At 35.5% G+C, this 144179-nt stretch overlaps 1 protein-coding gene and 1 pseudogene across 1 annotated transcript; both read left to right on the forward strand.

Moving 5' to 3' along the window:
• The first annotated feature begins 11059 nt into the window (after positions 1 to 11059).
• Positions 11060 to 117623, forward strand: LOC120419919 (potassium voltage-gated channel protein Shaw-like). Its single transcript, XM_039582786.2, has 11 exons — positions 11060 to 11362; positions 54266 to 54415; positions 57546 to 57678; positions 69064 to 69243; positions 69742 to 70143; positions 87638 to 87934; positions 95126 to 95335; positions 106593 to 106770; positions 116407 to 116502; positions 116634 to 116741; positions 116799 to 117623. The coding sequence occupies exons 1-11, from the start codon at positions 11319 to 11321 to the stop codon at positions 117041 to 117043; spliced, it is 2043 nt and encodes a 680-aa protein (XP_039438720.1). The 5' UTR covers positions 11060 to 11318; the 3' UTR covers positions 117044 to 117623.
• Positions 16682 to 21962, forward strand: LOC120419920 (uncharacterized; annotated as a pseudogene).
• Positions 117624 to 144179: the final 26556 nt, after the last annotated feature.

The following is a 144179-nucleotide window of genomic DNA, read 5'->3' on the forward strand; positions in this document are numbered from 1 at the left end:
AACTCATACGAAATCGGAAAAAGTTGCCCCGACCCCTCTTCGATTTGCGTGAAACTTTGTCCTAAGATGTAACTTTTGTCTCTGATCACGAATCCAAGGACCATCTTGTGACGTAGGAGCGGTACGACCCCTTTCATTTTTGAACATGCAAAAAGAGGTGTTTTTCAATAATTTGCAGCCTGAAACGGTGATGAGATAGACATTTGGTGTCGAAGGGAATTTTATGTAAAATTAGATGCCCGATTTGATGGCAAAAAGAATTCCAAAAAACGTATTTTTGCAATTCCGTCGTGAAACTACTTACTTTTCTTGTCATTCTTGAACGACGAAATAGCCTACTTTTCTGTACCAAAAATAACAGAATCGAATAGCAACACTTTTCAAAATAAATGCTGAAAAGTTCTACTTTTCAGCACTCAAATGGGTGCTGAAAAGTTGAACTTTTCAGCACTTGTTTCGAAAAGTAACACTTTTCAACATTGTTTTGATTTAAACGATTTATTGACAAAATACATGAAAATTTGACATAAAATTTCACTCAGTGTGTGTTTTTTGGAATTGCAAAAAATGTTGTATGGAACTCGTTGCAAAATTTGATTTTTTCAGCACTCTTCGTATTTATCCAACTCGTTGAACCTCGTTGTATAAATGTACGATTCGTGCTGAAAAAATCCTATTTTTGCAACTTGTTGCATAAACTACTATTTTCATCGCAAAAAAAAAAACACTGAAAAAGTTTTAAAAACTCTGCTATTTTCCATAACTCGACTGCACATTTTTTTTTTCAAATTTGATGCTCTTTTCGAATCTATACTGACCCAGAAGGGTATTTTTTTCATTTTGAACAATGAATTTTATTTTGAAATTTCGCGTTTTTTCTTACTTTACAGGGTTATTTTTTTTGAGTGTAATAATGTTCTACAAAATTTTAATATATATTTACATAAGGAGTTTGCTTACAAATATCACGAGTTGTTGCGATTTTACAAAAAAAAGTTTTGAAAAAAATATTTTTTGTGTTTTTTTTTTGGTTCGTCGTCCGTGTCTGTCGCGGGTGACGATGAACGGCCATGATCGACGACGACCAACTTTTTCAAAACTTTTTTCCGTAAAATCGCGATAACTCGTGATGGTTACAAGCAAACCCCTAATGTGGAAATATATTTTTTTTTGTAATTGTTCGATCTACAACTTTGTAGAACATTATTACACTCTGAAAACTAACCCTGCAAAGTTAGGAAAAACACGAAAAATTTTGTTCTAGGTGAAAAAATGACCCTTCTGGGTCATTGTAGATTCGAAAAGTGCATAAAAAATCCCTTAAAATGACATGTTCCAAAAAAATTTTGCAGTCTAGTTACGGAAAATGGAAGAATTTTTAAAACTTTTTTTTGTTTTTTTTCGATGAAAAATACGTTTTTCAGAATTCTGAGTGGCGAGCGTCTAATTTTACATACAAATCCCTCCCCGTCACGAGATATCAAAAAACGGACCTTGAATTCGTGATCAGGGACAAAAGTTACCTCATAGGACATAGTTGACTCAAATCAAAGAGGGATCGGGGCAACTGCTATGTGAGTTGGCGGAGCATTGCCTAGTGAAAAAAAGTGAAATTGAAAAATCCCTTCAAAAGATACAGATTTTTGAATTTTTTTATATTATTTTTGTCAGCTTTTGGACAGTTGCCATTTTTTGATCCGTTTTGGACAGCTGCCAAATTTGTATGGAAAAAAACCTTATAAGAAACATAGGAAACAAGAAAAGAAAAAAATGATAGAAGATGTAAAAAGTGAAGATTCCCCATTTTGAATTGATTAAACTTTAATACTAACTTCAGGTCAAAACTGGACCCACCAGATGAGCTCAAATTTTCAGGCTAGCCTCTGAGGCCTTAGTGCAAAGCACCGCTCCAAATCCAAAACTTTTGTCTTCTTCATATATCCGTGAACCACGCTACTGAATATCTATTGACAGGATTCTGATATATGAATTCCTGGAGTTGGAGTCCAAAAAAACAAATTTTGGGTGCTTGCTTTTTGGGTGATTTTAATCCCCCTTGACTAAAAGCGGTTTCAAAAACACCAAAAAAGCAAAACCTGGAAATTTGGTTTATTGGACCTTTTCAAAAAATCTCCAGATTTCTGAAATAATATTAGATTTTGGTATGAAAATCTAACTCAAAGTACCATGCTTATCCATCAAAAGTTGTGCCCATTACATTTTCCAAAAGACGCATGGTGCTTTATATTCGAAAAATCTACCGAAATCAATTTTTTAAATAACAATGTCTCAAAATCCTGTTTATTGATACCTGTTTCCAATTTTTGGATATGTTACGCAAGGACCACTCTAATCCCTAAACAAAAAATAAAGGTCATATTTGTTTTGCCAAGCAAATCTCAGGACAAATTTGACCGAAATTGGAGCCCTTTTGTTCTGGATCCTGTTGGTTTGACGTGGAATCGCTATGTTGATATTTTACACAGTGTCACTTTTTTAAGTTTTCTTATAAAACACTTGAGGTAAGCTTGTGCTACAGATATAACAGATATAAAACTAAATTCATCCCAAATTAATGACAAGTATTGTTTTGACATTTAGTTTTCCTCACATGAAATTTTGTGATTAAAATAAACATGATTCTTTGAATTTCTGCAAAAGATTTTTTTGTCAGCTAATAGATTAAGAACTAAGTTGTTTTTTTTTTCAACTTTTTAAACACATTTTTTGTTCCAAACATTTAAAGATTCCTTATAACTTTTCAACAACTCGACACAAATTTCAATATTCCAAATTTCACTGCATCCAAGGAACTCGCACACTGCATACAATAACCGTCTCGTTTCATCGCTTCAGAAGAATGTTTTCCATTGGCTGCTGTTCTGCTACTGTGAAAATGACACAAAAGTTCGCGCGCTTTTCCATCTTCCTTCGTGTGTCTGTGATGGATGTGTGCTGCCTTTTTCCGCATGATTGAACTACTACTGCTGCTTCCTTCCTCTTTGGAGTTTGTTGTACGCTCAAAACTTGGACGCGAGGAAGCCATTTTCATATTCATATGGAAAAGCATGAAAGGTGACGTGATTTTGGCGGAAAAGTGGAAATTTAAGGTTGAGTTTGATGTTATCGATAACATTTCTGAGTACTTCAGTTAATTTTAAATTTAATTTCCCTAAAATTAAATTGGTTCAAAATGGACGACTCCCACCTTAAATGTAGATTCTTCAGGGATGGTGTTAAAAGTTTCGCTTGAATTCACGACGGGAGGGAAGACGAAAATGGGTCCCATAGCTTAATAAAATGAGATGAAAGCTCGCAGTGCTTTTGGTCCCCACCTTTGGGAATATTGATGGTATATGGTTGACACACATCTATCCTTGTGCGTTAAAAATGGTGGAAATATGATCAAGGTGAGCTGCTTTTGAGGGAAACGGGATCTTCGCATGAGTTTGAAGTTGTCCTTTTTAAAAATTGAGATTGATTGTCTCATTTTCATTGAAATAAAAAAAAATGAAGCTTCAAGGCAACCCCCAACAAGATAATCCTTCTTTTGAAGCTTCTCCTCCCTTCTTTAAAGTTTAATTCCACCTCTAACCCGTAATCATTACGCCGTGTCGTGTTTTCCTTTGTCGGCGCAAGGACATTTCCACAGGACGTCAACGACATCGGTACAAACGACCAATTCCACGGATTTTGTCTTCCGCCCCGAGATTCCTTGTTCTTTCGTTGGTCATTACATTTATTAGAATTGCTTTTGTAGCCGTTTTCTACCCCCCCACCCCCTTTCCCCCTACCAGAAGTAATTCCAGACTCAGACTGAATTTTCTCGGGGTTGGATTTTTTGTTTTCAATGGGAATCGCGTTTCTATGGCAGCCCCTCGTTGGACATGTCACCATCAACTGGGGGAGGATGCGGCCAAATCAGTGGACGCAAACAGATTCCGATGTTGAAATTAATCCGATCAGAACGTTCCGTTCCCCGTCCATCAGTCAAGAGCTCTGAGGCTTTGATTGCGGAAATTGGATGCCAACCGACCATTCTTTGAGGATGTGATGAACGAGCTCTGTGGTGGTTTCCATGGAATTGGTACTTGAGGAGTGGGGGAAGAATCAGGTGAACAGAAAAGGACTATTTTTTGTAATGATCAGTTGAGGCAATTGGATTTCAATTTAACATTTTCAGTGGGAATTTTATAACCTAGATTTTTATTCAATAAATTAACATTCTCACATACATGATAGTGGAAGGTACTCTAATACACTCGACTTTAAATTTTCAGAAAATGAATACAAATTATTCATAACCGATTGACATACTTCTCACAATTTCAATTTTTCTTCTCTCTTCATATTCCAGAACTCATCACCATCTCGCCGAGATGCCACCCGGAAAAACGTACCACTCGTGATTGAATTGAATGTAAATTTTCGCTACAACACCACTTGTGCCACCAAGCGTTGGCAAATCAACATCCATTCTCACCGTCGAGAAAAGTCAGAGTCGCACACACACACACAAGAGCACCACCTCCCTGCACACGACGATAAAAATGCATTGCAGAGAAAATGCACTCAACAAAATGAATGCATAAATAAATAAAGCATAAATCATAAACCTTGTTGCAACCTGCGCGAACATCGTCTGTTCGTCGTACCTGAGTTCTATACCACGTGTGTGTGAAAGGAAGAGACCCTTCATCCAGGTGGATTTGCGCGCAAAGCCGGTGGAAAAACCGACATCGTTAAAGAATTTTCATTCACACGTGGTGCGCAGTGTTCACCGCTTTTCCACGCCGTGTCACACACCACTGTAAAGTGTGCGCGCGAGTTTAGAAGAGTGGGGCCGTGTTGTGGGTCGCGAGGGAAAATTGCATGAAGAGTGACGTAAATTTGATTGCAATTTTTTGTCCTCGCCGACACCGGTAAAGTGAAGAAGAGCGGCGGCGCAACTACTAGAACGATAGTGGAGAGAAGTTGCTGTTGGTTCTAGTGTTCTGAGTGGAAAAACATTGCAAGTGACTATGAGTGATGGATAAGGGTGGCGTGGTTTGAAATTTTATGGAAAAGAAAATACTAAGAAAATAACTAGATTTTACAGTTCTTATCTAAGATATCAAAAATCATATTTTGAGTGTACATAATAATTGCTATTTCAAAATCATTTCAAAAATCAGGAGGCAACACATATTTTTCCAAAAACTACAATTTTTTAAAGAGGATATTTTTCAGCAATAAACCATTTTTAATGCATTTTCCCGAGTTTCATTTTTATAATGATTAGAATCGTTTATACACATTTTAATTTTTTGTGGTATTTCAAAGTGCAGTTGCCAAAAAGTTAACGTCATGATTCTAATTCCCGGACGCTTCGAAACCTGGACACTACATCTTGTTTTATCAATTATTTGGATATAAGTTCGCATTATGAATGTCAAAACTGTGTTATTTTATGAATTCCAACATCAACTTTCATTTAAAGTTTGTTTGAACTAGAGGTGGGCAAAACCGCTCTTTTTTAGGAGCCGCTCATTTTCGTTCGCTCTTTTAAAAAAGCCGCTCTTTTGAACGGTTCTTTCGCTCTTTTTCAAAATTTTGATGAAATGGGGTTTTTCAAGAATCGTGTGATTTTATAAGTTATTTCACATTGGACTTTTATAAATTAGGCCGTACCAAACATTTTTTGAAGTTTATTATGTCCCTCAATTCTGGCCAAAGTAGCAAAAAAAAATAACAAGCCATGGTATAAACATTTTAATGAAAAAAGAAAAATGTTTGTAACGGCCATATTTGATGAATAAAATAAATAAATCTGAAAACGAGAAGATGCCCTTCAAAACCATAGGTCTTGGTGGTCTCTATGTCAAAATTTCTACTCAAAACTAAAAATTCGAGCAAATGAATGGCATCCAAACTGAAATGTAGGATGCTGGAAAAATTGCTATTGATTTTAAAATTGCTTTTATTTCTGAAAGACTAATGCTTATATTTTATTTGGAGAAAATATCATGTGAACTCTTCTCTACATTCTGATTTAATAGATAACTTCTTTAAACGCTAATGTTTAATCGGATAAAATGATTATTTTTTCCGAAACTTCTCAAATATTCAGTAGATTTTTGGTAATATTTGAAAAATTATGCTATTTGAAATGCTCAAATTTGTATTCCGGTATTACTTTAATGTACAATCAGTTGTACAATGAAAAGTTTACTTCATTTTCTTTAGAAAATCATTTACTTTTGGGATTAATTTTTATAAGCATTAAAATTTTTGAAATTGCATTTTCAATTCTCAAAAACAAATTTAATACTCTTTTTTTTTTGGAAATTTAAAAAATTATATTTATAACAAAAATCATTCCATCTTGAGCCGGTTCTTTCAAAAGACCGGATTTTGAAAAAGAACCGCGGTTCTTTTTTTGTGAGCCATGGTTCGTTCGCTCTTTTCAGTGAACCGGCTCTTTGAACGGTTCGCTCTTTTTTTGCCCACCTCTAGTTTGAACGCTGTGGTTAATGCCAAAACAATTAAATACAATAAAATTAAAAGTTTACCAAATATGCGAAACATTTCACTTGAAATATTTCATAGGCGTTCGAAGCACCGGGAAGGCAAAGCAAAAATTTTTTGGTTTCGATTTCCTTAAATTCTAGCAAATTTTTGTGTAAACTATCGATTGTCATGGATGTAAACAGCTTATTTGAGACCTAAAGAATGCCATTCACTAACATTTCAGTCCAAATTTGTGCGATTCATAAGTAAAATTGGGTGTCCGGATTTCGAATCAGCTTTTATCAGTGTCCGGAATTCGAAGCACATTTTAATTTTAAAATTCTGATGAAAAATTGTTAGAAAAAACATGTTTGGCATGCATTTTCTTGAAACTGACTGTTCATACTACATCCTCATGATATTTCTACATTTCTAACTTATTACATGATTTTTCGCCAGATATAACAATGATATCATGACGTTACTTATCGAAAAAAAAATTGTCAAGACATTGAAATTATTCAATAGCAAAATGATTGCAAAATGAATGTACTGCTGAATAAAACATTTTTAAACTCCTTTTTCCATGTAAATTTTGAAAATATAGCCTAATTTTTTTTTGATTTTTTTTTTGCATGTTGCCAACTATTTTTAATTTTTCCAATTTTGGAAATTGTCAAATTAATTTGATATTTTTAGTCTCGCATAATTATATAATTTAATTAGTTATTACTCAATATGTTTTGAATTTTTGAGCAAACAATATCTTTCGTAATAAATCATTTTTGAAGTCTAAAAATCATCTGTTTTGTTCAGTTTTTAAAAATAAAATGAAAATTATTAAACATATTTACTTGTTTCTTATTTAAATGTTGCTTCTTTACACAATCTTCCAACTAAAGAAATGTTTTCTTTTCTTGGAAATGTAAAAAAAATGATTTTGCAGCGGTACTAAATTTTAATGATTGTAATATTTATGTTAAAATCTTATTTCAGAGCTTAATATTTAAATTAAAAAAAGCATCATACACAAAAAAGAAAAAAATATTGTTTAAAAAAACAGTTTAATTATTTTTTTCTGTTCTGAGATCATAGCTGCCTTTTTTCTAACGAAATTTCAGCTACAGATAGACTTTCATTATTTTTTTGAAGGTTCTGATGGAAAGTTTCTTTTTTTTTGTTTATGCAGAAAAAATATTAACATTTTTTATTTATTATAGAAAAATAAAAAATAAAATTACACTGAACGATTTTTTAAAATTTTTGTGAAATAAGTGATATAATATGCGTTTCTTACCAGTTCAGTTGATTGCAATCAATGATTTTCGAAAAAATGTATGCATCGACTATTTTTTTGCAAAAGAAAAATGTATTGGACTTTCACAAAATTTCGAAACGAAACACAACGCAGAAAAATGCACTTAAAATTGATTATAATGATAAAACTTCTGTTACCACCACCTTTTTTTTTTGTTGAAAAAATAATATTATTTGCTCCTGATTTTCAGGCCCGAGTTGAAAGGGAGGGAGGTCAAATACGAAATATTAAAAAAATGAAGCAAATGTCTATGAAAATAACAAATTATATTCAAAGTGGCTTGAAAAATAATAAACAACAAACAAACTTAAATTTGTATAACAAAAAGTTAATAATAAAAGGAACTCCTAAACAATTAATAACTGATTAGGCTTCATCCATAAAGTACGTCACGAGAAAATCAGCCAAAGTTTACCCCCCCCCCCCTCCCCCCTTTGTCATATTTCTGAAATATGGTTTACAATAGAGGTTAAAAATCGAACAAGCAAGGAGAGGAAAAAATTCATTCCTTCAATATTAAATAAAAAAAAATATTGGTTATACATCTGAAAATAGAATTCAAACAGTTTCAACTTAATTCCACGTTTTTTAAAAATCATGTTTTTTTGTAACTATTGGCAACACTGCCAAATGATTTAATATCAACCAAAACGAGATTTTCAATAATGGTTATTTTGAACAGTTCAATATGTTATGCGAAAAGTACCTACATATCTCAGGCATCGTCCAAGAATTCCCTTAAACAAAAAATGTCCACTTTTTTGCCATATAATCCCTGCAAAACTTTAATTCCAAACCCTCAAATATTAGAACTTAAGGCAGTTTCAACCGGCCTTTGGAAGCTTTTACATATTATATCAAATCTACTTACCCAATGCCATCTTTTTTGGGTTTTCCATACTCCTAAGCCATTAATGGTACTCAGTGTTGCAAATGAGTGATAAAAAAGCTATCAATAGATTATCTCTGCTCCAAAAATATCTGAGAGTATAGTGGCCGTCACTATAGCTTGTGAGATCTCTTCTTATGCCTCGTGATTCCCAGCGATGTCATTCTCTCTCTATCACTCTTTCCCTTTTCCTCGACTATGCCCTCTCACCGCATAGTCTCTCAATCTCTCCGAAAACTGCAATGACAGAACGCGAGAAGGCGATTAGGAGCCGACCACGCATGACGTCCCGTTAAACTGCGTTTGCGAAATTGGTTTTGTGGCGGCTTTTGTGGTTAAACGCTGTTGTGGTAGGATGAACGTGGAAGCGGGAATGAGAGAGAAAAGGAAAATGTCAATCGCGAGTGGGTAAACACGAAAACGTGTTCGGCTATGTTCGGCGCTGAGAGTTTCAATGAAGAGAGAAGAGCAGTTATATTTGAGGCATGAATATTCAGGCGGGATAATTGTAGTTACTGAGAGCTGATATTTTGATATTTTAACAACCCTGATGGTACTAGCCTTATCACTTAGATTGCCGTTTTAACTATATATCCGAAGAAAAAGTGATTTTAAAAGGGGTGTCCAAATTACCCTTACTGTCCATATAACCCCAAACTCCCCTAGGTATGAATATGGACTACACTGAAAAAAATGGTACACTGTAAAAAATGGTTGATTTTTAATTCCAGTTTTTGTCACTTAAAAATCGATTTGCAAAAAAAAACTTCATTTATCTTTATAATTTTTTTTTTAGTTTTAGAGAACATCAACTGCCAACTTTTCAGAAATTTACAAAATGTGCAAAAAACGTTTGACCAAGTTATGAATTTTTGAAGCAATACTGATTAAAAAAAATTAAAATACTGGTCGCAAAATTTTTCAACTTTTTTTTTATGTGAAATCGAATTTGCAATCAAAAAGTACTTTAGTGAAATTTTGATAAAGTGCACTATTTTCAGCCATTTTCAGGTAACTTTTTTGGAAATAGTCACATTTATTCATTTTCTAAAATTAGTGCACATGTTTGCCCACTTTTGAAAAAAATATTTTTAAAAAGCTGAGAAAATTCTCTATATTTTGCTTTATTGCACTTTTTTGATACGGCACCTAGTTGCTGAAATGTTGCCATGCAAATGTTTAAAAACAGGAAAATTGATGTTTTCTAGGTCTCACCCAAACAACCCACAATTTTTTAATGTCGATATCTCAATGGTAGAATTGTCAGATTTTCAATGTTAATATATGAAACATTAGTGAAATTTTCCGATCTTTTCAAAAATAATATTTTCAAAATTTTTAAACCAGGACTTAAACTTTAAAAGGACGTTATATTGAATATAATTTTGTTGTTGTTATGTTTTTTTTTATATTGCCGAATGGCTATACTGCCGCTCGAAGCTAGTCCGTCCCATATGTAATTTCATCAATTTTGAGGTAATAATGCAGTTTGGTTCAAAATCATGTAAACTATCAGAAAAACCAATAAAATGTAGTACTTTGTTCTAGAAATCCCGAGAAAATCAACTTTTTCGTGAAATTCTAACACGTAGCCTTATGGGCGGGACAACTTTGACACGCGTTTTTCTCGGCTTACTGTTTTTACATGTCGGACGGACACGATTAGAGCGGCAGTATAGTGAGATTTGAGTTTAATTTTGTAGTCACCAAAGTGTACAACCGTTATCTGAAAATTTTAGATCTTTTCTATAAAAAAATAATTCAAGGAAATCTTCGAATTTGGCATCTTAAGTTTGGAGCGAATTGGTCAACTGATATCGATATGAAAACAACAGCTATTTAAACGAAATATTTTTAAGAGATTGAAACAAATAACGAAGACTTACAACAATGTTATTCTTGTATGACAAATCGGCAACGCCTGCAAGAACACCAAACTTTTGTAATTCTTCACGAAATTCATCACCCGTTGACAAATCTCCCGAGCACGTGTGTTCCCCTCTTCTCCTCTTCTCAGCAATAAATTCCGAGAGGCATCGTTTTGAATTTTTCCACTTCCCGGAAATTTGTTCCGATATTTTCATCCCAAGCCGGTGACGGTGAGGTGACTTCCCCGAGCCACCACACCATATCTTGATCCCCACGCCCAATCCACTTCCTGCACACAGACACACTCGCACACACAAAAGGTAGTAAAAAATGAGCTTCATAATAAAACTCGTGTAACTTTTCCAGAAAAGTCATCATCACAAGGGGTGGTTGGCTGGCGGTGTCGAAAGTCAAGCGCAGGAAAAACCAGCAAAAGTGAGTGAACCAAACGCGGAATGAAAAGCTTCTAACCCCTTGGAGGTGGCTTTCAGTGCAACCTGTGGGGGTGGTGAGAAGAAAAAAAGTGAGACTACCTTTATCTACCTGGTTGAGCTGGGGAGGATTCTTTTTTGTGCATGTCGAAAATTGGAAATCATCCTTCCCCCCGAGTGAAAGTGAGAGGCAGGTCGGCGCTGCTGCCCGCCAAGACAGGAAAAATAACCTCCTCCGCCGGCTGAACAAATGGACTGTCATGAATTATGAAAATGATTTAACGCTGGAGCCAAGCATCAGCAGCCCGAGTAGCAGCACGCGATGGATGGGGAAAACCGTATCATTCTCAACGTCGGAGGCATCAGGTGAGTCTTTTTTTTTCTTCATTCCTCTACAGGACATGATGATCCTCTTACACTGATTTCAGCGAACTGACCACAAGGAGGAAGAGAGCTCATCAAATGGCTTGTTTTAACTTATTTTTAATTGCAAACATTTTTAATTTAAGAATTTCTTAAAAAACTTGGAAAAACTGGAAAAAATTGCTTGTCTAAATTCAGATTCCAAAATTTCCAAAATGTTTTTAAAGTCAAACTTTTATCGGTGTCCTCCTGAGTAGACTTCAACTGTATATTGCTGTTTGTTTTTGTAAATGACACCCGGAAGTATGAAATACACTTCTGGTTTTTGTTTTTCGCTCCATGAAAAGCAATGACCAAACATCCCCTCCCCAACCCCCCATCTAAGTCCAGTTTCCCTGCAGTCAGAGAAAACTGTACTTTATCATTTGGGTGACCATCTCAGGATGAAGCGCACGTTTTTCCGTATATTTTTCATTAGTCACCTGTTGCGGAATTGGACACTCCGTCAGGCTCACTCCTGCCGGAAGAAGGAAGCCTGATAACGGTGAGACATTTTGTAACGAATTTGTCTTGTTGGATGTGCTGTGGGTGGGAGAGAAAAACAAATCACGGAGTCATCCCGACTAAAGTCGGGACTATCTCGGTGAGTAATGGGAAAAAGTTTGCGGTTTAACTTGGGCAATTTTGACTTATCTTTTTATCATCGTATTTTTATGATATTTGCAGCTGTCATGATTTGAACAGAGGCATTTTAGTACCCGGGCAGACGGTAATAACAAAATTCATGCCATTTCAATAACAAATACTGTTAAAATAACAAGAAGTGTTATGGAATATTCTTGAAAAATCCATTTTGGCATAAGATTGTGGTTTGGTTGAGCGTTTTAGCAGAATACATTACTGTGAATACAAAGATACGAGTTGTTCCTTTTAATTCCGCTATATATTTTTAATATCTTGACAGATACGTATTTCGTCTACTACTTGCAGACTTCATCACTGCGTCGAGAACAGAACACTGATGAAGTCTGCAAGTAGTAGACGAAATACGTATCTGTCAAGATATTAAAAATATATAGCGGAATTAAAAGGAACAACTCGTCTCTTTGTATTGGCATAAGAGTTTAATAACAGTTTATGTTAGCATAACAAAATTTGTTATTGATCTGATATTGGTTGAAAGCCAAAACAACTTTGGAATAACATGTTTTGTTATGGAAAAATACCTCCAACTGTTATTGGGATGATCGGATTAGTTGTTAAAATAACAAAAAATAATAACAAAGATTTGTTTGAAGAATAAATAAAAGTGTTATTAGTCTGTTATTACAATAACAATCCAATAACAAAAATTTCATAACGGCGAATAACAAATCTTGTTATAAATAACATAAAATGTTATTGGCCTAGTATTTTCAAATATCAAAAAATGTTATTCCAAAGTTATTTCCGTCTGCTCGGGTAAGAATTTGTTTTTGAACAAATTTGTCTCTTTTATCAAAAATCTACATCAGAATGTTGCGTGCGGTGGCAAAATACAATTTATTCAATATTTGTTGTATTTATTCATTTCAACATAGAATTTTAGGCGGTGATGAAATGTTAAGAAAATGCATTTGATTATTTAAAAGGCAATTTACCTTTAAATTTGGACTAATATGGGGTCGCGGAGCTCAAATTTTATGTGAGAAAATAAAAAAAAACACAATTTTTTTTTCAAATAATCGAGTCTAGACTGTAGTTTTAGATACAAGGGCTGAAAAGTTAAAAATGAATATGACATGGGTGCAGAAAAGTTGAAATTTTCAACACTCGTATCGAAAATTAATACCTTTCAAACTTATTATGATTTGAATGGAGAACAGACAAAACAAGGGTGTTTGAAAAAATCGTTGCTAAAATTGATTTTTTTAAGCACTCGTCGTTTGTATCCAACTCGGTATACCTCATTGGGTGAACGTACAATTCATGCATGCATGATTTTCTCTTTTCAACGTGTTGCAAAATATGCAATTATAGTATTATTTATACTTTTTTTTTCTTTGACAAACGCAGAAGTCAAATAAGAACAATATTTCAAATTTCAGAAATTAAATTCGTAATTTTAAAAAAAAAATCGCACTGTGTTCTTGAAACTCAGAATTTATAAAGAGCATGGAAAAGCCAGATTCGAAAAAAAAATAAAAAAATTGCATTGTATTCTTAACAATTTACTGTTTTAGATTTTCATGAACTAGTTTTGACCCCACATTTTTTTTGGGCGTTCTAGACTAATTTTCATGTTTGGTTAGTTAAATGTGGACACTTTTCAACAAGGGTTTCCAATTTGGCCTCAGAATGGCAAATAATTATTATAGTATCTTATTTCAATCTGTCATACGATAATTCATGAATTATTTGGTAATTAATGGTAATTAGAGTAATTAAATGTAATTGATGAAAATAGAAGTAATGATTAAGTAATTAAAGTAATTAAAAATGATAAAATTTCAACTTGTTAAAAGAACTTTGAATTTAATTTAAAAAAAGAATAACATAAAATGATTTTAAAAAAACTGATGCTAAATGGGACTTATGTGTGTGTGTGTGTGTGCAACCAACCAAACGGGACCACGCGGTCGCTTCTTACAAATTGAGTTGTTTCCATGTATTTTTTTAGTTCTGCATTCTATACATGCAAATAACTCGCATAGGCATTTGGATGGTGTTAGCTCTGCCGAGCTTCGGTGACCCATTTCTACGCTGGCTAGCCGAGCGCGAGGTCCCTCAGCTTGAGTCGACAAGCCCCGCCCTGAAGAACGTTTGCATCAATCGGATTCAAACGTTATTTAGAACTTCCGAACCCTTGTCAAATGGACAAGGACCCAGCGCGTATATAGTAACAGTAACAGTATTCCTAATTCCAGTCATAGCCTACCAACCAAGTCGCGATGGCCTAGTGGTTAGCATTTTTGCTTACCAATCCAAAGGCCGGGGATCGAACCCCGACTCGAGCGACTTTGATTTTTCGTTCATGTTCAGAGTTTCAAGATTTATATTTCCTATAATTTCTCGTTGGGAGCAGATGGGAGTCGAACCCAGGACCATTCGCTTACAAAGCGAACACCGTAACCAGTCAGCCACGGCCGCTCCTTGGTGCTAAATGGGACTTATCCATCAAAATTCTCTATAAAAAAATTAATACAATGTTGACAAGAAATTGAAGTTGGTGATCTACTCTTCTTGATGTTGAGAGAAGAAAGATAAAGATTGCATTAATTCCAATGGCATTGTTTAACAATGAAGTGGTTCAATCTCCAAAAAGCCGCTGGAAATATTGTTTCAAAATGAGGGGAAAATCAAAGCATTTCAAAAATTTTCAAGAAAAGAAGTGAAATCAGTTGAAATTAATTCGAAAATCATCTTTTACGTTGTATTTCATTTACAATATATTTGGCCTCATTTAAAAAAAAAATATTTGCTGTTTCTGAGACAAATTTTCAATCTTAAAAATTAAACTTTTCGAAATTTTGCTACGATTCGAATGAAATTTTATCAATTTTAAATCTATGCATACATAATGAAGTCTCTTTAAACGCACTTTTTATAATAACTCCTCAATTTATAATTATTTTTTTTATAATCGGCTAATATGCTGAAGCTGAAGTTAAAACTTTATTTTGTTTTATTTACTTAATAAATTTCGTTATTTTTTGATTTTTTTCATGAATTGGTTGAAATAAGTTTTGATTGGATTTGATAAAAACAAAATATTGTCAAACATAATTCATAAAATAACCTTTAGACGCAGACTCAAATTCGGAATCTAACAATTTTACGAGCAACAAATTATTCTTTTTTAATGTTTATGCGTTGCTCGATAAAAACAGAGAGTAATTTTTTGTCAAACATCTTCAAAACTGCAATAAAATTTAACACATCGAGCATGAAAGTACCAGTTATAAAAAAAAAAACAATTTGTGAAAAATCGTTGTACAGTATCGTTTTAAGTTTTTTTTTTTTTTTTTTTTTGCAAAATGGATAGCAAATTTTTCTTGCGGACTGGTAAGTAATAAATTCATACGGAAACCCAGTCATTTAAAATGTATAAGGAAAAAGAAAAAAAAAAAACAATGCAGCTTACTTTTAAAATTACCGACATTTTGGTTAGCAAGTCAGATATTTTAAAATTTGTCATTTTTACGTTACTTGTTTCTTATTAAATGAACTATCGAATTTTGGTTTAATTTTTGTTTCATCATGTTTTACAAAAATACATGTAATAAATTTCTTTGTGTTTCTATGACTATTTAAAAAAATAAATCTTGAAGGTTCGATGCCACTCAATTCCAAAAAAAAAGAAGAAAATTAATGCTTGGTTAGATTTTATTTTAATAACTATCCTTTTTAACAATTAACAAGAAAAAATTTGAAGTTTAAATAAATTAATCGGATTTCTGTAAAGTTTAAAAAAACACATTAAAATTAAATTTAATTATTTAAGTTCTGTATTTTTTTAATGATTTCTATCTTTCTATAAGTTTTTGACTATCCAGATTTTTTTGTCAAAAACTTGTACATTTGGCTGACATTAGTACCTTAATGTTATGTGTTGGCAGAAAAAGTTTGGGAACAACTGGATCAGACGGTTGTCTTTTTATTTAAGATTGCAAAAATATTATTAGCACAGGTGTTTTTCATGAGGCATTCAGTCTTAGTGGCCTCGTTGAAAGAAATTTTCTGATTAGTGTAGACTCGTTCATTTTGATCCCTTAAAGTATGATGATTAATACTCAATTTTGGAAAAATATTTGTTTAGCAATGATACATAAAAGATTCAAACTCGACAATTTCTAAACTGTACTTAATAAAATAGTGCTTAAGTTTACCATGCATGTTTTAAAAAAATGTTTTGCACTCTCAGCGTCAGTTTTTTTTGGCAATATTTAATCACCTGTTTGATTGACGAGGTAAAAAAAATGTCTTTATTTTAAATATTATGCAAGCTTGGCAAGAAAAAAAAACGAAATTTTTTATCAAGATATTAAAACTGCTTTTTGATTTCTTGCTCAAAAAGAAATTTAATTTTAAGGGACAAAATTTTTATTGGTAAAATTTTATAATTCTGTTCATGATTTAATTAATCATTCATTTTCTGTGTGCGCCGCTTGACTTGGAAAAAGTATGGTTTATTTGATTGTTTAAAAATTGTTTACGCAGCTGACATTGTTATTGATCACCTATTTCAAATGTGTACTATGTAAAATTTTAGAACAGCCAATCGTCTATTCTGGAAAGTTCGGAGAATGTTTTCAATCAGTATAAAATGAATGATTTTTTGACGAGCTATCCAGTCAACTAGGATCTTCCGAACCAACCACCACCATGGCCAAACTCTTCGTCGCGTTCTTCGCCCTCCTCGGGATTTCCTCCCTGACACAAGCAGCCATCACCAGCCAGGAGGTGAACCGAGTTCTCGTGGCTACCGGTTACCCCCAGATCGACGCCACTGTGTCCACAATTGTCACCAACGGCATCAACGGGATGACCACAGACCGTAACGAGGCCGCCATGTTCCTGGCGCAGGTCATCCACGAAAGTGGTGGTTTCAAGTATCGGGAGGAGATTGGTGGCGCGAGTCGGAACTACGCCCCGTACTATGGACGTGGGTATATCCAGTTGACGTGGGACTACAACTATCGGGCTGCTTCGCGGGATATCTTCGGTGATGAGCGGTTGGTGCGCGATCCGGGAATGGTGTCACGTGATTTGAACCTGTCGATGCGGGTGTCCACGTGGTTCTGGGTGAAGAATGTACGCCCTGCTGGTGGAGTCAGTCAGAACAACTTTGGACTTACGACTAAGGCTATAAATGGAGCGCTTGAGAGTGGATCGAACAATCCGGTGGCCATTAGGAGGTATAACCTGTACAGGACGGCTGCTCAGGTTCTGGGGATTAGGAACGTCGCCATCAATCGATTCTAGGCGACGTATTTAAGTGATTTTTGTTGAGCTTCTGTACCATATAATTCAGAATAATATCAACTTATAACTTTCTTATCTCTATTTAAACATTTTATTTTTTTGCGTTTTGTGCGTATGTCAAAAAAAACGAATAAAAAATAAGGATAGTTTTATACCTCGGTTATTTGATAAATACATCTCAATTCAAATAGATCTTGGCCCATTAACAGTAAAAAAGGGATAGACAATTCATACCGATCATCACTTTTCTAAAAGTATCTAGTCTTGTCTGGGTAGGACGATCACAAGCCAAGATTTGAATCGTGTTATAGCAGAGGACGCCGGTTAGAGTCCCGCCCAAATCTATCATACCTTGACAAACTGCAGCGTTTACTGACAAAATCCAATAGTTTCCAAGACTACCTCGGAGTTTATGAGGGGGTTATTTGATGACACCACGCAAACTTACTTTTTCGAAAAAGTAAACTATAAGAGTACCTCAGCAATCAGCAGTCCGACCAACAATGTCATGGAAGGTAAATTGCAGTATATTTCCTCAGCTCGTAAAAAAGTATTCACATATTTTTCACTGCAAATTCGATTTGATTTGATTCGATTGCAAATATATTGCTTGACAATAATTTAAATTAATTAAAAAACTGTTTTTTCACTAGGGGAGCTGGGGGTAAGACGGCCAGGCGGGGTAAGACGGCCACCCCACTGTTTTAATAAGTATACTAATGAATATTACTAAAATGTTCAGCAATACTGTTCCTCATGCTAAATAATGCATATGGAGTCACCTTTGCCAGAAATATTGTTTGAAATAGTATAAAAATAGCTCAAAATAAACAAATAATTTTTGAACTTGAAACTGGATGTAATTTTCATGAATTACAACTTAGGCATTTTTGTTAAATAACAATATGTTTTTCTGTCTTCAAATATTTTTTCATGTTAAATTGAAGTTTTCCCTAGATTATGTCCCTCGAAAAAGTTCAAAAAATGCGATGAACTGTTTACAAAAAATGTTTTTAAAAATAATTTATTTGGGGGCAAGACGGCCACCTCCTCCGGGGGTAAGACGGCCACCCGTAATTTGTTGATTTTATTTGATATAGGTTATATTTTTGACGGTTTTTGACTATTAGGACATATTGTTAGATAAAGGAAAAGCATTTTCAATAAAACTGTCCATTTTTAATCAAAATGCTGTTAACTACCGTTTTGACAACATTCTTTACTGTGATATAGCAAAACTCATTGAATAGTATGAAATCCTATCAAACTTTTCATAAAAATCGCTAATTTAATATTGTTTACATTATTTTGATTTACTTATTCTAATCAAAATACACAAACTATTTTTTTTGTATCAAATTGTGTTTGTTTTGTAGTAAAAATTCATAGTTTTTTATAAAATGTGGTCGCAAAATATGAAATTTTTTAAACAGCATTTTTCTTCACATTTGAAACCTGATTTTTTTCAACCAAAATAGTTATGATGTTCAGAGAAGTCTGTTGAACTAACCATGTAGGTGTTTGGGTGGATTTAGCAAAGCTATTAAGTTAATTTATAGCATTGGCCGTCTTACCCCACATGGGTGGCCGTCTTACCCCGCGTATTTCATATATATACGATTTCAATTATTTTTTTAAAATTGCTGAAAAGTATTGAAGATTGGTTTTTAGACCAACTAATTTCTGTCATTTCTATAATGGACTAGTAGTAGAACAATATGTACGTAAATTGAGATCAAAATAATCTGTTGTGTAAATTTTATTAGACTTCTCCCTTAGGGTGGCCGTCTTACCCCCATCTCCCCTAAGCATTTTTCTGGTACAAGATTTCCCAAACTCTAGGAGAAAAAATGTCTGTTGTATTCACCTAAAGGATATATAAAAAAGAAACTAAAATAAAAAAAAAACTTATTTAGATTTAAGTGTTATCAAATTATTGATTTAAATGCATCAATTTGAAATTTCATTAAGGACTCTTAAAAACACGCTTAGAAAACTGTCTGAAAAACTTTTTTTTTTCCTTTAAAAAATGGGGTGACTAAAAAAAGTTTAAAATTTTTAAGAAAAAAATATGAGTACAAATTAAGTATTTTCGGAAATGGAATGGAATCAAAGTGACCGTGATAGAAATGTGTTCAATTTACTAATAGAATGCTTTTATCTTAATTTGAAAAGTTTTTAAAGTAAATTACCTTTAATTACGAATTCAAAAAAATAATAGTCATGATATTCTCAAGAAAATGATTTAACATAAGTTTCTATTTTCATGTGTTTTTGCAATTTTACTTGTTTTTGAAACGCAAAAAGAAAAAAAAAGCATTATAAGCATTATAAGCATTGTAAGCATTTGAAGCAGAACTAATTTCAATATAATGCTGGGCATTTTTTTTTTCGAGAATTTCTATATTTGTCGTGTTCAAGAGGTCATTTTGAGCAACTTTTGTTCTACGAAAAACTTCATTTCTCTTATTTTATGCTTTTCTTGTTTCATTTTTAGTATTTTAATTTGCATTTATCTTGTTTAATTTATGTTTGTTTTTAGTAGTATTTTACCTTTTCTATCACAGAATATAATTACATTTTGACTATCTAATTTTTTTCTTGTTTTTGCAGTCACTTCTTAAAATTTTTGCTTGTTTTTAACATCACCATTATCATTGAAATTGTAAAAAAAATGCGTAGAGGCATAGTCTGGGACACTAAAAAATTACTGCATACTTCTTTTTACTTAAAATATAGGAAATGTTAGTAAAAAAACACCGCTAAAGTTGACTCCTAAAAAAAATTTAAGAATTCTACTTTCCAATGATTTTTAATGATCAAATATTGGTTGGAAAATTTGATTTTTGGCGATTTTCAGATCGAAGCCCGTCTAAAGGCAGGGTTAGGTTGTAGAGGGTTAAATTCTTTAGCAGCAACCTTAAAAGTGGTACAGTGCCCATGATCGCATAAATGTCCCATATGCATTTTCATCACTTTTGAGTTATTGATGCAGTTTGGTTCAAAATCGTGTGATCTTTCAAAAGAGCCTATAACATTCAGTACTTTGTTCTAGAAATCAAGAGGAAATCCTGTTTTTTCGTGAAAACTTAACACGTAGCCTTATGTGTGGGACAAACTTCCCTTGCGTTTTTCTCAGATTGCTGTTTTTGCATATGGGACATTTATGTGAACATGGGCAGTACATTAAACTTCAAAGATAATATTTGCATATTATAAATCCGATTGAAACCTGAATATGTCCCCCAGAAAATGAAAACAATAATTTTCAACACTATTTTTAAAAACACCATCGAAAAACATTTTTCCAAAAATAACGCATAGACCTTGTGCAGCCTAAATTGAAATCGGTTGTGAAATCTGTGTATTTATTGGTAAGATTTAGATTTTAAACATGTTTTCATAAATGTTATAACAATAGGAAACTCAGCGAATAAAGAAGGATACATTCAATTATACTACGGATACGATGCAAAATATTGAAAAGGATAAATTAAAAAAAACAAATTTGAATTGCCTCTGTCGATGAAAAACAACATTTCGGAACAGATAGCTGCTTTGAACAGATCTAGATTGCCAACAAGGAAGATGAATTTCTGTTTATAAAATGATTTGCGTTTCATTTCCAGTTTCAATTGTGTCAAGTTTACATAACCCTTTCAGGCCCAACTATTATAATTTCATCGTGAAAAAAAATCTAGCAATCATTCAAGCATACATTATATGGCACCTTCAAAAGGATCGAGTCAAAGCATAAGATTTTGTAAATGAATGAAATTAAAAAACATGGCATTTGATTGAAATTATATAAATCCATTCTTAAAAGGTTTATCTATTTTTTTTTGCAAACAGCTGAACAGATTCTGAAAAAAAACATCGAAACAACAGCACAATGAACTTCGTTTTTCTCGCATCATCAAGCTGAGTGTTCCGTCGCTATAAATTGACAGATTTTTCGAACGATTCTGCAGTCAATTCGGATCTTCCGAACCAACACCACCACCATGGTCAAACTCTTCTTCGCGATCTCAGCCTTGCTGGCAGTGTCCTGCTTGAGCAAGGTGGCATCGGCCGTCACCAGCCAAGAGGTAAACCAAGTCCTCGCGGCAACCGGTTATCGACAAGTCGACGCCACCCTGGCCGGAGTCATTGCCAATGGTATCAACGGGATGACTTCGGACCGTAACGAGGTGGCCATGTTCCTGGCGCAGGTCATCTACGAAAGTGCTGGATTTCACTATCGGGAGGAAATTGGAGGGGCCAGCAAGAGTTACGCTCCGTACTATGGACGTGGATACATTCAGTTGACTTGGAAGTACAACTATCAGGCTGCTTCGCGGGATATCTTCAATGATGATCGACTGGTTCGGGATCCGGGAATGGTGTCACGGGATACTACCATGTCGATGAGGGCTTCCACGTGGTTCTGGGTTAAGAACGTTCGTCCGAAGGGTGGTGTTAGCAAAAACAACTTTGGACTAACGACCAGAGCTATCTGGGGCAATCCTGTCGGTGGTTCGAACAATCCGGTGTCCATCAAGCGGTATGACTTGTACAAGAAGGCTGCCAAGGTTCTGGGAGTTACAAATGTTGGAATTAACAGTTTCTAACAATGTTTACTACTGAAAGTCATATAATAAAGCTTTTGCCACGGTAATCTTTGAAGAAGTCTTTAATGCCATCCAACCAAGTGCCACAACGCAAACCAACTCAATTTAACAAAGTTCCAAAGCAGCTTACTCCGTAAGCTCGTGAAACGTTCTGTTTTATTGCTCCAGTAAACACACACACACACACACACACACTCTCCTCGTTACAAGACAAGACAAGAAGTCTCCGATTGCCGTCCATTGAGGCGTTTGTATCGTCATTTCGCCGCACACTCAGCAACGCCATCTGTCTTCTAAGTCCGGTAATTGTCACTGCTGCTGCTGCAACGACTGCTGGTAACACTGCAACACTTTCCTGCAAAGAAGCTCCATTTCCGGCTGCAGCACAACCGTACTGCACACTTATCGGAGCGTACTAATTGCCCCTAATTACCTCCTCAATGTCTTCATCGTCGTCGTCGTCGACGTTGCTGTTGTCATCGACCTACCAAGAAGAGCCTTCCCTTTGAGAGAGGCAGATTATTTTACTTGACTCTGTATGTAAGAGGGGACCGTCAACCTTATCACGGGGTTCTTTGGAAGAGACACACCGGTGTGACGACGAAGCTTCTGAAAGAGAGTCCTCAAGCTAATGAAATGTAGTGCTGATGGCCTGTGGGAAGAAGAAGAGCAGAAGTAAGACTTACCTGTTGGAGCACGTCGATAGATGAATTGCTGGCTGCCACACTCATCAGAGTTCTTTCAGGGTCTGACTGAAAGACGATGGTGACACGACCTGTCTGTCACAGGAGGGCGCAGAACCGAGTAGGTTGTAAAAGCTTTAAGAAAGAAGCAGAAGAAGCACGAAGTACAGAAGTTCGTGTCTGTCGTTTTTGTGTTCATATTTATGGGAGACGGGCAGTGTTGCCAATATATTTTTTAGAGTATATTTTGTGTATTTCCGAAATTAGTTGAATTTTAAAGTTTCATTAATGACTAAGCTTCACTGCCGTACTGAGCATAATTGTCATTTGGCCATTTTGCCAAATTTTAATCGACATTCACTGATTCAACTCAAAATTAGTTCGACTGTTGATAAGTATAATAAAATATGCTGACTAGCAAGTAAGACATTGCACTTCCGCGAACTTTTAGTAAAAAGTGAAGCCTGTGCAATGTTTTCTCAGGAACACGAAGATGAAGTCAAAACTTATGGTAAAATATGCGCAATAAGAAAAAAATAAGCAACCACTTTTAATTTGCGCAAAACACACTGAAAACAAATTTCAATCAGAAAGTGGACTGAATAGATCAATTCTTTTTTCTTTAAAATGAGTTCCACATCAACTTTCTATGATTTGTGGTTCTTGAGATATCGCAGCATGAAAAAATTTTTTTTTAAGTTTAACGAAAAATGAAAAAAATACAGTGAAAATCGGATTTTTTTTTTCATTTTGGTGGTATGATGAGCCCCATAAAATTTGTGCATGATCACGGCGAGAATTCGTCCCAGTAAAAAATCCTTTTACTAAATTGAAGGTCAGTTTACTGTCGGCTTCCACTCGCTTCAGACGTGTGCAGTTATACGCTACCAGAAGTATCGAGTATTGAGCTATTGTGAAAATAATCTCTTGACCTTGAACTGAGTTTGATCCGGAAAGTGTAAGAAAATGGAGGCGAGTGTTGTGCGCGAGAACACTTTGAAGCTAAAATTTGGTGCCCAAAACCGTGGACCAACTAACTCGGAAATGTTCGCGTTTTTCCGGAAACAGAACTGGAATGAGGAAATGCTTTCGGCTATGTACAAGGAGGACTACAGCCTTCTTGTGAAATTCCGGACGAAGCAGCTTATGCTAGACGTTCTTGCTAAGTTTGGGAACCACGTGGAATTCGGGTATGAGGATGGATCGAATGTTCAGTTGGCCGTCTCGGCCGCTTGTGGAGTGTTCAAGTACGTGAGAGTATTTGGTCTACCGCCAGAAGTAGATGACAAAGCTATCGCAGATGTGTTCGGGAAATTCGGGAACATCCACCAGATGGTTCGAGAACGGTTTCCGGCTGAGACCGGGTTCCCCATATGGAACGGTGTCCGTGGTATCCATATGGAGGTGACCGCGGAGCTCCCCGCTCAGGTGTACGTCCAACACATCAGAGCGCGGGTGTATTATGACGGCTTCCAGAACAAGTGCTTCTCTTGCGGGTCGACAGAGCACTTGAAAGCGGTTTGTCCGAAGAAGCAAACAGTGCAAAGTCGGTTGGAATCTTATGCTCACCCACCGCTGGACCGCGGTGCGAAAGGATCGGGTCAAAAAGCGGGCCTAGGAGCGGGCCAACGAGCGGGTCAAGGAGCGGGCCAAGGAGCGGGTCAAGGAAGCGGATCAAAAAATCCTAGCTGGAACGACATGATCAAAAACTTCCCGGATCTCCCGACGAACGTTCAAACATGTTTGACACCGGAACAGGCTACACTAAACAAGCCGGGGCAGGAGCAGCGCAAGGAAGGGGAACAAGGGGAAGGGTGGGTAACCATCCCGATCAAGGAAAAGCTTCGCGGCCGGGGGTTGCGGCAAAGGAAAGCGACCGACGCGGATTCGGATCCAGAGAACCTGTTCAAGGTTCCAGACGCGCCGAAACTTGCGAGGCTGCAAGGAACGAGGTCTCGATCGCTGAACAGCCGGAAGCAAAAGGAGAACTCGAACGCTCAGGTGCCGGTCGTTCTGATCGAAGGCTCACCTTCTCCGAGCAACCAGAAGACGGACACGGAAACGAGCGATGGAAAGGCGTCCGAAGAAGACGCAGCAATGGTGGATCTAAAGTGAGGTTAGGTGAGTTCACCTGACCAATTGTTATTGAGAGAGTGTGTGAGTGTGTGAGTGTGTTTGTGTGAATGTGTGTGTGTAGTATAAAACGAAAAGATGCAATATTCCTATAAAATTGCCACAGTTAATCTTAACAGTACCAGTACAGATGTCAACAAGGGTTTGCTTAGGGACTTTGTATACAATCATGATATCGATATTGTGATGCTACAGGAGGTTGCGTATGATAATTTCTTGTTTATACCAACACACTTTCCGTTGGTCAATATTAGTGAGGATAACAAGGGTACCGCTGTATTAATAAGAAAGAGTTTCAATTTTAAAGATGTTTTGCTCGATCCAAATGGGAGAATAGTATCGTTTGTTTTGAATAATATAAACTATGTTAATATTTACGCGCATTCGGGCTCTGACAAAAGACGGGAACGCAATGATTTGTTCACAAATCGTTTAGCAGTACACTTAAACAAACCTGGGACACGATTTTCTGTTTTATGCGGTGATTTTAATTGTATTTTAGATGGCGATGACACTCGCAGCAACGTTAAAAACTTTTGTGCCGGACTTAAAAACATAATTGACCTATTTTCATTCAAAGACATAGCTAAACAATTGAAAAAAGCAGCTTTTACATTTATTCGTGGCGATTCGGCCTCTCGGTTGGATAGATTTTATGGACCGATTGAGTTTGTAAATGAAGTGATCGATTTGCAGAACATCCCAGTGGCATTTTCGGACCATCATGCAGTCATTATTAAAGTTAATTCATTAAAAGATCATATTTGTGCTAAGGGCAGAGGGTACTGGAAAATTAATCCCAGCTTACTTGATTCGGAAGAGATTTCTAAAAGATTTCAAGATGAATACATTAAGCTTAAATCGCGATCAACTTATAATACAGATTTGAACAGCTGGTGGCATTTTATTTTAAAACCTAAGATTAAACAATTTTACAAAACAGAAAGCTGGAAAATTAATAGCGCAACCCAATTGCAGAAATCAAATTATTTATCAGAATTATTAAAAATGGCTGAAAGGCAACACAAGGGGGAAAATCTTACTGCTGAAATTGCTGCATGTAAAACGAAGCTTATGGAAATTGAGTACAACAGACTGAATAACTACTCAAAAAAATTATCAAACCTTAATATTTCAGAGGGAGAAAAAATTAGTGTTTTTCAAGTTTCCAAACAAATTAATCAAGGTCATGACAGTCAATATTTACGACTTCAAGGATCTGATGGAATTATTACAGAAAAAAATGAATTAGATGAACTTATTTTCCAACATTTTTCAAAACAATTTGATATTGATAACACTAGTACAAATTTAAGAAATGAAGAGAATCCTTTAGACTCTATATCAAAATCATTGGATGATGATGATCGGGAGATGATGATTGATCCAATAACTGAAGAAGAAATTTTAAATATACTTAATGCTTGTAATAAGAAAAAATCACCAGGAATTGACGGCCTTACATACGAATTTTATATAACTCATTATGATTTAATTAAAAAAGATTTGACAAAATTGTTGAATGGATATTTAACCGCAACATATTCACCCCCAAAAGAGTTTACGGACGGTATTGTGATTTTGATTCCCAAGAAAGGTGACAATAAACAATTGGAAAATTATAGACCTATTACTCTTTTAAATACTGATCATAAATTACTAACAAAAATCATAGCAGCGCGAATACAAGAAAAAATGGATAAGTTAATTGGCCCTGGTCAAAGTGCGTGTGTTAAAAATTTATCATGTTCCGATAATCTTAAAGATATAAGAAAAATGATGACTAAAGCAGCAGAGACAAAACGATTTAAAGGATTTTTGTTGAGCCTGGACCTAGAAAAGGCGTTCGATCGTGTAAATCATAGTTTTTTATGGGATGTCTTGATGAAATTTGGATTTCCTGAGCAAATTATTAATTGTGTGAAGAAATTGTACGTTCATGCCAGTTCTCGAGTTTTATATAATGGTTTTTTAAGCAAAGAATTTAAAATTAAAGCTTCGGTGCGCCAAGGATGCCCATTAAGTATGTTATTATTTGTATTATACATAGAACCGTTAATCAGAAGAATATATGCAAATACTTGCGGTATTCTTGCTTATGACAAGATCCTTAAAGTTACAGCATATGCTGATGACTTAAATGTTTACGTACGCAACTGTGAAGAATTTGATTTAATAATACAAATCATTTCATCATTCTCAAAGTTTGCTAAAATTCGATTGAATCAAAGGAAATCGGCATTTTTGAGAATAAATAATTGCATTTCAGGACCGTTTCTTATTCCTGAAGCAGATGATTTAAAAATATTAGGTGTAGTTTTTAAAAATAGTTGGAACAGTAGCATTGATCAAAATTATAATAAACTTGTGAATGATATAAAATATAGATTAAAGTTAAACTCTTTCAGAAAGCTGAGTTTAGTAGAAAAATGTTGGTTCGTCAATTCGTTTGTACTTTCAAAACTATGGTATATAGCAAAAATTTTTCCTCCAAAAAATATTCATTTAGCAAAAATTAAGGCAAGTGTTGGAAATTTTATATGGAACAATCAAATTTTTAAAGTAGATAGACGGCAATTATATCTTTCAGCAGAAAATGGCGGCTTAGGACTTCAAGACCCTGAAAGTAAGTGCAAGGCAATATTTATAAGAAATGTGTTACAATCTGATTGTCCAAGTAATGATGAATATTTACTTCGATACAAATATACATCTAAATTATCGCGTAACTCGAGAGAATGGCTGGAAACTGCAAATATGATAAAAAGCAACTACAATCTTCACTCGTGCAAACTTATCTATTTATATTTTATTGATGAATTTAAATTTAAACCTAAAGTTGAAATAGAATATCCGCAAATGAGCTGGGAAACTGCATGGCTGAACCTAAGTTCAAATTTTTTGCAGCCAGAAGATCGATCTAGTGTTTATAATTTCTTAAATGACTTAATTCCTAATAGATTTAAATTATTTCAATACGGGATAGGAAAAGTAATCGATAATAAATGTGAAATCTGCTTTGAAATTGATAACAATCTACATCGCCTTAAATCGTGTCCCAACGTTATGGAAATTAGAAATTGGACTGAACAGATTTTGAGAACCCGAATGAATGTAAGGTGTAATGATTTAGAAGACATATTATTCTCCCATATTGATAAAAATAGTATTCAACAAAAAGCAGCATTATGGATTACGGTACATTTTGTAGGATTTGTCTTTAGAAAATTTCCAAAGTGTAGTTTGTATGTATTTAAAAAAAGTATTAGGGAGCTCAGGTGGAATAAAAGAAAACAATTTGTATTACATTTCGGAACCTTGTTGAACATCTGTTGAAATTCTCATGTATTGTAAAAGCTTAACGTAAACTGGTAAATAAATGATTATTTGAAAAAAAAAAATAAAAAAATAAAAAAAAAAAAAAAAAAAAGGTTTAGATGCGCTCTTTCAATTGAATTTTGGCCCGAAACGCGGAACTCAAAGTCTGATTTTTGAGAGCTTCTTTTCTGAAATACATGAGCGATGTCTGTATCCGCTCTTAAAAATTTGTGTCTTCCATCACTGGAAAACCGCTCGTAAAACCCACAATTTTTATAAGTCAGATCTGTAGCCGTCGGAGACGAGCATTTTATTTTTCGATTCACAATTTTCGACCAGTAAATGTGGTCAAAGCCATGTGGAGCGGCCATGGCTGACTGGTTACGGTGTTCGCTTTCCAAGCGAATGGTCCTGGGTTCGATTCCCATCTGCTCTCAACGAGAAAGTATAGGAAATATTAATCTTGAAACTCTGAACATGAACGAAAAATCAAAGTCGCCTGAGTCGGGGTTCGATCCCCCGTCCTTTGGATTGGTAAGCAAAAATGCTAACCACTAGGCCATCACGGCTTGGTGAACTATGGTTGGAATTAGGAATACTGTTGCTATCAACTATATACGCGCTGTGTCCTTGTCCATTTGACAAGGGTTCGGAAGTTCTAAATAACGTTTGAATCCGATTGGTCCAAACGTTCTTCAGGGCGGGGCTTGTCGATAAAAGCTGAGGTACCTCGCGCTCGGCTAGCCAGCTTAGAAATGGGTCTCCGAAGCTCGGCAGAGCTAACACCTTCCAAATGCCTATGCGAGTTATTTGCATGCATAGAATGAAGATCTAAAAATACATGGAAACAACTCAATTTGTAAGAAGCGACCGCGTGGTCCCGTTTGGTTGGTGCACACACACACACACACACACACACACACACACACACACACACACACACACACACACACACACACACACACACACACACACACACACACACACACACACACACACACACACACACACACACACACACACACACACACACACACACACACACACACACACACACACACACACACACACACACACACACACACACACACACACACACACACAAAGTCAAAGTAGGGTGGTCGGTGTGCCCACTGAGGCCTGTTCCTCGAGTGACCCAGCAGATGACGAGGTGTTTCCGCTGTATGGGTTTCGGCCACCAGGCGAGAAATTGCGACGGTCCCGATCGAACCAACAGTTGCAGAAGATGTGGTAGAGAAGGCCACATGGCAAGAGACTGCAAAAATAAGCCGAAGTGCGTGCTCTGTAAAGAAGGCGATGGCAATAGCCATGCGACGGGTGGCTTTAATTGCCCGGTGTACAAGAAGCTGGCCTCGGGCAAAAAGTAGTGGAGGTGTCCCAGGTGAACCTCAATCACTGCGACACTGCACAGCAACTGCTGTGGCAGTCGACCGCGGAGACGGGGTGTGACGTGGCAATTATTGCAGAACCGTACCGAGTTCCTCACGACAACGGAAACTGGGCCGCGGATACAGCAAGAATGGCGGCGATACACGTGATGGGGCGGTACCCCATACAGGAAGTGGTCTCGAGGGCGTTTGAAGGATTCGTGATCGCCAAAGTAAACGGAACCTTCTTCTGTAGCTGCTATGCTCCCCCAAGATGGACCTTGGAGCAGTTTCAGCAGATGCTGGATAGTCTGACCGATGAACTGATCGGACGAAGCCCGATCGTTATCGGAGGTGACTTCAACGCGTGGTCGGTCGAGTGGGGTAGCAGATGCACCAATGCTAGGGGGTATAGCCTAATGGAAGCTCTGGCAAAGCTAGACGTTAGGCTGGCGAATCGCGGAACCAGCAGTACCTTCCGCAAAGACGGTCGTGAGTCCATTATCGACGTTACGTTCTGTAGCCCGCGACTGGCGGCCGACATGAACTGGAGGGTGAGTGAGGACTATACCCATAGCGATCACCAAGCGATCCGGTACAGCATCGGGAGACGAGCCCCTGTACCAGATAGGAGCAGCCGGTCCTACGGAAGGAAATGGAAGCTGCAGTACTTCGACGAGGGTCTCTTCGTGGAAGCGCTCCATTGGTGTGATGGTCCCCAAGACTTGAGTGCCGACGTGCTAACAGCACAACTGGTGACAGCATGCGACACAACCATGCCGCGGAGACTGGAGCCAAGGAACTGTCGTCGTCCAGCTTACTGGTGGAATGAAGAACTCGGTACCCTTCGGGCAAGTTGCCTCAGCGCCAGAAGACGAGTCCAGAGAGCAAGATCCGAAGCAACTAGAGAGGAGCGCAGAGAGGAGTACCGGTCTGCAAAGGCCGCGCTCAAGAAAGCGATCAAATGCAGCAAGACAAACTGCTTCAAGGAGTTATGCCAAGACGCTGATGCGAACCCTTGGGGGAGCGCATATCGTGTCGCGATGGCGAAGATCAGAGGCCCATCGATGGTGGCTGAAACGTGTCCCGACAAGCTGAAGGTCATTGTGGAAGGGCTCTTCCCAAGACATGACCCAACGACATGGCCTCCTACACCGTACAACGACGAAGGGGGTAGCAACGCCGAAGGTCATCTGATCACCAACGAAGAACTTGTGGCAGTAGCGAAGAGATTGAAGGTGAAGAAAGCTCCCGGCCCGGATGGAATCCCGAATTTCGCCCTGAAATCGGCGGTTCAAGCATTCCCGGATAGGTTTCGAACAGTCCTGCAGAAATGCCTGGACGAAGGACACTTCCCCGACCCGTGGAAGGTTCAAAAGCTCGTGTTGCTGCCGAAGCCAGGCAAACCACCGGGGGACCCATCATCGTATAGGCCTATATGTTTGCTGGACACCCTCGGAAAGCTTCTGGAACGGATCATCCTTAACCGGCTGACCAAGTACACGGAGAGCGAGCATGGCTTAGCAGCGAGGCAGTTCGGCTTCCGTAAAGGGAGATCCACGGTGGACGCCATCCGGAAAGTGGTCGAGAAAGCCGACGAAGCGCGGAGGAAAAAACGCAGGGGGAACCGTTGCTGCGCAATAGTCACGATTGACGTCAAGAACGCGTTCAACAGTGCGAGCTGGGCGGCCATAGCAGCAGCGCTGCACAAAATGAAGGTGCCTGACTATTTGTGCATGATCTTAAAGAGCTACTTCGAGAACCGCGTGCTGGTCTACGACACTGCCGATGGACAAAAAACCGTTGTTGTTACCGCGGGAGTTCCGCAGGGATCCATTCTGGGTTCAGCACTGTGGAACGGAATGTATGACGGAGTGTTGACACTGGGGCTACCCAACGGCGTAGAGATTGTTGGCTTTGCAGACGACATAGTGCTGACGGTAACCGGCGAAAATGTCGAGGAGGTCGAAGTGCTGGCTATGGAGGCAATCGCAATGATCGAGAACTGGATGCTCGAGGTGAAGCTGCGGATCGCTCACCAAAAGACGGAGATGGTTCTGGTTAGTAACCACAAGAAGGTGCAGCAGGCCCAGATACAAGTTGGGGAACACGTAGTGCACTCGAAGAGAGCGCTCAAGTACCTCGGGGTGATGGTGGATGACCGGCTGAACTTCAACAGCCACGTCGATTACGCCTGCGAGAGGGCGGCTAAGGCGATCATGGCACTGTCGAGGATTATGCCGAACAACGCTGGACCCAGGAGCAGTAGGCGCCGCCTCTTGGCAAGTGTCGCGACGTCCATACTTAGGTACGGCGGACCGGTATGGTGGACGGCGCTGGGGACGAAGCGAAATCGAGCGCTGCTCGACAGAACGCAGAGACTGATGGCCATGCGGGTTGCAAGCGCGTACAGGACCATTTCGTCGGAAGCGGTTGGCGTTATAGCCGGAATGATCCCCATCGGCATCACACTGGAGGAGGACACCGTGCGCTACACCCGGAGAGGCACGAGAGGTATCCGGGAAGCTGCGAAAGCCGAATCGCTGGCAAGGTGGCAACGTGAGTGGGACACCACGGAGAAAGGCAGATGGACGCATCGGCTTATCCCGTCCGTATCCACGTGGGTGAGCAGAAGGCATGGAGAGGTCACCTTCCACCTCACACAGTTCCTGTCGGGCCATGGCTGCTTCAGGAAGTACCTGCACAGGTTCGGACATGCAGAGTCTCCGCTCTGTCCGGACTGCGTCGATTGCGAGGAAACACCGGAGCACGTGGTGTTCAGCTGCCCTCGCTTCGAGGCAGCGCGAAGCGAAATGCTGGCCATTATCGGAGCAGACACCAGCCCGGATAATGTGGTGCGAAGAATGTGCAGCGACATCGCCAAGTGGAATGCGGTCGTCGGAGCGGTGACGCAGATCACTTCGGCTCTCCAGCGGAAATGGAGAGACGACCAGAGGAGGAACGACTAGAAGCCTAGTCGAAAACCCACGAGTGTGGCTGTGAAGGAGAGCACGTTATGATGGTCGGCTCTACCAAATCGGTACACGTCTCGATGGTCACAGGAGTTGAGAACCCACGAGTGTGGCTGTGAAGGAGAGCACGTTATGACGGTTGGCTCTACCAAATCGGTACACGTCTCGATGGTCCAAGGAGAGGGCTGCATATGACTAACCGATCAAAAGCAACGCGATTCTTGGGCGCGGTTAAACCCTCGCATGGACTCATATGTATGTAGAACAGGAAATGGTTCTAGCACCCGGCATGGATCCTGTAAGTAGACTAGTGCAGAAAATGCAACGCCTCCCCCCGAAGTTATACCGAAAGGTGGTCCCGGGGGGAAAAGGGCACGGCGTTCAAGGACTGGTTTAGTGGGTCGGGAAAACTCTTTTGGTTTTCCCAACCCCACACTACCTGAGAAATGAATTCTCAGGTGTCTGATAGCAGATTCCGACCTTGTAAAAAAAAAAAAAAAAAAAAAAAAAAAAAAAAAAAAAAAAAAAAAAAAAAACAAAACACACACACACACAGTAAATGTGGTCAAAGCCATTTTTAGAGGTATTTTTTGGACTATTTTACAGATAACACTATCAAATTTAAAGAATTCAGTTTCAAACAAAAAGCCATTCGAAAACATGCATCATAAACTGTTTGGGCCCAAAATTTGAAGCTTTTCCAAAATGTTTTTTCCAGAGATATAGCGATTTTTGTGTTTTTCGTCTTATTTTTACCCTATTTTTTCCTATTAAATTTTTGGATTTATACAAAATCATATACTGAACATCAAATTCGAAGTCCCGGCTCGTTCTCGCTCGAAAGCTCGACAATTCGTCATGTCGAAGCTTCAACGACAGCGCTTTTACGCTTGCAAGTGAAAGTGTTCTTTCTGGCTTCTCATAATAGATCAACAAAGTGCAATAGCGATACATATTTTTTTAAGTTAATCATAGACTAACGATAAAGACTGAGTACCCTTTTTTTCTAATAATTTCAATCCAATGTGTTTTTCTTATTAAAATTTAAATATCTTGCGACAAATAATGTACCTCTGAAATTAAAAAAAAAACATTGCATTTGATGTTTAGCCTAAAAAGATTCGAAGCTTTAGGTAAAATTCAAAAATCTCACTGAGTGGTATTATTATGTTTCTGATAAATTAATTACACCAATATATTTCTCGGAGTTTCATCATTTTGTAAGAAAGGCTCTATTTCACCTCTGGTGATATTAAATCGGGTTTTTATTGTTGAGATTATTTTGGCGAATGAAAATAAAAAACACATATAAAATTAATAAAATCATCAAAAAGTTTTTCATAAACCTGCAGTCATTGATGGTTTTCTTACGAAATCTCTTTTAAAAGCTTTCTATTTTTATTTGTTTACCACTGAATGCTTGAAAAAATAGCCTGGTTTCAAAATATTAATTTACGTTTCAAATAAAGTCCGAAGTCATGATTTCGATTTAAATAAACCGAGCAGGAATTGATGAGATTATTCAAAACTCAACCTTTTACAATTAAATTACAATAAATATGAATTTGAAAATAACAAAATAGTGTTGCTTTTGATGAAACAAAAATAAATGAATAATTTTCGAGATAATACTGATACTGAGAATAACTATTTTTCACAAATATTAATTTTATGAGATGGTGAATCAGTAACCAGCAGTGAGAAAGTTTTCCAGTTTTTTTTCCATAGTTTTTTGTGCGGTGCTCTTTCTTCATAAATATTTGTAATCTTTTAAAAAAATCCTTTTTTTTCAAAAAATAAACAATTTTTAAAAATAAGATTCGATTATCAATTCAATTTTAAATCTGAAATTAAATTTAAAAATTTGGTTGATCTGGTTGTTCGACATTTTTCAAAAATCCTTTTTTTCATGCATAACTTAATTGCTAGATCTTGCCTAAATTGCCAAAAATGTCTTTGTTTGGATCTCTAAAACACCTTAAAAAAATTAAAATCTGTAAAAACTTATTCGGGGAAATGTAATTTTAGTCATCAAAAGCGAAGTTTTTAAAATTCCTTATCACAATAATTCAAAAATTTTGATTCAAAATCTGGATGTCAAAACTGTTCAAACTTTTAGGAACTGCTCATAAATGTGTTCTTCTTCTATACGAAATGTTCACTCAATTTTATTGGACTTCTATTTAAAATACACATTTCATTAAAAGAAACTTAAAATTTCCTCAAAATTCCGAATATTTTAATTATAGTACTGATTATTTGAATGCTCAGATACAGTAAACAATTCTTTACGTTTTCACTAATCGATCTTAGTTATTTTTAATTTGGTTGAAACATCTTTCATCGATTCCTTGTGTCCAAATTGTGCATAATTTGTTTTTCATACAAGTATTCATGCAAACATGGGAAATGTCACTACAATAGTGTTTATAAAAGGTCAACGAGAAGGGATTTCCTGATCGATTTTAAATCTGCGACAAAGTTCTAAGTTTCAAATAGGACTTTTCAAAAATGTATGAGTACACGAAAAAAAAATCATTTTTTTGTTGAACTTTAGGCCGTTGCAAATATTTTTCAAAGTTTATGTCGCCACCCCACCCCCCCCCCCCCTTCAAAATATGTCCGAAAAATCATGGGGCAAAAAATATTTTTTCAAAAAAAAATCAAAATTTTAATAGAATTAGAAGTCTAATCAACTGAGAACAATCTTAAATGCCTTTTTCTGCATTGATAATCATATTCAACATTTTTGGACTCGTTTAAATAAATTTTGGACTTTTATTAAATTACAATGTACAGCACGGCAAAATTTTTTTTTTTAATTTTCGTCAGTATTTTAAATTTTTTGCAAATCAATTATTTTTTTAATCAGAGTCGAGGGACATAAACTTCAAAAAATATTTGCAACGGCCTCAATATTAAAAACATAAATATAACAAACTTTACCTCCTTCAATTTTATGTATATTAGCTATAGTACAAATTTGTATTTTAACCAAGTTAGGCCATTGCAATTACTTTTATTTTTATCAAAAAAATAAAAATAAAAATAAAAAAAATTACAGAATTGAGGTCTTTTTAACTGAAATCAGTTTTCATTCAAATTCCTGCAATAATTTTCGTATTTAGCGAGTTCAGACTCGTTTAGTTTTATTTTTATATTTGTTCAATTACAAAGTACAATACCACATTTTTTTTTGCACTAACAATGTTCTATTGTAAATTTTTCAATATTTTGTGAACTCATAATTGCTGAAAATTTGGAACGATGTAAATTGCATTTTAAAACATATTTTTTTGCAACGCCGTTTTGACACTACTTACTTTTCCTGTTATTCTTGAACGAAGAAATAGCCTTAATTTCTGTACAAAAAATAACATAATCTTCAAAAAAAAAAACTTTTCTAAATAAATGCTGGAAAGTTCTACTTTTCAGCACTGGAATGGATGCTGAAAAGTTAAACTTTTCAGCACTTCTTTTGAAAAGTAATACTTTTTAACATTTTTTTTTATTTAAACGATTTATTGACAAAATACATGAACATTTGACTTTTAATTTCATACAATGGGCGTTTTTCTGAAATGAAAAAAAAAAAGGTGCAGGTGGTTATGTTACACATGACCAGTATGACAAAGAACTTAGCAGAAAAGCTTTTAAAATTAAGCAATTTTGTTGAATTATGCGTCAGATAAAATCAAAACATTATTGGATTTATATTTTCGTTTAATTTCTCTTTAAGCTCCGTATTAAAAAAACATGATATCTCTATAATTCGATGTTTGTCCCCCAATTGGAACAATCGTGAGGTAGCGGCCTCTCCAGATTATTGCCACCTTTTTCGAAATGGCCAGTATTGTAAACCATGAGTTGTGATACCCATATTGCCAAAACTCGTTGGTTCAATAGATGTCTTCCCGGGAAAACTTTCCTTTAGGGCACCGGCCACTTAACTTTTTCTAAATTGCCATTTTCATTACCAATATCAAAAACCATGAAATTTGATACCAATATTGCCCAAAACCGTATGGTTCGGTAAATGTCCTCCCGGGAGAACCCGCCTGAGGGCACCGGCCACTCCAGGTTGTGGCCAATACTGTCAAAATGGCCATTTTCATTACCAGTATTGAAAATCAAGAAGTTTGATACCCATGTTGTCCAGTCTCGTATGGCCTTCCATCGGAACACCCCTAAGGAATCTGGCCACTCCGGGTCTTGTGGCAAGAATATTCCGGTGGCTCTCAATTATTCTGGCTGGCCTGCCTCCGCTTGGTCTGCTCCTAGCTCCGGGCTAGCTGCTTTTCGGCCAACTGATTCTGGGCCTCCAGGCCATCTGCTTCCAGGTCCAGGTTGTTGTTTACTCCTCGGCGTCCAACGATAGAATGGTTTCCCAGGGTTGACCGAGCGGGGTTATATTGGCTTAGAATGGTGACGGATGCCCCGCCCCTTTCCGCCGGTTATCCCATTCTTACGTCATTCGCTTTTTGATGCACTGGTGGGGATAAGAAGTCGTGAAGGCAGCATTTTTGCCAACAATTTTCATTCCATCGTAATCGTTCGAACCGACAACATCGTAGCAGCAGCAGCAGCAGCGGAAAAAAATCAACGACTGGAGGAAATCAAGAGCGAGCTCCGAGAAGAAGAAACACGCCAGCGTGTGCGTGAGATTGCTGCCAAAACGGCGTCGAAGGAGAAAAACAAGGCCTACTTGGATGGACGCTCGAGGAGATGGCCTCAAGAATCAACTTCTGCTGCAATTTAACAAAATGGCGCTTTTCAGCGCCAACGAAAAATTCACGAAAGAGTTATTGTTTCAAATGATTCATGCACCGCTTTTTGTGCATTTTTAAAGCTTTTGACGCTTGGCGTTTAATTTTATTGAAATACTTCCCCCAAAATTTTCATTTTAAAAAAATTTAACGAATATTAACAATTTTCGCTTGCAAGTGTCAAACGTCAAACGATCGCAGTTGGCCTTGAACAAGCAAGCGCGTGCTTTGACCCACGCAAAAAATCTTTCCGCTCTCTGATTGGCTGTTTTGTTTTGCCGTGGAGTCGTGAAGGCAGCATTTTTGCCAACGATTTTCATTCCATCGTCATCGTTCGAACCGACAACATCGTAGCAGCAGCAGCAGCAGCGGAAAAAAAATCAACGACTGGAGGAAATCAAGAGCGAGCTCCGAGAAGAAGAAACACGCCAGCGTGTGCGTGAGATTGCTGCCAAAACGACGTCGAAGGAGAAAAACAAGGCCTACTTGGATGGACGCTCGAGGAGATGGCCACAAGAATCAACTTCTGCTGCAATTTAACAAAATGGCGCTTTTCAGCGCCAACGAAAAATTCACGAAAGAGTTATTGTTTCAAATGATTCATGCACTGCTTGTTGTGCATTTTTAAAGCTTTTGACGCTTGGCGTTTAATTTTATTTAAATTTTTCCCCCAAAATTTTCATTTAAAAAAAAATTGAACGAATATTAACAATTTTCGCTTGCAAGTGTCAAACGTCAAACGATCGCAGTTGGCCTTGAACAAGCAAGCGCGTGCTTTGACCCACGCAAAAAATCTTTCCGCTCTCTGATTGGCTGTTTTGTTTTGCCGTGGAGTCGTGAAGGCAGCATTTTTGCCAACGATTTTCATTCCATCGTCATCGTTCGAACCGACAACATCGTAGCAGCAGCAGCAGCAGCAAAAAAAAATCAACGACTGGAGGAAATCAAGAGCGAGCTCCGAGAAGAAGAAACACGCCAGCGTGTGCGTGAGATTGCTGCCAAAACGACGTCGAAGGAGAAAAACAAGGCCTACTTGGATGGACGCTCGAGGAGATGGCCACAAGAATCAACTTCTGCTGCAATTTAACAAAATGGCGCTTTTCAGCGCCAACGAAAAATTCACGAAAGAGTTATTGTTTCAAATGATTCATGCACTGCTTGTTGTGCATTTTTAAAGCTTTTGACGCTTGGCGTTTAATTTTATTTAAATTTTTCCCCCAAAATTTTCATTTAAAAAAAAATTGAACGAATATTAACAATTTTCGCTTGCAAGTGTCAAACGTCAAACGATCGCAGTTGGCCTTGAACAAGCAAGCGCGTGCTTTGACCCACGCAAAAAATCTTTCCGCTCTCTGATTGGCTGTTTTGTTTTGCCGTGGAGTCGTGAAGGCAGCATTTTTGCCAACGATTTTCATTCCATCGTCATCGTTCGAACCGACAACATCGTAGCAGCAGCAGCAGCAGCAAAAAAAAATCAACGACTGGAGGAAATCAAGAGCGAGCTCCGAGAAGAAGAAACACGCCAGCGTGTGCGTGAGATTGCTGCCAAAACGACGTCGAAGGAGAAAAACAAGGCCTACTTGGATGGACGCTCGAGGAGATGGCCACAAGAATCAACTTCTGCTGCAATTTAACAAAATGGCGCTTTTCAGCGCCAACGAAAAATTCACGAAAGAGTTATTGTTTCAAATGATTCATGCACTGCTTGTTGTGCATTTTTAAAGCTTTTGACGCTTGGCGTTTAATTTTATTTAAATTTTTCCCCCAAAATTTTCATTTAAAAAAAAATTGAACGAATATTAACAATTTTCGCTTGCAAGTGTCAAACGTCAAACGATCGCAGTTGGCCTTGAACAAGCAAGCGCGTGCTTTGACCCACGCAAAAAATCTTTCCGCTCTCTGATTGGCTGTTTTGTTTTGCCGTGGAGTCGTGAAGGCAGCATTTTTGCCAACGATTTTCATTCCATCGTCATCGTTCGAACCGACAACATCGTAGCAGCAGCAGCAGCAGCAAAAAAAAATCAACGACTGGAGGAAATCAAGAGCGAGCTCCGAGAAGAAGAAACACGCCAGCGTGTGCGTGAGATTGCTGCCAAAACGACGTCGAAGGAGAAAAACAAGGCCTACTTGGATGGACGCTCGAGGAGATGGCCACAAGAATCAACTTCTGCTGCAATTTAACAAAATGGCGCTTTTCAGCGCCAACGAAAAATTCACGAAAGAGTTATTGTTTCAAATGATTCATGCACTGCTTGTTGTGCATTTTTAAAGCTTTTGACGCTTGGCGTTTAATTTTATTTAAATTTTTCCCCCAAAATTTTCATTTAAAAAAAAATTGAACGAATATTAACAATTTTCGCTTGCAAGTGTCAAACGTCAAACGATCGCAGTTGGCCTTGAACAAGCAAGCGCGTGCTTTGACCCACGCAAAAAATCTTTCCGCTCTCTGATTGGCTGTTTTGTTTTGCCGTGGAGTCGTGAAGGCAGCATTTTTGCCAACGATTTTCATTCCATCGTCATCGTTCGAACCGACAACATCGTAGCAGCAGCAGCAGCAGCGGAAAAAAAAATCAACGACTGGAGGAAATCAAGAGCGAGCTCCGAGAAGAAGAAACACGCCAGCGTGTGCGTGAGATTGCTGCCAAAACGACGTCGAAGGAGAAAAACAAGGCCTACTTGGATGGACGCTCGAGGAGATGGTCACAAGAATCAACTTCTGCTGCAATTTAACAAAATGGCGCTTTTCAGCGCCAACGAAAAATTCACGAAAGAGTTATTGTTTCAAATGATTTATGCACCGCTTTTTGTGCATTTTTAAAGCTTTTGACGCTTGGCGTTTAATTTTATTGAAATACTTCCCCCAAAATTTTCATTTATAAAAAAATTGAACGAATATTAACAATTTTCGCTTGCAAGTGTCAAACGATCGCAGTTGGCCTTGAACAAGCAAGCGCGTGCTTTGACCCACGCAAAAAATCTTTCCGCTCTCTGATTGGCTGTTTTGTTTTGCCGTGGAGTCGTGAAGGCAGCATTTTTGCCAACGATTTTCATTCCATCGTCATCGTTCGAACCGACAACATCGTAGCAGCAGCAGCAGCAGCGGAAAAAAAATCAACGACTGGAGGAAATCAAGAGCGAGCTCCGAGAAGAAGAAACACGCCAGCGTGTGCGTGAGATTGCTGCCAAAACGACGTCGAAGGAGAAAAACAAGGCCTACTTGGATGGACGCTCGAGGAGATGGTCACAAGAATCAACTTCTGCTGCAATTTAACAAAATGGCGCTTTTCAGCGCCAACGAAAAATTCACGAAAGAGTTATTGTTTCAAATGATTCATGCACCGCTTTTTGTGCATTTTTAAAGCTTTTGACGCTTGGCGTTTAATTTTATTGAAATACTTCCCCCAAAATTTTCATTTTAGAAAAAATGAACGAATATTAACAATTTTCGCTTGCAAGTGTCAAACGATCGCAGTTGGCCTTGAACAAGCAAGCGCGTGCTTTGACCCACGCAAAAAATCTTTCCGCTCTCTGATTGGCTGTTTTGTTTTGCCGTGGAGTCGTGAAGGCAGCATTTTTGCCAACGATTTTCATTCCATCGTCATCGTTCGAACCGACAACATCGTAGCAGCAACAGCAGCAGCGGAAAAAAATCAACGACTGGAGGGTATCAAGAGCGAGCTCCGAGAAGAAGAAACAAGCCAGCGTGTGCGTGAGATTGCTGCCAAAACGACGTCGAAAGAGAAAAACAAGGCCTACTTGGATGGACGCTCGAGGAGATGGCCACAAGAATCAACTTCTGCTGCAATTTAACAAAATGGCGCTTTTCAGCGCCAACGAAAAATTCACGAAAGAGTTATTGTTTCAAATGATTTATGCACCGCTTTTTGTGCATTTTTAAAGCTTTTGACGCTTGGCGTTTAATTTTATTGAAATACTTCCCCCAAAATTTTCATTTATAAAAAAATTGAACGAATATTAACAATTTTCGCTTGCAAGTGTCAAACGATCGCAGTTGGCCTTGAACAAGCAAGCGCGTGCTTTGACCCACGCAAAAAATCTTTCCGCTCTCTGTTTGGCTGTTTTGTTTTGCCGTGGAGTCGTGAAGGCAGCATTTTTGCCAACGATTTTCATTCCATCGTCATCGTTCGAACCGACAACATCGTAGCAGCAGCAGCAGCAGCAAAAAAAAATCAACGACTGGAGGGTATCAAGAGCGAGCTCCGAGAAGAAGAAACACGCCAGCGTGTGCGTGAGATTGCTGCCAAAACGACGTCGAAAGAGAAAAACAAGGCCTACTTGGATGGACGCTCGAGGAGATGGCCACAAGAATCAACTTCTGCTGCAATTTAACAAAATGGCGCTTTTCAGCGCCAACGAAAAATTCACGAAAGAGTTATTGTTTCAAATGATTTATGCACCGCTTTTTGTGCATTTTTAAAGCTTTTGACGCTTGGCGTTTAATTTTATTGAAATACTTCCCCCAAAATTTTCATTTATAAAAAAATTGAACGAATATTAACAATTTTCGCTTGCAAGTGTCAAACGATCGCAGTTGGCCTTGAACAAGCAAGCGCGTGCTTTGACCCACGCAAAAAATCTTTCCGCTCTCTGATTGGCTGTTTTGTTTTGCCGTGGAGTCGTGAAGGCAGCATTTTTGCCAACGATTTTCATTCCATCGTCATCGTTCGAACCGACAACATCGTAGCAGCAGCAGCAGCAGCAAAAAAAATCAACGACTGGAGGAAATCAAGAGCGAGCTCCGAGAAGAAGAAACACGCCAGCGTGTGCGTGAGATTGCTGCCAAAACGACGTCGAAGGAGAAAAACAAGGCCTACTTGGATGGACGCTCGAGGAGATGGCCACAAGAATCAACTTCTGCTGCAATTTAACAAAATGGCGCTTTTCAGCGCCAACGAAAAATTCACGAAAGAGTTATTGTTTCAAATGATTTATGCACCGCTTTTTGTGCATTTTTAAAGCTTTTGACGCTTGGCGTTTAATTTTATTGAAATACTTCCCCCAAAATTTTCATTTATAAAAAAATTGAACGAATATTAACAATTTTCGCTTGCAAGTGTCAAACGATCGCAGTTGGCCTTGAACAAGCAAGCGCGTGCTTTGACCCACGCAAAAAATCTTTCCGCTCTCTGATTGGCTGTTTTGTTTTGCCGTGGAGTCGTGAAGGCAGCATTTTTGCCAACGATTTTCATTCCATCGTCATCGTTCGAACCGACAACATCGTAGCAGCAGCAGCAGCAGCAAAAAAAATCAACGACTGGAGGAAATCAAGAGCGAGCTCCGAGAAGAAGAAACACGCCAGCGTGTGCGTGAGATTGCTGCCAAAACGACGTCGAAGGAGAAAAACAAGGCCTACTTGGATGGACGCTCGAGGAGATGGTCACAAGAATCAACTTCTGCTGCAATTTAACAAAATGGCGCTTTTCAGCGCCAACGAAAAATTCACGAAAGAGTTATTGTTTCAAATGATTCATGCACCGCTTTTTGTGCATTTTTAAAGCTTTTGACGCTTGGCGTTTAATTTTATTTAAATACTTCCCCCAAAATTTTCATTTTAGAAAAAATGAACGAATATTAACAATTTTCGCTTGCAAGTGTCAAACGATCGCAGTTGGCCTTGAACAAGCAAGCGCGTGCTTTGACCCACGCAAAAAATCTTTCCGCTCTCTGATTGGCTGTTTTGTTTTGCCGTGGAGTCGTGAAGGCAGCATTTTTGCCAACGATTTTCATTCCATCGTCATCGTTCGAACCGACAACATCGTAGCAGCAGCAGCAGCAGCGGAAAAAAATCAACGACTGGAGGGTATCAAGAGCGAGCTCCGAGAAGAAGAAACACGCCAGCGTGTGCGTGAGATTGCTGCCAAAACGACGTCGAAAGAGAAAAACAAGGCCTACTTGGATGGACGCTCGAGGAGATGGCCACAAGAATCAACTTCTGCTGCAATTTAACAAAATGGCGCTTTTCAGCGCCAACGAAAAATTCACGAAAGAGTTATTGTTTCAAATGATTTATGCACCGCTTTTTGTGCATTTTTAAAGCTTTTGACGCTTGGCGTTTAATTTTATTGAAATACTTCCCCCAAAATTTTCATTTATAAAAAAATTGAACGAATATTAACAATTTTCGCTTGCAAGTGTCAAACGATCGCAGTTGGCCTTGAACAAGCAAGCGCGTGCTTTGACCCACGCAAAAAATCTTTCCGCTCTCTGATTGGCTGTTTTGTTTTGCCGTGGAGTCGTGAAGGCAGCATTTTTGCCAACGATTTTCATTCCATCGTCATCGTTCGAACCGACAACATCGTAGCAGCAGCAGCAGCAGCAAAAAAAAAAATCAACGACTGGAGGAAATCAAGAGCGAGCTCCGAGAAGAAGAAACACGCCAGCGTGTGCGTGAGATTGCTGCCAAAACGACGTCGAAGGAGAAAAACAAGGCCTACTTGGATGGACGCTCGAGGAGATGGCCACAAGAATCAACTTCTGCTGCAATTTAACAAAATGGCGCTTTTCAGCGCCAACGAAAAATTCACGAAAGAGTTATTGTTTCAAATGATTCATGCACTGCTTGTTGTGCATTTTTAAAGCTTTTGACGCTTGGCGTTTAATTTTATTTAAATTTTTCCCCCTAAATTTTCATTTAAAAAAAATTGAACGAATATTAACAATTTTCGCTTGCAAGTGTCAAACGTCAAACGATCGCAGTTGGCCTTGAACAAGCAAGCGCGTGCTTTGACCCACGCAAAAAATCTTTCCGCTCTCTGATTGGCTGTTTTGTTTTGCCGTGGAGTCGTGAAGGCAGCATTTTTGCCAACGATTTTCATTCCATCGTCAACGATCGCAGTTGAGCCTTGAACAATTGCTCAAAATCATATGGTTCGGTAAATGTCCTCCCGGGAGAACTTCTCTGGGGGCACCGGCCACTCCAGGTTGTGGCCAATACTGTCAAAATGGCCATTTTCATTACCAGTATTGAAAACCAAGAAGTTTGATACCCATATTGCCCAAAATCATATGGTTCTGTTAATGTCCTCCCGGGAGAACCTCCCTGAGGGCACCGGCCACTCCAGGTTCTGGCCTACACTGTCAAAATGGCCATTTTCATTTCCAGTATTAAAACCCATGAATTTTGATACCCATATTGCCAAAAATCGTATGGTTCGGTAAATGTCCTCCCGAGTAAACCTCCCTGAGGGCACCGGCCACTCCAGGTTGTGGCCAATACTGTCAAAATGGCCATTTTCATTACCAGTATTGAAAAACATGAATTTTGATACCAATATTGCCCATAATCGTATGGTTCGGTAAATGTCCTTCCGGGAGAACCTCCCTGAGGGCACCGGCCACTCCAGTTTGTGGCCAATACTGTCAAAATGGCCATTTTCATTACCAGTATTGAAAATCAAGAAGTTTGATACCCATATTGCCCAAAATCGTATGGTTCGGTAAATGTCCTCCCGGGAGAACTTCCTTGAGGGCACCGGCCACTCCAGGTTGTGGCCAATACTGTCAAAATGGCCATTTTCATTACCAGTATTGAAAACCAAGAAATTTGATACCCATATTGCCCAAAATCGTATGGTTCGGTAAATGTCCTCCCGGGAGAACTTCCCTGAGAGCACCGGCCACTCCAGGTTGTTGCCAATACTGTCAAAATGGCCATTTTCATCACCAGTATCAAAATCCAAGAAGTTTGATACCCATATTGTCCAGTCTCGTATGGCCTTCCATCGGAACACCCCTGAGGGTTCTGGCCACTCCGGGTCTTGTGGCCAGAATATTTCGGCTGGCCTGTCTCCGCTTGGGCTGCTCCTTGCTCCAGGCCAGCTGCTTTTCGGCCAATTGCTTCTGGGCCTCCAGGCCATCTGCTTCCAGGTCCAGGTTGTTGTTCACTCTTCGGCGTCCAGCGATAGAATGATTTCCTTGGGCTGATCGAGCGGGGTTTATATTGGCTCGAAATGGTGACGCAACAGTGCCTTGTTGCGTCGCAGACCTCTTCCCCAGTACCAAGCATGCAACATTTTCGTAACGCGCGACATTTTTCGTTTTTCTGGATTGACACCTCACCAGAATAGAGCCCTTAGGACAAAGTTCTTTGTCAAAAAATGTATGGAACTCGTTGCAAAACTTGATTTTTTCAGCACTCGTCGTATTTATCCAACTCGATTTTTTTTTTTTGAAATTAAAAATGTCTTTATTGAACTTTCTTATAATAATTACATTTCATTTACATTTTAAGTGGTATGGCTACATGCTCTTCATCTTTGTTATATTTTTCGTTTTCCTATTAACTGTTCACATTCATTTATTTACTTCAAATTGTTTTATATTTTTGCATTGAATCGAATACATTTGGGTAAAAAAGAAAAAAAAAATCACTCTAACAACTAATCCTAACTTAAAACTAAAAAAAAGCAAATTCATTGAAATATTCAAAATCATTAGAACGAGTAAACTACGAACTGTATTTTAAGATAAATCCTCCAAGCGTTCTTACTTGTTCCGCACGAGTTTTGCAACCACGCAGTGTTGTTGTCATCTCGATGAAAATGTTCAGAAGTTCTTGTGGTGAAAACAGGTCACTACTGCCTTCATCCGTTGATGCTGGTTGGTTTTCCCTCGGTTGCTGACTGAAGCCAGGAGGTGTTGTATTCTCTGCAACCTTTTGCCGCTGATTCAACGACAATGGCTGCAGATTTGGAACCACTCGAACTGATCCCGCTCCAGGGTACGCCAAAGCAGGAAAATCCACGTCCGTGTAAGTTGGTGATGTTTTGCGACGATTTTGTTGGTGCCTCGTCGTCACTTGCTGCCGAATTTTCACAAACTCAGCACGTTTTGGGCAGCTTCGATTCTTGGTCGAATGGTCACCGCCGCAATTGAAGCATTTGGCTTCGATGTTCTCGTTGATTGTTTCGCAAGCTTGAGTTTTGTGCTCACCTCCGCAGGTTGCACAACGACTCTTGATGAAACAATTCCTTCCACCATGTCCAAACTGCAAACAGTTCGAACACTGTGTCACGTCACGGTGCACTGGACGATAACGTTCCCAAGTCACGATGATGTTGAAAATTGCCCGAACTGCTTTCAGCTCAGACGGCGTTGTCGATCCTTTCTCGAGATGAACCAGGTACAGTTGATCACGATACTTGATGTCCTTGTTGTGTCTCGTCATCTTGAAGACTTCGATCACGTTCAACTTAAGAGTTTTGAGCTCTTCTTTCAACACACTCACATCCATGTCGTACAGGCCACGGAGGACCTGTTTCATGTGGCGTTTACCTGGATCGTCATGGCTGTAGTATTCAATCTTTGTGTTGTTCAGGAAATTTCGAACGTAGTTGTAATCCTTTCTGGTAGGTAGCAGAATTTTTAGTCCATCAGCACACAAGCGAATGGAAGCTCGTAAAGCACCAGATTTGATAAATCCGGTCAGCCACTTTCGCACCAAGTCCGATGACGATGTTTTCTCAAAAATGGGTGGCAACTTTTCCCGTCGTTCAAATTCTTCCTTCTCGCTCACGTCCACAGGGAGGGTAGCGAATTGGTTTCCAGACAAATTTTGAGCGTCCTTGCTCAAACTGCCTGGCTTTGCAGGTAGCGCTTCGGCATTCTTTAGCTTCTTCAAATCTGCCGATCCTGCTGGTGAGGACCGTCTCTTTTTCTTGCCGTGAGGCATTTTTTGCACTTTTTAGCACTTTTTTGGTTTGTGAGGGACGCACGTCTGACTCGCTTCTCTGCTGATCGCAGACTGAACTCGAAATCCTCTTTTTTTTCCTCTTTTATTTTTTTTTGCCTGAATTTCTTGGCTTAGTTAAGAGTCAACCTCCACTAAAAACAGTGATCTAAGAAAAGTTTCAAAAAAGACGAAACGGTCTCCTGAAATCGAAGAATCGAATAGTTAGATTTTCTATACATGGACTGAATGCTCATACTTTTTAGCACAGAAACGGATGCTGAAAAGTTAATCTTTTTAGCACTTTTATCCAAGAGTAATACTTTTCTTTTTACACCTTGCTGCATGAACTACGAATTTATTCAAGTGCTATCTATTAGTTAGCCCTCATATTTAAATCGACGATAGCTTGAAAACTATTGATCTGATTTCCAATGTCAAAAACATAATCCATCGTGTTTTTTTTTCTTTTATGAAAAAATGTTTTCAGAATTTTATAATCATTACTAACAAATCCAAAAAATAAAATAATAAAATGTCTTAGGTCACACATAAGAAAACCCCAATTCTGGCTACAACAATCATCAATCTGCAAAAAAAAAAACCCTGACATAAGTCTTGCGTCTTCGCAAACCCAACATTTTCTCTCCCAGCTGTCTTTCACCGTGGGAGGAAATAGAAAGTTGATTAATTTATGCTCGTTACCGTGTGGCGGTGGCGTGTCGACACTGAAGAAGGGTTTTGAAGTTTTCGCTTCTCGAGACGAGACGTTTAATTGATAGTGAAGCTTCTTGGCTGTGGTGTGACTTCGAAAGGTGTCAGTAAAGTAATTTGACTGTGTCACTTTTGCGCGACATGTTTGCGAGACTGATGGTGAAAGTTGTGGTTTGTGAATTTCAATTAATTTGCAAATTTTGTATTCAGAGGAAGTTTTATTAAAAGAATTTGGAATTAACTTAGAAACGGTTAATACCTACATTAGTAACTCCCAGAACCTTAGCGGCCTGCTTGTACATCTCATATCGCTTGATGGACACCGGATTGCTAGAACCTCCTTTGGGATTTCCCCAGATGGCTCTGGTCGTGAGGCCAAAGTTGTTCTGCCTAACACCACCCATCGGACGAACGTTCTTCACCCAGAACCACGTGGACACCCTCATCGACATAGTAGTATCACGTGACACCAGACCCGGATCACGAATCAACCGCTCATCTCCAAAGATGTCCCGCGACGCAGCCCGGTAGTTGTAGTCCCACGTCAACTGGATGTATCCACGTCCGTAGTACGGAGCATATTTCTTGCTGGCCCCTCCAATTTCCTCCCGATAGTGAAATCCAGCACTTTCGTAGATGACCTGCGCCAGGAACATGGCCACCTCGTTACGATCCGAAGTCATCCCGTTGATGCCGTTGGCGATGACTCCGGCGAGGTTGGCGTTGACTTGTCGATAACCGGTAGCCGCCAGGACTCGGTTCACTTCTTGGCTAGTGACGGCCGTGGCCACCTGGCACAGGCAGGACACTCCGATGAGGGTGATGATTGCGGTTGATATCTTTGCCATTGCTTTTGCTGAAAGTTTCCAAGAAGACTGAATGGTGGTTTGAATGAACGGATGTTTTATAGCTATCGAACAAATATTCAAAGTAGTAGTCAATACATTCCAGCTGGTTCAATAAAATTCATAAAAATTCCACGAGTTGGCTCTGTAGGCTGTTATCTGTTTGATGTGGTTATAATTTCGCTTTTTGATAAATATGTTAATGTCATAGGTTAATTTATGTAGATAAATATTTGAGTCCCTTTGACAATAATTGTCAAATATTTTTGAACTGCAACTTTGAAATATAAAATTGCGCCGATATAGTCATCTAAGCTGGCAGGAAGCACATGGTACACCATCCGATTCAATTTCAAAATATTATTTGCCTTCAACAAACGGAAGTGGTTATGTACACAGATGTTTCAACATTTTGATTTTTGTATTCATAACATTGAGAAAACAATTGATCAAAACCCCTTAACTATAACTCATTTGCCATGGAAATCGTACAATGCAAAGTAGATAAAAAATTTAATCAAGTCAAGCTGAATATTTCTTACTTTTGAAATCAAGAACTTCTGAATATGCTTCTGCCTCCAAGCTCTCTCATCAACACCTTCCTCGAAAAACAAGCTTTCAAAAGCCCAAATCTCACCGACTTTAGAAACGTCCTTTCATCCAATCAAGAGAAACTTTTGGCCCGGCACCCCGTCTGCTTCACGGCTTGTTTGTATTTAATTTGAGATGTGCTGCTGTCAACTAAACCCCCTGCACTCCCACCGGCGCACGGAAGCTTCCTCAGAAGGACAGAGTCCACAGGTGGGAGGGGCCACGTGTACAGCAGAGTACGCAAGGTTGTAACGTTTGTTGCATGTCGTGCGTGTCGGTGACACGGCAGAGCCAAGTCGGTGAAACTAACAACACTTCAACCCTCATTTGGGGCACAGTTAAAAATGCAAATTAATGTTTAATTATGCAACAGTTAGCTGTTCAGTAAAAAATCTGTGCATATTCAACTGTCAGGATAATTTGAGTTAAAACAATTAGTCAAATTTTCAATGTGCACAATTACAACCTTGTCTTGACTTCAGACTTTGCCTTCCAATTTCCCTCCGCTGGGACTACTCTCCGTAATGTTTGTTTGTCGAAGGAAAGAGAAACTTTGTCTCCTTATCACCTTCGATGATTACCGAGTGTGTAATTGATGCAAAAGTTTTTTAATAAGGTGGAATTCGATGGCAGATATGCTTGCTCAGGGCATGTCTGCTATCTGAAATGTACTGGAAATGGGGAAGGCAAAGTGCTGGATATGAAGGGTTGGTAATTGAATTGGCACGAGTTTAACAAAACCTTGTGTAGTATCAAAAATAGTTCAAAAAGCTTATTAACGAAAATCGATAGTAACTTATTTAAAAAATCTTACTACAATCGAATTATTGAAACCATTTTACCCTAAACTCATAAAGATTTCCCTAAAATGATTTTTTGAGATTATGTAGTAAATTTGAAGCAATTAGTACTTGATTTTTTAAATACTGTATTGCATGAAAATAATTATTTTTTCATAATTTGCAACATGGGTTTGAAAAAGATGCGAAATTTTAAATTAATTTTCATTTTATTTGAGGTTTTTATAAAACATTAGAGATTTAACAAAATGACAATATTCTTTTTTTTATTTTCGTAAAAACTATGAAACAGTGTTTTTATTGAAAATTCTCAATTTTTCATAAAACTCAACATAGGTATCAAACGATAAGAAATTTCGTGTTCACAATTAATTGATTGGAGTTTGTTTTAAAATAAATATCAAATTTAAATTATTTTCAACACGGGTATCAAACGATAAGAAATTTCACATTATCAGTGTTTTCATTGTGAAATACTAAATTTTTAAAAGTTTTTATTGCAAAATACGGAAATTTCCATGAATTATCGTAATTCATGAACAAACATCAATTTTCATAATTTTTATCAAAGGTATCAAAAAATGATAAATTATGCTTATTTTTCACTTTATTTGAATTTTTCGTATCAAATTTCATTTTAAATTTGTTAGAATTTATTTGTTATTTAAAATCTACGAAAGTATTTTGTAGATGTTTGAAAATTGCAATAAAAAACAGAAATCCATTAATGCATAGCTTTTGTTTTTCTTATAAATGAAGAGTTTAATTTCACCGATAGTTTCATGGTAATATGGTAATAATAAATTAAGGTAATTATACAACAGCCCTAATACAAAGTACAACAAATTATCACCCTTAAATATTTTATCCATTAATTCCATCCATGCCAAAAAAATATTTTTTTTTTTTTGCGTGATTGACAAGTTCAAAAAATGCTTTTTTTAAACAAGAGATATAGAACAAACATTTTTTTACAACAAAATGATTGTTTAAAAAAATGTTTTTTTTTTTCAAATATATAGGAAATGCACACTCAATATCATTTATAAAATCAAATTCAATTTGCAAGCTAAAAGTACTTGAATTTGTTCCCATAAAACTCAAATCAAAATCAAAAATCAAATCAAATTATTCGCTCTACAGCATTGCCTTGGCGTTCTCAATTGCGAGATTCCTACTCGAAACTAGGTGTTCGAAGGCTTGATTGTTGAGGCAATTGCAAACCTCTTTTTACACCTAAGCTTCCATCCACCCCGGGATTCGAACTGACGACCTTTGGATTGTTAGTCCAACCGCCTAACAGCGACTCCACCGAGGCAGGACCCAGGGAGACGACTCCTACACCTGGACTGAGCTAACGACCTAACCTTTTTAGGTTAGTCCGGGGCCAACATTTACTTCCCGTCCGACGGAAGGCGTGATCAGACAAATCTCGTCTCGAAAAATGCCACCGGGACCGTCTGGGATCGAACCCAGGCCGACTGGGTGAGAGGCAATCACGCTTACCCCTACACCACGGTTCCCGGCGATCCCATAAAACTCACCATTTTCAATTAAAAGCATTTTTTTAAACGTGATTTTATGATTTGACGTTTTTTTAATCAAGCTTAATAGCAAAAACTAAAATTTTGACTTTTAAATTGCGAAAAATAGTTTTAAGGATAGCAAATATGTAACAATTAGAACAGGCCTGCCCAACGTCCGGCCCGTGAAGCCATTTCATCCAGCCCAAGACGGCTTTTTAAAATATTTCTATGACCGGCCCTTAAGGCTGTTCATGAAGTATTAGATAAATACAATTATTGTCTGAATTCAAAAAATAAGCTTGACATCAAATTTTAACATATTCTAAACACATTCTTCATGTTTAAATTCAGTTCTTATAATTTTAATATTGATATTTTTTAACATTGTGAAGGAAAACAAAATAATCCATTTCGTAAAATTGTGAAATTTATGAAAAATCTTGGATTGTTTGTCTTTAAATTAGCAAAGGGATATTTCTTTAAGTTTTTTTTTAAAGCATAAAAATCAAATTTTTCATACTGAAAATAGATTGCTGGAAATATTTTTAAAATATAGAAAAATGTATCATAAACTTCAAAAAATTACAACGATCATTGAAATTTGAATGTTTTTTTAATATAAAAAATCAAGGTATTGAAATGCAATCGTCAAAAACAATATCGTAACAATTTTAAACACGCAAAAATTAAAATAAGTCAAATAAACACATTTTTTATGTAATCTTTATTTTTCATTTTTAAATCAAGATATATGAATCATATTTGCAACATTATTTATTTTATGTATTTGCTTTAAAATAACCGAATCATAAGAAAATTGAAAAAAATGCGATTACTTTTTCAACTTTTATCAAATATTAATTCCGGCTCGCCACTGCTTCAGAAAAATCAGATCTAGCCCGCAGGGCCAAAAGGTTGGGCACCCTTGAATTAGAACATCATACAATTGGCACATTTCGTAGAGAATTAGTTTATCCGAACACAAACAATTGGATTTGGATATGATTGAAAAGGGGAGACGTGCATTATTTTTAAATTTTGATTTCTATTTAAAGTTGTTCTTAAAAAAAAAACAAAATAAATAAAGATTGAGTTCATATCGAAACAATTTTCAATAATTTTTATTTTTCGATTATGGACGAAAATAAGGCTAAAAATCATGGGACAAAATTTTGCTTCAAAAAAATTGTAAAATCTCATCGATCGATCGATTTGGTGTCTTCGGCAAGATTGTAGGTATGGATAAGGACTACACTGAAAAAAATGATACACGGTAAACAAAAATTTGGTGATTTTTTATTTCACTTTTTGTCACTAAAACTTGATTTGCAAAAAACACTATGTTTATTTTTTTATGTTTTATTTTTTTTAAAGGAACATCAAATGACAATTTTTCTGAAATTTCCAGAATGTGCAAAAAATCGAGTTATGAATTATTTAATCAAAAAAATTTCAACTTCATTTTTTAATGCACAGTGGTCCGAAACCGAAATCTAGCGTGACAAAATTGATAGCGGCCACATGTTAAGATTTAGAGCTTTGGTTTCTTCGAGACAAACAATCAGGGTCAATAGGGGCATCTTTTGGTAAGGTGGACATAAGGAGGGTCCAAATTTTTGGATGATTCAGAACCTTATTTTGGCGGGATGACATGATAGCGCTTCGGTATCATCAAAAAAGTTGTTGGAACACCATTCTGAGCAACATTGCTGAAAAGCACAACGCTCTATCTTCAAACGGGAAGATTCGAGAGCCATTTTTGTAATTTAGGACGAGGTGTTCATGAAAAAATGAGTTTTTTTTAATTTATCAACTCAGGCTTATGTTGTAGCGAGTTGGTGTCTTGTAGACATTTTTAGAACTTATCAAAACACACATTTATCTTTCAAGAGAGCGAAAATCGGACCTTTTAAATGAATTTTATAGCCAAAATACGACGTAAAAGACGCCATGTTGAAATGTGAATAACTCGAAAAGGTGGTAGAGTTTGACCTCGTGTTAACCATACTCTGCTCATGCTCAAGGTGGTAGAGTTTGACCTCGTGCACTGTTATAATTTATAGAAAATTACGTAGATTTTGCATTTTTCTATTCTTATTACATCTTGATAAAAAAGAAAACTGCCCAAGAAACTCATTTCGATCTCCTTTTTTTTATTAATCAACATGTGAATTTATGAATTTACCAAATAAAAATGTTGGTACTGAAATTTAAGAGGTAATAAATATTGATGTTTTACATTAGAACACAACTTAATCATCCCTAGCTACCACAGTCACTGCTAAGTAAAAGGATCAACAACGAGTCCCAACCAGATAATAGCGCTGTGCGTTGAATGATACCCACCCCACCCGTAACCATAATCATACCTTCTTGTTCCGTGAGGATGGCGCGGTGTTCCAACTTTTGGCAGCAAGATTCAACGTTTTGTTTTGTCGGCACGTATGAACCAAACCCCTGCCACACCACCGACTGGTGCTGGCTGTGGTTAAGGTATTAAAGTTCACCGAGGTTGTGATATAAACTCATAACGAAATTGAAGTTTACTTCAACTTTTCATCTCTGGCGTGTGGAATGTTCTTCTTGTAAGCCGGAGTTGTGTTTTCAACCGAACACGTTGGGATTGTTTAAAGTATGAATCCTTGATGATGTTTACTCTTCCTCCGTTGCGTTGTGTCGTCGTCGTGCACTGCTGAGCTCTCCTCTCGCTAGTCAAAGCCACTAACCTAGTCCTTGTTTATTCTGACCTCCCCTTTCCCGTTAACCTCCACCCCTGGTGTATTTCGGTCATGTTATTAAAAGTTGTTTGAAAAGTTGACTCATTTTTTCTCTTCTTCTCTTTTCTAAATCTATCTTTGGCATGGCGCTTTCATCGCTGGACTGCATTGGATCATGGCGGCCAACCCAGATACGAGACGTACAAGGCGACGCTCAAGAAGATTCCGGCCACTCGGCTGTCGCGGCTGACCGAGGCCCTGGCCAACTACGACCCGGTGCTGAACGAGTACTTCTTCGACCGGCACCCGGGGGTGTTTGCGCAGGTGCTCAACTACTACCGGTGAGTATACAACGCACACATTTCAGGGTGGTTTCCGTTGTAAACAGATTATGACGTGAACAATGAGTGGTTAACTCGAAACTTGGATGAGATGATTAGTTTAAACATTTCGTTTGGCACTTCGTCATATCACAGTTGATCGAGGGAGGAAGTTTGGTTTCATTTTGTACCCCAATTTGAGAAAGAATTTCGGGTGTTAGGGGAGTGTGGGGTAATTTGGACACCCTAAGGAAATTGCTCTGCCACGGGCTGTATGGATATTTTAAAGGAATGTGAATGATTACCCTCTTGTGTCAGACCATATTTGATGAAAAAATTTCATTCATTTCGATAAATTTTGAATAAAAACCCATTTTTATCGCAAAAATTAAAAGGTTTCCAAATTACCCCCGTAATTTGGACATGCCTTGTGGGGTAATATGGACACCTTTTGTGGGGTAATTTGGGCACATGTTGAAGAATAAGTTTAACATTTGATTTTTGACCATGTTTATTAACCTTCACCGTTGTTTTGTAATTGCTTAATATTTTTAAGTGTTTTTTTGCTCACAATATTTTATCAATGGTTTAAATAATGATTTTGTGGTAGAACTATAATTCAATAGGAAGATAACAAATAATTCAGTGTAGTATGCATAATTTAATCATCCATTCTGTAATGATTTGAAAATTGATTCTGGATTAGGTACAAGTTTAATTTTTTAGTGATTAAGGTATCGTTTAGATTAATTTAGAAATATATACAGAACAGTATTTTAACCATTTTCGAACAGCATTTCAAACTTTCCTTAAGGCCATCGTCTCGTGACTTGCGCGCGCTTGGTTTATCATTTTTCATACTTGTTTTATTATCGTTTTCAAAAATCTAAACACATCACGATTTAAAGAATTTTCTCAGCTTTCTAACTACGGGTTCACTTTTCAAAAAAAGTGAGTTTTTCTTCTCCATCGGTGCTTTTTAGTAAAATAGTTTTTTCAAAATTCTTGGGTATTTCAAAATTTATCGCGATGACCTATACTTTTTTATACACCAAAATGTTCGTTGGGATGTGGGCAACATATGTCTAGAACATTGTTATAATTTTTGACCTATAAATAATGCCGTTTTTTAGTAAAAACTATAGCGTGCCATCACCATATATTGAAAATAGTGAAAAAGCTAATACTTTTAATCGATGGAAAATATTCAGAAATATTCTAGAATCAATTTGTAGTACTTTGAAAAATATTTTAGTACATAAAAATATTTATTTTTTGCAAAATATTGCGAAAAATCTATTTTTATCAAAGAAACTCAAATATTTTCCAAGTATTTCTCCAATATCTCAAAATTCAAAGCGATGACCTATACTTTTACTATATGTTCAGAAATATTCAAGAATCAATTTGTAGTACTTTAAAAATATTTAAGTACAAAAAAATATTTATTTTGGGCAAAATATTGCGAAAAATCTGTTTTTTTTTTCATAGAAACTCAAATACTTTCCAAGTAATTCTCCAATATCTCAAAATTCAAAGCAAAGACCTAGACTTTTTATCGATAGAGAATGTTCAGAAATATTCAAGAATCAATATGTTGTATATAAAAAATATTGGAGTAAATAAAAACATTGAGAAAAATCTATTTTTTCAAAGAAACTCAAACATTTTCCAAGTATTCCTCCAATATCTCAAAATTCAAAGCAATGTTCTATACTTTTTATCGATGGAGAATGTTCAAAAATATTCAAGAATCAATTTGTAGTAATTTTAAATATTTAAGTACACAAAAATATTTATTTTGGATAAAATATTGAAAGAAAAATCTATTTTTAACAAAGAAAGGCAAATATTTTCCAAGTAATTCTCCAATTTCTCAATATTCAAAGCGATGATCTATACTTTTTATTTTATCGATGGAGAATGTTCAGAAATATTCAAGAATCAATTTGTAGTACTTTAAAAATATTTTAGTACATAAAAATATTTATATGGGGCAAAATATTAAAAAAAAATCTATTTTTTTTTTCAGAGACACTCAAATATATTCCAAGTATTTCTCCAATATCACAAAATTCAATGCGATGACCTATACTTTTTATTTAATCGATGGAGAATGTTCAGAAATATTCAAGAATCAATTTGTAGTACTTAAAAAATATTTTTGTACATAAAAATATTTATTTGGGCAAAATATTGAAAAAATACTATTTTTTTCAAAGAAACTCAAATATATTCCAAGTATTTCTCCAATATCTCAAAATTCAAAGCAATGACCTAACTTTTTATCGATGTAGAATGTACAGAAATATTCTAGAATCAATTTGTTGTATTTAAAAATAATGAAGTACATAAAAATATTTATTTTGGGCAAAATATTGAGAAAAATCAATTTTTCAAAGAAACTCAAATATTTTCCAAGTGTTACTCCAATATCTCAAAATTCAAAGCAATGATCTATACTTTTTATCGATGGAGAATGTTCAGAAATAGTCAAGAATTTGTACCTTAAAATAGTTTTGATAATTCCAAAATTGTCATACCTGTCTGAACCATAAATGTGGTATGCAAACAAGATTTTCAAGTCTCTTTATTATATCGTTGCAAGTCATCCGTCACACTGGTTTAAATTATGCATTTGCACCGAAGCAAACAGTGAATCCCGCATTCACTTATCATCATGCACAGAATGAAACAAAACATACGAAACACGAATAAAAGATACAATAATTCCGTCACACGTGAAATCCACCGCGCCACCAGCTGTCGTTGTTTCATAATGAGGGTAAATAATACAAAGACAGGGGAAAACCGTTTCTGACGTTTAACTCCCTCACGGTATTTCACGGTGTACAGGCTCACATTCATCATTTGCCGAGTCACAGACACCGGCGCAGTGTGGTGTGCTTCCCATTGTGACACGTGTGCACGTGATTCTTTTATCTTGTTGGTACTTTTTTGATTAAGAGGAATTTGGAAATTTTGAAATTTGTCAAAATAATAATTCATTATTTCAGAATTTTGTTTAAAAATAAGAGAAGTGAAATAAAATCAATTAGAATTTTCAACTATTCATGCATTCTAGATACCAATAGGTGAATTAATCTCATACTAACTGTCTCTTTATATTTCTCAACCACCCTCTCCCTAGCACCGGCAAGCTGCACTACCCGACGGACGTCTGCGGGCCCCTGTTCGAGGAGGAGCTGGAGTTTTGGGGCCTCGACTCGAACCAGGTGGAACCGTGCTGCTGGTCAACGTACAGCGTGCATCGGGACACACAGGTAAGTCGCATCAGGTCGTCTTCGGCGAAGGCCATGCCATGACTTGGTCTGTCTGCCGGTCCCCTGAAGCTGGTGACAAATAATTCAATTTCGTTCTGGGGTTTTCCTGGGGGATGGATGGGGAGGGGGATTCTTTGGGGAAAGAGATTGAAAATGAAGGTAGAGGGGGAGAAGAAAATTAGATTATAATGAAGACCGACAAATTGAATTACGACGGTTTTGTGCGATGAATAAGATAGCTGAAAACAGGAAAAGGCTTCGCACTTTAGTACAAAAAAAAGAAACAAATAACATTTAATAAAAAATGAGCAATTTACTGAACAACTGACTAAATGAACAAATCTGGAGTTTTTTTTTAACCTGGCCGTGGTCTTCGTTTTCTACATACACGAATGGTATTCCGGGTCTATAGGACCCAGAAATGTTTTCAGCTGCCAAAATTCGAGATTGTAACCGATTTTGGATGTCTTGACCGCAAATGAAAGGCTAGGATGTCTACTTTCTGAACCCAACCGGCAGAACCGGTTTTGGACACCGTGGCCACCGGGAACCTGCTACAACCGAAAAAAGTTCTTTTTGAGGCCCCTACTTTGAGGACCTGTATCTCCGAAACGATTGCACATAGCAGGTTGCTTCCGGTTGCATTCGACAGATAATAACCTGAATTTTAAGCCCCAGAAAAAATAATTGGTCCATAGTGGCCACCGGTTCCGGTAACCCGGAACTTCCGGACAACTTGATTTTTGCAGTTTTTGACATAAAACCGTCACACAGACCAGTATTTTGAAACGGATTATTTTCCAAATCATTGCAGAAGGATACTACATACTACCCCTGACTGTTTGGTATCGGTTCTGGCCAACTCTGGCCAATCCGGAACCGGTTCCAGGGTACCACTAAAACGGTTCCAATAATTGTCACGCTAGAAACCCGTCATGTTGCATATAAAACTTCATGAAATTGCATGTTATGACCATCTGAGGTCATGCCGATGTCCTCTGACCCATCCTGGTCACTCCGGAACCGGTTACCGGTGGCCACTGGGGGACACTATCGGAATATGCAATGAACCCTATCATCCGACGTATCAAACTTCATGAAATTGAAAGTTATGACCATCTGAGGCCATGCCGATGTCCTCTGACCCATCCTGGTCACTCCGGAACCGGTTACCGGTGGCCACTGGGGGACACTATCGGAATATGCAATGAACCCTATCATCCGACGTATCAAACTTCATGAAATTGAAAGTTATGACCATTTGAGGCCATGCCGATGTCCTCTGACCCATCCTGGTCACTCCGGAACCGGTTACCGGTGGCCACTGGGGGACACTATCGGAATATGCAATGAACCCTATCATCCGACGTATCAAACTTCATGAAATTGAAAGTTATGACCATCTGATGTCATGCCGATGTCCCCTGACCCAACCTGGTCACTCCGGAATCGGTTACCGGAGGCCACTGGGGGACACTATCGGAATATCCAATGAACCCTATCATCCGACGTATCAAATTTCCAGAAATTGAAAGTTATGACCATCTGAGGTCATGCCGATGTCCTCTGACCCATCCTGGTCACTCCGGAACCGGTTACCGGTGGCCACTGGGGGACACTATCGGAATATGCAATGAACCCTATCATCCGACGTATCAAACTTCATGAAATTGAAAGTTATGACCATCTGAGATCCTGCCGATGTCTTCTGACCTAACCTGGCCCGGAACCGGTTTTCGATGGAACTGGTTACCGGTGGCCACTTGGGGACACTATCGGAATATGCAATGAACCCTATCATCCGACGTGTCAAACTTCATGAAATTGAAAGTTATGATCATCTGGGATCAAGACGATGTCCTCTGACCCAACCTGATCACTCCGGAACCGGTTACCTTTGGCCACTTGGTGACACTCTCTGATTATGTAATAAACCCTATCATCCGACGTATCAAACTTCATGAAATTGAACATTATTACCATCTGAGGTCATGCTAACGTCCTTTGAACTTATCTGGTCACTTCGGAATCGGTTTACGATGGCCACTGCGATTGTCCTCAATTCGTCACTTGTGTTATCTTGTAACACGTCTGCTGTAAAAAGATAGGAGATAGATAGCACACAAGCGACGAATTAGTAATTTCTTGCTTCACGGCACGTTTTGAGATTCCAAGGAACGGCTCGGGATCCACGAATATGTTTGATAGGCCTAGTCTGGCAAGTTCATCAGCCATTTCAATGCCTTCAATACCGCAGTATCCTGGTACCCAAAACAACATGCCGAGTAGCAAGTTCCAAACATGTTTGGATTCGCATTTAGAGGATTTTAACGCCAATAGTGCAGCTTAGCTATCCGAGAAAATACCGATTTTTGCGTGTCTATAATTTCTAAAATATCAAAATCAAAGGTTAGATGAAAGAGTTTCTGCACCCAAATCTCGGCAACACTCGGTTTGAGAGAAAGACGGCCTCATGAAGTTTGATATGTGGGACGATAGGGTTTCTATTCCGCATATTCCACAAGTGTACACCAGTTGCCACCGGTAACCGATTCCAAAAGCCAGATAGAGTTAGGGGATGTTAGCGTAATTACCTTAGATATAATATTGTTCAATTTCATGTTGTTCGATATGCCGTCATTGCATATTACGATAATGTTCCCCAAAAGCCACTGGTAACCGGTCCCGGAGTGGCCCTCAGTGGCCATAGGTAACCGGTTCCAGATTGATCAGGTAAGGTTAGTTTAGGTCGGCATAACCTTGGATAGAAATAATTTTTCAATTCTATGAAGTTTGATATTTCGGATGATAGGGTTTCTAGCATATTCCACAAGTTTCCCCAAGTGGCCATTGGAAACCGACTCCGAAGTGACCAGATAAGTTCAAAGAACGTTAGCATGACCTCAGATGGTCATAACTTTCAATTTCATGAAGTTTGATACGTCGGATGATAGGGTTTACTACATACTCAGAGAGTGTCACCAAGTGGCCAACGGTAACCGATTCTGGAGTGACCAGATAAGTTCAAAGGACGTTAGCATGACCTCAGATGGTAAGAATGTTCAATTTCATGAAGTTTGATACGTCGGATGACAGGGTTCATTGCATATTTCGATAGTGCCCCCAAGTGGCCACCGGCGACCGGTTCCGGAGTGATCAGGTTAGGTAATAAGACATCGGCATGACCTCAGATGGTCATAACTTGCAATTTCATGAAGTTTGATACGTCGGATGATAGGGTTCATTGCATATTTCGATAGTGTCCCTCAGTGGCCAGCGGTAACCGGTTCCGGAGTAACCAGGTTGTGTCATGGGACATCGGCATGACCTCAGATGGTCATAACTTTCAATTTCATGACGTTTGATACGTCGGATGATAGGGTTTATGCATATTCCGATAGTGTCCCCCAGTGGCCACCGGTATCCAGTTCCGGAGTGACCAGGATGGGTCAGAGGACATCGGCATGACCTCAGATGGTCATAACTTTCAATTTCTGGAAATTTGATACGTCGGATGATAGGGTTCATTGCATATTCCGATAGTGTCCCTCAGTGGCCACCGGTAACCGGTTCCGGAGTAACCAGGTTGGGTCAGGGGACATCGGCATGACCTCAGATGGTCATAACTTCAATTTCATGAAGTTTGATACGTCGGATGATAGGGTTCATTGCATATTCCGATAGTGTCCCTCAGTGGCCACCGGTAACCGGTTCCGGAGTGACCAGGATGGGTCAGAGGACATCGGCATGACCTCAGATGGTCATAACTTTCAATTTCATGAAGTTTGATATGTCGGATGATAGGGTTCATTGCATATTCCGATAATGTCCCCCAGTGGCCACCGGTAACTGGTTCCGGAGTGACCAGGATGGGTCAGAGGACATCGGCATGACCTCAGATGGTCATAACTTTCAATTTCATGAAGTTTGATACGTCGGATGATAGGGTTCATTGCATATTCCGATAGTGTCCCCCAGTGGCCACCGGTAACCGGTTCCGGAGTGACCAGGATGGGTCAGAGGACATCGGCATGACCTCAGATGGTCATAACATGCAATTTCATGAAGTTTTATATGCAACATGACGGGTTTCTAGCGTGACAATTATTGGAACCGTTTTAGTGGTACCCTGGAACCGGTTCCGGATTGGCCAGAGTTGGCCAGAACCGATACCAAACAGTCAGGGGTAGTATGTAGTATCCTTCTGCAATGATTTGGAAAATAATCCGTTTCAAAATACTGGTCTGTGTGACGGTTTTATGTCAAAAACTGCAAAAATCAAGTTGTCCGGAAGTTCCGGGTTACCGGAACCGGTGGCCACTATGAACCAATTATTTTTTCTGGGGCTTAAAATTCAGGTTATTATCTGTCGAATGCAACCGGAAGCAACCTGCTATGTGCAATCGTTTCGGAGATACAGGTCCTCAAAGTAGGGGCCTCAAAAAGAACTTTTTTCGGTTGTAGCAGGTTCCCGGTGGCCACGGTGTCCAAAACCGGTTCTGCCGGTTGGGTTCAGAAAGTAGACATCCTAGCCTTTCATTTGCGGTCAAGACATCCAAAATCGGTTACAATCTCGAATTTTGGCAGCTGAAAACATTTCTGGGTCCTATAGACCCGGAATACCATTCGTGTCAGTTTTTTTTTGGTGCGCACTTCCGGTGGCCACCGGAAGTTCATTTTTGGCCAGAATGTGTGTCTTAGTAAGATACACAAAGTCACAAAATTTCAGATCTCTAGGTGTTTTTGGTCAAAAGTTACAATTACTTTTATAGTGCTACTGGGTCCTATAGACCCGAAGACCATGCCCGGGTTAAAAAGGTCCAATAAACCAAATTTTCAGTTTTTGCTTTTTAAGTGTTATTTAATACCCCTGACTCAAGGCGGTTTCAAAAACACCCAAAAAGCAAAAACTCGAAATTCGGTTTACTGGACCTTTAAAAAAAAAACTCCAGAAATGATCAAATGAACAAATGAACATATCTGCAAATTTTAAAATCTTCAAATCTTCAAATCTTCAAATCTTCAAATCTTCAGATCTTCAAATCTTCAAATCTTCAAATCTTCAAATCTTCAAATCTTCAAATCTTCAAATCTTCAAATCTTCAAATCTTCAAATCTTCAAATCTTCAAATCTTCAAATCTTCAAATCTTCAAATCTTCAAATCTTCAAATCTTCAAATCTTCAAATCTTCAAATCTTCAAATCTTCAAATCTTCAAATCTTTAAATCTTCAAATCTTCAAATCTTCAAATCTTCAAATCTTCAAATCTTCAAATCTTCAAATCTTCAAATCTTCAAATCTTCAAATCTTCAAATCTTCAAATCTTCAAATCTTCAAATCTTCAAATCTTCAAATCTTCAAATCTTCAAATCTTCAAATCTTCAAATCTTCAAATCTTCAAATCTTCAAATCTTCAAATCTTCAAATCTTCAAATCTTCAAATCTTCAAATCTTCAAATCTTCAAATCTTCAAATCTTCAAATCTTCAATTCTTCAAATCTTCAAATCTTCAAATCTTCAAATCTTCAAATCTTTAAATCTTTAAATCTTCAAATCTTCAAATCTTCAAATCTTCAAATCATCAAATCTTCAAATCTTCAAATCTTCAAATCTTCAAATCTTCAAATCTTCAAATCTTCAAATCTACAAATCTACAAACTTTCAAATCTTCAAAAATTAAAATTAATTCCATCAATCATTCAACAAAAAATAACTAATTAATTTAAGCTTTCGTCAAACTTTCACGTCAAAAACAGCTGGCAACAGCTGAACTGTTTCAGTGAGCGGATCGTTTATTTTCCATTTAAAAGCTTTCATAAACAAAACAGCCTTTCGAGCGAGTGCGATCTTTCACGGGTGCACTTTCACAGCATTCGAAGTTGGTGACGGGAAAAGCTGAGCGTTAGTGTTATAGTCTGGTTCAAATTTAAAATTTGAAAAAAAATATCATTTTTTTAATTCTAGTTGATAAATAAATACCAAACAAAAACCTAAAGTTGAAATTTTACTTATTTAAATTTGAATAAATTTGTCCAAAATTTTAAAAGTTCCCCAAAATTTTAAAAGTTCCCCAAACTATCACCCAAAACCAAACCTCTAACCAAACATCAGGAATGCCCCGTGGCTAATTTGCTGAGTAGATTAACCCAGCTGGCACGGGTCTCACGTGCACGTCGCCGGAATGGTGATGAAGTGATGACCCGTCCCCTCCCCCAAGGAGGAAGTAAGAGGGAAATAATTAAGTGGGTGGGGTGGGGGATGAAAAAGCTCCTGTTGAATGTTTCAAAACCAGTGCGGAGCAGAGCAGAGTTTGTGTGTGTGTGTGCTTGAAGAAAATAAAAACTTTTCCTCGACTGCTGCTGCTGCTGGGTTAAATTTTTCGCGTGAAGAGGTTTTCTTGGCGAAAAGTTGATAAAAGAGCTGTTTTGTTTTATTTGTGTGAGCAAGAAAAAGAAGGTTTAATTATGGACACGCCTGGTGCTGCCACCTACTGTTTGGTTGGAAATTATGTAAAATAAACCAGCTTCACGGTTTAATTTTATTTTTTTATCACTTTAAAATTGCATACTATGCGTGTTGGCACTAAAAACGTAACATGCTTTAACAATTATGCAAAAAGTGTTTTTGTTTGAAATTAAAAGCCAAAATTTAAAATTTCGCTGTTTGCAATGTCCTAAGTGCAATTCAATGTTAACGACTCTCATAACCCCCTCCAAGATGCTTCATTAGCGCTCAAGCACAATTCTCCCTCAAACTCGTTGAACTCGAGCTGTCACTATTGCTGGCACTCTGAAAAAGTCAAGAATATGAATGCACTCTTCAACCCCACACTTTTGAGATGGACGCGCAGGCAAAACTTTGACGGTTTGAAATATAAACTCCTTCGTCGCTCCTGCCCGTCAAGTCAGTCAGTCTTTTTGCTTATTTAATTTAATATTCCTTTGCAAGTTTTACTATTTAATTAGGTTGAGCTGCCGCCCCACAGTCAACAACGGCCAACGGGGTCGTAAAAACGTTGCGAGCGAAATTGTGCGAGCCATTTTTTGATGGAAGAAGAAGAAGAGGTTTCAAGAAGTGAGGTTAATTTTCACAGCACTTGTAAAAGTGCTTGGAAAAACAAAAACTTGAACCCCGGTGGCTATAAAGAGTAACAACTTTTCCGAGGGAGGGGAAGGGGAGGAAAATTGGGCAAAACCATCATCGTGAGCGCGCCTTTTTATTAAACTTGTACATTTAGGCTTGCTTAAGAAGGGGAAAAAGGTTTTTCCAAGGGTGATGACGCATCCTTGAGAGGATTGCAGCCGCCCTCTGATGCTGTTGCTATCAACTTCAAGCGATTATTACTTCAACTTTGGCATAGTACGCTCATCGCGGTGGAAGATTTTGGCAACACCCAAAATAAGAGGAAGTCTTAGTTGAGTTTACCAAATTGGGTTATGATGATGTGTTTTGGTAGGTGGGTGTTTGGTTTGGAAGTGAAAACAGTTCAGCTAACAATAGCAATTCTGGTCGAGATGATCAATCCACCTGTATTGAAAAAAAAAATGAATTTGAATAGATTGAATTTTGTTTTTAAAAATTTCTTGACACAATGCATCATTACAACGAATTATAAGGATAATACAAAACAGTGACAAAAACTTTTCAATGTCAGTACTTATTCAAATCTTCAAATTTTCAAATCTTAAAATCTTCAAATCTTTAAATTTAAAATCTTCAAATTTCAAATCTTCTTATCTTCCAATCTTTAAATCCTTAAATATTTAAATCTCAGTGGAATCTTTATAAATTGTATCATTGTAGTGAAAAAAAATATAAAAATTTCAGAGAAATTTATTAATCAAGAGAATTGTTTTCTTAGGATTTGGTCATTCTGGGGATGGAAATGGTTTTTATCCTCAAAGGATGGTATTGTTTTCTTGCAACGCATTAAATATCAAGCAAATAGTTAAATTTCAACAACAAGCAAAGGTCCTGATTTTCAGTTCAAAGATCAGAAATCACTCACTCATCACCGAATGAATCTTTGCCGTCTGGAGCAGGCAACTATTCGCGAGCGCTCAGAGAGGAGAGAGCCGAACAAATACTAGCGCCGTGCTCATTTGGCCTTCACTACCACAGTTTGCCGTCAATTAGAATTTGGTATGGTAGAAATTGCTGCCAAATGTGTCTTTGATGTTGTGTAAACTACAAAATTGCAAAATATTATTGATATAATTGATTTTAAGCAATTTCTTAAATGATCAAAGCTAAGCCGATCGCAAAGTATTCTCAGTCAGCATTGAGCGACTTAACGGAATCGGTCCCTCCGAACCATTCGCTGTAGTTACTACCCGGTTTGAATGAGAGGGAGAGCAAAGAGAGAGAGAGTATTCGGTAGCGATTGGTTTGGAAGTGACAAACGGTAGGAATACATCAGCGCAGTTTTTCGTCGCTCTAGATTTGTGCTCGTGACTGAGTCTTTTCGGAGCAATCAGGACCCTTGCTAAGAAGCAAAATGTTATTTTCATTTTTTTCTCATGGTAAATTATTTTATTTTTGTTTTCGGGTAATGATTTGTAGATATCATCTGTAACGAACAAAAATTGACACACATAAATTTTAATTTGCAGATTTTTTGAATCACTTTCATTCACTAAAAATTGATTCAAAATAAAACTATTTTTTTTTCGATTTTTTGGATCAAAAAATGTGATCTTTTCAGAAAATTGCAGAAATCGTAAAATACCTCTGACCGAGTTCGATTTTTTTAAAGTGATTCATCAGAAAAATCTAAAAAAAGTCAACTTTTTTTGAATAAAAAATTAAATTTGCAGCCAAAAAATTTAAGTGGAATTTTGATAGGGCTGTTGCAAATATTTTTAATGATTTTGGATTATTTTTACCAATATTTTCAATTTCAGTTTATAAATATTTTCAATTCCAAAATGTTTTATTCCTCGTAAAAAAGATTTAAAAAAATGAGAACAAAGTTTTTTTGCAATTCCGCTGTGAAACTGTCAACTTTTCCTGTCCTTTTGGAGAAACGAAACGGCTTAGTTTCCCTACAAAAAAATGACAGAATAAAAATTAAATACCTGCAAAATCAGTGCAGAAAAGTTGAACTTTTCAATACTTGTATCGAAAAGTCACATTTTTTCAATATTTTTTTGTTCTGAACGATATATTTATACATGGATGATTGACATAAAATATCATTCAAAAAGCGTTGTTCGAAATTGCAAAAAAAGTTTTTGCAATCCCGCTGTGAAACTGTCAACTTATCTTGTCTTTCTGGAGACACGAAACGGCCTTCTTTTAACCACACAAAAAAAAAACATTTCAATACCGATGATGAAAAGTCCTACCTTTCATCACTGAAATGGGTGCTGAAAAGTTGAACTTTTGAACACTTGTTTCGAAAAGTAACATTTTTCAATATTGTTTTGTTTTGAACAGTGAATTTACAAACTTTTTATTTGACCCAGTACCTGAAAAATGTCTGTTCTGGGTTGGAATAGCTCGACATTAATCCGTCCCAAAAAAATGAAGAGTTGTCAAATATCAAGAAATATTATAAACAAATTTGGAGTTTTTTTTGAAAAGGTCCAATAAACCATTTTTTTTTGTTTTCGCTTTTTGGGTGTTTTTGAAACCGCCTTGAGTCAGGAGTATCAAAAAACACCCAAAAAGCAAAAACTAAAAAATTGGACCTTTTCAAAAAAATCTCCAGAAATATCGTTTTTGTGCGAGCAAAATAAAAATATTCAAAATATGTAGCTTCCCGTTTGTTATCATAGTAGTAAAATTTTCCTGCATGCATTAGTATTGGGAAGCGATTTTGATTTTTTTTAAAGTAGAAAATGCAAAATTTTCTCCCTAAAATGCCCTGCTATGCCTAAACACATTTTTATGGACTATGTCTGTACAGAAATTTGTTCAGAGGACATTAACTAGGGAAATAATACCCTTTCTAATCAAACCCCTATCTTTGTCAAAAGAAGAGTTTGATGCTCAATTCAAACTCCAAAAAGACTATTTAGGCTATAAACATACCAGCAACAGCTCCGACTCGAGTAAGGATACAAATGTATGCCATTTACTGGCCAAAAAGATCAAATTGAATGCACTATTGATCATAATTTCTTTTTTGCGAGACCATTTTTCATCATTTTGATGGCACACACATCCACACGCAAGATGAAAGGTTAACGAAAGTCGCCATAAATATATTTTCACTTGCGCTAACGATTTCAAAGCGCTTAAGATATAAAATTGCCGGTAACTACCAGCAACATGTTCTTTTGCACATTGGTTAGTCACTCACTTGAAAAATAATCCAGAAACATGTAAATAATAAGCAAGCGCCATAAAAAAAAAAAAACAAACGCGTTAAGTCTTTTGACGTTTCAATTTTGACTTCTCATTCCAATCAAAGGCTGAAGAAAACCGAGCGAGAAACAAAGGCAATTAAAGAACAAAGGGTGGACACCCTCCAGCAGCGCCTGTTGGAGTGAGCCAGCGATGCCAGGAAAATTTCTTCATAAATGCTACTTTTCGTGAGTGTTCGCTTAAAATTTTTCATCAATTTTGGCAGCACTAAGCAGAGCGCTGAAAGAAAGAAGAACTAAGCTGAAAATTGTAAAATGGGCGTGGCCCAATGCACTCGACTGATTAGAATGCATAACTTTTAATAAAAGTGAAAATACACAGAAATGTACACTTAAAGTTTCTCTACTCGTTAGTGTTCATGGTTTAATTGAATTTCAAGGAACACTCCAGATTATCTAGCATCTTTCAAACACGACCGCTCATTAGGTTCAAAATGGGTACATTTGCCATATAACTTGAAGACCAAGGCTACCAAAATTGAATGACTTTAGTATGATTGTTACGCGCATTACTGAAAAATACTCGAAAAATGTACTTTTTTCATTCAAGCGCAGCGCGCGAGTTGTAAACCGTTTTTGGATTTTTTTTGTTGTATGGAAACATTGTTCCCAACATCCTAATCTATCATTCTAGGAGTGAGCACCAAAGATTTGACAACTTTTCATTTTTTGGGACGCCCTACTTTACATACCTGTAACAAAAATCAAACATTTGAAATTGTTAGAAAACAATTTATTTAACATTCGTTCTCACAACTTCAAATAGCATCTAATGTTTTCCGCGACTCAAATTGAGACAGCACACAGAACGAAACAGCTCCATCAAATTCTCCTGAATGTTTTCCCGTAACAAAGATAAAGCTAAATGGCTCAGGGAAAGTCGCTCGGGCGTCGCTGCAAAATTTCATTCCCTCGGTCGTTTTCGTTGTTTGCTCGAAGCGTTTAATAATAACACAATTTTCTACGCCCACCCCATAATACAAACCATTTTCCCTCCTCCACCACCTCTTCCAGAGCACCCTGGCGATCCTGGACAAACTGGAGCTGGACGACGAGCAGCCCTCGGAGGAGGCCATCGCCCGGATGTTTGGCTTCGAGGAGGCCCTCCTGAATGGGGAGCTGACCTGCTGGCAGCGGACAAAGCCCAAGATCTGGGCCCTGTTTGACGAACCGTCGAGCTCGACCGGCGCCAAGGTGAGTCCATTTTGATGAACGTCGTTGCGTGTGCTCGGTGTGAAGATTAATGGGGCGCAATCATTGAGGATGTAAATTTGATGAATTGCGCACACACTCACACTCTTCAGGCAGACAAAGACGAATAAGAAAATTGAGTTTTTGAAATGATGGCTGGACAAGTGCGTAAAAATAGTATGGTTATTGCAAATTAATTCCGAGTGTTACAGCCTAGGTTCTGGTTGACAAACCAATAAAAAAATAATATAAGATAATATATTTCTTTAAAGTAGCTTGAAAACTAAAAGTTAAGCAAAATTCTTTGTTTTAGTAGTGGTTCACCGCAAATAGGACTGAATCCAGAACCTGGCATACATACGAATACACTTTGTTCTACTGCCAACATAAATTTGTTTCCCGTCGAACCCAAAACAACGCCATGACTAACTATAAATTAATTGATATAAATTAAATTGATTTACGGCTAAAAACCAACTTTTCCCCGCCCTTCCTCCCCAGATCGTCGCCGGCATCTCGGTCTTCTTCATCTGCATTTCTGTGATATCGTTCTGTCTGAAGACACACCCGGGTCTCCGGGTGGAACTTCCCCCAGCCCTGCTGAACATCTCGGCGAACGGCACCAGCGCCCTGCTGGCCAACATGACCAGCATCGTGGGCCCGCTGACCGGCGGACCCAGCAGTGGAACCAACTCGGCGGACGGGAAGGCCGACCCCCGGGCCAACCCGAGACCCCTGCGGACGGGGCGCCTCATCTCGTCCGCGTACCGGATCAACTCCGGCAAGGGTGGCAACATCGTGGACAACTGGCAGGAGACGTACGGCCAACCGCACGAGGCCTTCTTCTACGTCGAGCTCGTTTGCAACGTTTGGTTTATCATCGAGCTGACGGTGCGGCTTGTGGTAAGTGTGTTCAGGTTCGGGATCTGGATTTGAGTTTGTACAGCATTTGGCACTTTCTTGGGGTGGCGGGGCTGCCGCCTGACAAATCTATTTACTGGCTTTGGAACAACACAATACTAAAATTCTCAAGAAACGAAATGTGATATTTTCGTGAATATTTTGCTCGACATTTAGCTTGATAATTGTAACTTCACAGATTCCTATCAGCGGTAAACACAATATAATAGGGCTGGCCACTTTTTTCTGAAAACCAAGGTTGGTATTCGACAAAATGATCGTATAAAGTTAAATATAAAGTTAAATTTTTCAAAGCATTCACCAAGAATATATTTTTTGAAAATCTAGATAGTCTCAAAGTATGAAAAAGTACTCAAAATTGTTCACAAAATACCGTATTTTTTCGAAAATACTGAAATTTTAATATTTTGGAATCAAACGATGCGATTTTGTTTTATTACATTTTTTTGCAAAATAATAAAAATTTCACAAGGTGCTCAAATTGTCATAATTTACAATATGTGTATAAAACGAATTTTAAATTCGTATGCTTTTCCAATATATTGTAATTTTTTTTAACTTCAAAGTTTTTTCTCTAAAATCCCTATTTTTTCGAAAATTCACAAATTAAAAAAAAATGCAATATGGGTATCAAACGAATTGAAATTTTGTTTGCTTTTCATGTAATTATAGCTTAAAAAAAACTGAAATTTTCATAAAATACCATATTTTTACGAAAATAATCAAATTTTCATTACTTCGATAACGAAGCGAAGTTTTGTATGTTTTTTAATTCATTTAAGATTTTTTTTTGTAAAATATAAAAAAACCCAAAATACTGTATTTAAAAAAAATCAAACGAAGCTAAATTTTGTGTGCTTGTTTTACTTTAGAAATAATTTTTTTTTTGTAAAATATAAAACTTTCACAAAAACCGTATTTTTTTTTTAAACTTGAATTTATTAAATTTGAAATATGGGTATCGAACAACGAAAAATATAGTTGAAGCATACACAATTTATATGTATGTATGAAGCATGCAAAGTTTCGCTTCTTCTGATACCCATAATGCATATTTTGAAAATTTGTGTATTTTCGAAAAAAACGGTATTTTGTGATAATTTTTGTATTTAAAAAAAATTCTAATCAATTGAAAAAGCATGCAACATTTAGCTTCGTTTGATACTCATATTGCATACATTGAAATTTAGAGTATTTTTAAAAAATACGATAATTTGTAAAATTTTAATATTTTCCAAAAAAAAACTCTAATAAAGTTAAAAAGCATGAAAAATTTCGCTTCATTTGATACCCAGTTTGTAAATTGTGATAATTTGAGTAATTTCGAAAAAATACGGTGTTTTTTGAGAAATTTAACATTACGCTTTGTTTTTACGTGTATTGCAAATTTGAGAATTTTCAAAAAATACGGTAATTTGTGAAAATTTTAGTATTTTTTTAAACAAGTGATATAGTATAAAAGATAACAATTTCGCTTCGTTTGATACGAACCATCCATAAACCACGTGGACACTTTTTGGGAATCTCAACCACGCCCCCCCCCCCCCCTTTCGTGAACAATTGTCCATAAAAAAAACTTTTGTGTATGGAGCGTGGACAATCGCTTACCTCCCCCCTCCCTAAAATGTCCACGTGGTTTATGGATGGTCTCATACCCATATAACATATTTTGTAAATTTGAGTATTTTCGAGAAAATACGGTAATTTGTGAAAATTTGAGCATTTTCCAACAACAAAAAAACTTTTTCAATTTTAGTATTTCACAAAAATACGTTAATAAAGTGAAAAAAAAACAACATTTCATTTGATACCAATATTGCATTTTTTTTTAGTATTTTACAAATTGAAAAAAAATTAGTATTTTCGAAAAAATACAGTATTTTGTGAAAATATTAGTATTTTCCAAGAAAAAAATCTCAAAAAAGCATACAAATTTTCGTTTCGTTTGATAACCATATTACAAATTTTGAAAATTGGAGTATTTTCGTAAAAAAATATTTTGTGAAAATTTTAGTATTTTACTAAAGTAGTTATATAAAAAAAGCATATAAAATTTCACTTCGTTTAATATTGCAAATTAACATTAGGTAAGGTATGGTAAGTTTAGGTTAGGTTAGGTTAGGTAAGGTATGGTAAGTTTAGGTTAGGTTAGGTTAGGTTAGGTTAGATTAGGTTAGGTTAGGTTAGATTAGGTTAGGTTAGGTTAGGTTAGGTTAGGTTAGGTTAGGTTAGGTTAGGTTAGGTTAGGTTAGGTTAGGTTAGGTTAGGTTAGGTTAGGTTAGGTTAGGTTAGGTTAGGTTAGGTTAGGTTAGGTTAGGTTAGGTTAGGTTAGGTTAGGTTAGGTTAGGTTAGGTTAGGTTAGGTTAGGTTAGGTTAGGTTAGGTTAGGTTAGGTTAGGTTAGGTTAGGTTAGGTTAGGTTAGGTTAGGTTAGGTTAGGTTAGGTTAGGTTAGGTTAGGTTAGGTTAGGTTAGGTTAGGTTAGGTTAGGTTAGGTTAGGTTAGGTTAGGTTAGGTTAGGTTAGGTTAGGTTAGGTTAGGTTAGGTTAGGTTAGGTTAGGTTAGGTTAGGTTAGGTTAGGTTTTTTTTAATAATTCAAATCTTTAACTGATTTTGTAATTCTAGTTGCAATTCAACAGAGAAATCCTCCAAAACTTTACCGAAGTAATCTTACAAATAGATATGAATATCTCTCTCTCCGTTGTTTCCCGATGCTGGCTGTCTGGGAACTGCAATCTGCTTGCCAGCAGATTCTGCCACACAGCTAAACAACCAACCCTTCCAGAGAACAGATGGTGTCGGTCTTCGAGGATGCAGCACACGACGATGGCGGTGGTACAGCATAAGACCGCAAACATGCAGCAGCAGCAGCAACCCGGTGGCATCTATAGGGCGACAATAAAACCCACAGCCATAAGCTTGATGGCACCGAGTTGAAACTCTTGGGAATCGTCGTGGTGACCCGGGTTGGCACAGTGGAGTTCTTGGCCAAAATTTGATTTTGTTTTATTTTATAATTATTGTCGTATTATTAATATTTGTAAAAAAACACAAAAAAATAATCAGGCCAAATTGCGATGGAATTTTTTCTTCTAATATTACTCTAAGACCAACTCTAGTGGTCTTATCTTTCAAAGCGAACAATGGAGAGCAACTTCTTGGACCCTGGAAGCAATCTTGCATTCCTCCCTGCGATAAGCTCACATTTCAAAAGGCTAACTTGCTCACGTCCCACTTTGCCCCATAAACCCTCCTTTATGGGAAATATTGCACCCATTCTGTTTCGCCGGCTGTTTCCCGAAAAATTCCAACTCTTGATCTTTGCCAATTTCCGTTCCCAGAACTATTGTACATCTTCTATTCATTTTTTTGCGAAGAACAATTCCATTCACAGCGTGGTATCAACATAAGGCACAGTACACCCAGAACTGGGCATCGGCATACGAGAGGATAAAGAGCACGATTCGGTAGTAAAATGGTACTGTGTGCGGACGGAGAGGATAAATCCCGAAATTACCGAGAGTACTTTACTCATGGTTCATTTTCCAAAAAAGTTCATCTATCAAAAAAAAAAAAAGTACCGGTACCGAGACTCGAACCCAAGACCTTCGGCATATTGAACCGTGCCTTTGCCGTATGGGCCACCAAGGTTCGGTGAATAAGTGGCGGTCCTTTGTCCATATAAGCCACTCGTAGGATGAACTGTTCCAATGAACGAATGAACACGCGAGAGGACTATCCTCTCGCAATATAGCACTTTCCTCACGTTTCTTTTCGTGAGGACTATCCCCTCGTTCTTTAACTTTGGGTGTATAAACATGTTGAAAACTGTCACAAGTTGTTTTTCCTATAAAATATGGCTTTATCACTGTGTAAGTTGAACAACTGTAAGCAGAGATCCATGCATGCATTCCAACCCTGGAAACATTCCTGCACGGGTTCCGTTCTTGTGCTAGAAGAACAAGCAGACATACCAGGGTTATCCCCACGAGGAGCAGCGCAAACGAGCTTCATTCAATTTTCCAATTCGTTTGCTCCCTGAAACCTTGTCACTAGAGCGTCCAATTTCCCGGGGTTACAAATTTCCCGGGAAACGGGAAATTTTCAGCCAATTTCCCGGGAAATCCCGGGAATTCCCGGGAAATTTGAAATTTATTGAAAATTGTAATGATCTTGGTTTTAATTAATATTATGCAACAAAATTGTATATGACATCAACATTAATGGTTTAAATAAGTGTGAAGATCAATTAACAGCATGACTGCATGTAAAAAATCCTTCAACTACAAAAAGAAATGTATTTTGGTATTTTTTATGAGAAATATTTTTTTTTTTAAATGCATCCATAATCCACAATCATAAAATTTCTTTTAAACTTGCCTCTATGACCAGTTTATTGAAATGAGAAAAAAAAACATGCAGAATTTTTTTTTCATGTCAAATACTGGTTTCAGCTCTTGAACAAATGGTAAAGCTTTTTAGTGTTGGTTTTACTCCAAACAACCCAATGTTTTCAAATATTTGAAGCAAGCTTTGAATATATTTTTGCATTTTTTGAGATAAATTAACATCATTTCCACAAAAAGTCTTCTATTTTTCACATTTAACCCTCTAACACCAGTTATTGCACCAGTGCTCCATAATTCTTTTACTTCAAATTGTAATTTGTTTAGTACTAGGTATTCAACCAATTGTCTTTTAGCACAAATTCGATTTTCATCTCATTTGATCATGGTAAACAAAATCGTAAAAAAATCTCAATTTTAATTTGGAGGTAAGGAGTTAATATTGTTTAACATCAATCTGTTAAAAGCTTAACTAATTGTAATAATTTGATACTCATTAAGCAAGATCTATTCTCAGTTGCTTCAAAAATTAATATTAGCAGAAATAATTCTGATATAATAATTTCTGATAATCTGTATAATTATATATAAACCAAAAAATACATTTAATTGAACAAAATCATGTTGAGTTTGTTCATTCATTATTTTTGTAAAGCATTTTACAAAAATAGTTCCAAAATTTAAGAAAATGTATACTTCCGTTTGAATTTCGGGAATTCCCGGGAAATTTACAAATTTCCCGGGAAACGGGAAATATTTTTTTTCGGGAAATCCCGGGAATTCCCGGGATTTTTTTTCCCGGGACGGGAAATTGGACGCTCTACTTGTCACTTTGGGGTGCCCCATTCGTCTGTTTAACCGTCGTCGTCCAAAGCAAGGGAAGGGGAACTGGACGATTCTGGTGAGATGAAACATGCGACCTTGACATTGGGTGAGAAATTTGTGGAGGGAAAATCTTGGTATGATCAAATCAACTTTTTGAATCAAAAAAACAATTTTTAAATGAAATTCAGGCCTTTCACAATTTTTTTCCATACTTTATGTCACCTACCCTTCAAAATTGGATCTCAAAATAGTAGTTTATGCAACATGTTGCATAAAGAAGATTTTTTCAGCACGCGTCGTACATTTATCCAACGAGGTTTACCGTCTTTGCTTAGTAATCAGTTTTTTGATTATCAATTTTAAAGACAAAATAATATAAGGTGTTTATTTTTGATGTTGAATAAACTGTCCAGACTCGATTATCCGAAGTTAGATTTTTATGACATTAAACAAAGCCAAACTAAATCTCTACCAGGGCTGTGGAGTCAAAGTCGGAGTCGGAGCCGGAGTTGGTGGAGTCGGGTCTTTTTGGGGACCTGGAGCCGGAGTCGGAGTCGTCAAAACTCTAAAGCTGGAGTCGGAGTCAGAGTCGAAGTTGGCTAAATTGTATGAGCTGGAGTCGGAGTCGGAGCCGGAGTCGTAAATTTCTGATAGACCCAGAGTCGGAGTTGTCAATTTTTTTTTATATAATTTACGATTTTTTTCGTATTTTTAAATTATTCATTGAATTGCGTGTACTGCGTTGACATTTTTTTGTTTAATTTATTTTTTGGTTTAAGATATTTATCAGATACCATGATGTTTTCGAAGCATTTTCATTGTGATTGGAAAGCTCACTATCAGTTTTTAACAAAAATAGTTACGTTTTTTAAAACATTATCGACATGCTCATTTTGAATGTAAATAGAGTAGTGCGGTGCCTGTGTGGACGCTCAGTCCTGTTTTTTCGTGTTATTTTTCGTCTCTTTTGTGTCGCTGTTCGAGTGCATGGGGTGATTGGTCATTATAATTAAATAATGGCATCAGTAGTGCGGTGCCTGTGTGGACGCGCAGTCCTGTTTTTTCGTGTTATTTTCCGTCTCTTTTATGTCGCTGTTCGAGTGCATGGGGTGATTGGTCATTATAATTAAATAATGGCATCAGTAGTGCGGTGCCTGTGTGGACGCGCAGTCCTGTTTTTTCGTGTTATTTTCCGTCTCTTTTATGTCGCTGTTCGAGTGCATGGGGTGATTGGTCATTATAATTAAATAATGGCATCAGTAGTGCGGTGCCTGTGTGGACGCTCAGTCCTGTTTTTTTGTGTTATTTTCCGTCTCTTTTATGTCGCTGTTCGAGTGCATGGGGTGATTGGTCATTATAAATAAATAATGGCATCAGTAGTGCGGTGCCTGTGTGGACGCGCAGTCCTGTTTTTTCGTGTCATTTTCCGTCTCTTTTATGTCGCTGTTCGAGTGCATGGGGTGATTGGTCATTATAATTAAATAATGGCATCAGTAGTGCGGTGCCTGTGTGGACGCGCAGTCCTGTTTTTTTTTCGGGTTATTTTCCGTCTCTTTTGTGTCGTTATTTGTGTACATGGGGTGATTGGATTTCTTCTGATTCGTGTTGTTTTCATCTCTTTTGTGTCGTTGTTTGTGTGCATGGGGTGATTGGTCTTCTTCTTCTTCTTCTTCTTCTTTTTTCTTTATTTTTAGTTCGCGCGTTCGTTGGCCAATGAGTTTATTTTTGTTCTCTTTACATAGTTTTCGATAGAAACGATCCGAATTCTTTTTTTTCGAGACAAGCAAGTCGTATTGCTGGATTAAGTCGTTTCTATATCATCGATGATCGGAAGGCACGCCGACGAATATGTTTTAAGGCTTATGATATAAAATCATTTTAATGAATAAAGCCCTTCTTACATCACCGTTGATCGGAAGGCACGCCGACGAAGAATTTCTGGAGGATCGCGGTCGAATTAATACTATATTTAAAATTCTAGATAGCTATCTTTCGGATTCGATTGTGAGTAGCGGGACTTCGCGGTTACTATGCAACGTATTTTTTGGAGTCTTTTTATATTTTAAATTTATAAGTCCTTCTTTTATCATCGTTGATAGGAAGGCACGCCGCCGGTTAAGTTCGTTTAAGTTATTGTTTTAATTTCATTACAATCGGTTACGTGGTGTCCTGTTTTCTTTTCGTTTATATTCGTTGATCGTAATAATTTATTCCAACTGGCAGCTTTAGTATTAACTCATCTACTATTTTTGACATTTGCTCGCGTTATCTTAATTGTACCAACAGTAAAAATATACTGATAAGTCCAGCCCATAGCACTACCGCTCAGTTGGCACGCGTTCGATTAAAACAAACTTTTTAAATAATCAATTATTTATCTTTCCGCAGCCGGCTGCCTAAAATTTAAAATTTCAACCGATAAACAAAATGCTCATGGTCACATCACTGCCACTCGTGAATCCTGACCTCATACCCATCTACTAACCCCCTCAAAACTCATGTGATACTTTGTCGGAGAAGCAGTCGATTGGGCGGTCTCTATCACTCAAGTATCGGACTAACATTCCCATCCACTTCCCCGTGACCCTACCACTGGTCGTGGCCGGCGCCGGTATTGATCAGCATGATAGGGGCCTTTGAGAAGTTGCGAAGCGAGGAAAGATAGCACCCACTTATCTTCCACGGCTCGTGGATGTAACTTCTGGAGGTCCTGGTCAATAACGGAGTAGCAACTGCGGGTGGGCACCTATGCTTATGCTTATGCTTATGCTCATTTTGAATGTAAATAAAAACAAATCAAAGTGTCGTGCTGAAAACATGTCAAAATGACAAAAAATATCGAAAATAAGTTGCAATTTTTTTTGAAATACAGTTAAACCGGTGCTCTTATGCCTCGTATATGCAAATGCCTTAAATCGGGGTGATATAATTGATAGAATTGAATTTAATCAAATAATTAGAATATTAGAATGTTCTCATGATTTGTATGTTTCAAGTGTGTACTGGGCTGGATCACACAATGTCCATGTACGTCTTCTCAAATAAATTCAAAAAAGCTTTAAAAAAATAGTTACTTTGAAAATTGTTTATTTCAAAACCAGTGTAAATTTGATAGTTACTGCACACCAATTTCTCTTAAATTCTAATCTAATCTAATCTAATCTAATCAGACCCTAGCGCAGCCAATCTTTCGAAGGGATCCTGGAGAGTGCCTTAGGTTAGATGACGCCTAGCACTCTTCTTGTCATTTATTAACATTTGCAGTGCGCCATTGCATTAGAATGCATTGAAACATCACAAGCGTTAAAGCGGCCAGGCCTACTGCGTAAAGCCGTATCGCAGAGATGATTCGTAATTGGGTTGAGTTTGAGCACTGAGTGTTCGAACAACAACACAATTCTGAATCGACAGGGGAGGAAGAAGCGTGGGGACACACCACCATACGCTCCAAGATTTTGGTTGTATTCGTTGGGAGCACCATGCTAAGAAGGTTTGGTACTCCGGGACCCTCAGGGATGGGACATTGTATTTCCACGAATGCCCAGGACACTATTTGCCGTGGTTATAGCGCCACAACTCGCTCTCTGTAACAGTATTCCTAATTCCAGTCCACGCTCACCAAGTCATCATGGCCTTGTGGTTAGCATTTTTGCTTACCAATCCAAAGGACGGAGGATCGAACCCCGCCTCGAGCGACTTTGATTTTTCGTTCATATTCATCATTTCAAATTTATGCGTTCTTAAACTTTCTCGTTGGGAGCAGAAGGGAATCGAACCCAGAACCATTCGCTTACAAAGCGAACACCGTAACCAGTCAGCCACGGCCGCTCCTTGCACACCAATTTCTCTTAAATTTACTGAAATCTGCACTACTGAAATTTTCATTAAATGAAAATCAGCTGAAAAAAAAATTGTTGAAAATCAGTGTAGCTAGCTTATTAACTTAAAAAAATGAATTTAAATTTAAAGTAGTTAAATTAAATGTTCCAATTTTTCAAACAACCAAATTCAAATTTACTCAGAAAATTTATTCAGAAATGCGTTTTTTTTATATTTAAAAACAGATTAGGTGTTGAAGTCGGAGTCGGAGTCGGAGCCGGAGTAAAAATTTTTGGAAAGCTGGAGCCGGAGTCGGAGTCGGCTAGAGTTGGTAGGCCGGAGTCGGAGTCGGAGCCGGAGTCAACAATTTGTGGGTAGCCTGAGCCGGAGTCGGCTTAACTCAGGAAGCCGGAGTCGGAGTCGGAGTCACTTGAAATATGACCGGACTCCGCAGCCCTGATCTCTTCACTAAATTTTTCGATCGCACTGTACTCAAATAATAGAGTAATTCTCTACCAACTCACACGAAATCGGGAAAAGTTGCCCCGACCCCTCTTAGATTTGCGTGAAACTTAGTCCTATGGGGTAACTTTTGCCCCTGATCACGAATCCGAGGTCCGTTGCACTATGGTACATTGGGTGGCCAAGTTTCAAAAAAGTGACCTTCTCCAAATATTTTTTGGTATTTTTTTCTCGAAAGTAAACATTCTAACTAAGAAAATCCAAATTTTCAAAACTCTAAGTTTGTTCATTACGGAGATACGCAAGCTGAAAGTCAAAAAATTGAGTAAAAATCTAGCGTTTTTCGTAAAAAAAAGCTGATTGTTTAATTTTAACATAGATAACCATTTTAAATATTTTATTAGGACAAATATACATCGTTGGATAGGTAATGAGATAAGTTTTGAAACTATTAATAGATAAAATGTTGTTTCCAAACCAAAAACTGAAGTTTTCATCGAATAACTGGAGCATTTTTTTGACAAAACTTATTGTTTTGTGTTTGTCAATCGAGTACTTTTTTGCTAACCGATGCTAAACATGAAACTAAGATCACTTGAAAGATTGGATCATAATCTAACATTGCTGAAATTTCCAGCCTGCGATTTTTTGCGTTTTCGGAGATATGCCATTTTGAACATTTACGTTTTATCAAAATTTGCTGCAATCTACATATGCGCCCGTTTATTTCACTTGCTTTGCTACCTACTTCGTGGGCATCGTCGCTTCAAAAATCAATACCTGGTTTCAAGAAGTTCGAAATGACTTTATTGGAATTTTCTGTTGCCTCAGTTTAATATTGAGTACCTTAGTCAAAATAAGGTATTCGTACCGAAGTTTCTCAAGCGAAACTGGAGTATCTCAGTTTGATACCGAAAAAAGTATTCAGCAAAATATTGACTTAGCACGATGAATTTCTGCGGTCAATCCATGAAACTGATCCACATTTAAGTTCTATGTTGGTTAGTACAAAACATCATAAAAAGTACCTTTAACATATCCTGAAGCTGTCAGAAACTCTAAAATCAAATGAATTTTCATGAACAAGAACATTAGGATTAATAAGAATATGGTTTGTATTTTATCGCTTTACTTCATAATTTATATTTTGAATGAAATCAATTTTTCTGTTATTTGATTTAACAATTAAAATTTTCGAAATTTATGCCCGTAAGGGTGGGGGAAGGAGGTCTCAAGTTATATGGCATGGACTCACAAAAAGAATCACACAGCAGTAAATAATAAATATTTGACTTAAAATGAATTTATTACGCTTAACAAAATTTTGTTGGTGGGAGGAGGGGAGGGGGGGAGGTGAAAGAAAGAGGGGTTGTGTCCTTAAAGTGGGGATGTATTAGCTTATCCATAATTTGATAATATAAACTTGCAATACAATATATACGCAATTCTGTTGCACTTGCAAATGTATGAAAAGACTATTTATTATAAACAATCAACTATTGAAAAACATGAAAACTCATAAAAATCGACGTATATCATTTCAATACCATACAATCACCCAAATTTATATGAAAAAAACATTTAAAAAGCAAAAAAAAAAATTTGGCCGCCTGTTTGTATGGAGATGGCCCATAGTGCGTTGGATGGAGGGGTGGTACGACCCCTTTCATTTTTGAACATGCGTATTTTTTTCAAAACTTTTTTTCGTACAATCGCGATAACTCGTGATGTTTATGAGCAAGCTACTTAAGTTTATAAATCAATTTTTTTGTAATTATCTGCTCTACAACTTTGCAGAACCTTATTCACTCTAAAAAATATTCCTGTAAAGTTAGAAAAAAGCACGAAATTTAAAAAAAAAAATTTGTTCTAATTGAAAAAATTACCCTCCTGGGTCAATGTAGATCCGAAAAGTACATTAAATTTCCCTTAAAATGACATGTTCCAAAACATTTTACAGTAAGTAACGGAAAATGGGAAAAAATTTCAAAGTTATTGAGTGTTTGAAAAATACTTTTTTTTTCGGAATTCTGAGAACGCCATCAATTTGGGCGTCTAGTTTTATATAAATGTCCCTTTGACACCAAATTTCTGTCTCACAACATGCAGGGTTAACAATTAAAATGGCATAATTTTTAAAAATTTTCACTCTTTCTCAAAGAACAAGTTTATTTCTTAGAAAGATTATAAATTGATTAGATTAGATTATATTATATTAGATTTTATTGATTATAATAATAATATCATTAATTTATGTAATACGTCTCTGAATTCTGAAGCAACGGTTTTGATTAATTATAATCTATATAATCTAATCTAATCAATTTATAATCTATCTAAGAAATAAACTTGTTCTTTGAGAAATATGAAAAATTCCAAAAATTATGCCATATTAAGTGTTTACCCTGCATGTTGATATCTAGTTCTACTAAATTACAAAATTGAAATAATTCAAAACAAAGCCCAATCAAGAGCTCGCAGTTCACAATGAAATGTATGCAATCATCTTCACCGACATTATTGCATTATTCTGTCAAACACCGTGGCATCCTTTGTTGACCCACGCGTGTGTGTCCATTGAACCGATATCGATGGCACGCTGATTCACTGTACTTCAAACCAACTCAGCCGTCATCATCCGTTTGAAGTGCCATTCAGGTCATGACCATAAATCCAAACTAATTATGATGGCGGTGGGTGGTGGCACCACGGCACATTAGTGACGCCTCGTCGTCGTCGTTCAGCACAATTCATTGCAAGTTTGATAAACTCACTGTTCCTTCGCCACCCACCCTGAACAAGAGAGCTCGGGGGAGTGGTGATTATGATGCACTCAAACACCAGCGATTCTCATAATGAATTTATAGCTAATGAATATGGGGTTGCTATCCTGCGACCGACCTTCCCCACAGACACTTCAAGGGGGTGACTCCTTTTGTGCGATGCTGCTGCTGCGTTGGTTATAATTAAGGTTCATTAAATTCATCATACCAAGTCAAGTGGGTTCCATCTCGCTCTCGCGCCGGTTTCTACACAAAACACATAGTTCAGAGATGACACTTCCCCCCCGCCACTGAGGCAACACCCCGAACTGAATCCCGGAAAAGGTCAACCACATCGTTCAACCTCGTTAGCATGGTTGATTGTTGTCAGAGTGTGTGTGTGTGTGTGAGGGGTTAAGTTGTTGAACATGGGATGGTTTCCCATCTGCAATGGTCACTAACTAGTGTTTGCGGTGGCTCAACTCAACACTTTGTCCGTTTGAGGTTGTGACTCCTGAGTGGCTTCTGTGGGTGGAGGTTTATTCATGACCTAACACAACTTTAAGCATTGTACAGAAAGGGAAGTTTTGTCTAAAAGTTTGCAAATTGCAATGCAAAATAGTTGGTATTATTGCTTAGTTAGCTATGAAATTAAAAAAAAAATGCAAAGATTTTATTTCCATGTTTTAATTGTCGTAATTAAGTTGAAAAGGAATACTTCTAACAACACTCTTTTCCGTCAATCAGAAGAACTAAATCGAGGTGGATTTCTGCCATTTTATTTTAATGCATTACCTAATGCCCCATCAGAATAATTTTATAGTGTTCTTAAATATACTGCCAGACCTAATTCAGTCCATTAAATCCGGATGAAATCCAATTTTATCATCTTGGCATACACCTCAACCCATCCCACCGCCGGCAACTATCGTCATAAAATTCAATAATTCAATAACCCCGGTCAGGCTGTCGTTTGTCGAAATCTTCCCTGCTTGCAAAACCCGTTTATCTGCCCATCTTTTACCATACCTCTACATATCCAGAACCTGAACATCTTCTAGCTTCCGAAAAGTGAATCCTCGTCCCGACGCCGGCAGCATAAAATAATCATAAATCGTTTATACCACACACACTCCCACACCCTTCAGCAATGTCGTAACTCAGCTCTCGGGCAGGTCTTCGGTCTTCTTCACGCGCCGTAGCTGTCATTCCGGAGTCACTTTTACGACTCCTACCTGGAGAGTCTTGCGGGATAACAACCACGTGTGACACGACGACACAAACCCGGATTAACATCCCGAGCAGATGATGAAGTGATCCCCGGTGGAACTTTTATGCGTCGTCAAACTGCGTGCTTTACGACCTGTGTGTGTGGGTGTACCTACTGTAGTGGAGGAGCTTGAAGTTGAGCAAAGTTCAGGAAATCTCAATACTCGAAATTCTGGCTAAGAACTCAAAAACTCAAAAAATGTCACCACATTTCAAAACTTACGACATGGCTCCACGAATCTGCCTGCTGTGCGCCCTGGACGACAATCCGGCGACGGTGACCATTTCCCCGGGTAATGATTTTAAAGGGCATTTGGTCTGGGCACGTTCCTCACATCACTCTGCCTGCGCTGCTTGAGTCTTTGAACAACAAGGGATGGGGACCAATATGTTGTCACACGACTGTGTTTTTATGCGACAAAATTTGTTCGCTTGAAACGTATGACTTTCACCCTAAATGCGGTCAGTGGGAAAAATCCTAACCAAACGAATGACTTCTCGCTTTATAGCCACACCCACAAAAAAGGGGTGAATGAGTGGCAAATTGTTTTATTTAAATTTATCGTCCCTCTTTAGTGACCACAAAGTTACCCTTTGCTTGCCACTTCACAGTTCCCGCGGTCTTTCATGATTGCTTGATTTGTTGTTTTATGTTTTTCGGTCACACGTGGGGTTTCAACGATTAGTCAAATGAGCTGCTAACCTTTTCAATCTGAATTTGAATTACTAAAAAAGTTAAAAATGATTAATAGATCGAGAATAATGGAAATTTTATGTTTATTTAGAATCTTCTCCATTTAAAAAGTGTATAAAAATAGAGCAATTCTCTAGAATTTTTTATTTTATTTTTTTGAATAAGATCAAATTTTTATGTGTACTTTTTCTAAAACCGAAGAAGACATTTTGCATAACTAGTTCTCCCAGTTTGCATGCAATTTTGGTCGCTTTCCATGAAAAAAAATCCATTAAAATATTCAGAAATCTATATCTTGTGAACGGAATTTCTGATTGATTTTGTGTCTTGGGAAATGTTTTTTTTGTATTGCTTAAAAAAATCAGATAAAAAAGTAACAACCCATTTTTATTTGACTAATCACACTCAAAAATGGGTGGGCAAAATTACCATTTTTAAAAAATTCTTGATTAAAAAAAGTACAATCTCAGGAGCATTTTTTGGTTGATGACTTTACTTTTTTATCAAGTGGACTGCTACATTATCGCCGGAACGATAAATCTATGAAAAATAGCTAATTTTTAATGTTTTATAATTGACTTAATTTGACCATATCAAGTTGAATTTATGATGCTATCATTATGAATTTTGTTTAGTAAAATTCTCAAATTTTCGCAGCATTATTATTTTTCCTATCATACTCAAATATGCATTACTTGCATTTTCACTTTATCAGAGTTTTTTTTTTGCAAAATACAAAAATTTTCACAAAATACCACATTTCATCGAAACTACTAAAATTTTCAAGATTTGCAATACGAAAGTGAAATTCAAAAATGTTACAAACATTAAAACTTTAACAGATTTTTTAGTGAAACACTAAATTTTTACAAAGTACCGTGTTTTTTGAAAATACTATTTTTTTGTAATTTGCAATATGTATTTTGTATGCATTATCACTTTTTATTTATTACCACTATTTACTTAACTAGTTTTTTTTTGTGGAATGTTTTAGGCTGGTACAAATACTTTTAAAAGTTTTTGTCACCCCCCCCCCCCCTTCAAAATTTGCCCGAAAAATCAAGGGGCAAAAAAAAAATTTTAACAATAAACTGAAAAATTAAAATTCAAGTGCAGCCAGCTGAAATCAAATTAAAATACATTCTTCTGCGTTTAAAATCATTTTTAGCATGTTTGGGTTTATTAAAAAATCTTAAGATTTTTGTTTTTGTCAGATCTTAGATTTTTTGAAAACTAATGATTGCAAAACAACTGAACTAGTGTAAAATGCATTTTAAAGCACTTTTTTCATTTTAATGTGAAGACTATGGCTTGTTATTTAAATTTTTATATTTTTTATTTTTTTGCCCCCCCCCCCCCCCACCCCCTTGACCACGGCCAGGGCCGAGGGACAAAAACTTTTTTAAATATTTGCATCGGCCTTCATTTTCAAAAAATCGTATCTTTTCAAATTACCGTATTCGTCTTCAGTACTTCATTTTTTTTTTTACATTTTCGCTTTATTTTTATTTCTTTGTGAAATGCTCAGATTTCAATAAAAAGCTGTTTTACCGAAAATACTCACAATTTTCATATATTGCAATATAAGTGTCAAACGAAGCGAAATTATGTAAGCATTTTTCATTTATTCAAATGTTTTTAAACAAAACTCACAAATTACCGTACTTTTTCGAAAACGATACAATATTCATATTTTGCATATTTTCACTTAACTATTTTTTGTTGTAACTCACTGAAATTTCACACAATACCATATTTTGGAAATGTCAAAAAATTTGATTTTTTTTAGAAAAAAACGGTATTTTGTGAAAACAAGAGGATTAAACAAAGAAAACCTCTAATAAAGTGAAAATTCATGAAAAAATTCATTTCGATTGGTACTCATTTTACAAATTATGTTATTTTGGGTATTTTATAAAAAACGGTATTTTTTTTAAATATTTGAGTATTTTATTTAAAAAAATGTATGCATCGAAAATTCACACACAATTTTGCTTCGTTTGATAACCATATTGCAAATTATGAAAGTTTGAATACTTTTCAAAATAATACGGTATTTTGTGAAAATTTTAATATTTTGCAAAAAATAAAGTTCAATTAATTTCAAACCTAATTCAACTATGATTGATACCCTTTTTGCAAATTGAAAACATGGAAGATTTTCCAAAAAATATGGTATTTTGTTTATTTTTTTGAGTAATTATACTTTATCAAAAAACAAATTCTGAGTGAAAGCTTTGAAAATTTAAAATGATTTTTTAGGATTAGAATTTATTTCAAAAATGATAATGATAACGATAGATTATCATTATCGTTCCGATGATGACGATAAATGTATCGATATCAAATCTCTATAATTAAATCGTCAACAACCTCGTGTTCATCTGTCCGTTGAAGTATTTATATTTGAAGAGATCAGTAAATCAGATCGAAATAAATCTGAAAGTAAACTGAACATGAAAAACGAGATTTTCTCTACACCGCCAAATAAATTTAAGAAATTATATCAAAATTTTCAAAAGACTCGTTTACAAATTTAATTTTTCATCATAAAAGAACTCAAAAATAATTTCCCATGTCTTTAAAAATCTCTAGATTTTTTTTGAAAAATTGACAACACTGCCAAATAAATTTTGACCAAGGTCATATCTTAAAAAATCACATTTTTTGTCATCTAAAACATTTCATAATGTAAGATTTTTGAAAAAATGTTTGATTTGCGCAATCCACTTTTTGTGAGAAAAGTCGAATTAAAAAAAGTATGTAATGTTTTTCAATAATTTTTAAAAGATGTCATAAACAATACTTACAGTTAACTCGTTAACAAATCGTTCAGTTAATCTGGTTTCAAGATACTAATTGAATTCAAATTTGTATGATCGATCACATGTTGCAAAATGACTTCATTGGTCATACAAAAAAAAGTACTTGCAATGTATCATTCAATTCAAAAGAATCCAAAAAATAAAATAGTTGTTCAAAGTCTTACAAAATTACTCATCACTACTAATAAACAAACAAATATAAAATTAACAAATTATGACAATCACTCATATGAAGCTACTTATAGAAGTAATTTGAAAAAAAAAACATCATCATCTTCCCACTGCCAATTTAGCGATTTCCGCAGAACCTGCTATGATCAGTGGACAATTTATTTCCGAGATTCATAATTGTGTTGAAATAGCCCTCGGAGGATGTCCCCCGACGATGCTGCATAAATTACGTGTACTCGCGCTCGCAAACTGGCAGAATAAATTTGCTCAATCTCGACTTTCCTTCCTTCCCTTCCGTCCTTCCAGGTCGCCCCCAACATCTTCGTGTTCATCCGATCCCCGGTCAACATCATCGACCTGGCCGCGACGCTCAGCTTCTACACGGACGTGTGCCAGCGGATGGGCGAGCAGACGGGCCTGCTCGAGGCGTTCTCCATCGTCCGGATATTGCGCCTGTTCAAGCTGACGCGCCACTCGCCCGGCCTCCGGATTCTGATCCACACGTTCAAGGCTTCGGCCCGGGAGCTCACGCTGCTGGTGTTTTTTCTCGTCCTGGGCATCGTCGTCTTCGCCAGTCTCGTGTACTACGCCGAGAAGCTGCAGGTAAGAGTCTTAAGGGCAGGAAGTGTGACAAATTGTTTCGTGTCAACAAGGATTTTTTCGGTGGGGTCTCAGACAAGCTTCGGAGTACAGCCCGAAAAAAGGGTGAACGAAAAAAAAACCGGAATCACGTGCTCCCACGAAGGACATAAATCACTTGGAGGATGCTCCACCCGAAATTCAATGTCTTGTAGACACGGAAAGATCTATCAATCAAGCTCAACTCGAGAAGAGGAGACGTTGTTGTTTATTGGTGGGAATTGAAATGTGTCATGTAAGTGCAATTGCGTGAAGCCGACAGCTTACAAGGTTAAAAACATGTTAATTCAGTTAATTGTGATTTAAAAAAGAAAAAAAAAATCTGTTTATGTTAAACTTTCAATTTGAGCAATTAGATCCAAAAAATCTGATGAAATTGCAAACTATTATCTTCCTTAATTGGTCGAAATTTTTTTTTGTTAAACAAATTTAAAAACATTTCCTTTGTAATGTTAAACTATGCACTATGGATTATTTTTAAATTTTTAACCCCTTTTTCCTAGCATAATCCATGCATCCACTAATTTTGTGGGAAACATTTACAAAACATTTTTTTCTGTTTTAAACATTAAATCCATTCAACATGCGATTGTATTTCTTTTGAATTCAAAATTATTTAAAAAAATATGTTTCAATACAGGAGTTGTTCAAAAAATAACCTGAATGTAAAATGTAAGTCATATGTTATAAATATCGATTCAGATTGGCATTTTACGGATTTTTTTCTGAAATATGTTTAAACAAAAAAAACATGATAACTATAATGACACATAATGCAACAACAATAAACTTTTTGCTGATTTTCGGTGGAACCGGAATACCAAATTGAAAATAGGATGGAACTCATTTGGTTGAATATAAGCCAATGGCCATAACCTGAAGAGTGGCCGATGTTCTCAGGAGAATTCCGACGAGGTAATTTACAAATCTGACCAATCTGTACAAGTTTGAGCAATATGGGATTCCTGACCTAAAAATTGGCATTTTGACAGAGCCACAACATGGAAACCTAGATTGTGATTGTAACAAATCAATAAAAAAAGGAAATTTATAATTTAAAAAGATTAAAAGTGCTTTTACCTATTGGCCATGTGTAGCATACTTACTTACTTCTTTTCAAAATTTACTTTTTCTTACATTTTTAAGGGATTTTGCATAAAAATATATTTAAAATTTTATTTATAAATTAGAATATTCGCTTTCACAATTTGAAATTATTTTATGAAAAAAGCACCTTAGAAAAAAATATATATATTCGAAGAGGTGACCTCCTCTCTTCGAAAATACTTTTTTCAGGGGTTCTGTTTTCTTACAAGCATTCTTTGATATTTAAATGCCACTAAAAATCGCCCCCATGTTTCAAGCCGGGAAAAAATTAATCGATTTTTTTTTTGTTTTACAAAATTGCAAAATTTTCTACATCTTTCCAAAATTCAAATTTGAACTACCAGTCTACCCTTTTGAAGTATTATTCTTGATACTAAATGAAATAAAAAGAGCACAAAAATATAAAAAATAGAAAAACAAAAAATTCCATCTTAAAATGCCTTTACAGCCCAGACTTGATTATCCATAGGCATTGCACATTGGTCCAGATCGCAAAATAAAGTGGAAATTAATTTTTCGAAAAAAATCAAGTTTTGGAGCTTGAGCGTCTTCGAAAGAGTTGTTGCAAATGCAAAGGGGCAACTTTTTATATGATTTTAAATGAGGGTATATGATTTTGATTAGGGTGATTTTTTTGGTTATAACTTTCCTGGAATATTTTTGGGATTTTTTATGTCTTCCAAAAAGGACCAAAATTTAATCTCGCAATCTACGCTTTCTGCAACCAAAATTAAAGAAAGCATTTGAACAAACCGTGAAAATCAGTTTCAAGTCAGGGTAAACTTTAAGAGCGAGTTAAAAGTGATATTCGGCGCACTTTTAAAGCTCTAAAAAATAAACATTTTCGTTTCTTGAAAAGTCAATTTAGACTAAAGGATGAAATTTTAAAACATAAATATCTCGAAAAGGCTGAAGCAAAATTTTAAGCACCAGCTTGCATTTAAACGGTTAGAAAAATCTCAGGGTTGTTTTTCCTTAAACACGAAATATATTTATTTGAAAATGTCTAATTTTCAAGAGAAAAGTGTACGAGACCCCACTTAAAAAATTTGAAAATTGTTCAACTTTTTGCTTTTCCTTGGAATTTTGCCCACTGAATCGGAATCAGCTCCAGAATTGAGCCAAAGTGTCGAAATATCGATTTTTGGTCATATTTTGGGTTGATATCAAAATTTTTATGCATTCGAGAAGTTCACTTCAGATAATCAAATTTTCACAAAAAAAATATAGAATCACAAAAAAAATATCAAAATTCTATAACGTCATTTTAGATTTTAAAAAATCTGAAATTCGTCAACTTAAAAAAAAAGTCATAAGTCTTTTTAATCAAATTTTTGATATCTAAAAAGAAACGGATTAATGAAAATGGTTTTGGGAATACTTTTTTTTAAATGACAATAAATGAAATATTGAATCGCAAAAAAGCTTCTTTTGACAAGAGGAATGAAACATTGAGTTTATATTATTAAAATCCAAAAAAATCTCTGCAATGATTAAAAAAGATTGTGGAAAAAACTATTTTAGTTAAATTTTCTTCAGTTTCTGTTGAATTGTTAGAGCGTCCAATTTCCCGAGGTTACAAATTTCCCGGGAAACGGGAAATTTTCAACCAAAAAAAAAAATATTTAAAAATATTGAAATTTGTTTCTGAACTTGTTTCTGATTAATATTATACAAAAAATGTAAAGGACAGCGACTTAAACGGTTAAAATAAGTGTGGAGATCAATTAACTGCTTGTTTCATGTAAAAAATCATACAGCTACAAGAAAATGATTTTTTTTTTTCAAAATGGGGAGTATTTTTTATCAAGTGAGTAAAATGAATCCATACTCAAAAATCTCAATTCTTTTTAATTTGCTTGAGAGAGTGTGGTTTGACCCATACATTTGAAATGAAAAAAAAAACATGCAGAAATTATGTTTTTCATGACAAATATCTTTTTTAAAACAAGTCATACTGGTTTCAGCCCAATTGCTTCAGAAATTAATTTCATCAGAAATAAATGTTTATATCAAAATTTGTGATATTCTGATACGTACCTATTCGAACTTAACAATGAATATCATTAAACAAAATAAAATAAATAAGTTTTTTCATTATTTTTTTTAGAGCATTTTCAAAATACTGGTATTAAAAAATTAAGAAACTGTATGCTTCCACTTGAATTTCGGGAATTCCCGGGAAACTTTCAAATTTCCCGGGAAACAGGAAATATTTTTTTTTTTTCGGAAAATCCTTGGAATTCCCGGGACGGGAAATTGAACGCTCTACACATTGTACATATTATTTTAGGTAAAATTATACAAAAATGAGAGAACTATCATATTTTCAACCTTCAACCATAAAATGTTATTTAACTGTGTATTCTCAGGCGTAAAAAATGCCCTTTTGAGTATAATTAAAATTGCTGCTGAATTTGTGCAAAAAGATTAAATTTTTGAATTTATTAGTTTCTGAGAATTTTTAATCAATTTTATTGTAAAGTTCATCGACTTGAACGTCATACAAAAAAAAAATTAATAAAAGGTAAATTTATTATCAAGGTCTATCTAATCTTACAAAAATTACATAAAATTCAAGTCAAAAACAAATATTTATTTTTAGGGTAAAACTGCGTCTTAAAACATCACAACACTCGTTTATAATTTCCTAAAAGCCATCTTATCTCACAACAGGAGGCCTGTCCTTCTTGGCAAAATGACCTTTCCCTCTCCTAAATAGCCGCGTGTTATGAGGTCACCATCTTTGAAAGTGCTTCTTTGTTTTCAAAGCTAGGAAAATCATGCCTGTGTTAAGTTCAAGGTTGACCTTTTTATGCGCTCTAGGAATCATAAACTTTGCTTGACATTGTGAGGATTTTTTTTCCAGCACTGGACTTTAACCTGCAAGTGAGGCATATCATAAAAGTTTTGTTATTGCTCAAACCATATTTTTTGCATAATTGATTTTGGAACTCAATATCCCTCTCTGGTTGCTGGCTTCCTTGCATTTAAAGAGCTCTGTTTAAATGACAAGCCAAGTCCGCGATCAAAGTGATAAACAAAATTAATTTAAATTTCGTGCCAGATTAGGCATCCAGCATCAGCCTTAAGCAAGCCAAAAATCTGCCAGTTACAGATGGCACACACCCAGTAGAGGGGGATGGTTATAAAAAAAGCTCAACCCTTTGAAACCCTAACTAAACATTAGTGAAATACGACGCAGCGTGCCATTTTGATGGGGAAGGAGCCGCTCTCCGGAGGTCGGACTTTTGATCAAATTATTCATCGTCCGATCCGTAATTCACAATTTGTGACACTGGCCCCGATTTGGGCAAGCTCGAGTAGGCACAAAAACACCCAATTTAGAGCGGAGGAAAATGAGGCGAAAGTTTGGTGGAAAATTTTCCATCCGATTTTCATACCTTTTACAGGAACTCTGAAAATGTTTTCCACAAAAGGGAAAACAAAGGCTCGTTACCAATTCTGATTTACTTCACCTTCGGTTGGGTGCCATTTTTGGGTGAAGTTGAATTTTCGCTTTTGTCCATAATTTACCTCATCCTACTCCAATTTTGGAGCCGATGGAAGGCTAGCGCGAAGTTTTGAAAGCAGGTCTATTAATTTTAATGATTCGAGTTAAATTTGCTTTGATTTCCGACGCGGTAAAGGTGGGATGCATTCAATTAGAACGAAATAACAAAGCGAACAGTAAAATGGATGCAAATTATCTAATTAGTATGCTGAATTGAGTCCTCGTAGATAATTTCTGATTTATTGCTTGAACGAGTTAGAAAAGCAAATTAGATTATAGAATGTGGATGAAACATTTCAAGCTTTCATTTGGAAAATTCAAAATTTGATAACCTTGATACTCCTTTACAAAAAGATCAATAACCCGACATTTTCTACTCCGTAAAAACACGACAACTCAATCAAAGTACAGCATCCTGCCCTCACTTGTCAGCGCCGGGAAATTACCTCTCAATCATTTCAAGATTGATTACCTGCCTCGCAGCCCGTTAGTTTTGATCCAGATTGTGTCTTCCGGGTTGTAGCTCCCGGTTGATCGGTCAGACGGACGGACATCCATCACAACATCGAAACACACCTCCAAAATTTGGCCCCGATTTCGGGCTCAAGCCGCCGTAACTGGGTCCATTAATCATCTTGTAAATACTCATGTGAGGGGATTTGTATGTGTTAAAATCTGAACAAAACAATCAAAACAATCAAAACAATCAAATCAATCAAAACAATCAAAATAATCAAAATAATCAAAACAATCAATACAATCAAAACTATCAAATCAATCAAAACAACAAAAATACGATATTGAAGCAGAGACAATTCAAGACAGTTTAGTACAATTAAAGACAATTTAAGGCAATTTGAAACAATTTTAGACAATTTAAGACAATTTAAGACAATTTCAGACAATTTCAGACAATTTCAGACAATTAGAACAATTTAGGGCAATTTAAGACAATTTAAGAAAATTTCAGACAATTGAAGACAATTGAAGACAATTGAAGACAATTGAAGACAATTGAAGACAATTCAAGACAATTTTAGACAATTAAAGACAATTTAAAATTTAAGATAATTTAAGAGAAGTTAAGACAATTTAAGACAATTGAAGACAATTGACGAAAATTTAAGACAATTTAAGAGAATTTAAGACAATTTAAGACAATTTCAGACAATTTAGGACAATTAAAGACAATTTAACACAACTTCAGACAACTTCAGACAACTTTGGACAACTTCAGACATTTTAAGACTATTTAAGACAGTTAAAGACATTTTAAGACTAGTTAAGACAAGTTAAGACAATTTCAGACAATTGAAGACAATTGAAGACAATTTAAGACAATTCAAGACAATTTTAGACAATTTTAGACAATTTAAAATTTAAGATAATTTAAGAGATTTTAGGACAATGTAAGACAATTTAAGACAATTTAAGACGATTTAAGACAATTTAGGACAATTTAAGACAATTCAAGACAAAAAACGAAGTTGACTTTACAGCTGTCGGCCACCATTGCTAGTACCAACCACTAGTGTCTTCCTTTTAACTACAAGGATTTCGCCGCCCTGGGCTCCTAAGTGTTTGAGTACGGCACGGAGCGACGGCGCCGGATAGACAATTTAAGACAATTTAAGACAATTTAAGAAAATTTAAGACAATTTAAGACAATTCAAACAATTTAGGACAATTTAAGACAATTTAAGAGAAAAAAAATTTTGAGACGATTTAAGACAATTTAAGACAATTTCAGACAATTTAGGACAATTAAAGACAATTTAACACAACTTCAGACAACTTCAGACAACTTTAGACAACTTCAGACATTTTAGGACAATTTAAGACAGTTAAAGACAATTTAAGACTAGTTAAGACAAGTTAAGACAATTTCAGACAATTGAAGACAATTGAAAACAATTGAAGACAATTGAAGACAATTTAAGACAATTCAAGACAATTTTAGACTATTTAAAATTTAAGATAATTTAAGAGAATTTAAGACAATTTAAGATAATTGAAGACAATTTAAGACAATTTAAGACAATTTAAGACAATTTAAGACAATTTAAGACAATTTAAGACAATTTAAGACAATTTAAGACAATTTAAGATAATTTAAGAAAATGTAAGACAATATAAGACAATTTAAGACAAATTAAACAATTTAGGACAATTTAAGACAATTGAAGACAATTTAAGACAATTTCAGACAATTTAGGACAATTAAAGATAATTTAAGACAACTTCAGACAACTTCAGACAACTTCAGACAACTTCAGACAACTTAAGACAATTTAAGACAGTTAAAGACAATTTAAGACTAGTTAAGACAAGTTAAGACAATTTTAGACAATTTAAGACAAGTTAAGATAATTTAAAACAATTTAAGAAAGTTAAAAGCAATTTAAGATTTATGGTCCAATTTCCAAGAAGTCCAGGCTCTATTTCGTAACAACCAGCACTTTCTCGATTGACGCCGAGCAAAAGCTTATCGTTTCTTCCTCTTTTTTTCTTCTCATCGCCACCACCACCACCAGGACAATCCGGACAACCAGTTCAAGAGCATCCCGTTGGGGCTGTGGTGGGCCATCGTCACGATGACCACCGTCGGGTACGGGGACATGGCCCCCAAGACGTACGTCGGCATGTTCGTGGGGGCGCTGTGCGCCCTGGCCGGCGTGCTGACCATTGCCCTGCCCGTGCCCGTCATCGTCAGCAACTTCTCCATGTTCTACTCGCACACGCAGGTAAGTTCGGTTTTTGCATTTTGGTGGGAGCTTGAATTGTGAAAAGAGTCAGTAGGTCAAGTTGTACGAATTTAAGAGTGGAGTCCAACATCACAAGTGACATCATCTTCACGTTTCAAATTCTCATCACGTAATCATCCGTACTGAGATGACAATCGGAGGGTTCTTCATGGGGAAAAAGTTTCCTTTACTGTTCACACATTCTGGGAAATTACATTGTTACGTACATCTGCATTCTGCTGCAGCGGGACACACATTCACGTTCGCGTTGAAAGTTGAGGAAAGTGGATTGACATGTTGTAACAATGGGAAGCAAGTTTTCCGGATCCTTTGTTCGATGATTGTCGTCGTTGAGAAGTTTTTCAGGGCTAGAAACTAAAGCTCGGTTGCATTCCACGGAATGTGAGAAAAGTTAAAACAGTTGAAGACAGTTGAAGACAATTGAAGACAATTGAAGACAATTGAAGACAATTGAAGACAATTGAAGATAATTGAAGACAATTGAAGACAATTGAAGACAATTGAAGACAATTGAAGACAATTGAAGACAATTGAAGACAATTGAAGACAATTGAAGACAATTGAAGACAATTGAAGACAATTGAAGACAATTGAAGACAATTGAAGACAATTGAAGACAATTGAAGACAATTGAAGACAATTGAAAACAATTGAAGACAGTTGAAGACAATTGAAACCAATTGAAGACAATTGAAGACAGTTGAAGATAATTGAAAACAAATATAAAAAAGTAATTTGAGATCGATTGAAAAAGGAGAAATCAATTATAGTCGAAAAACTGAAGACAATTCAAGGCAGCAACAGAAATAAGAAAATGCTCTTCTTAAATTTCGTGATCCTGATTTGCTGCAAATTTTCCAAAACAGAAAGCTCCACCAATAAACCCGCAGTCAAACTGCCAATTCAATTGCCACTGAATTTTACATCACATTTCCCACTTCGACAGCTCGTGACTTGTGACATTCAACGCGACATTCTCACTTCAGAGTGCCCCCGCCGCCGGCCCCTCCCAGTCAAATAATTTTATTTTAATTTTTTATTGAATGAATCTGCGCGCGAGTATTCATAGCACACACAGTTCATTTAGCAGCTACTTTTGCTCGAGTCACCCCAAGAAAAGCAATTTATTTCCTTCTCACTTTGTTCGCTCCGAAAACGAGCAGGATTTCGCTTTTATCTGTGCGAAACAAATAAAATCGTCCAATTTTGGCAGCTTTTGCCACGGTGTGTGTGTGGCATTTGAAAAATTCATACCGGCGAAACCCAGAAGTGACTCGAGCTGAGATTTGCTGTTTTCCGTACGATACTCTGAAGCCGCACCCTGGCGACGTGGGTCTCGCAACGATAATGTGATTATACAATTTTAAAAGCATAGATCTCGGCGCAACAAGGAAGGTTTTGCTTTGTTACAAGAAGTGGAGCACGATTGGATTGAAGTGCATTTTATTCACCTTCGTGGGGTTGAACAAGAAAATTGTCTTCAATTGTCTTGGATTGTCTTAAATTGTCATCAATTGTCTTCATCTTTATTCAACTGGATACAACAGTCTTCGACTTTCTTCAACTGTCTCAATTGTCTCAAATGTCTTAAATGTTTTCAGTTGTCTTAAATTTTCTCAATTGTCCTCAACGGTCCTTAATTGTCTTCAATTATCTTTAGTTATCTTCAATTGTCTTCAACAGTCTTCAATTGTCTTCAATTGTCTTCGATTGTCTTCAATTGTCTTTCATTGTCTTCAATTGTCTTCCATTGTCATTAACTGTCTTCAATTGCTGCAATTATTTTTAATGCCACCAATTGTCTTAAATTGTCTTAAATTGTCTTCAATTGTCTTCAATTGTCTTCCATTGTCTTCAACTGTCTTCAATTGTTGGAATTGTCTTAACTGTCTTTGATGCCTTATATTGTCTTAAATTGTCTAAATTGTCTTCAATTGTCTTCGATTGTCTTCAAATGTCTTCAATTGTCTTTAATTGTCTTCATTTGTCTTTATTTGTCTTTAATTGTCTCCAATTGTCTCCAATTGTCTCCAATTGTCTTCAATTGTCTTCAATTGTCTTCATTTGTCTTCAATTATCTTCAATTGTCTTCAATTGTCTTCCATTGTCATCAACTGTCTTCAATTGTTGCAATTATCTTTAATGCCACCAATTGTCTTAAGTTGTCTTCAATTGTCTTCAATTGTCTTCAATTGTCTTAAATTGTCTTCAATTGTCTTCAATTGTCTTCAATTGTCTTCAATTGTCTTCCATTGTCTTCAACTGTCTTCAATTGTTGGAATTGTCTTAATTGTCTTTGATGCCTTATATTGTCTTAAATTGTCTAAATTGTCTTCAATTGTCTTCGATTGTCTTCAAATGTCTTCAATTGTCTTTAATTGTCTTCATTTGTCTTTATTTGTCTTTAATTGTCTCCAATTGTCTCCAATTGTCTTCAACTGTCTTCAATTGTCTTCAATTGTCTTCAATTGTCTTTAATTGTTTTCAATTGTCTTCAATTGTCTTCATTTATCTGAAATTGTTTTGAATTATGCTTATTTGTCCCCAACTTTTTTCTTTTTTTCGCTTATCTAAAATTGTATCTGATCTAGTTTGTATTGATTTTCGTTGTCAATTTATTTAAATAAAAAAAAAGGTTTTCACCTAAGTAAAATTATAAGCAAATTCCACCTCTTCAGAGAAGTATTCCACGCCGGTGCTGATGTGATGACTTGTGGAACCAGCTGCAAATCGCACGTGTGCATCAGACATTATGCGATTTCCTTCCGCACCTTCTCGAGGGAGCAGTGTAGAAGTGCTGTTTCGTAAAGCTTGATTTTTTCTTGTTCCGCAGAAGCGGTGAAACCCCATAAATCTGCCGAGAAAAATAGAAGCAGAACATGCGCTCGCACTCGGTTCGATTCGAATCTTGTTAGATATTCATTAAGTAATGAATTTCTGATTTGCTTTCACGTGGGGTGCGAGCTTTTTTGTGCCAGATTGCGCGGGAATGTGAACTCGTTTGGGAAAATTACCTATCCGAGTGTAATTTTTGGTATAAATTTCCATAAATCAATTCAATGTGGATAATCTGTATCAAGTTTAGATATTTTTCCAGGAAACTTCTTCTAGCCTTTGTTACGTAGTTGAGTTATGCTTTCTCCAAATTAAATCATAAATTCTGAAATTATTCCACAACAAAGCTAATCCCATTTTCTCTTGCATCATCTCTTATTCAACAGAAGGATGCACTTTGCATATATGCGAAGCATATTGCATCTTCAGAATCCCACCCCAAAAGAGGGCTGGAAAAGTACATTTCCCACCCATCAATTACTTTTTCCTCCCCTCCTCCCAGGGCGCCCCCAGACTTTCCACACCTAATTCGTTTCGCTTTGTTATTGTTGTTTGTGAAAATCGCTCCTTGCTTTTGCTCGCAGAAAAAGCCCTCTCACCTTTAACCGGCGGGCATTGTTGGAGCACACATTTTTTTCGGGCAGGGGAAGCCTAATGTGGGGTGCTGCCAACTTTGTTTGTGGAGGGAGAAGCATTTTTCACGCTGGGCTGTAATTGTGTTTTTCCTGCCTTTTATGTGAGAGGCTGAAAAAAGAGCAAACATCTTGGTTGAGGAAACTTTCGGGGATTTTCCGTGTGTGTGGGCATTCCCAGCCTCTGCCTTTCGGCGGAAAGTGAGCTGTTTGCCGACCTGTATGAAGCTGTATGTTGGTACTGTGTTGTTGTTTTTTATGTGGTATTTGGTTTTACCGGGAAGGGCTGGGCATAGATGAAATTACTGCGGAACACTTTTATTCGGAAAATGTGTCGCAGAGTAATCCGCAGATTTTGAGCAGGAATTTCAATCAAGATTAAAGTGCTTAAGTTGGATGTTCAATCAATTTTGCTTGTTATTTTTCTCCCACTCAAAACATCACGCTGACCTTTCTAGTACTTATCCCTCAATGTTTTCCTCACCGACATGACCGTAGACCCATTTTATTACACTTTAGCGTGGGTGAGCTGCACCCTTAACATTTGAACTTTTCCCAGCTTTCATAAAACCGTACTCCACAAGACGACCTTTCACGGCTTCAACCAATCTTGTAAACTGAATTCCACGCTCCTCGAGGCGTGAATTACCCGCCGACATTCTGTTAGCAGGATTCCACAATTAAGATGCACCATCCTTTCGCGAGCTTGCGTGCTTGTGGCCAACTATCCTTTCTGCATTCTCAAGTATTAAACATTCCGCTCCTGAACAGTGACTGTGTACCTCAACGAGGAAGCAAACCTTGTACAACTCAGTTCATTATCCAGACCAGTTCCACCTCTGGCGGCAGAAATGGCTGAAGTACCTTGCTTGCTTTCGTGGGCTCTAATTTATGCCGTAACCGTTAATGAATGGAAACGACACCAAGCCTTGGCCTGCCCACGGTGGAACACAAACAACTGACTGACTGCCGCTGGTCTTTTTTAGTCGTTTTTGTTTGAGGAAAATGTTAATGGAGGCTTTTTTCCAGTAGCGACTGGAAATGCCGATTATCTTGTTTTCAAAATAACGGTATAATATTAAAAAATAGCAAAGTAATATGAAATTTATTGGTAAAATTCCCCGATCATGCCATTTAATAACAAACACTGTTAAAATAACAAAAATTGTTATGGATTCTTCTTGTAAAATCCATTTTTGCATAAGGGTAATTCTCCGCCAACTCACACAGCAGTTGCCCCTCTTCGATTTGCGTGAAACTTTGTCCTAAGGGGTAACTTTTGTCCCTGATCACGAATCCGAGGTCCGTTTTTTGATATCTCGTGACGGAGGGGCGGTACGACCCCTTCCATTTTTGAGCATGCGAAAAAAGAGGTGTTTTTCAATAATTTGCAGCCTGAATCGGTGATGAGATAGAAATTTGGTGTCAAAGGGATTTTTGTGTAAAATTAGACGCCCGATTTGAAAGCGTACTCAGAATTCCGAAAAAACGTATTTTTCATCGAAAAAAACACTAAAAAAGTTTTAAAAATTCTCCCATTTTCCGTTACTCGACTGTAAAAAATTTTGGAACATGTTATTTTATGGGAAATTTAATGTACTTTTCGAATCTACATTGTCCCAGAAGGGTCATTTTTTCATTTCAAACAAAATTTTTCATTTTAAAATTTCGTGTTTTTTCTAACTTTGCAGGGTTATTTTTTAGAGTGTAACAATGTTCTACAAAGTTGTAGAACAGACAATTACAAAAATTTTGATATATAGACATAAGGGGTTTGCTTATAAACATCACGAGTTATCGCGATTTTACGAAAAAAAAGTTTTGACAAAGTTGGTCGTCATCGATCATGGCCGTTCATGGTCACCCGCGACAGACACGGACGACGAAACTAAGAGAAACGCAAAAAGTAACTTTTTTTTTAGAACAAAGTTTCACGCAAATCGAAGAGGGGTCGGGGCAACTTTTCCCGAATTCGTGTGAGTTGGTAGAGAATTACCCATAAGTTTATGTTATCATAACAAAATTTGTTATTGGTCTGGTATTGGTTGAAAGCCAAAACAACTTTGGAAGAACATTTTTTGTTATGGAAGAATACCGCCAACTGTTATTGGGATGATCGGATTAGTTGTTAAATAACAAAAAAATAATTACAATGTTTTGTTCGAAGAATAACTAAAAATGTTATTAGTCTGTTATTACAATAACAATCCAATAACAAAAAAATCATAACGGCGAATAACAAATCTTGTTATAAATAACATAAAATGTTATTTGCCTAGTATTTTTAAATATCAAAAAATGTTATTCCCAAGTTATTTCCATCTGCTCGGGTCAACACTGAGTTCACTAGGCTGCTGTTAATATTTTTCAAAATTTATGTCGCTTTTTATTCAAAGTTGTCTCAAATAATTAGATGGCTAAACAATTCAACGAGCTCAGAAGTGCAATCAAAAGGACACAATCACAATGTATCTTCCTGTAAAGATTTTCTTTATATTTTTTTGAATTTATTTTAAAATGTTTTTCATTGAATAAAACTAAATCCTAAACTAAATATTGGAAAAAAAATCGCAAAAATCTAACAACTCAGTCCAACTCAGTCCAATTAAGTATCAACAATTATTGACAGAGTTGCCAGATCATCGATTTTTAGGACTCATTGGATAGCCAATCCAATGATAGGATAGATGATGTTTCTGGGACATTTTTCGTACAGATAATTGAGATCCGACTTCAAAAAGTAAAAAAATAACAATCAAGTCTGTATAACCTGAGCCAGTGTTGCAAGATCTTCGAACTTTTAAAATCATTTGGGAGGTCTGGCGGTTTGAATGGCATCTATACTTAAATCTAGGATATTTCAGATTTTTTTTCTTAATTTTTTGAAGTTGTGTTTATTTTTGTCTGATGAAATCTTATATGTCGATAAATCCTTAAGTTTAATCGGGCAAGAGGAATTAATTTTTTGTCATATTTTGGTTAAATTTTCGAAGTTAGACAATTTTAAATGCTCAAATTTATAATCGAGTAATACTCCAATTTACGGTTAAATGTGCAATGGAATTTTTGTTATTTTGCATGAAATTTATTTTATTTTTAGAATTTCAGAACTGCTATTTTGAGTCTTTCAATATATATGAATAAGAAATTTGAGATAGACCCCCAACAATGAAATATGACGATAAAGTTCTCGGAGTTTCAACAAGAACCGCGACTCTTTTTTCTGGGAGCCATGATTCGTTCGCTCTTTTTAAAGAACCGGCTCTTTGAGCGGCTCGCTATTTTTTGCCCACCTCTGCTTTATACATTATTACATTTGTTCTACTTCCGAAAATTTACAAAATATCAATCATGTTATGGCGATTGTCCACACTCCATATAATTTTTTTTTGTATGGAAATTTGTCCACGAGGGGTGGGGGTTGAGATTTCCCAAAAAGTGACCTACTAGTTTGTGGATGGTCCTTAACATTAATTGAAGAAATATGCCACTGAATCCACTTTATTGAATGTTTGGCTCTTTTTAAAAGTTAATCTTGATTAATTTTTTTCTAAATATTTTTTTCGAAACAATCGGAAAATTTCACGAATGTTTCATGTTTTAACATTGAAAATCGGACCATTAGTTGCGGAGATATCGACATTAGAAAATGGTGGGTTGTTTGGGTGAAACTAAAAAAACTTCAATTTTCATGTTTCTTTTTCTTTAAGCCGCTATATCTCAGCAACCAGAGGTCCAATCTTCAATGTCTCTTAGACAGTTTCATAGCAAATTCTTAAAATTTAAAAAAAAAATATTTTTAGAAATTGTCACTCATGGTTACTATTTTAAAAAATCGAAAAACTGCAAATATTTCTCTGAAATCAAACTTTCGGTGGCTATATCTTGAGAACGGAGCCCTTTATCAAAAAATCTGTAAAGTACTTTTCGATTGCAAATCCAATTTTGCATAAAAAAATATTGTCAAACTTGTTTTGGCATGAAACTTCCATTTTTTCCAAAAATCACTATTTTTTTTTAAATTCATAACTCGGCGGCAAATTTTTTTACCATGTTTCTCTATGGCCCAAAAATTGCAGATTTTTGTCCCCTAAAACATATAAAAAATCTCGAAAATCAAAAAAATACGTATTTTGGAAAATTGAGTTTCAGTGAAAAAAAAGTTGATTAAATAATCTGCAATTTTTTTCCGTTTATATAGTTTTTTTTCTCAATAGTCCTCAACAATACCTACAACGTTGCCGAAGACACCAAATTGATCAGAAAATTCACTTAAAAGTTACAGCTGTTTGAATATTTACGTACCATTTTTGTATGGCCAGCAGCCAAAATTGTATAGAGACTTGTATGGGTGAACCAATGACAAAAAATAGCTTCTTTGGTCATAGGGAAGGTCCCCACAAAGTTTGAGCCAAATAAAAAAAAATACAAATAAAACCCATTTCCGGTTTTGGTTCAGGCTCTATTTCACCTCTGGTGATATTTAATCGGGTTTTTATTTTTACTTTTCTGTGTAGGGTGCTCCAAAAATGGTTAGTTTTCGTAGATTTGACAAATACCACCTTTTTCAAAAAATCATAAGAACATTGTTAACATTCAATTTTGCTATCATAACACTGATCTATAAAAAAAACTTCAAAAATGACTACGGTCCCCAGAAATGTGGAAGGAGCGAACCACACTAATTCTCTATACAATCTTTCGAGAAAAAGCTTTCAGCTATGTCTAAATATTTTTGAAAAAATCAATTTGGAACTGTTTCTTGTAACCTTAAAGATCATGCTTTCGCTCGAACAAGGAACTCGCAATTTTGATGGTCGGTGTAATCAAATGAGACAAACAAGAATTCAGGCTGTTTAGAAATTTTAATTTTTGAGACTTTTATTAATTTATGTCCATTTTTGTTTAAATCTTTTTGTGCTACTTTTATTGCAAATTTGGAAATTGTGCATTCAATTTAAAATTTAGTTCTTTTTATTTTTCTTCCCCCCTTCTCTTTCATTTAGATCAAAGCAAAGAAACTTAAACTTTGAGTTAAAATTTAAAACAGCCTATCGTGGTAGTCGACTTTTATACATTCAATATCCGCACAATTTCATGCCCATTTATCTGGTTTGCATATTTTTCCAGCCCGGAATCTTAATTTCGCTTATAACTAACATTGTTTTAAAACTTTTGTCGTCACAAAATTGTTACCCAAATTCTTTACCCACCTTCACTTTCGATTGCTGGCGAAAATGCCTTCCCGCAAAAAACCCTACCCCAAGGTGAAGTCATCTTCTTCCACCTATCCCTCCAGAAGACAGAAGACTCTAAATTTCATGTCCCCAAGAAACACGTGTTTTTCACCATCAATCAAGCCGGAAAAAGGCGGGAAAAACTTTGTTTTCTTCTTTCACTTTTTCCCGAAACGAAACTTTCTGTGGTGACCACAGGCAAGCAGGGAACTTTGTCTTTGGCCCACTGCACTTGGGACGTTCTTGCTTTTTTCTTTATTCTTGAAGGGGCTGTAAACTTTAACGTTCTACTTTCGATGCCGGCGATGTCTCTCCCTCATGTTTTGAGTGATTTATACGGCTGAGTTGATTCGTGGTTTAATTTTACGAGACTCGTGAAAAGTTGGTGATTTCGGAGCAGTGACAAAGAGTGGCAAAGTTTCAGGTAATAAAATGAACGAAAAAGCGTATTCTTAAGGGAAACACTCAATTGACACTGAATTTGTAACAGTGCATGAGATAACTCTTAACTAACAATTTCAATAGCAAAATGCACTTTCATTAGGCTGCTACTGCAACCGTCTGTTAAGTTTGGGCTGAAGTTTTTCTTCTCTTCGCCACGATGGCACCCAGAGAACGGAAAATTTGCTTCTAATCCTGCAAAATCCTTAAAGCAGATTGGGAGCTCTCGTCTGCCCCCAGGGAAAACTTTTTAAGGGTGAAAATTTGAAAGTTTTGTGCAAATCGTTTCTGGGTTTGAGTTGAATGCCTGGGGAAAGGGATAGCAGATAACTTCTTCTTCGGCCAGGAAAAAGGACGAGTAATTGCAATCCTTGTTGGGGATGCTTTTGGCAGAGACTGCTGGATGAGCATTTTCAGAGGATTTATCGTCATTTAGAAAGTTTGACAAACTTAACAGAAGAGTAAGCTTGCATATTTGCTAATTGCACACTTTAAAAAACATCCTAAAAGGATCATGTATGAAGCCAACTAAAAACTTTAGCTTCACATTTTCTTCAAATTTACGCCTTAAAAAGAAAAACTTTAAACACCAGAAAAGGATCAACAGTTTCAACACCCGCTTGAGTAAATGCTAGAAATGTAAGGTTGCAGGAGATGTTTATCTCATCGGAACCTTTTCCCTCCCACCACGATAATTAATTCCATCCTTCTCCGAGCAGAACAATCGATTAAGTAACCGCAAAGTCTTCACCGAACGGAGTCATCGGCCCAAATAAACAATAGCAGCAGCAGCAGGATTCGGTTGGTTGGTGGCCCCATTCGCTTGTTTTAACCAGCCAACCTTGGCCAAAATCGAGGTTAACCCTTATCAAGGGGATTAAATTGTGGGCGGGATGGACTGGTTTTGAACTTGATCAATTATACTTTTTGTTTTTTGTTTTTTTGTAAATTGTTTTTTGTTTTTTGTTTTTTGTTTTTTGTTTTTTGTTTTTTGTTTTTTGTTTTTTGTTTTTTGTTTTTTGTTTTTTGTTTTTTGTTTTTTGTTTTTTGTTTTTTGTTTTTTGTTTTTTGTTTTTTGTTTTTTGTTTTTTGTTTTTTGTTATTTTTTGTTTTTTTATTATTTTCCGATCAAATAACTTCTGATTAAGGAAACATCATCAACTGAAGAAAAAATAGGAAGTGATTCCAAAAAAACTTCAGTCATTTTTTTATCGATCGATCAAAAATGGTTAACTGAAAAATCATCACAGCTGTTTTGATTTTCGATTTCTATTCAATAAGTTTATCAAAATATAAAACTTCGGAGATTCAAAAATTCCATTCAAATGCATTTCAAATATGTTAGGGTAGTAGAAGCCTTTATTGCTTAACTATAACTGAAATAAATTTATTTTTAACGTTCGCGATACAGCCCAAATCGAATCCCAATAGATTTTTCTCTACTCTTCCTCAAGTTAATTTATAAACAACAAGCTCCATTTACCCAACAAGAACCTTTTTCAAAATGAACAGCACCCTTGTCTAACTAGTTCCTCCTGCCACAAGCAAGCAAAAAAAAACCGAAGAAAAAAACTTGAGCTCGTAAATTAAACGAACTTCAACTCGGAACCGATCCTCCCACGTACGCGACTAGCCACCTGGGCCATCCTGTGAATACCCAAAAAGACGGCGGCAGACGGTTCGGTTGGACCTTTGCTGGTAGACCTCTCCCAGACCCGGCGGCTTTCCTTCACAGAGGGGGGGGATTTGGTATTTAAATTTTCCACCCAATTTAGACCGCCGTGTGGGGAGGGGAGGGAAAATGAAGGTGTGTCTTTGCTTTCGCCTTTTTTTGTTTCTTGGTCCTGCCTCAACGGTTGAACCGTTTTTAATCTGATCGCTCGTTTTCACACAATTTGAATACGCCGGGCCAGCGCTCATACATTTTGTTAGTATATTTTATTTATTTCACTTTTTTTCCTCTCTCGATTTTTCCTTCCCGACATCATACCTAACCTCGAAAGAAAAAATGTGAAAGTCTCGTTCCGAACAGTGGTTTATACGGTTCTTTCCTTCCGATCCCCCTCCTAAACAATGTCTCGTCTTTTGCAGGCCCGCTCCAAGCTGCCGAAGAAGCGCCGACGGGTGCTGCCCGTGGAGCAACCCCGGCGGAAGCGGGACGTTGGGGTGGCGAACCGGCGGATGAACGCGATGAAGCACCAGCACGCCACCACCCACCCGACGGGCCACCCGGCCATCTTTAAGGACGCTTTCGGCGGGGCGAAAATCGGTGAGTAGAGGAGCTTTTGTGTAATTGGGAAAACTTTTCCAGGATAGGGCGAAAGGGAAAAGAGCTTTAGATAAAAGCTTGAGCCTTTGGATAATCTGAAAGAAGCTTTAGAGTTTTTGGAGAATGCTTTTTATTTCAGCTTAGAACAAAGGTAGATTATCTTTTATTTAATGGAGGTAATAAAAAGAATTATGTTCAAATGGGAAAAACTTAATCTTAAAATTAAAACGATAAGAAAATTTATTCAAAACAAGGAAGTTCAAATTCTAAAAAACTCTACAAATCTTATAAAAAGAAGAATATCTATAAATTGCATAGATATTGTTAAACCCGTCTTTTTATCATTTTGAATCTGCTTGAGTTAACAAAACCAAAACCAAAACCAAAACCCAAAACCCAAAACCCAAAACCCAAATCCAAAACCCAAAACCCAAAACCCAAAACCCAAAACCCAAAACCCAAATCCAAAACCCAAAACCCAAAACCCAGAACCCAAAACCCAAAACCCAAAACCCAAAACCCAAAACCCAAAACCCAAAACCCAAAACCCAAAACCTAAAACCCAAAACCCAAAACCCAAAACCCAAAACCCAAAACCCAAAACCCAAAACCCAAAACCCAAAACCCAAAACCCTAAACCCAAAACCCAAAACCCAAAACCCAAAACCCAAAACCCCAAACCCAAAACCCAAAACCCAAAACCCAAAACCCAAAACCCAAAACCCAAAACCCAAAACTCAAAACCCAAAACCCAAAACCCATAACCCATAACGCAAAACCCAAAACCAATACTAAATTTGAGGCTTGCAAGAATATTCCACGGTTTTAGAGAAATCGACAAAATAAAAAGCATAACACCTCCGCATAAAACGAGGTTTCACTGTATAGAGAAACTTACGGTTTGAGTCTCTGATATAATATATACAGCAGTTCCATATGAAAGTTAAAGAAAAGAAATAAAAGTGCTTCGATTTGGCTCAATTTTTTTCTGGGGGTTCCTTGGCCAATATAATTAGACCCGTATTTTTTGTAAGCCCATTAGGATGGCCAACGCCGTGTTAGGGTGGTCCGAAAAATGACCGACCGTCGATTTTCACAAAAACCACTTTTTTCAAAAAAATCATAACTTCGCTCCATTTCAACAAATTTTAGCTGTCTTGGGTGCAAATAAATGATGATAAGTTTGACTTCCAAGAAAAAAACATGAAGAGTTTCAAAAATCTAGCCTAACATTTGAAAAAGTCTTATGAAAACATCAATTGCCGTTTTGACGGTGTCTGCACCAAAGAGCCTATATCTGAAAATATTTTTAACGGATTTCTCGGACAATTTTACATATTATATCTAATATTGGGCGAGGTTCATTAACAGGATTCAAAGGTATGATTTTTGAAAATAAAATCCGGGTTTTTCGACGCGCCGCGCGCGGAAACGAGAAATTGACGAAATCGGCAAAAAATCAACTTTTTTCACTAAAACTGCGATAACTCAAGAATTTCAGCGATGACCTATACATGTTAGGGTACCAACATTTTCGTAATTGAAATACGCAACTTTTGGTACACTAACATGTATAGTAGGGTGGTCCAAATCCGGACTTTTTTGGGGCTACCCCCTGAAATCAAAGATTGACCCATCACTAGGCTAAATTCCAAATTTGAGCTCATTCTGACCACGGGAACCCCTCCCTCCAATCGCTTAAAGTTTGTATGGGAAAAATCGTCAAAATGTATGGAGAAATGCAACTGTTTTACTTTTTTACCTGTGCAAGGCCCCATAGTTATCCGATTCTTACCATTTCTCAAATGTAGAACCTTCATTAAATTTAGAACAACTTTCCCCAAGAAACCATATTTTTAGGATTTTTTCCCGTGAAGTTATTAGCGCCCAAAACTGACCATTTTTGCGCGGCCAGCTGTAAGGGGCTACCTAACAACGATGTTTATTTCCAATTCGTACACGCACGTGCTCTCTCTCAGGTTCAAATTCTCTCACGAGCTTGCTTGCCTGCCTGCCTGCCTGTTTGCCTACAAGCGCGCGCTCTGTTTCTCTGCTTGGACTTTTGTCGTCGTCGTCGTTTTCGTTTGCCGTCCGTTGCGCTGCGTTCCTGGCATGTTTATTAAGGTAAGAACAAGATTGTCCGTTTGACGCAGTGGTGAACGCAGAACGCTGTGCCAGTTCTATTTTTCCATCAGCTGTCAGTCGAACAATCTGCAGGGGTTGCTTTGTTCAATGGTCGATGACTGGCAGGCTATGATGACAGGCGCAGAATTTTGCGCAAGTCCAGGCCTGACGGACAATCTTGTTCTTACCTTTATAATTTTCAACTGCAGCAGCGCAGCGGATAGCAAACGAAAACGACGACGACGACAAAAGTCCAAGCAGAGAAACAGAGCGCGAGCTTGTAGGCAAACAGGCAGGCAGGCAGGCAAGCAAGCTCGTGAGAGAATTTGAACCTGAGAGAGAGCACGTGCGTGTACGAATTGGAAATAAACATCGTTGTTAGGTAGCCCCTTACAGCTGGCCGCGCAAAAATGGTCAGTTTTGGGCGCTAATAACTTCGCGGGAAAAAATCCTAAAAATATGGTTTCTTCGGGAAAGTTGTTCTAAATTTAAATGAAGGTTCTATATTTGAGAAATGGTAAGAATCGGATAACTATGGCGCCTTGCACAGGTAAAAAAGTAAAACAGTTGCTTTTCTCCATACATTTTGACGATTTTTCCCATATAAACTTTAAGCGATTGGAGGGAGGGGTTCCCGTGGTCAGAATGAGCTCAAATTTGGAATTTAGCCTAGTGATGGGTCAATCTTTGATTTCAGGGGGTAGCCCCAAAAAAGTCCGGATTTGGACCACCCTAATGTATAGGTCATCGCTGAAATTCTCGAGTTATCGCAGTTTTAGTGAAAAAAGTTATTTTTTTGCCGATTTCGTCAATTTCTCGTTTTTGCGCGCGGCGTCGAAAACCCCGGATTTTGTTTTCAAAAAATCATATCTTTGAATCCTGTTGATGAACCTCACCTAATTTTTGATTTGTTATGTAAAATTGTCCGAGGAATCCGTTAAAAATATTTTCAGATATAGGCTCTTTGGTCCAGACACCGTCAAAACGGCAATTGATGTTTTCATAAGACTTTTTCAAATGTTAGGCTAGATTTTTGAAACTCCACATTATTTTTTCTTGGAAGTCAAACTTATCATCTTTCATTTGCACCCAAGACAGCTAAAATTGGTTGAAATGGAGCGAAGTTATGATTTTTTGAAAAAAGTGGTTTTTGTGAAAATCGACGCAAATGGCCATTTTTCGGACCACCCTAACATGGCGTTGGCCACCCCAATGGCCAAACAAAAAAATACGGGTCTTATTAATTTGGCCAAGGAGTTTTTTTTTCTTTAATTTTTAAAGTTTGAAAATTTTTGTATTCATTCAATTCACCAATTCTCAACATTAGGTTGCCTTTGATTTTCCTTTGAAATCAGCCGTTTTTTACACAAATCTGCACAATCTCAGTTCAATACAGAAAAACCTCTTTTTATGTGGTTACGTTACGCTTTTTGTTTCGTCGATTTTTTCTAAAACGATATTTTTTCATGCTTCAAAAAGCGTTTTGTAGATCTAAACAAACCTACAAATTGCTTTCAAAAGAAAGCAAAAATGTTTTATTTTGTAATTTTATGTGTAAAAAGCGAAAAAATAACAATCAATTTTCAAAATTTCTTGAATATTGCAAGTCAAAGCTCATATTTTTTTTCGTTCCAAAATGCCAAGACTCTAACCTTTTGAGCTCTAAAGGTTTTTTTATGCGTAAGTAACTTTTTACCTTAACACATTTGGCCTTGTTTGCGAATTAGCCGCAAAACTGTTTGTAAAGCGAAATCATACTATCAAACGCCCAAAGGTTTGAGTCTTGTCTAGTTCGCAAATAAAGTTTTTCTCTTCTTAATATCAGCTTCAAACCCCAACATTTTATCTAAAAGACATGATTTTTTTAGACGTGTTCGCATTTTAAAATTCAGATTAACCCTCGAAATACTCATGAGTACACTCATCCCTCATATTCGGAACAGTTTACAGATCGGCCAATGTTCAATAAATCATATAAAATCGATAATTGAACATAATGATTTGCTTTTACCTTCATGTGAAAGCTTTTCTTGCGATCTTTCGATTGATGTATAGACCGGCTGTACAATTTTACGATTTATATCAAGTTTTCGAAGAAAAACATTGACCATTGAAATCCACAAATTCGGAACACTTTTTTCTTACGATGTAAACAAACTTTTTTTTCTCTCCAGGTGTACATATTTTTTGCAAAATAATGACTTTGCACTCTGAAACCAATAGAACTCATGGTTAGTGATGTTTTATGAATGGTCTGATAACTTTTTTGTGAAAATATCAGTTAAATTCAGGTGTTCCACAATTGTGGGAGACACAATAACATCCCACAATCATGGAACGGGCAATTTGGAGGCAATATTTTGCTGCTCTAGATAAAATAGTCTTGAAATGCAGTTTTTGTTTGAAAAGTATTACTTTTACTGGTGAAATAGCAAGAGAATGTCTAAATAAAGGCCTTAAAAATAGCAGGGTCGGCAGAAAAGTTGCATTTTGCATTCTATTGACAAATTAACACAAAAGTGTTCCGAATTTGTGGGTGTTCCGAATATGTGGGATGACTGTACATGTTTCAACAGAAAGTCCCTTTCAAAACTTGTTCTTGAATAAACATGTCTGCCAACTTTTACAGCAGCGTGCGGTTTAAGTAACAAACTTTCCAAACTAGTCCAAAACACGCTGTGTCACTTTCCCCCTAAACTGCACATTGTTTTACCAAGAAAATGCTTAGTTTATGCCGTTCTCCGTTGTACCTCTCAACTTGGGAAAACTTTCACCTGCCACAAAACCACATCGGGTTTCCGTTTGACATTTGTTCTCCTTCACAGTGGGCTTCACTTTACTGCTGTGTCGAGTAGCGCAGTAATCCTACAACAGGGCCAAAAAGATAGCCAGTTAAAACGCAAACCATTAGCAGTAAATTATCGTCGGTAAACTATTAGCAAAAAGCTACTCAAGTCAACGAGTTTTGGGTTTCTTTTGTGTGCACACGAAAGCTGCAGGATAGCATTAACCTACCTTGAGACTGTTTTCTCCTTTAGTGGAATGTGGAAAAGTATTGCATTTTTTTTTTGTCTTTCTTTAGCATTTTATTGCATTTCTTTCCATTTTTCAAAGTTCCAAACACGGAATGTAATAAATGCGAAAAAGTTTCCCATTAACTCATGTTGCTCCATTTGTAGAACTTGAATAACTTTTCTCTCTCTCTCCTGAGAAGCAACACATGGTCGAGGGCAGGTTTGTGTTCAAGTGTGCGAAATGGAAACGGAGCAAGTTACTTTTGTGCTTTTTTAGCACGTGCCCCCTTATTTGGAGGTCGTAAACAAAAAAGTTGCACCCCAAGCGTACAGGTAATGAGCGCTCGCAAACGGCGTCCATTCAGAGGGAAACATATCAGTTGAAGGAACGAGAAAAAAAAACAAGTCAGAAACTTAACCTCAAGTGGTTTGTGCTGCATGTGGGCACTCGACCCTGGAAGAATTGTACTCATTAGAGTGTGGGGGGAAATTGGAGAGATTCTGGGAAAATCAGGCACGGCTTTGAAGGGAATGTTTTGGTTTAGAACCACTAAGATATTGTTGTTAATTGTTGATTTCCATGGCACGGAAAGCAACTTTTTTTTTCATGGAATTTAATGTTTATCTAAGAATTTCGGTTATGGCTTTAAATCAGCATAAAAAATTAGGAGGCCAATTTTTTAAATTCATTATTTTATGGAACTATACAACAAATCAACTAAAAACACTTTGACATGCATTTTCCTGCTTTGAATATCAAATTTGGGCTAGTTTATGTTTTGAAATATTGTTTAATTGCAATTTACATGTACGAGTAGGGTTATTTGTTTTACAAAATCATTCAAAATTCACCGATTTTGCTTAAAATTATCATGAGGGTTTAGTTTTGACCCTAAAAAATGAATACTTTGATTAAAAATTAAATATATTTTTTGATCATTTTATTAATAATAAAACATGAAACTCCTAGCCGATGGGTTTCCCTGCATGGATTAACTCAAATTTCGGTTATCAGCCTATTTGCAAGCACAATTGATAAAAAAAATCAGAACGATTCGTGAAACTTTTAGCAAAACGGATCACGCCAATGCACCACAAAAAGTTTATTTTTTCACAAATAAATGTTTGTCAAAACTTAATTTTTTTTTAAATCTTGGTGTTGCAAAACAACGGGACTGGTGTTAAATGAATTTTAAAACAGTTTGAATTCGCCTGTATTTTTTATACTGCTTCCTCCTCGACATTTGTCAGAGTCGAAAGACATAACATTCAACAAATAATTGCAACCATTCACAAATTTTGAATTTCAAATTTGGTGCCATATTCTCGAAATAACGAAATAAAAAATATTGCGATTTGCTTCAAACAAAACTACAGTTATGATACTATCAAAAATTTAGGAAAAGTAAAATAATTTAATCATCAAAATATTCATTTTTATTTAAAACTTTTCAAACGTCTTTTTCTGATCTGGAGATCCATAATTCAAATGTGTGTATGTTTTTATTTGATTAAAATTACATGAATAAGTGGAACAGAACAACAGTGTTTAGTTGACAATCGTTCTTGATATGGTTTTCGAATAAAAACTCAAAATTTTGTCAGTATTTTTTTTACGCCCCTTTGTTATTTGACTTTTAAAAATAGTGATTTTGTGAAAAATGTCTGATGCAGTAATTCTTGATCAAAACGTATAACACAGATTTGAAAAAAAAAACAAATAATCAAAATGATTAGTGTCAAATCGCTTAAAATAAATAAAATTATTTTTCAAAAAACATGTTAAAAAGTTTTCAAAAATAAATTTATTCTTAAAATGTATTCAAATTATTTTCTAAATATAAGACATAAGAACCTTTTCTTTTTTCGATAAAATTATCGTCGATTGTCGTATTGTCAATTTTACCGCCGATGATGGACGATCACACTTTTTTTTAATATCTCTAAAATTTATTCAATTTAAAGATATCATGTTATATTCGCACTGCTTTCACTAAGAATATATTTTTTGAAAATGTAAGTTTCAAAGTATAAATGCTCAAAATTGTTCACAAAATACCGTATTTTTTTGAAAATACTAAATTTTTTCTATGATTTTCAAAGTATCAAACGAAGCGTACTGTAGTTTCTCGAAAATACTGAAATTTTCAAAATTCGCATTATGGATATCAGACAAAGTGAAATTTTGTATGGTTTTTCTCCTTTTAAAGTTTTTTTTCAAAGAACCAAAATTATTGTATTGCTTTGCTTTTTAAACGCATTTTTTTTCAAAAATACTCAAATTTTTTCAAAAAAATATTTGGCCTAATTGAGAGGAAAAACATTAAATTTATTTGGAGTAAAAAAATATGGCAATATTTTCTTCAAACTATCCATTATTCAAACATCCAGTATATACAAAATTAATGCTTTAAAATGCAATTTCAATGACATTTTTCGGATTAAATTTTTATTTTTAATTTGTTTGTTTAATTTTCCATTGATTTATTGTTTAAAATGTGGGAATAATATCAACTACCATCTCCTAAAAACATTCTAAATGTTGCCAAAAGTATCTCAAGTTTCATGTTTTTACTTTTGTTTGTTCTTACCTTAAATTACTTTCCTATTAGCTTTACAAAAATATAAATTTTGAATTGTTTTTTTTTTATTTCAGTAATTTAATTATTGAAACATTAATGCAATCAAGATTTTTCCTCAAAATTATCATTTTTTTAAAATATTTTACGTGATCTGTATCTGCAAAAACAAAAGAATGGATCAAAAATTTTCATAAATGAAAGTAGTAAAACATTTTTTCAACCATGACATTTTTACAGAAATATAAAAGGATTCACTTTTTTAGTGAAGAATGTTACAACTTGAAAACGGTTCACTGGGTCAAAATCTCATGATTTCTTTTAGATATAAATTTTAAATCTGAAATAACAAAATATTGGGTAAAAGAATCAAACATTAATAGCAGTGCTCACAAAAATTCTTCCGCCAAACACTATTGGTCATGAATTTACAATTTAATTCCAGATAAAAATATCATACAAATTCATGGGAGGAAAGTTTGTAAAATTCAAATGAAAATATGCAATGAAAATTTTAATGAAAAAGAGTTTGATAAATTTCTTGAAAATTTCAAAAGATAAATATTTTTTTTGAATATGGTCTAAATGAAAAAAAAAATAAGTAATTTAAATTTGCACACATTTGATTCATTTTTTTTAATAATCTTGGAGATCAAACCAAATAACAATTTTCAAATCAACTTTTATTAAACGCCCTATTGAAACATAAAAACAGATATGAAGAAACGTACATGGACGTTACACACGTTTTCTATCAACTCTAGAAGAAGACTTACCCTTTCAACCATACACCCAACTGGCAGTCGCATGATTGTGATGCATGGCGGCATGAAAGTATATCAGAATCTGCATGAAATCTGTCCTCAAGCATTTTTTGCGATATATGAGTATGACATTTTTGCCCGTTACCGACAATTATCGACATTACCGACGGCTTTTTGGTTGTATTTCACAAAAAAAAAACACTTAGCAGAACGAGGATTGAACCACCAACTTCTTGGTTATTAATCCGACACGCTACCACCGCGCCATGGACGCTTGATGAAAAGTGAGTGAAAGAGCACCAACATATGCTTCTCTTTGGAGTGTTGCTCGGGGACGGGCCAGCTTTATATGTGTTGGTGAGAACTGCAGATCGCTGAAATTTTTACACGCGGGCAAAAATGATCTACGGGCTTGCTGCAAAAAATGTTATAAAATATGACATTTTCTGCAGCAAATCCAATGTTGCAGATTTTGAGATATATTTTTCCTTTGGGTGTATAATTTGATCGAAAGCACCTAATCGGTCACGAAATCACTTCTCAAGATACATATTTTCAATGACCATTTTGTACGAACATTCCGCAAAATTTTTTGGTGACTTGTAACGAAAACTGGCTTCTTCGGACATAGGGTATTCATGGACAAAGTTTCATCCAAACAAAAAACAGAAATTAGAAGATTTCGAAAAAAAAATCCAAATTCTAAGAACTACTAAGTACAAACTTCAGTACAAATTAATAAACAAAATATGCAGATTAATTTAGCACAACAAAATTATTAACAGTTTATTCCTTATGCAATTTTTTCCTGACATTCATCTTTTTTTAATTCAAATTAAATCGTGTTAAAAAAAATCAATTTGCGATGTCAATTATGATTAATCTGAGTGAACTAAGCTATCAACTAATGGAATAATTATTTGATAAAAAAGCAATTTGAAGAACATCCTGTGATTCTTATGAACTGAGCTTGCATACTTCGAAACAGAACTGGAGATTCAAGAAAAAAACAGCTATTTGAACAACCTTATCCACAATAGCAAACTCTTTTCTACAACTCCCTTCTTGATGACCAACCTTGTCATGCTCCATCGGATTGATTACAATATCTCATTCCATTAATCCACTCTACTTTTCTCCATCTCCTTCCCAAAGGCCACGTGAACGGCGTAAACGTGATAGGTCTCACCCTGCAGGGTCCCTCCGTGCCGGGGCTGGCCGTCCTCAAGCCCCCCTCCATCATGCAGCAAGGTACGGACAACGACGACGAGCCTCCCTCCCTTTTGAGAGTGTGCTTGTGTGTCAGTGTGTGATTAACCATCGCTAATTAATCAGATAAAATTTCGGCTTTCATCTTACGTGTGTCTCTCTTCCCAACCCAGGTGACTTCATTAATGTCCCCGCGCTCAACTCCCTCCAGCCGCGGCAGCCCACGACCGGAAACGTGGATTTATTGCTTCCATTACAGCCCAAGTTGCTGGTTCCGCTGAGTAAGAACCGTCTGAACTTCACGCTGAAATATTTACCACAATCTCCCTCTGTTTCAGCAATGGATCGAAGGGATTCCAACCGAAACCCGATGGAATCTACGCTGGGAGGATCGGGACTGACCGGCGGCTTTGGCTTGACGTCCACGCTGGCGACGATGCCGAGTCCAGCACCGGTTCCATGTCCGACGGCCCCGGAGGAAGTAATTTTGGAGCCCAAAGTGACGCTGCACAACGACAGCGCCATCTCGACGCCCACGTCGTTCAACGATGGCCACGATACGCCCTCGGGGGATGAAGTTTGAGGAATGGTTTGGGAGTTGGCGTTGAGGTTAGGAGCTTGCAGCTGATTTGTGCCAACTTGAAGTTGCATGGAACGGAGGCAGGGTTAGATGCGAAAGTTTAGTGTGTTTTGAGGGCGAGTTTTTTTTTAGTCAAAGAAACCAAGTAAAAGCTTTAAAAACTGTTGGATATTTGGAAGCAGATTGTGAATAGACGGACGAATGGCATGAGTAAAAAGTAAAAACCTAAAAATAGAGGTAATATTAAATGTTTTTGTCATACAAAAGCGTCCTCTAGCGAATCGTTTTAATATGCTTATAAGTGTAGATAAAGATTTGTACTTATTACCAACTAACATAATAAGTATCTTAAAAAAAGTATAGTGATAAGTTATATATGCTTAGACTGGAGAGAATTGATACTTTGAAATCATTTTTGTAAAACAAAATGTCATCAAATGATTGTTTGTTGAGTAACATATTTTAATAGGACAAGTTTTGAAGCAATTCCAATATTCAATATTGAGTTTTGATCAATGGGGAAATTTTGTCGAAGATCCTTATTGTAGGGTAGTTGACCCTATTTTAGACCTACTAAAGCAAAGCACTTACGCATTCTAGCCGGTACTCAACCATCGTTAAACCTTTTATTACCTTTTGTGGCTTTTGTCTTAGCTCTTTTCATGCACTTTGGTATAGAATTTGATAATTTGATAAAAAAATTCGCAAATTTTATCGCTGAAAATGTAAAATATTATAATGTTAATTTTGGACCTGAAAAAAATTACAACTGCAGAAAATGCACAGGCCAGCAAATCAATACTATGAGCTCTTTGTGCATCAAATGCTCTAACATCCGAACCAAATGAGTGTGGCTGTTGCGAAAAGTTGCAAATAGTTATTGAGTTTTTTTAAAATATCAATTTAAAACAGTAGTTTGCAAAAAAGTAAAAAGAGACCATTCCTCTCAAACGTATTAAACACGAAATGAAGTTCAACTAGTTTTAAGGAAGTTTAATAGTAGTTTATGCAACAAGTTGAAAAAAAGCAGTTTTTTTAGCACGAGTCGTACATTTATCCAATGAGGTTTACCGAGTTCGATAAATACGTCGAGTGCCGAAAAAATTATTTTTTGCAACGAGTTGCTTACAAAAAATTTTGCAATTCCGAAAAACGCTTTTTTCATGGAATTTTATGTCCATCATCCATGTGTTAAGTAAATTCACCGTTCAAGACAAAAAAAATATTGAAAAATGTTACTTTACGATACTAGTGTTGAAAAGTTCAGCTTTTCAGCACCCATTTCAGTGTTGAAAAGTTCAGCTTTTCAGCACCCATTTCAGTGTTGAAAAGTAGAACTTTTCAGCACTGGTATTGAAAGGTATTAATTTTCTATTCTGTTATTTTTGGTAGGGAAAAGTAGGCCGTTTCGTTTCTCCAGAAGGACAGGAAAAGTTGACAGTTTCACAGCGGAATTGCAAAAATCAGATTTTTGCAATTCCGTCGTGAAACTATTTACTTTTTCTGTCATTCTTGAACGACGAAATAGCCTACTTTTCTGTACCAAAAATAACAGAATCGAATAGCAACACTTTTCAACATAAATGCTGAAAAGTTCTACTTTTCAGCACTCAATTGGGTGCTGAAAAGTTGAAATTTTCTGCACTTGTTTCGAAAAGTAACACTTTTCAACATTTTTTTGATTTAAACGATTTATTGACAAAATACATGAAAATTTGACATAAAATTTCACTCAGTGTGTGTTTTTTGGAATTGCAAAAAAATGTTGTATGGAACTCGTTGCAAAATCGGTGAACCTCGTTGGATAAATGTACGATTCGTGCTGAAAAAATCCTCTTTTTGCAACTTGTTGCATAAACTACTATTTTATGCTTCAATGCTTATATATTTTTTTTCATCATAGCTTGGGAAATTTATTTTGAACAAAAGTTGTGCTACGATTGTTCAGTGTTTCTGTAAATCGAGATTTGATTAATTTATTTGTTGTTTTAGACATTGAATCATTTTTTTTGGCAATGTTCTAGTTTTAAAATTTTGAATGCTTATATAATTTTTGCGATTTTTTTTATTTTTCGCTGTGCACTAGTCATTTTTAAGCAAAGGTGTAAATTTATAAACAATTGTCTTATTTATTTTATATTCATATGAATCTTTTTTCATGATTTATCTTATTCTGTTGTTCAAAATTTTTATGCAAATTTCATCTTCTTTAATTTTTTAATGGTTCATAATTAGCAGTTACTTCCTTTGAATTTATGTATATTTTATTTGATAAAATTTACTGAGCAAAAATAGAATATTATTAAATTTCAATAAATACATAAAAATTTAAACAAAAGTTTCCGTTTCACAGCATTAAGAATATCTTTAGACTGTAAAAACTGTAAAAAATATTATTTATCCATGTTACGAGAGTAATTCTTTGAGACTTCCGACTACATTTATTAATATTTTTTTTTTGTAATGATGAAACTTTGTGTGTACTTTTTCTATAACCACAAAAGTTTTTTTTCATAATTAGTTCGTCTTTACAAGTTTTCATTCAATTTTGGCAGGTTTTTATACAAAAAGTTACTAAAATATTTAAAAATCTCGACAAGGAATTTTTCTGATCTATGACAAAGTACCCGTTAAAAGTCAAACTACAAAAAATGACCTTTTTTAATTTTTCTTTCCTTTGAAGAAATATTGTTTCGTCTTCGTCTTTTTTTTCTTTTTTTTTTTTGAAGAATTTATTCAGTTATATGATTCTTGAATAAATTTTTGAACTATGGCACAAGACGGTCAAAATTCATGTGCAAGTGATGTCATTTTTTCGATTAAATCATAATTATTGAAAACCGTAGAAACATTAAAAAATATTATATTTTTGTGTTTAATCTCTGATCTATAAATCATATATCATGCTTGTCAGCCCGATTTTATTCGATCATCAGTAAGTTCGGTGCGTTACATTTTTCAGAGGAAAGTAAAATTTGTTATTAAAGAGATATTATTTTTTTTAAAATGATTTTTAGGAAACAAGAAATTTGAGTTTTTCAAAAAAGTTTAGCCAAAATTTCTTTTTAAACATTTGTTATTGATAGAAATTTATAAAATGTGGCAAAATGCTCAAATAAATTTCGAACAATATAAAAAACTTTATTTATGATTTGTTTTCGAACTTTTCCTGCCACTTGTAAATTTTTATTCATATACATTTTACAGACATAGAAAAATAAATAGCTCAACTGCTCTGCGTTTTCTTCCCCTGCAGTTTTGAGTATCGTTCTTTCACATTCTTTGTAAAATGTTAAGAAAAAAAAGAAATGAAAAAATCATGTATTACATGCTTTGAACATCCAATTGTATTATCCAAAGCATGTTACAACCAAAGTTTATTTCGCTGATACTTTTTGTAGAGCATTGTAATCAACAAATATTTTCGAAAATGAGTTTCAAAATGCCTTTGTAAAATCTTGAGGAATGCTTAAATAAAAAACTCAATGTTCAAATGCACTTGGGACAGTTTGTAAGTTAATTAATGAGAATTTCACGGCATTTCGCAGAATTTACGAAATTTCACGGTCAAAGGCAAACATCACGAATGACGCAACATCCGCGAAATCGCGGAAAATCGTTTGCCCTTATCATTTATAATATCATCTCTGATAATATTTTCTTCCAAAAAGCAAATTCCCTTTTAATTTGCTCGAAACGTAATGAAACTTTGACCAAAGGTTGCGGAGATACTGAAAGAAAATTACACAAGAAAACAAGGTTTATTTCTATATCACCTAAATATCGTTGAATTTTTAAGTGACGATAGCTTTCGAATATGATATATAACGTATAATGTGGTCGAAAATGAATGTTTTTTTGCGTTTCCAAATTTTAGGGTTAATTTGAAAAACACTGAGTTGATGTTGATGAGTTTCATATATTTTTTTTTCTTTATAACAAATTTTATCCATCCAGTTTGTTTTTAACCCTTAACTTACCTGAGACAGTTTTAAATTAACTACATAAACCTGGATATCAACCCAATTTTAAATGAAAACGCCTGTCATGTTCTTTAAAAAAGAGAATTTGTGAAATTTACACAAATGTTCTATCTAAAAAGTTTTGTTGTGTACAGCTATGAGTTACTAGAAAGAGTTTAAACAGTCAAATATTTACAATCGTTTCACTTATCAAAGCTCTCCATTCTAAGAAAATTGTTAAGAAGTAAAAGAACTCTCGAATCGTCTGTTATTTGGTAACGAAACCTAAATGTATCGATCACAAAGGAATTGTCATCGAACTGGTTGAGACAAAGCAAAAAATTGTACCCACTGGGAATGAAACGTACCACTGTTAATCGAAGTACTATGATAACTAGCCTAGAGAAATGGTGAACAATTTTGTAGATACAAAAAACTAAGTGAACGAAAAGTGAACTTATCCGTGGATGCCACAAGAAGAGAGATTTTATAAGATGATTTCAAACCTATTACTTCGCCAGCGAAGATCATTATTATTACCTACCCTATTACGACACAGCAGAACACAATTAACACTGGGCAAGACAAAGATGTTTACTGTAAAGTTACGATGTCATGGAAGAAATTTTTTAACCAGCCAAATAAAACAGATTTCATCGAATCAAAATAATGCTCTCTTTTTTTTCGGTGAAAGTCAATGAGAAAGTCCCAAATCAGCTTTGAACTCGACTGCAGAAATTTGCATTTTTGAGCAAGTTCGGTTCGATTCCAAGGATTTCGTCCCCCATTTGAATGCTAATTCGATTAAAATTGGCGCCAACAAAAAAAAAGTGAAGAAGCCCTCCTCCAAACTGCAAGCAAGATAATGACTTTCGAAGTTGGTTGGATTCACGAATTTGCCAGCTAAAAGGGATTTAAATTTTTTTTGAGGTGGTTTGGACTCTCTTATCAAGAAGCTTTTCACTTCGATGAGAGGGGGAAATCCTTGTTGTAGACTGTGGTGGTGAGCTGGTTTTCCAATTTGCAAGTTTAGTTTACGCGGTCACACTGCAATTGACATTCCGGGAATGTTGTTTTGACGGGGGAAAATTTCGAGAAGTTGGTTGGATTTCGTGTTTTGAGGAAGTTATTTTTTTGGTTTGTGGGGGGCGGTTGTTTGTTGGACTTGTTGGAGGGTAAATTTTGAAAACAATTGGCGAGGGTGACTTTTCCGAAAAGATTTTCCGGCTTTGTAGCTTGTGGATTGGGGATGAAACCCAATAAATCATTCTTTATCTGAGATACAATCTGTAATTTTTCTTATTCAAAATGCAGATAAAACCACCTTCCCTTCCTGCAGATTTATTCCAACAGAGTGGTGAATATCTATGAATTTATAAGTATGTACTTCATATGAGTCTATATTAAAAAAAAAAACAAGGTTATATCAAGAATGCCAACATCTCAATTCTTAAATAAATTAGGGGAAAAAATAAAATAAATAATGTGAAATAACAAAATATAAAGAAACTAAAAGAACTTGAAGAACTAAAGGAACTAAAGGAATTAAAACAACTAAAGGAACTAAAAGAATTAAAACAACTAAAGGAACTACAGAAAAAAGGAACTAAAGGAACTAATGGAACCAAAGGAACTAAAGGAACTAAAGGAACTAAAGGAAATAAAGGAACTAAAGGAAAAAAAGGAACTAAAGGAAAAAAAGGAACTAAAGGAACAAAAGGAACAAAAGGAACAAAAGAAACAAAAGGAACTAAAGGAACTAAAGGAACAAAAGGAACTAAAGGAACAAAAGAAACAAAAGGAACTAAAGGAACACAAGGAACTAAATGAACTAAATGAACTAAAGGAATTAAAGGAACTAAAGGAACTAAAGGAACTAAAAGAACTAAAGGAACTAAAGGAACTAAAGGAACCAAAGGAACTAAAGGAACTAAAGGAACCAATGGAACTAAAGGAACTAAAGGAACTAAAGGAATTAAAGGAATTAAAGTAACTAAAGGAATTAAAGGAACTAAAGGAATTAAAGGAATTAAAGTAACTAAAGGAATTAAAGGAATTAAAGGAACTAAAGGAACTAAAGGAACTAAAGGAACTAAAGGAACTAAAGGAACTAAAGGAACTAAAGGAACTAAAGGAACTAAAGGAACTAAAGGAACTAAAGGAACTAAAGGAACTAAAGGAACTAAAGGAACTAAAGGAACTAAAGGAACTAAAGGAACAAAAGGAACTAAAGGAACAAAAGAAACAAAAGGAACTAAAGGAACACAAGGAACTAAATGAACTAAAGGAACTAAAGGAATTAAAGGAGCTAAATGGACTAAAGGAATAAAAAGAACTAAAGGAAAAATAGCTTAAAACTCAAAAACTAAAGATCTAAAGATCTAAAGAGAAAGATTAAAGTTAAGAAGCCACCCTGTTAATAATTCAAACAAACAGTGACGCAAATCCGTGTCCCAGCTAATCTCTCTCCCCGACTTCCAACTCACTTAATCACACCCCAAAACAAGCAGGAACAATATTATATGCAACCCTCTTCAAAAAGTTTTCCCTCCCCATGAAAAGAATTTATTGTGCTGGGCCAGTTTCAGGTAAGAATTTACGAGAAAATTTCTAGTAGAAGCTCGACAGACCCTTTTCGCTTTGCCGGAGTGTGTTCAAAGTCTGTTCTCTCTGCTGACCACATAAACCACTGTTCCGGGGGCCCAGGTTAGTCTTCGAAACGCTCCAGCAACAAAGTTCATCTTTTTCCCAGAAATCCTCCCGGAGTTGAGGCTGGCCTTTATCTGGGTTAAGTGTAACCGCAGTTGGAAATTTATGCTTACCACCTTCCACCTAGGCTTCCCTGCTGCATTATTTTTGAAGGTAAGAAAAAGGGGGTTCTGAGTGGTCACAAGAAAGTTGGTTCCTCGCTTCTCCCAGGAGGACAGTTTAAATGCGTCCAACGTTTCGAAATATTAAGAGGATCTATTCCCCCACATTTGGAAGAGCAACTAGAATGAGTGCAGGACGCTTGGACTTCTTCGGAGCTCAATTTGCAATTAAAAACAGATTTAGATTCCAATTCCAAGTCTACTACATGGACCGGAGTTTCATTTTAAATCAACCAATCCAAACTAGCTGGCTTCAAATTTCGTTATTTTTTCTGACAAATCATCAGTTAGAAAAAAGCAAAACCTTTCCAGTCCAAGATTTCATTGCAGATCAAAAACATTCTCGAACACCACACATCTTCCGAAAAACCCTCCCCCGAGACCATCTTTCTCCGAACAAAATCACCCTAATCATCATCATCGCACACGTGGATCACCAATAAGTGCCAATTTCCATCCACGCGGAAATAACTCTTTCACCGTGCTCTCTCACCTGCTATGCCACGAGACGGCGTCACTTCCGCACCAGCGAAATTCAACCCACCTTCAAAGAGCAGCAAATTTCCAAGTAAAACATCCATTCATGCGAACGTGTATTGATACCTTTTCCTCAAGGGGGGGAAACCCGAAATTGAGAAAGTTGTGTGAATTTCCAAGATTTGCGAGAGTCTCAGAAGTGATAGAGCGGAAAAACTTGAACCAAGGCAAAGATTTGAAGAAAATTGAATATTATGAAGCTTCGGCGAAGTCACTTTTTCACTAATGCTCAGTGACGTAACCTTAATATGAGCAGCAATCGATTCTCGATCATCATCAACCGACGACGCGTTCAATACTCGGTAGATTTAGGGGCATTTTGGGAGGGAAGGGGTAATTTGGCAATTTTCATCTCTTTGAGAAAAGTTTTGTTTGAAACTGATCATCAAAGTTGCAAAGCCTTAATGAAACCAGTTTTGAAAAAATAGGAAAATGACAGGTGGGAGAAGTTATCTAGTAATGTACTAAAAAGTTATCTAGTAAAGTACTAAAACTTGAAAAACATCGCCACTAGATAACTTTTTAGTACAGAAGTTATCTAGTAGCGATGTTTTTTTTTTTAAAACATAGAATTTACTAGATAACCAAGCTACTAGATAACTTCTCCAATATTTTAAGTTACTAGATAACTTCGGAACATTTTTCATTTTTTTTCTGAAATTACTAGATAACCATGGTACTAGATAACTTCTCAAAAAAAAATCCTCAGCTAGATAACCGAAATTCCACCAATATTTTTTGGCTTACTAGATAACTTCGGAACATTTTTAAATAATTTCTAAAATTACTAGATAACCAAGCTACAAGATAACTTCTCCAAAAAATTTTTCGAATATTTTTAGCTTACTAGATAACTTCGGAATATTTTTAAATAATTTCTGAAATTACTAGACAACCAAGCTACTAGATAACTTCTCCAGAATAATTTCACCAACTAGATAACCAAGCTACTAGATAACTTCTCCAAAAAAAAATTCCAATATTTTAAGCTTACTGGATAACTTCGGAATATTTTTTAATAATTTCTGAAATTACTAGATAACCAAGCTACTGTAATCTGGGGTGAATCAGGACTACAGTCTGAATAGGGACAGCAGTTTTTAGAACACTTAAAGTTTTCAAATTTGGAAATGGATGTACACATTTTGTTGGCCTGAGTCTGTTCTAACCGAAACCAACCAGAAAAATGAAAATACTGTGCTCCAACATGGTTAAAACTGCTGTCCCAATTCGCCCCTATGTCCCGATTGACCCCAGTTTACGGTACTAGATAACTTCTCCAAAAAAAATCCAATATTTATGGTTTAATAATTCCTGAAATTACCAGATAACCAAGCTACTAGATAACTTCTCCAAAAAAATAAATTCCAATATATTTAGCTTACTAGATAACTTCGGAATATTTTTTAATAATTTCTGAAATTACAAGATAACCAAGATACTAGATAACTTCTCCAGAATAATTTCACCAACTAGATAACCAAGCTACTAGATAACTTCTCCAAAAAAAATTCCAATATTTTTGGTTTACTAGATAATTTCGGAATATTTTTTAATAATTTCTGAAATTACTAGATAACCAAACTACTAGATAACTTCTCAAAAAAAATCTAATATTTTTAGCTTACTAGATAACTTCGTAATATTTTTTAATAATTCCTGAAATTACTAGATAACCAAGCTACTAGATAACTTCTCCAAAACAATAATTCCAATATTTTTAGCTTACTAGATAACTTCGGAATATTTTTTAATAATTTCTGAAATTACAAGATAACCAAGCTACAAGATAACTTCTCCAAATTTTTTGTCGAATATTTTTAGCTTACTAGATAACTTTGGAATATTTTAAAATAATTTCTAAAATTACTAGATAACCAAGCTACTAGATAACTTCTCCAATATTTTAAGTTACTAGATAATTTCGGAACATTTTTCATTTTTTTTCTGAAATTACTAGATAACCATGCTACTAGATAACTTCTCAAAAAAATTCGCCAACTAGATAACTGAAATTCCACCAATATTTTTTGGCTTACTAGATAACTTCGGAACATTTTTAAATAATTTCTGAAATTACTAGATAACCAAGCTACTAGATAACTTCTCCAAATTTTTTGTCGAATATTTTTAGCTTACTAGATAACTTCGGAATATTTTTAAATAATTTCTGAAATTACTAGACAACCAATCTACTAGATAACTTCTCCAGAATAATTTCACCAACTAGATAACCAAGCTACTAGATAACTTCTCCAAAAAAAAAAATCCAATATTTTTGCTTACTAGATAACTTCGGAATATTTTTAAATAATTTCTGAAATTACTAGATAACCAAGCTACTAGATAACTTCTCCAATATTTTTGCTTACTAGATAACTTCGGAACATTTTTCAATTTTTTCTGAAATTACTAGATAACTATGCTACTAGATAACTTCTCCAAAAAAAAATTCGCCAACTAGATAACTGAAATTCCACCAATATTTTTTGGCTTACTAGATAACTTCGGAACATTTTTAAATAATTTCTAAAATTACTAGATAACCAAGCTACTAGATAACTTCTCCAAATTTTTTGTCGAATATTTTTAGCTTACTAGATAACTTCGGAATATTTTTAAATAATTTCTGAAATTACTAGACAACCAATCTACTAGATAACTTCTCCAGAATAATTTCACCAACTAGATAACCAAGCTACTAGATAACTTCTCCAAAAAAAAAAATCCAATATTTTTAGCTTACTGGATAACTTCGGAATATTTTTAAATAATTTCTGAAATTACTAGACAACCAAGCTACTAGATAACTTCTCCAAAATAATTTCACCAACTAGATAACCAAGCTACTAGATAACTTCTCCAAAAAAAAATCCAATATTTTTAGCTTACTGGATAACTTCGGAATATTTTTTAATAATTTCTGAAATTACTAGATAACCAAGCTACTAGATAACTTCTCCAAAAAAATTCCAATATATTTGGTTTACTAGATAACTTTGGAAAATTTTTAAATAATTTCTAAAATTACTAGATAACCAAGCCACTAGATAACTTCTTCAAAAAAAATTCCAATATTTTTAGCTTACTAGATAACTTCGGAATATTTTTTAATAATTTCTGAAATTACAAGATAACCAAGCTACAAGATAACTTCTCCAAATTTTTTGTCGAATATTTTTAGCTTACTAGATAACTTTGGAATATTTTAAAATAATTTCTAAAATTACTAGATAACCAAGCTACTAGATAACTTCTCCAGAATAATTTCACCAACTAGATAACCAAGCTACTAGATAACTTCTCCAAAAAAAAAAATCCAATATTTTTAGCTTACTGGATAACTTCGGAATATTTTTAAATAATTTCTGAAATTACTAGACAACCAAGCTACTAGATAACTTCTCCAGAATAATTTCACCAACTAGATAACCAAGCTACTAGATAATTTCTCCAAAAAAAATTCCAATATTTTTGGTTTACTAGATAATTTCGGAATATTTTTTAATAATTTCTGAAATTACAAGATAACCAAACTACTAGATAACTTCTCAAAAAAAAATCTAATATTTTTAGCTTACTAGATAACTTCATAATATTGTTTAATAATTCCTGAAATTACTAGATAACCAAGCTACTAGATAACTTCTCAAAAAAAAATCTAATATTTTTAGCTTACTAGATAACTTCATAATATTTTTTAATAATTCCTGAAATTACTAGATAACCAAGCTACTAGATAACTTCTCCAAAAAAATGTCCAATGTTTTTGGTTTACTAGAGTTTTAACTTTGGAATATTTTTTTAATAATTTCTGAAACTACTAGATAACCAAGCTACTAGATAACTTCTCCAATATTTTAAGTTACTAGATAACTTCAGAACATTTTTCATTTTTTTCTGAAATGACTAGATAACCATGCTACTAGATAACTTCTCCAAAAAAATTCCAATATATTTGGTTTACTAGATAACTTTGGAATTTTTTTAAATAATTTCTAAAATTACTAGATAACCAAGCCACTAGATAACTTCTTCAAAAAAAATTCCAATATTTTTAGCTTACTAGATAACTTCGGAATATTTTTAAATAATTTCTGAAATTACTAGACAACCAATCTACTAGATAACTTCTCCAGAATAATTTCACCAACTAGATAACCAAGCTACTAGATAACTTCTCCAAAAAAAAAATCCAATATTTTTAGCTTACTGGATAACTTCGGAATATTTTTAAATAATTTCTGAAATTACTAGACAACCAAGCTACTAGATAACTTCTCCAGAATAATTTCACCAACTAGATAACCAAGCTACTAGATAATTTCTCCAAAAAAAATTCCAATATTTTTGGTTTACTAGATAATTTCGGAATATTTTTTAATAATTTCTGAAATTACAAGATAACCAAACTACTAGATAACTTCTCAAAAAAAAATCTAATATTTTTAGCTTACTAGATAACTTCATAATATTTTTTAATAATTCCTGAAATTACTAGATAACCAAGCTACTAGATAACTTCTCCAAAAAAATGTCCAATGTTTTTGGTTTACTAGAGTTTTAACTTTGGAATATTTTTTTAATAATTTCTGAAACTACTAGATAACCAAGCTACTAGATAACTTCTCCAATATTTTAAGTTACTAGATAACTTCAGAACATTTTTCATTTTTTTCTGAAATGACTAGATAACCATGCTACTAGATAACTTCTCCAAAAAAATTCCAATATATTTGGTTTACTAGATAACTTTGGAATTTTTTTAAATAATTTCTTAAATTACTAGATAACCAAGCCACTAGATAACTTCTTCAAAAAAAATTCCAATATTTTTAGCTTACTAGATAACTTCGGAATATTTTTAAATAATTTCTGAAATTACTAGACAACCAATCTACTAGATAACTTCTCCAGAATAATTTCACCAACTAGATAACCAAGCTACTAGATAACTTCTCCAAAAAAAAAATCCAATATTTTTAGCTTACTGGATAACTTCGGAATATTTTTAAATAATTTCTGAAATTACTAGACAACCAAGCTACTAGATAACTTCTCCAGAATAATTTCACCAACTAGATAACCAAGCTACTAGATAACTTCTCCAAAAAAAATTCCAATATTTTTGGTTTACTAGATAATTTCGGAATATTTTTTAATAATTTCTGAAATTACAAGATAACCAAACTACTAGATAACTTCTCAAAAAAAAATCTAATATTTTTAGCTTACTAGATAACTTCATAATATTTTTTAATAATTCCTGAAATTACTAGATAACCAAGCTACTAGATAACTTCTCCAATATTTTAAGTTACTAGATAACTTCAGAACATTTTTCATTTTTTTCTGAAATGACTAGATAAAAATGCTACTAGATAACTTCTCCAAAAAAATTCCAATATATTTGGTTTACTAGATAACTTTAAAATATTTTTAAAAAATTTCTAAAATTACTAGATAACCAAGCCACTAGATAACTTCTTCAAAAAAAATTCCAATATTTTTAGCTCACTAGATAACTTCGGAATATTTTTTAATAATTTCTGAAATTACTAGATAACCAAGCTACTAGATAACTTCTCCAAAAAAAATTTAATATTTTTAGATTGCAAGATAACTTCGGAATATTATTTAATAATTTCTGAAATTACTAGATAACCAAGCTACTAGATAACTTCTCCAAAAAACATTCAATGTTTTTGGCTTACTAGATAACTTCGGAATATTTTTTAATAATTTCTGAAATTACTAGATAACCAAGCTACTAGATAACTTCTCCAAAAATATAATTCCAAGATTTTTAGCTTACTAGATAACTTCGGAATATTTTTTAATAATTTCTGAAATTACTAGAATACCAAGCTACTAGATAACTTCTCCAGAATAATTTCACCAACTAGATAACCAAGCTACTAGATAACTTCTCCAAATTTTTTTTCGAATATTTTTAGCTTACTAGATAACTTCAGAATATTTTTTAATAATTTCTGAAATTACTAGATAACCAAGCTACTAGATATCTTCTCCAAAAAAAATAATTCCAAGATTTTTAGCTTACTAGATAACTTCGGAATATTTTTTAAATAAATTCTGAAATTACTAGATAACCAAGCTACTAGATAACTTCTTCAGAATAATTTCACCAACTAGATAACCAAGCTACTAGATAACTTCTCCAATTTTTTTTTAAATATTTTTAGCTTACATGATAACTTCGGATCATTTTTTAATAATTTCTGAAAATACTAGGCAACCAAGCTACTAGAAAATTTCTCCAGAATAATTTCACCAAAGTAACTCAGGGCTGCTCAAAGTTTGTGAATTACAACCCAGAAAATTTCAACACTTCATGAAAAAATAAAAATAAAATAGAAAATGTATTAATTGTAAGTTTGTTATGCAAAGTAAGTTTGTGGCTTAGTTATTATGATTTTTGAATTATTATTACATACTTATATTTTTGCATTCATTATAGTTTTATATCTACACAGCAAAAAATCCGATGGTAAAATCGCATGCAAAAGCATGCACATCACCTTCGTCAAAAAATACACTTAATATTACACACTGCATGTACAATTTTTGTAAACACAAAAAAAGTTGGCAACCGACGGGATTTAAACCCAGCACCAACAGTAAGGACTGGCGCCATAGCTCGCTCGGCCATCAGACCGATGAAGTAAAGAAAGGACAAACGAATATATGAGCTTGACATTTCAGTCAAGTAGGTTTCCCATACTGATGGGCTACATATTTCAGGGTTTAATATTACATAAAATTGCATAAAACAATGCAAAATTTATTTTACACCCAGACCTTTTACACGCAGCTGGATTACAACCTTTTTTGCTGTGTAAGTCAAATTTGAATATTTTCGAAAATGCATGATGAAAATTTTTACGATTTTTACTAGTTTCACTCACAGTTCATTGTTTCAATTACAAACATTTTTGAACAGAATATTTTCGTTCGAAATATATTGGAATAATTTTTGAGTTTTCTAGATAACAAAGCTTCTAGCAATCTTCACCTGAAATATCAGCAATATTTTCGCTTACAAAATAATATCTTCTAAAATCAAGAAACATTTTCTAGCTTCGACATATTTTTGAATAATTTTATGTTGAATTACGTGATAACTACTTCTAAAAATTCCAGCAACATTTTCGCTAGCTAGTTAGTTTCAGTATGTCTTTAATAATTTTATTTTTGCTGGCAAACCTTGTTGCTTGATTACTACGGCTTATATTTGAATATTTTCTTTTTTTTGAAAACTTTTTACAGATCAGATACAAAAAATCATACAAATAAACTTGTAAATTGGAGTGTTAACATTGACTATGCGATGATTTCAAATTTTAGAACATTTTAGTACATCTATGGAATTACACTGATACAAATCTAACTAGTCAGTTTAATAAAACTGCTTTATCGATGAATTGATATTGACGTTTATTCTACTATACCTTACAGTGAATCGAATGATTGTTAGTACAATGCGGTATGGAAACATTGCTTTAGCTTTCAATTAATCAACTGAATCGTGTTTTGTTTTAAAGACAATTTGTTTGACAATTAGAAAATATAGTTTATTTCACATGCTTTCTTGCAGGAGTGTACGGACATTTATATGACACACTGTATGCTCTGATGGAAACCTACTTTACCGAATGGTCAAACTTTATGTTGACGTTAAGCTTACGATGATTTTAAATTGAAATGATTCAACAGAGATAAAATAATATAGTCTTATAACCAAAAGCGTTACTTTCTTGTTTTGCAACGACAGATTTTTTGTAAGCATTTGCTCATTTTTGCCTCATATGTCGCCATTCTATTATTTCATAAAATTATTTTTTTTATGTAGCCATTTTATTGAGTGGCCTATATCGGCTAACGACCTTCTTTCGATTAACGAACCATAGTGGCCCATACAGTTGAAGTGCATTTCTATAGGCGTTTATCTTCTTTCCTCCATCATCGGTCTGATAGCCGAGCGGGCTAAGGCGCGAATCCGCTTTGCGAGTGGTGGATTTGATTCCCGTCAGTATAATCTTTTTTTGCGTGGGGAATAACTGTTAATGCAGTAGATTTTTTTTGCTCAGGTTGAGACAGTGGCTAGCCTTAAGGCTAGTAAACCGACATGCTGCTGTAGAGAAACTTCATGTTTAATCACACAGCAACAAAATGGTAAAATCTCTTGCAAAAGCATGTACAGCACCTTTGTGAGCCAGAGCATGAAATATTGTATGAGAAAACGTGTACAAAAAAAGAATATACTATAGAAAAAAAATTGCTTTCCCTGAAAAATAACATCGACCTGGCGAGGCCCTTCTAAAAAAAGACTGCGACCCAACCCTCTCGGCTATCTCATCGTCTCTAGATATATGGGATCAATACCGATGTACCAGTAATTTGTCCATACACCATATACAGTTAATACAGTATACGACGTACGGGAAACCTACTGGTACATTGGTGTTGATCAAAATGTTTTCAAGACGGTGAAATAGCCGAGAAGATTTGGGCGCAGACTGAGTTATCTGGAAGCGACTCTCTCCGAATCAATGTATTATTTTGAGGTGTGCAATATATTTTTTCTTCGTATGTGCAACGTGTACCACGTTTTTTCATAAAATATAACATGCGTTTGCTCACGAATGTTATTTTACAAAGATGTTTTACAGTGTAAATATTGTTCAGTTAAAATTGATTCGGCCTTAGACTGCCGGCTGTGGAAAAACTGAATCAAAGTAAACATTTGGGAAATTTTCGAACAAACATTCTGCTTGAACAAACGCGAATAGACCGAAAAGCAGACACAAACTGACTTACACTTAATCACTATTCTACTTTTTGCCTTCCTCACTGAGGTAAGGCTATAATCCTGCTCTGAAAATGAACTTTTGATTAAAAGCTCCTAGACCCACCTTCATGTATACATATCGTCTCAGAATCGAAAACTGAACAAATGTCTGTGTGTGTGTATGTGTGTGTGTATGTGTGTGTATGTATGTATGTGACCAAAATTCTCACTGAGTTTTCTCAGCACTGGCTGAACCGATTTTGACCAAACCAGTTGCATTCGACTTGGTTTAGGGTCCCATACATCGCTATTGAATTGTTTGAAGTTTCGATAAGTAGTTCAAAAGTTATGTATAAAAATGTGTTTTCATAAATATCCGGATCTCAATTATATGCATGTAAACGATGTCCGGATCCATCATCCGACCCATCGTTGGTTAGGTAATTGAAAGGGCTTTCCAATGAGTCCAAAACATTGATGATCTGGCAACCCTGTCTCGAGTTATTACCACATAAGTGATATTTATGTACTTTTTTGAAGCCGGATCTCACTTAAATGTGTGTAAACGATGTCCTGATCCATCATCCGACCCATCGTTGGTTAGGCAATTGAAAGGCCTTTTCAATGAGTCCAAAACATTGCAGATCTGGCAACCCTGTCTCGAGTTATTACCACATAAGTGATATTTATGTACTTTTTTGAAGCCGGATCCCACTTAAATGTATGTAAACTATGTCCGGATCCATCATCCGACCCATAGTTGGTTAGGCAATTGAAATGCCTTTTCAATGAGTCCAAAACATTGCAGATCTGGCAACCCTGTCTCGAGTTATTACCACATAAGTGATATTTATGCACTTTTTTGAAGCCGGATCCCACTTAAATGTATGTAAACGATGTCCGGATCCATCATCCGACCCATCGTTGGTTAGATAATTGAAAGGGCTTTCCAATGAGTCCAAAACATTGATGATCTGGCAACCCTGTCTCGAGTTATTACCACTTCAGTGAAATTTATGTACTTTTTTGAATCCGGATCTCACTTAAATGTATGTAAACGATGTCCGGATCCATCATCCGACCCATCGTTGGTTAGGTTATTGAAAAGGCTTTCCAATGAGTCAAAAACATTGAAGATCTGGCAACCCTGTCTCGAGTTATTACCACATAAGTTATATCTGTGTTCTTTTTTTCTGGATCTAAAAAAATGCTGAAATGTGTGTCCAAACCACTCATATTACCCATTTTTGGTAAAAAGTGAGAAAGGCATCAACCACATAGGTGGATTAAGTTAGTTTTTCTTAAATTAACGAATCCGAGAAATCATGATCAGTGCAATAAGTAAAAGCACAGAAAAAAAAAAAATTTTGGAATGTTGAAAATTTGGTAGGTTAAATATTACCTCTTTTTTAAGTAATATTACATAAAAAATGTTTAAAAATGTGAACCTGAACCATTTTCTGAGGCAAAATTCATTTTTTGACACAATTTCCTGATGAATATTACCATCTTTTTTTTCTGTGAGCCTTAGTAGTCTCCAGCCAACAAGAAAAATATGGTAATTATTATAATTTACACATTTCAAGAATGAGGCTTCTTAAAAAATAAATTAAGTTTTTTTTTATTTTTTGCTCGTAAAAAACACAGGTTTTATTTATGTACAGTCCAAATTCGATTTTCCACAGTCATGGAAAGTTTCCAAACAGTAAAGGGGTAATTCTCTACGAACTTACATAAAATCGAGAAAAAGTTGCCCGTCCCTCTTCGATTTGCGTGAAACTTTGTCCTAAGGGTTAACTTTTTTATAATTTATTTTTCAAAAAGCCTCAATCTTGAAATGTGTAAATTAAAATAATTATTTATTGTTCTGGTTAGCTGGAGACTGCTAAGCCTTATACTCATTGCACTGATCTTGATTTCTCGGATTCGTTAATTTAAGAAAAAAGTAGAATAGTGATTAAGTGTAAGTCAGTTTGTGTCTGCTTTTCGGTCCATTCGCGTTTGTTCAAGCAGAATGTTTGTTCGAAAATTTCCCAAATGTTTACTTTGATTCAGTTTTTCCACAGCCGGCTGTCTAAGGCCGAATCGATTTTAACTGAACAATATTTACACTGTAAAAAATCTTTGTAAAATCACATTCGTGAGCAAACGCATGTTATATTTTATGAAAAAACGTGGTACACGTTGCACACACGAAGAAAAAATATATTGCACACCTCAAAATAATACATTGATTCGGAGAGAGTCGCTTCCAGATAACTCAGTCTGCGCCCAAATCTTCTCGGCTATTTCACCGTCTTGAAAACATTTTGATCAACACCAATGTACCAGTAGGTTTCCCGTACGTCGTATACTGTATTAACTGTATATGGTGTATGGACAAATTACTGGTACATCGGTATTGATCCCATATATCTGGAGACGATGAGATAGCCGAGAGGGTTGGGTCGCGGTCTTTTTTTTTTTAGAAGTGCCTCGCCAGGTCGATGTTATTTTTCAGGGAAAGCAATTTTTTTCTATAGTATTGCGCCTTGCAGAAATTCCTAGAGTTTTGTGTCAATCGTGCTAGGCCTAGATTTTTTCATCACACTGCTTTGCAGGACTGAGAACTGTCAACTTTGCGCACTTTGCACCTCAGTAGAGTGCTGCGGATTAATTTTCATCACAGTTGGCAAACTGATTTTTCATCACACCATGAAAACAACACAAGTGTAATGCATCAACTTCTGACAACATTTTAGTCACTAAGCTGTGGTAGCCGAGGCAGTTAAGTCATTGAGATGGTTTGTTAAAGGTTCCTGGCTCGATTCTCGTATCTGGAACTTTTGAGTTTTTTTGACGGGTTATTTTTTTAATGAGCTATAGAGGTAACGCTAGAGGGCATAATTCTCTCGGCCATTATTCTAACGGTTCGAGGCCATGATTTTGTCGGACGATTGTCTATCAATTAAAATTAAATGAAGGTCAATTAAAATCATGGGGAATTAGCTGTAAGTTCAATATTGCTTATTGCGAGATAAAATCACGTTTCTCCATCGCTGTGAGTGACAGAAGATTATTGCCGCCTAACTACCGCAGTGTAAAAATCAGCAAGTTGAACTGAAATTCTGCGTTGATTTGGCTGTCAGCTTGGTTTGTTTTGAATATTTTCCAAAAAGTCAGCTGAAAACTCTAGGCAACCTTTGACAACAGCCAAAAATTTGTTCTGCGGTTGTCATGCGACCATTATCTTGCGGTCGTATCACCGCGCGTGAACTCTAATTATTAACGCCCGCAATAATAATATTCTGAATAAAAAACAATACATTTTGGACGAAAGAAATCGGTATATTTTCAGTATAATCAGTCTAATTCTAAGCATCTCGTTATTATCCTATTGGTATTTACTAAAACCAAGAAGAATACACATTTTGGGAAGTATTTATTAGTCAACAGTAATATCCAAAAATGACATTGGTAGATCGGATGAGCTCCAAGGTAAATGATATCCAACAGTCACTGAACGCCCTCTTCAACGGTGGAACTCAGACTTGATCTTCATCGTCATAAAGGGACCCCTCTCTGTAGCACCGGATCAACGGATGTTGGGAAAGACGATTCAACAAGAAGTTAAGACGTCTGTCCCCAATGCAGACAGCAACGCCCTCTGGTTGTCCATGATCCATCCGGCAAGAAGACCAAGTACCGTCATACCGGCACCGGCATTTTTCTAGTCGGAACAAGCCGTGATAACTGTCTCCCTTGAATCACCAGTTCTGGGACTACCCAATCGAAGTCACTTTCTCTGAACTTTGGAAAAATAAATAAACAAACAGCCTGCCTTGGCAACGGGTATTTTCGTCATCACTGTGATGAAAAAGCACTGTGATGAAAAAATACTGTGATGAAAATAATTGCGCAAGACTCTAGTAAAGTGCAAAATGCGCAATATATTCTTTTTTTGTACACGTTTTCTCATACAATATTTCATGCTCTGGCTCACAAAGGTGCTGTGCATGCTTTTGCAAGAGATTTTACCATTGGTTTTGTTGCTGTGTAATTAAACATGAAGTTTCTCTACAGCAGCATGTCGGTTTACTAGCCTTAAGGCTAGCCACTGTCTCAACCTGAGCAAAAAAAATCTACTGCATTAACAGTTATTCCCCACGCAAAAAAAGATTATATTGACGGGAATCAAATCCACCACTCGCAAAGCGGATTCGCGCCTTAGCCCGCTCGGCTATCAGACCGATGATGGAGGAAAGAAGATAAACGCCTATAGAAATGCACTTCAACTGTATGGGCCACTATGGTTCGTTAATCGAAAGAAGGTCGTTAGCCGATATAGGCCACTCTATAAAATGGCTACATAAAAAAAATAATTTTATGAAATAATAGAATGGCGACATATGAGGCAAAAATGAGCAAATGCTTACAAAAAATCTGTCGTTGCAAAACAAGAAAGTAACGCTTTTGGTTATAAGACTATATTATTTTATCTCTGTTGAATCATTTCAATTTAAAATCATCGTAAGCTTAACGTCAACATAAAGTTTGACCATTCGGTAAAGTAGGTTTCCATCAGAGCATACAGTGTGTCATATAAATGTCCGTACACTCCTGCAAGAAAGCATGTGAAATAAACTATATTTTCTAATTGTCAAACAAATTGTCTTTAAAACAAAACACGATTCAGTTGATTAATTGAAAGCTAAAGCAATGTTTCCATACCGCATTGTACTAACAATCATTCGATTCACTGTAAGGTATAGTAGAATAAACGTCAATATCAATTCATCGATAAAGCAGTTTTATTAAACTGACTAGTTAGATTTGTATCAGTGTAATTCCATAGATGTACTAAAATGTTCTAAAATTTGAAATCATCGCATAGTCAATGTTAACACTCCAATTTACAAGTTTATTTGTATGATTTTTTGTATCTGATCTGTAAAAAGTTTTCAAAAAAAAGAAAATATTCAAATATAAGCCGTAGTAATCAAGCAACAAGGTTTGCCAGCAAAAATAAAATTATTAAAGACATACTGAAACTAACTAGCTAGCGAAAATGTTGCTGGAATTTTTAGAAGTAGTTATCACGTAATTCAAAAATATTTCGAAACTAGAAAATGTTTCTTGATTTTAGAAGATATTATTTTGTAAGCGAAAATATTGCTGATATTTCAGGTGAAGATTGCTAGAAGCTTAGTTATCTAGAAAACTCAAAAATTTATTCTAATATATTTCGTTGTTATCTAATAAGGATAAAAACAATAATTTTTTGTTCCAAAATCTTTGTAATTGAAACAATTGTACATGTTCCACTGGATTTTTGGAAATGCTCAAATTTGACATAGAAATAAATCTATAATGAATGCAAAAATATAAGTATTTAATTATAATTTAAAAACCATGATAACTGACCCTCAAACTTACATTGTTACATTGTAATTATTTTTTTCTGTATTTTTTTATTGGGCAGAGTGGAGGACAAAAACTGGAGAACTGAAAAATACATCTATTTTATAGCTTTTAGAAAGACAAAGCTAAAACAACAAAGAGCACCTAGATACGACGCTCCGTATTGAACTGATTCGCGTTCGAACAAAACCGTCGAAATTATACACATTTATGTATTTTAAATAAAAATAAAGTAAATTATTTTATTATAAATTATTTTGAACATTTGGTCAACAAGCTCTTTAAAGCTTAAAATTTGGTCCTGCATTCAAAAACTTTGAGCAGAACTGAGTTATCTAGTTGGTGAAATTATTCTGGAGAAGTAATCTAGTAGCTTGGTTATCTGGTAACTTCAGAAATCATTAAAAAATGTTCCGAAGTTATCTAGTAAGCCAAAAACATTGGAATTTTTTTTGGACAAGTTATTTAGTAGCTTGGTTATCAAGTAACTTCAGAAATTATTTTAAAATATTCCGAAGTTATCTAGTAAGCTAAAAACATTCGAAGATTTTTTTTGGAGAAGTTATCTAGTAGCTTGGTTATCTAGTAATTTTAGAAATCAAAAAAATATTCCAAAGTTATCTAGTAAACCTAATATATTGGAATTTTTTTTGGAGAAGTTATCTAGTAGCTTGGTTATCTAGTAATTTTAGAAATTATTTAAAAATATTCCAAAGTTATCTAGTAAACCAAATATATTGGAATTTGTTTTGGAGAAGTTATCTAGTAAGCTAAAAATATTGGAAGTTTTTTTAGAGAAGTTATCTAGTAGCTTGGTTATCTAGTTGGTGAAATTATTCTGGAGAAGTTATCTAGTAGCTTGGTTATCTAGTAATTTAAGAAATTATTTAAAAATATTCCAAAGTTATCTAGTAAACCAAATATATTGGATTTTTTTTTGGAGAAGTCATCTTGTAGCTTGGTTATCTTGTAATTTCAGAAATTATTAAAAAATATTCCGAAGTTATCTAGTAAGCTAAAAATATTAGAATTTTTTTTAAGAGAAGTTATCTAGTAGCTTGGTTATCTAGTAATTTAAGAAATTATTTAAAAATATTCCAAAGTTATCTAGTAAACCAAATATATTGGATTTTTTTTTGGAGAAGTCATCTTGTAGCTTGGTTATCTTGTAATTTCAGAAATTATTAAAAAATATTCCGAAGTTATCTAGTAAGCTAAAAATATTAGATTTTTTTTTAGAGAAGTTATCTAGTAGCTTGGTTTTCTAGTTGGTGAAATTATTCTGGAGAAGTTATCTAGTAGCTTGGTTATCTAGTAATTTCAGAAATTATTAAAAAATATTCCGAAGTTATCTAGTAAGCTAAAAATCTTGGAATTTGTTTTGGAGAAGTTATCTAGTAAGCTAAAAATATTGGAAGTTTTTTTTAGAGAAGTTATCTAGTAGCTTGGTTATCTAGTTGGTGAAATTATTCTGGAGAAGTTATCTAGTAGCTTGGTTATCTAGTAATTTAAGAAATTATTTAAAAATATTCCAAAGTTATCTAGTAAACCAAATATATTGGATTTTTTTTTGGAGAAGTCATCTTGTAGCTTGGTTATCTTGTAATTTCAGAAATTATTAAAAAATATTCCGAAGTTATCTAGTAAGCTAAAAATATTAGATTTTTTTTTTAGAGAAGTTATCTAGTAGCTTGGTTATCTAGTTGGTGAAATTATTAAAAAATACTCCGAAGTTATCCAGTAAGCTAAAAATATTGGAATTTTTTTTTTTTGAGAAGTTATCTAGTAGCTTGGTTATCTAGTTGGTGAAATTATTCTGGAGAAGTTATCTAGTAGCTTGGTTGTCTAGTAATTTCAGAAATTATTTAAAAATATTCCGAAGTTATCTAGTAAGCTAAAAATATTCGAAAAAAAATTTGGAGAAGTTATCTAGTAACTTGGTTATCTAGTAATTTTAGAAATTATTTAAAAATGTTCCGAAGTTATCTAGTAAGCCAAAAAATATTGGTGGAATTTCGGTTATCTAGCTGGCGAATTTTTTTGAGAAGTTATCTAGTAGCATGGTTATCTAGTAATTTCAGAAAAAAATGAAAAATGTTCCGAAATTATCTAGTAACTTAAAATATTGGAGAAGTTATCTAGTAGCTTGGTTATCTAGTAATTTTAGAAATTATTTAAAAATATTATAAAGTTATCTAGTAAACCAAATATATTGGAACTTTTTTGGAGAAGTTATCTTGTAGCTTGGTTATCTTGTAATTTCAGAAATTATTAAAAAATATTCCGAAGTTATCTAGTAAGCTAAAAATATTGGATTTTTTTTTGGAGAAGTTATCTATAAGCTTGGTTATCTAGTTGGTGAAATGATTCTGGAGAAGTTATCTAGTAGCTTGGTTATCTAGTAATTTTAGAAATTATTTAAAAATATTCCAAAGTTATCTAGTAAACCAAATATATTGGAATTTTTTTTGGAGAAGTTATCTAGTAGCTTGATTATCTAGTAATTTCAGAAATTATTTAAAAATGTTCCGAAGTTATCTAGTAAGCCAAAAAATATTGGTGGAATTTCGGTTATCTAGCTGGCGAATTTTTTTGAGAAGTTATCTAGTAGCATGGTTATCTAGTAATTTTAGAAATTATTTAAAAATATTCCAAAGTTATCTAGTAAACCAAATATATTGGAATTTTTTTTGGAGAAGTTATCTAGTAGCTTGGTTATCTAGTAATTTTAGAAATTATTTAAAAATATTCCAAAGTTATCTAGTAAACCAAATATATTGGAATTTTTTTTGGAGAAGTTATCTAGTAGCTTGGTTATCTAGTAATTTCAGAAATTATTTAAAAATGTTCCGAAGTTATCTAGTAAGCCAAAAAATATTGGTGGAATTTCGGTTATCTAGCTGAGGATTTTTTTTTGAGAAGTTATCTAGTAGCATGGTTATCTAGTAATTTCAGAAAAAAATGAAAAATGTTCCGAAGTTATCTAGTAACTTAAAATATTGGAGAAGTTATCTAGTAGCTTGGTTATCTAGTAAATTCTATGTTAAAAAAAACATCGCTACTAGATAACTTCTGTACTAAAAAGTTATCTAGTGGCGATGTTTTTCAAGTTTTAGTACTTTACTAGATAACTTTTTAGTACATTACTAGATAACTTCTCCCACCTGAAAATGACAAACCTTCCTAACTAAAGAACGAAAACCCAAATATTCTCACGCTCGAAAAAGCTGTTTCATCCCCTCTCCCAAAAAGCGTAAAAAACTGGAAGAATTCCATGTGTACATATATTTATGTGGCAACTCCCCCGGAACAGCAAGGACGCGTTCGGTGGTGAGGTCATAAAAAAGGATGAAACACTTTTGATTATGCTACTTTTTGTGTCCTTTGCGGTCCTTTCTTAAGCATGCTACTACTTGTGAAATTCGCAAACATATATGCGATGCCGTATTTTACTGGCGCGCGCGAATGTTTGGTCGCAGCTTTTTCCGTGTGTGTAAAAATCTACAGGTGGGGAGATACTTATTATGATTTTTCCACTTTCTCTTGTTGTGTTGTGGCTTTGACACGGGGAGATCACGCTTCTAAAGTGGCGACAATAAAAAAACGAGCAACGATTTTACGCTCCGTGTAAAATTTAAGGAAATGGGGAAACGTTAACAGTTTGAAAGCTTTCTGGATGACAATATGAATAATGAATTGGAAAATTTGAGGCTATCAAGGGTAGAAAGAAGAATTAAAAACGGATAAATAACAAAAACAAAAACAAAAACAAAAACAAAAACAAAAACAAAAACAAAAACAAAAACAAAAACAAAAACAAAAACAAAAACAAAAACAAAAACAAAAACAAAAACAAAAACAAAAACAAAAACAAAAACAAAAACAAAAACAAAAACAAAAACAAAAACAAAAACAAAAACAAAAACAAAAACAAAAACAAAAACAAAAACAAAAACAAAAACAAAACAAAAACAAAAACAAAAACAAAAACAAAAACAAAAACAAAAACAAAAACAAAAACAAAAACAAAAACAAAAACAAAAACAAAAACAAAAACAAAAACAAAAACAAAAACAAAAACAAAAACAAAAACAAAAACAAAAACAAAAACAAAAACAAAAACAAAAACAAAAACAAAAACAAAAACAAAAACAAAAACAAAAACAAAAACAAAAACAAAAACAAAAACAAAAACAAAAACAAAAACAAAAACAAAACAAAAACAAAAACAAAAACAAAAACAAAAACAAAAACAAAAACAAAAACAAAAACAAAAACAAAAACAAAAACAAAAACAAAAACAAAAACAAAAACAAAAACAAAAACAAAAACAAAAACAAAAACAAAAACAAAAACAAAAACAAAAACAAAAACAAAAACAAAAACAAAAACAAAAACAAAAACAAAAACAAAAACAAAAACAAAAACAAAAACAAAAACAAAAACAAAAACAAAAACAAAAACAAAAACAAAAACAAAAACAAAAACAAAAACAAAAACAAAAACAAAAACAAAAACAAAAACAAAAACAAAAACAAAAACAAAAACAAAAACAAAAACAAAAACAAAAACAAAAACAAAAACAAAAACAAAAACAAAAAACAAAAACAAAAACAAAAACAAAAACAAAAACAAAAACAAAAACAAAAACAAAAACAAAAACAAAAACAAAAACAAAAACAAAAACAAAAACAAAAACAAAAACAAAAACAAAAAACAAAAACAAAAACAAAAACAAAAACAAAAACAAAAACAAAAACAAAAACAAAAACAAAAACAAAAACAAAAACAAAAACAAAAACAAAAACAAAAACAAAAACAAAAACAAAAACAAAACAAAAACAAAAACAAAAACAAAAACAAAAACAAAAACAAAAACAAAAACAAAAACAAAAACAAAAACAAAAACAAAAACAAAAACAAAAACAAAAACAAAAACAAAAACAAAAACAAAAACAAAAACAAAAACAAAAACAAAAACAAAAACAAAAACAAAAACAAAAACAAAAACAAAAACAAAAACAAAAACAAAAACAAAAACAAAAACAAAAACAAAAACAAAAACAAAAACAAAAACAAAAACAAAAACAAAAACAAAAACAAAAACAAAAACAAAAACAAAAACAAAAACAAAAACAAAAACAAAAACAAAAACAAAACAAAAACAAAAACAAAAACAAAAACAAAAACAAAAACAAAAACAAAAACAAAAACAAAAACAAAAACAAAACAAAAACAAAAACAAAAACAAAAACAAAAACAAAAACAAAAACAAAAACAAAAACAAAAACAAAAACAAAAACAAAAACAAAAACAAAAACAAAAACAAAAACAAAAACAAAAACAAAAACAAAAACAAAAACAAAAACAAAAACAAAAACAAAAACAAAAACAAAAACAAAAACAAAAACAAAAACAAAAACAAAAACAAAAACAAAAACAAAAACAAAAACAAAAACAAAACAAAAACAAAAACAAAAACAAAAACAAAAACAAAAACAAAAACAAAAACAAAAACAAAAACAAAAACAAAAACAAAAACAAAAACAAAAACAAAA

Source organism: Culex pipiens, unplaced genomic scaffold (genome assembly GCF_016801865.2).
Source record: "Culex pipiens pallens isolate TS unplaced genomic scaffold, TS_CPP_V2 Cpp_Un0005, whole genome shotgun sequence".
In the NCBI taxonomy this organism is placed as follows: Eukaryota; Metazoa; Arthropoda; class Insecta; order Diptera; family Culicidae; genus Culex; species Culex pipiens.

Excerpts from the sequence above, each read along its gene's own strand:
- LOC120419919 (XM_039582786.2), top strand. The coding sequence starts at position 11,319 with ATGGATGGGGAAAACCGTATCATTCTCAACGTCGGAGGCATCAG. Across the intron at positions 54,416-57,545 it reads CAGGTGCTCAACTACTACCG|CACCGGCAAGCTGCACTACC; the intron begins GTGAGTATACAA and ends CCCTCTCCCTAG. Across the intron at positions 87,935-95,125 it reads ACTACGCCGAGAAGCTGCAG|GACAATCCGGACAACCAGTT; the intron begins GTAAGAGTCTTA and ends CACCACCACCAG.